This window comes from Hyperolius riggenbachi, chromosome 2 (assembly GCF_040937935.1).
Source record: "Hyperolius riggenbachi isolate aHypRig1 chromosome 2, aHypRig1.pri, whole genome shotgun sequence".
In the NCBI taxonomy this organism is placed as follows: domain Eukaryota; kingdom Metazoa; phylum Chordata; class Amphibia; order Anura; family Hyperoliidae; genus Hyperolius; species Hyperolius riggenbachi.
Window position 1 is genome coordinate 104,267,173 of NC_090647.1, and position 107,893 is coordinate 104,375,065.

At 42.8% G+C, this 107,893-nt stretch overlaps 1 protein-coding gene across 2 annotated transcripts; it reads left to right on the top strand.

The window, feature by feature from the left end:
• Positions 1 to 15,205: 15,205 nt before the first annotated feature.
• Positions 15,206 to 94,991, top strand: KPNA3 (karyopherin subunit alpha 3). Of its 2 annotated transcripts, none has more exons than XM_068267152.1 (17): positions 15,206 to 15,373; positions 55,620 to 55,664; positions 57,338 to 57,427; positions 63,744 to 63,773; positions 65,691 to 65,743; positions 65,883 to 65,978; positions 67,632 to 67,717; positions 68,314 to 68,403; positions 69,664 to 69,833; positions 72,763 to 72,807; positions 73,135 to 73,266; positions 75,250 to 75,378; positions 80,441 to 80,545; positions 80,661 to 80,732; positions 82,537 to 82,699; positions 83,923 to 84,017; positions 86,265 to 94,991. In XM_068267152.1, exons 1-17 carry the CDS (start codon positions 15,305 to 15,307, stop codon positions 86,361 to 86,363), a joined length of 1,569 nt encoding a protein of 522 aa, XP_068123253.1. In that variant the 5' UTR covers positions 15,206 to 15,304; the 3' UTR covers positions 86,364 to 94,991. The 2 variants fall into 2 exon arrangements, with proteins under 2 accessions (XP_068123253.1, XP_068123254.1); XM_068267153.1 differs by having other exon boundaries at positions 68,317 to 68,403.
• Positions 94,992 to 107,893: the final 12,902 nt, after the last annotated feature.

Sequence of the window (107,893 nt, forward strand, 5' to 3'; positions counted from 1 at the left end):
TCTTAAGGGTGTTGGGGGGGATCATGATGACCATACATTATTAGGGATGGTCAACGAAATACAAATGATAATAAAAATGTTACTTTTATTTAAATGTGTGAAGCTTAAAGAAACACTGAAGCAACAATCCCTGGTGCTCTGGAGGAGATTTATAGACGATGCCTTTTTTATATGGCGGGGGAGTAAATCTAGCCTTGACACATTCATAGGGTGGATCAATAACAACGATTATAATTTAAAATTCACAAGTGAGTACAGCCAGCAACAAGTCAATTTTTTGGATTTGACAGTGTATAGAGAAAACGGGCGGTTATTAACAAAAACCTATCTGAAGCCAGTAGACACCAACAGCTATATCAATGTGGATAGCTGTCACCACTTCAGATGGCTTATGAACATTCCGGGGGGCCAATTTTTGAGGCTCAGGAGGAACTGCTCTAAAATGTCAGACTTTGATGCAGAAGCAGAGACCCTGCAAGATAGGTTTGAATGCAAAGGGTATTCTGAGGAACTGATCGTGGAGGCTAGGGAAAAGGCTAAGAACACAGAGAGATGTAGACTACTGAAAGATAAAGATAAACGAACCGATTCAATTGATCAACAACCCAATCTAATAATGCAATATTCCTCACAGGCTCCAAAAGTGAGGACTATAGTTGGCAAATATTGGAACTTGTTACGGGAGGACCCCTTACTCACCTCCATTCTACCAGAGAACCCCAAAATGATTTTTAGGAGAGCAAAAAATCTGGGTAATATACTAGCTCCAACTATAAAACCGACTAGAACGAAGAAGAACAGTGGGTATTTTAGGAAATGTGGATTCTGCAGAGCCTGCCGGGAGTCCAATTTACCTGTGGAAAGGATTTATGAGATTGCATCAACAACAAATAAAGAAACTTTTAAGATCAAGGATGTCACTAATTGTGACACAAAAGGTGTTATTTATTTGCTAATATGTCCCTGCCAAAAATATTATGTGGGAAGAACAAAGCGTGCTTTGAAAGAAAGACTTAGTGAGCACTGTACAAACATTATAAAAGGGAATAAAAAACATCCCCTTTCAGAGCATTATAAGACGGTACTTCAAGGGAACGAAATATTGCGCAATAGAGCAAGTCAGTAGACCCTGGAGAGGGGGGGACTATTTATTAGAAATGTCCCGGAGAGAGACAATGTGGATATTTAATCTCAATTCTTTGACACCACACGGATTAAACAAAGATTTGGACCTATATGCATTTGATTAAGAACACCATACGGGCAACGCTTCAAAAGAAAGCCTCCGATCCCCCTCTGCAGCCCAGCTTTGAGAAAGGGAGGCGTTCCTCCCGAAACGTCAGCAACGGCTGCACTTGTGACGTCACATACTAGAGAGGAGGGAGGCGCGGTGAAGCTACACGGCTGCCAGCACTGAACGTCCATACGGAAGTTCCATCTCCGGATAGGCGCCTCAGCCAACACTGCCTCCGCCAGCCAAGGGAGCCGGGCTAATCCAGCCCGACGCTAAATCCGTCTAGACTCTCTCGCCTAGCTACCGGCCGGGGCAGGTGAGATCGAGCGGCTCCCCGCAACAAGGTCCCACTACCCGGATACGGATCCAGACGGGTGAGACGTATCATTACAATCACTGTATGCTCTCATGCCAGATTATTAATTCAGATGCCATTATGAGGATGTATTAAATTCTGTTTGCAACAGCAAGCCACAACACCTACTGGGACACTAATCCTGGAATTAATTGTCAGTGTAATACGGAGCTTAAACTCTACGCATATGCAATTGGATACTACTCCTGGAATCCACCATAAGTAGTTCACTGTGAATAATCCACTGCATGCCGAAACCCATTGATTCAAGCACTTTAAATTCCCACTGGGATGTTATTTATCAATTTTTTCACTAGATTTGTTTTTATGGACATTTTATGATCTTTTATGTATATATATATATATATATATATATATATATGTATATGTATATATGTATATGTATATATATATATATATATATATATATATATATATATATATATATATATATATATATATATATATATATATATATATATATATATATTATATATATATATATACAACAAATTTGAGGTAATTGCCCTGATCCAATCATTAATTTTTACCATTTACTTACTAAATCCATTAAAGATTTTTTAATGATCAAACCATTAATTTTTATCGTTTACTTAAGTCCATTAAAGATTTTTTTAGCACAGTCTGTTATTTTATTTTATTACCAATTACTAAGGAAGTGGGATCCCTTAAAGAGAATCTGTATTGTTAAAATCGCACAAAAGTAAACATTCCAGTGCGTTAGGGGACATCTCCTATTCCCCTCTGTCACAATTTCGCCGCTCCCCGCCGCATTAAAAGTGGTTAAAAACAGTTTTAAAAAGTTTGTTTATAAACAAACAAAATGGCCACCAAAACAGGAAGTAGGTTGATGTACAGTATGTCCACACATAGAAAATACATTCATACACAAGCAGGCTGTATACACCCTTCCTTTTGAATCTCAAGAGATCATTTGTGTGTTTCTTTCCCCTGCATCTCTCATGCACTGAAGTTTCAGGCTGCTCTTTTCTTCCTGCAAACAGCTTTGCCCTTGTCTGTAACTCCTCAGTATGTGAAAGCCCAGCCAGCTCAGAGGACGATTTATCCAGCTTGTAAAAGATAAGAGAGAAGAGAGAAGCTGCCCTAATCTAAATAATACACAGGCAGTGTGCATAGAGGGGCCTGGAAGGGGGAGTTCATAGCAGAACCACAACACTGAAGAACTTGGCAGCCTTCCAGACACAGGCCGACAAGTCTGACAGGGGAAAGATACATTGATTTATTACAGAGACTGTGATAGCAGAAAGTTCTGCAGTAAGCCAGAACACATTAGAATAGCTTTTGGAACATGTAGGATGATAAAAAACAGGATGCAATTTTTGTTACGGAGTCTCTTTAACAGAACTAGCAGCTTAGTGGTGTAGGCGCAACACTACTTGATTTTTGTGTTATTACTGGAACCCATGGTTTTGCAGGCCATGGCTCCGTCATTGAGCCAATCACTGCACTCACTGAGTAGCAATGAGTGCATTGATTGGCCCAATAACAAAGCCATGGGTGCCGCCTGCGAGACCATCAACTCCAGTAGAAACACAAGTTGCTGTTCTTCCCCACAGGCTGAAGCTCAGGGACACAGCTGCATGGAGTTTAGGGAAAGAAGAGGATGCAGGGGGACAGCATGGCATGTAACTGGGAGTAAGAGGAGGATGCAGGGGGACATCAGAGGACACCAGGAGGATATGGGGACTTGGGACACAGGAGGACAGGGGATAGAGGAGGTCACTATAAGGCTGCTTTCACAGTGGGACGTTAAAGTCCCACGTTACAGCAGCCAGTAACGCAGCCTAACTCACAGCACTGTAAAATCAATGTGCTGTTCACAGTGCACATGTTGCATTAGGGTATAACGCTGCACGTTAAATGAAAGTGCAGCATGCCATACCTTATACCCCTATAGAGCTGCGTTAGACTGCTTGCACATGCTCAGTGACTAGCCACATGGCTAATTAATATTCCCTGCACTGTGGTGACTCGTGGTGGGAGTCCTAGTGTTGTCCGGATCATGACCGAATAGTTCATTTGATCCGGATCTTTTTGTGAGTCGAATCATCCGGATCATCACAATGAAAGATCCGGTTCACAGTGGATGTCTGTCTGGAAGAAACTAGAACATACAGAATGTACAGCGCAAGGAAAGTCCTGTCCTGCTAGTCATTTCACCCCCAGTCTGTTTCCCTAGTAAAATGATTCAAATGATTTGGTTCAAAGATCCAGATCTTTTCAATGATCTGATTCGAATGATCCGAATCCTCAAAAAGATCCGGACTTCCCATCACTATCCTGGAGAGGCTGCTTTGAGAGCCGCATAATGCGGCTCAATCTGACGTCCAATTTCAACACCACCATGCATTGCGTTAGGGGCACGTTATGCAACCTTAAAGTCCCCTAAAACGCAACGTCTTGGTGGGAAAGAAGCCTAAAGGTATAAGGGAGACACGGACATACGAGGTGGATCCAGCAGAGCATGAGGGGCACAGTGGCAAAGGCACAGGAAATTGTATGTGTCATAGAAATGTAAGACATCCCCTAGCCTAGCACATCTCTTGGTGCAAAAATTCATATAAGACGTAGGCCCATATGCAATTCACTTTTTCTCCAGATATTTTCTCCCAGGTGATATTTTCAAATGTGTCAATAAAATGCCTTTTAATCCACCAGCAAGCAAAATTGTCCCTTTTCGCCTACATTTTGGTACTTTTTTGCAAAGTGCTGGTAAGTTAATTTAAATTGAAGATGAAAAATTATCTCCTGTTCAGCTGCTATTTGCTGGGATTAGCTGCAAGCAGCTCAGTCACCTGTTCAGGGTCCTTTTACACTGAATCCTTTACTTCTCTTGCAACAGACAATATCGTCAAATTCCAATGTGATTTACTGATATGTTTATGGTACGTTTACATTGGGTGCTTGTGTACGGGCCTTTAGTCTAACAGGAAATGGGGGACTGCAATACATTTTACTGTCTAGCTTTTATCTGCAGGCCGCAACTCTTTCAGACAGATTCCTCACTTTAGCACCTGGGTTCCCCAGATACCTGAATTTAAAAGCCACTATGCCCCCAGATACAAAAAAAAATGAAATCTATTGTAAGATACAAGTATTAAGTATAAACATACATATATCCAGGCACATCGCCTCTAGTTAGGACATTAAATAAATTATTAGGGAAAGGGAGGTGCTGAAGGGGGTGTGGCTAGAAAACAGCAAAAATCTATTAACCCTTCGCACACTCACATGCAAATGTTCAAACAATTGCATTCACAGATTCACTCATCCAGGCACAACTGTTATCCCTACAGCTAAATTAAAAGCCAGGGTTTTAGTTCACAGAAGAATGCATTCTTATGCTTAATCACCTATACTGCGCAGAAGTACCCAGGTAAACATAGGTGTCCTAACTCTGGCCCTGTAACATGCATAGTGCAAACATGCAAACACATTCATTGCATCAAACCTATCAATGGATTAGGAGCACACATCCTAACTTCCTCTCCTGGGAAAGACAGTGCATCTTACCAATCGCACAAGGGAGCTAATGTTATGTGTCCATGTGCACAATGCGCATACACCAGCATAAGCTGTCTGCATGCTGACAAACATACAGGGGAAGGGGGGAGTGCACCGAATTGGACCCTAGCCACAGGGGTCAATGATAAGAATAAACATACATATATCCAGGCACATCGCCTCTAGTTAGGACATTAAATAAATTATTAGGGAAAGGGAGGTGCTGAAGGGGGTGTGGCTAGAAAACAGCAAAAATCTATTAACCCTTCGCACACTCACATGCAAATGTTCAAACAATTGCATTCACAGATTCACTCATCCAGGCACAACTGTTATCCCTACAGCTAAATTAAAAGCCAGGGTTTTAGTTCACAGAAGAATGCATTCTTATGCTTAATCACCTATACTGCGCAGAAGTACCCAGGTAAACATAGGTGTCCTAACTCTGGCCCTGTAACATGCATAGTGCAAACATGCAAACACATTCATTGCATCAAACCTATCAATGGATTAGGAGCACACATCCTAACTTCCTCTCCTGGGAAAGACAGTGCATCTTACCAATCGCACAAGGGAGCTAATGTTATGTGTCCATGTGCACAATGCGCATACACCAGCATAAGCTGTCTGCATGCTGACAAACATACAGGGGAAGGGGGGAGTGCACCGAATTGGACCCTAGCCACAGGGGTCAATGATAAGAATAAACATACATATATCCAGGCACATCGCCTCTAGTTAGGACATTAAATAAATTATTAGGGAAAGGGAGGTGCTGAAGGGGGTGTGGCTAGAAAACAGCAAAAATCTATTAACCCTTCGCACACTCACATGCAAATGTTCAAACAATTGCATTCACAGATTCACTCATCCAGGCACAACTGTTATCCCTACAGCTAAATTAAAAGCCAGGGTTTTAGTTCACAGAAGAATGCATTCTTATGCTTAATCACCTATACTGCGCAGAAGTACCCAGGTAAACATAGGTGTCCTAACTCTGGCCCTGTAACATGCATAGTGCAAACATGCAAACACATTCATTGCATCAAACCTATCAATGGATTAGGAGCACACATCCTAACTTCCTCTCCTGGGAAAGACAGTGCATCTTACCAATCGCACAAGGGAGCTAATGTTATGTGTCCATGTGCACAATGCGCATACACCAGCATAAGCTGTCTGCATGCTGACAAACATACAGGGGAAGGGGGGAGTGCACCGAATTGGACCCTAGCCACAGGGGTCAATGATAAGAATAAACATACATATATCCAGGCACATCGCCTCTAGTTAGGACATTAAATAAATTATTAGGGAAAGGGAGGTGCTGAAGGGGGTGTGGCTAGAAAACAGCAAAAATCTATTAACCCTTCGCACACTCACATGCAAATGTTCAAACAATTGCATTCACAGATTCACTCATCCAGGCACAACTGTTATCCCTACAGCTAAATTAAAAGCCAGGGTTTTAGTTCACAGAAGAATGCATTCTTATGCTTAATCACCTATACTGCGCAGAAGTACCCAGGTAAACATAGGTGTCCTAACTCTGGCCCTGTAACATGCATAGTGCAAACATGCAAACACATTCATTGCATCAAACCTATCAATGGATTAGGAGCACACATCCTAACTTCCTCTCCTGGGAAAGACAGTGCACACATAACATTAGCTCCCTTGTGCGATTGGTAAGATGCACTGTCTTTCCCAGGAGAGGAAGTTAGGATGTGTGCTCCTAATCCATTGATAGGTTTGATGCAATGAATGTGTTTGCATGTTTGCACTATGCATGTTACAGGGCCAGAGTTAGGACACCTATGTTTACCTGGGTACTTCTGCGCAGTATAGGTGATTAAGCATAAGAATGCATTCTTCTGTGAACTAAAACCCTGGCTTTTAATTTAGCTGTAGGGATAACAGTTGTGCCTGGATGAGTGAATCTGTGAATGCAATTGTTTGAACATTTGCATGTGAGTGTGCGAAGGGTTAATAGATTTTTGCTGTTTTCTAGCCACACCCCCTTCAGCACCTCCCTTTCCCTAATAATTTATTTAATGTCCTAACTAGAGGCGATGTGCCTGGATATATGTATGTTTATTCTTATCATTGACCCCTGTGGCTAGGGTCCAATTCGGTGCACTCCCCCCTTCCCCTGTATGTTTGTCAGCATGCAGACAGCTTATGCTGGTGTATGCGCATTGTGCACATGGACACATAACATTAGCTCCCTTGTGCGATTGGTAAGATGCACTGTCTTTCCCAGGAGAGGAAGTTAGGATGTGTGCTCCTAATCCATTGATAGGTTTGATGCAATGAATGTGTTTGCATGTTTGCACTATGCATGTTACAGGGCCAGAGTTAGGACACCTATGTTTACCTGGGTACTTCTGCGCAGTATAGGTGATTAAGCATAAGAATGCATTCTTCTGTGAACTAAAACCCTGGCTTTTAATTTAGCTGTAGGGATAACAGTTGTGCCTGGATGAGTGAATCTGTGAATGCAATTGTTTGAACATTTGCATGTGAGTGTGCGAAGGGTTAATAGATTTTTGCTGTTTTCTAGCCACACCCCCTTCAGCACCTCCCTTTCCCTAATAATTTATTTAATGTCCTAACTAGAGGCGATGTGCCTGGATATATGTATGTTTATTCTTATCATTGACCCCTGTGGCTAGGGTCCAATTCGGTGCACTCCCCCCTTCCCCTGTATGTTTGTCAGCATGCAGACAGCTTATGCTGGTGTATGCGCATTGTGCACATGGACACATAACATTAGCTCCCTTGTGCGATTGGTAAGATGCACTGTCTTTCCCAGGAGAGGAAGTTAGGATGTGTGCTCCTAATCCATTGATAGGTTTGATGCAATGAATGTGTTTGCATGTTTGCACTATGCATGTTACAGGGCCAGAGTTAGGACACCTATGTTTACCTGGGTACTTCTGCGCAGTATAGGTGATTAAGCATAAGAATGCATTCTTCTGTGAACTAAAACCCTGGCTTTTAATTTAGCTGTAGGGATAACAGTTGTGCCTGGATGAGTGAATCTGTGAATGCAATTGTTTGAACATTTGCATGTGAGTGTGCGAAGGGTTAATAGATTTTTGCTGTTTTCTAGCCACACCCCCTTCAGCACCTCCCTTTCCCTAATAATTTATTTAATGTCCTAACTAGAGGCGATGTGCCTGGATATATGTATGTTTATTCTTATCATTGACCCCTGTGGCTAGGGTCCAATTCGGTGCACTCCCCCCTTCCCCTGTATGTTTGTCAGCATGCAGACAGCTTATGCTGGTGTATGCGCATTGTGCACATGGACACATAACATTAGCTCCCTTGTGCGATTGGTAAGATGCACTGTCTTTCCCAGGAGAGGAAGTTAGGATGTGTGCTCCTAATCCATTGATAGGTTTGATGCAATGAATGTGTTTGCATGTTTGCACTATGCATGTTACAGGGCCAGAGTTAGGACACCTATGTTTACCTGGGTACTTCTGCGCAGTATAGGTGATTAAGCATAAGAATGCATTCTTCTGTGAACTAAAACCCTGGCTTTTAATTTAGCTGTAGGGATAACAGTTGTGCCTGGATGAGTGAATCTGTGAATGCAATTGTTTGAACATTTGCATGTGAGTGTGCGAAGGGTTAATAGATTTTTGCTGTTTTCTAGCCACACCCCCTTCAGCACCTCCCTTTCCCTAATAATTTATTTAATGTCCTAACTAGAGGCGATGTGCCTGGATATATGTATGTTTATTCTTATCATTGACCCCTGTGGCTAGGGTCCAATTCGGTGCACTCCCCCCTTCCCCTGTATGTTTGTCAGCATGCAGACAGCTTATGCTGGTGTATGCGCATTGTGCACATGGACACATAACATTAGCTCCCTTGTGCGATTGGTAAGATGCACTGTCTTTCCCAGGAGAGGAAGTTAGGATGTGTGCTCCTAATCCATTGATAGGTTTGATGCAATGAATGTGTTTGCATGTTTGCACTATGCATGTTACAGGGCCAGAGTTAGGACACCTATGTTTACCTGGGTACTTCTGCGCAGTATAGGTGATTAAGCATAAGAATGCATTCTTCTGTGAACTAAAACCCTGGCTTTTAATTTAGCTGTAGGGATAACAGTTGTGCCTGGATGAGTGAATCTGTGAATGCAATTGTTTGAACATTTGCATGTGAGTGTGCGAAGGGTTAATAGATTTTTGCTGTTTTCTAGCCACACCCCCTTCAGCACCTCCCTTTCCCTAATAATTTATTTAATGTCCTAACTAGAGGCGATGTGCCTGGATATATGTATGTTTATTCTTATCATTGACCCCTGTGGCTAGGGTCCAATTCGGTGCACTCCCCCCTTCCCCTGTATGTTTGTCAGCATGCAGACAGCTTATGCTGGTGTATGCGCATTGTGCACATGGACACATAACATTAGCTCCCTTGTGCGATTGGTAAGATGCACTGTCTTTCCCAGGAGAGGAAGTTAGGATGTGTGCTCCTAATCCATTGATAGGTTTGATGCAATGAATGTGTTTGCATGTTTGCACTATGCATGTTACAGGGCCAGAGTTAGGACACCTATGTTTACCTGGGTACTTCTGCGCAGTATAGGTGATTAAGCATAAGAATGCATTCTTCTGTGAACTAAAACCCTGGCTTTTAATTTAGCTGTAGGGATAACAGTTGTGCCTGGATGAGTGAATCTGTGAATGCAATTGTTTGAACATTTGCATGTGAGTGTGCGAAGGGTTAATAGATTTTTGCTGTTTTCTAGCCACACCCCCTTCAGCACCTCCCTTTCCCTAATAATTTATTTAATGTCCTAACTAGAGGCGATGTGCCTGGATATATGTATGTTTATTCTTATCATTGACCCCTGTGGCTAGGGTCCAATTCGGTGCACTCCCCCCTTCCCCTGTATGTTTGTCAGCATGCAGACAGCTTATGCTGGTGTATGCGCATTGTGCACATGGACACATAACATTAGCTCCCTTGTGCGATTGGTAAGATGCACTGTCTTTCCCAGGAGAGGAAGTTAGGATGTGTGCTCCTAATCCATTGATAGGTTTGATGCAATGAATGTGTTTGCATGTTTGCACTATGCATGTTACAGGGCCAGAGTTAGGACACCTATGTTTACCTGGGTACTTCTGCGCAGTATAGGTGATTAAGCATAAGAATGCATTCTTCTGTGAACTAAAACCCTGGCTTTTAATTTAGCTGTAGGGATAACAGTTGTGCCTGGATGAGTGAATCTGTGAATGCAATTGTTTGAACATTTGCATGTGAGTGTGCGAAGGGTTAATAGATTTTTGCTGTTTTCTAGCCACACCCCCTTCAGCACCTCCCTTTCCCTAATAATTTATTTAATGTCCTAACTAGAGGCGATGTGCCTGGATATATGTATGTTTATTCTTATCATTGACCCCTGTGGCTAGGGTCCAATTCGGTGCACTCCCCCCTTCCCCTGTATGTTTGTCAGCATGCAGACAGCTTATGCTGGTGTATGCGCATTGTGCACATGGACACATAACATTAGCTCCCTTGTGCGATTGGTAAGATGCACTGTCTTTCCCAGGAGAGGAAGTTAGGATGTGTGCTCCTAATCCATTGATAGGTTTGATGCAATGAATGTGTTTGCATGTTTGCACTATGCATGTTACAGGGCCAGAGTTAGGACACCTATGTTTACCTGGGTACTTCTGCGCAGTATAGGTGATTAAGCATAAGAATGCATTCTTCTGTGAACTAAAACCCTGGCTTTTAATTTAGCTGTAGGGATAACAGTTGTGCCTGGATGAGTGAATCTGTGAATGCAATTGTTTGAACATTTGCATGTGAGTGTGCGAAGGGTTAATAGATTTTTACAAGTATTAAGTAAACATGTGCCTCAAGATTAAAGAATTACGCAGTCACGTGCTTCAGGATAAAAGTAGAAGGCAGTCACATGCCTCCAGATAAAGAAATAAGGTAGCCAGATGCCTCAAAAAGACAAGGATTCAATTGTTAGGTGCCTCAAAATAAAATAATTGTGCAGCCAGGTGTCCCTAGATATTAGTATTTGGTAGAACGATGTGTCCCCAGACAGCAGTAGTAGGTTGCACTGTGAGTTTCCCAGATAGCATGATTAGGAAGCCATGTAAGATTGTAGTATTAGGTAGCCAGGTGTGCTCCTAGATATTAGTATTGGGTAACCATATATATCCCCAAATTAGCAGTATTTAGATAGTCTTGTGAGTAAAGTATTAGGTAGACAAATGTGCCCCCCAATTAGGAGTATTAGGTAGTCGTTAAGTCCCCTAATTGGCCGTATTAGGTAGGTACATATGTGCCTCCCAAATAGTATTAGAATCAGATTTGTTTTTATTCAAAAGCATCAGGTAGACAGATGTGCCCCCAATAATCGTAGTTAGCCTGACGTGTCCCCCAGTATGGGTAGACTGAGAAATCCCCTCAGTATAGGTAACCAGAAGCGTCCCACCAGTATAAGTAGTCTAAGGTGCCCCCCCCCTCCCCCAGTAAAGGTAGTTAGAAGTGTCCCCCCAGTATCAGTAGACTGAGCTGTCCCCCCAGTATAGGCAGCGTGAGGTCGATCTGACCGGACACAAGATCTTGATCAAATGTGGGCAGAGGAACAGAAGCGGTGGTAGATTGATCGCCCTTAGCATTGAACAGAAGAGGTGGTAGATTGATCGCCCTTAGCATTGCACTGCTTTAAACATCTATCGATAGATAGTAGATTTCATGCTGGAATTTGGTGACCATGTGCTCAGAGATCTGTCTCAGAACACGTCTGCCCTGTGGAGGCGAAAGGAGAAGTATTACCAGGAGGCCTCCTACTGCTATCAAACATGATGCAATCAACTGTAAACACCCGACCTGGCTGACTGCGTTTCATTCAAGGAATGTGGGCTGCAGAAACCGGTCTGCAAACTTAAATGCTGATACATTAGTATTGCACACATCTTCATCTAAGGACTTTTCATACCTATCCCTGCAAATTCCACCTGAGATTTCCCCCATTTTTATGAGCTTTCGATTCTGTTTTGTGTTTTTTGGTTACGTTTTTTCTTTTTTTTTTAATGCGCATTTTGAACTTGATTTTTTGGGGGATTGCAATTTTTTGTGTGTACCAATGAAGGTAATTTACATGAAACTGTATGTAATTAACTTCACAAGCCATTTGAGATTTTTCTGTATATACATTGATTTGCATTATATGCAAACCGCACATTGCATGCAAAAGAAATGCAGTGCTGCTGCATAATTTAAAATGCAGAAAAATCGCACAACAACGGAGGCCAAATACGATTCCACTGACCTGAATTAGATGTGCAGCAAACGTAATTGTGCAAAAACGCAAATTGCTTGTGAATTCAGTTATGTGTGAATGGAGACATATAGGAAAAGCTGCAAGTCGAGGCTAAATAGCTCTGGAAATTTACCCTGCTTGCCGCTAATTGAGCACTCTCTGGGTGCGCAAATGTAACTTCTTTGCCGCATATCGCGGCTTTGCATTAGATGGGGTTAAGGTTTAGGAGGGGGTAGGGTTAGGCGCCACGGGGATTAGGTTTAGTCCCCACCAGGGGGGAGGGTCTTAAGATTAAGCACCACCAGGGGAGGACTTAGGGTTAGGAATCAGTAGAGGGAAAGTTCTGTGTGAGAGTAGGGTTAGGTTTAGTCATAGTAAAATATAGGTAAAACTTACTGATATTTTACTATAGCAATCCAGCAGTAGAATACTGCTAATTTTTGGAAGATTCTACTAGCGGCAATCCCCTGCACCCTTTTTTCCAGGAGCCTTTTTTCATGCATGCTCATCAATACCCAAACTGCTTCTGCAGTACCTAGCACCACTGCAACTTGCAACAAAGCTTGAAAAAGATCAGTTTGCAACTTGATTGAGTAGAACACTGAACAATTACACATAATTAAGGTGAGAGATTAGTGATTTTTGCAGATTTGGTGAATATGGAGCTAGGAGGGGTGCTTCATCTAGTGCAGGAAGTAGTACAGTCCCATGCACTGCCTGCTGCTATTTTCCTGAATGTTGGCCAAACTGTGAAAATAAAAAGTCCCAGGTGGAAGAACACAGTGAGTGAGCACCACAGCGGCACCCCTAGCCATGGCTACACCCGGTGCTGTGAGCACCTTCAGCCTTGTGGTAGGTACGCCACTGCTGTTGGGAGGAGGAAAAGTTCCAGAATGGATGAAATCTGGAGATGAATAAAGAAATGTATGGAGGGGATAGCCTATATAGAGCTGTGTATGTTAGTGTAATGAGTTTGAACTGGATCCTTTGGGGGATTGGTAGGCAATGGAGGGATTGGCAAAGAGAGGCAGTATCAAAGGAGCTGGAGGAGTGGTGGATGAGATGATCAGTAAAGTTCAGTAGGGACTGGAGAGGTGCCAGTCTGTTTTTTGGTAGGCCATAGAGAAGGATATTCAGTCATCAAGACGAGACATGATTAGAGCATGTACAAGCACTTTAGTAGCCTCTTATAATAATAATAATAGCCTCTTTTTTTTTATAATTCAAACCAAATTGGTCCATTTATCAATTTAAAGTGTACACGAAATGAAAATAAACTGATGAGATAAACAATTGTATTTATCCTCCCACTCCTAAAAATATATTTTCTTAGATATCCCATGGTTTTATTTTATATTTAAACATTAACAACGTAGATTGAATGTTTTTTTGTCTCTACTCAATAGTAGTCTATTAAGTGTCCCAGAGTTAAAATACATGAACTATTGACCCATACCTCCCAACTTTTTGAGATGAGAAAAAGGGACACTTAAGCCACGCCCGTCAGACCCCTGGGCATGCCCCCACCACGACCATAGTCACGTATACCATAAAGATTTCATAAGAAAAATATGTTCATTTATAATTCAAACCACACTCCTTTCTATCTTGGTTAATTTTCCTTCATAATAACATTTTAAAATTAGTATTATATCAATTTAAAGGATGTGAATAAAGTTTAGAGTCAATCAAACACATTTTTACTATACAACTATATATATATATATATATATATATATATATATATATATATATATATATATATATATATATACATAGAAAGAGGGACAAAGTCCCAAAGTCCTGAAAGATGGATAAATGAGGAGGAAAGAGGGACAGAGGAACAGGGCTCCCAAAAAGGGACTGTCCCTCCGTAGGAAGAGGGACAGTTGGGAGCTATGTTGACCTTTTTCTATCTCTGCCCTGCCCTCACAAGTTGTATTCTGCCATGAAAACTTTTATGGCAGTAATTGGCTTATCGGTGAGGTTTACTAAATTCCTAACGAGGTAACAAGACAGAAGCTGTCACTTGCCTGCCTAAAGATCAACTCTTTTAGGCAGCAAAATAAAAAGCCTGGTTATTATATGTTTTGCACTGTACATACACTTATTTCATTATGTCACGTTGTCTCTGGTACACTTTAAGGATCCTGAAAGAGGGACAAATGAAGAAGAGGGACAGTTAGGGGAGATGTTTTTATAATGATGAATTATACTTAAAAATGTAGTTTTTTAATCCACTGGAGAAAAGACATCTTCGACAGATGTTAGGAGGCTTAACTGCTAACCAGCATTACAACGACTAGTAGTCACCAGTCACCGCTGATGTCATAAAGCAGGAGAGGAGAACAACCCTGCCGCCCTCTTATAAGAGAGGGGTTACCCGGATGGGCGGAGCCAGTACGCCCAGCAGAAGGGGCGGGTATGGATCTCGAGCGTTCTCCATAGTCACGTGATGCAAAAACGTCGCCACACTGCCTAGCGGTCATTTTTTTCCCGTCTTTTCCTAAACCTTTATTAAAACGCTACACTAAACATTAGTCAGCAAGTAAAACCTGAACCCACGTCATTAAGAAATGTTGAATGGCGACAGCGCCCTTCGGTCAGTGACTTCTGTGCGTAACAACAAGGGCAAGTGCCGCTTGGGTGACAGGCGATTTCACTGCACGGCAAGCGGCGGCGCGAACCTCAGCGCTGAGCGGCTTCCCTAGCATCCCTCCCCGTGACGTCACAGCTCCTCCCCTCACTCTCCTCCTCCAGGCGAGCGCGCGCAGGGCGGGGGAGTGCGGCTCGCGCGGTCCTTGTGGTGTCGCAGCCGGTAACGGGGAGAGCCAGAGACAGCAGCACACACACAGCCGCCATGGCGGAGAGCGCCGGCCTGGAGAACCACCGAATCAAGAGTTTCAAGAACAAGGGGCGAGATGTAGAGGTGAGCGTGAGGCGGCCGCTGGAGTGTAACGTGCTGCGCTCCTCCCGGCTCTCCACAGCTCATGCCGGTATCCAACATGGCGGCGCCCGGGATGGGGCCGGGAGACAGGAGCTGTGAGGCGGTGCATGTCGTCACAGTGTGAGCCGGTGTGGCGGCCACAATGTCAGCCTTGTGTCCCGAGACAGCGGGCCTCCTCTTACCTTGACATAAGGGCTGCGCTGTTTCCTAGCAGCCGGTCACGGGTACATCCGCATTGGGGAATGACAGCGGGTGGGTGAGAGAGTTCCTCACCCCCTTCATGCGGGTGAGCACTTCCTTCCCAGGCCCGCTGTGCTGTGCAGGCCCGGTTTCCGAGCACATGCCGGGTGTAGGCCGGGATCAGGGGGATGAGGTGTCTGGGCTGTGTTGGGGAAGGAAGATTATTAGGCTGTTGTGTGGCATTGGCCACTGCTTGGACAGTCAGGCCTTTGCCCTAAGCTGGTAGGACAGGCCTCTGTACTGTAATCAGCACAACTGTGCTAGGGTGTTCCGGGCTGTATTGAGGTGGGATCATGGCTCTAAACTAGGCTGGACTCTCAGACTTTATTCTTTTGTATTCTATGTACCTCCTTTTGATGTTGCATGTACAAAGCTGTCTGTACCATCAGCCTGCAAGCCCGACGAAGGCTGCAAAGCCGAAAGCTCGCTTATTCTTATTCTTTTTAGTTCGCCAATAAATTGTATCATCCTGATTTAAAACTTCTTGCTATAGGTTTTCAGTGACCTTTTGGTTTTGAGAGCTTTAATAGGCTGAGTAGATAACCACTGGCTCTGTTGTTAGGTAAGCTTAATTTACAGTACCCATTGGTAACAGAGACTAATTATTTGTGTGTACCCACTTATACATTCTGGTGTCAGTTACATGTATCTCTGTTTTAAGGACCCATAAGCACACATAGATGTTGGAGGTACACACTGAATGTGTGTGTGTGTTTATTTTTATAATTAACTTCCCACTGAGCATGCGGGGAAGGGAGCTTCTGGGCAACAAGATCAAGACATAACACTGGTCCATGGGGAGGGGGGGGGGGGGGGGATTGGGTGGCACATAACTTCTAGCTGGCAATGCACATACATGTAAGTCTGTCTCTGAGACCCTGCATGCCAGACATCAAAGCAACATTGTAGTATACCTGTACATTTGCTACATTCTCTGCTGAAACCCAATGGAACAGCTGCCTTGCCCAAGTTCCTTTGAAAGGCTGTTAAAGAGACTCTAAAGTCTGGAGTCAAAATACAGGTTTTTCTGTTAAAAAACCTCTTTAACATCAATGCCTTAACTAAAATGCCTCAAACCCGCGGCTGAACACTAAATACATCGCCCCAAACTCCCAGGGCAAAAAGCCATGACTTTCCTGGTCGTGGATTTTGCTGCCTGGGGAGGCGGAGCTTTGAGCTGTAGCTCTGCCTCTATGCGTGTCAATCTGCGCTGATCACCGCCTCTCCCCTGCCCCTCTTAGTGAAAGAAAACTGAGGGGCGGGGATAGGCGGTGATCTGCGCAGATGGACGTGAGAAGAGGCAGAGCTACAGCCCAAAGCTCTGCCTCTACACTGAAGCAATCCCTGCAATGTGCCTGGTGAGTTTGGGGTGATTTGAGTGTTCAGCCACAGGGATGCGGTGTTTGTTAGGGCATTGATGTTAGAGTTTTTTGTAAAAGAAAAATATGTATTTTACTACATTTCATTCTCTTTAAAGCAGGGCTGTGGAGTCCAGTCAGGGCAATTTTTGTGCACTCGGAGTCGTTGATGTCATAAACTGAGGAGTCGGATGATTTTTGTACAAAGTCCACATCCCTGTTAAGTATTAGACTAAGGAGTCGGAGCCATTTTGGGTACCCGGAGTCGTGGTTTCATAAACTGAGGAGTTTGTAGCAGCTGTAACTTTTTTTTCTCTTTAAAGGATACCACAACCGATCGGTTGTGGTAAAATTGATTGCAGCACTGTGTAGGGGGGTAATGAGCACATACCTGCTGTTCCTCCAGCCCCGCTCCGTCTGCCGCCGTTCTTAGTTTATCCATGCTTGTGTCCGGCGACATTCCTGAACTTTACCCCGGACATACTGTGCCCTGTGTGCGCAGCATGTCCTTCCCCCTTCGCTTCTGGCCGGCGCATAGTGCGAGGCTCAGAAGCACGTGTCCCCTTTGTGCTGCGTGTGCGCTCCATTACACCGAGCGTCACATGATTAGCATGTGACGCTTAATGTAATGGAGCGCACACGCAGCACCAAGGGGACAGTGTGCTTCTGAGCCTCGCACTATGCGCCGGCCAGAAGCGAAGGGGGAAGGACATGCTGCGCACACAGGGCGCAGTATGTTCGGGGTAAATTCAGGAAAGTCGCCGGACACAAGCATGGATAAACTAAGAACGGCGGCAGACGGAGGGGGCTGGAGGAACGGCAGGTATGTGCTCATTACCCCCTACACAGTGCTGCAATCAATTTTACCACAACCGTTCGGTTGTGGTATCCTTTAAAGAGAAAAAAAAGTTACAGCTGATACAGATCCTGCAATAAATCTACAGTCTGTCTACTTTCACGGAAGCAGACATTAAAGGGCAACTGAAGTGAGAAGACTATGGAGGCTGCCATGTTTTTCCTTTTAAACAATACCAGGTGCCTGGCAGCCTTGCTGGTCTGCTTGGCTGCAGATGTGTCTAAATAACACCAGAGACAAGCATGCAGCTAATCTGTCAGATCTGACAATGTCAAACGCCTGATCTGCTGCATGCTTGTTCAGGGTCTATGGCTGAAAGTATTAGAGGCAGAGGGTCAGCAGGGCTGCCAGGCAACTGGTATTGCTTAAATGGAAATAAATATGGCAGCCTCCATATACCTCTCACTACAGTTCTCATTTAACATCCTGTGTTTATCATTTAGCTCTTTGCTGTTGCAGTCAGCTGACACAGCTAAGGGATCAAATTACAAGTTGTGCTTAGTCACAGAGGAGGGGGAATTGAACAGTCTAAACTCACTAAATACAAACAGGGTGAGTTTTTTCTGTTTTCCTTCTGTCCTGTGCGAGAGTTGAGGTCCACTTTAAAGAACAGTCAGTGTCATAATTAAAGAGAACCCGAGGTGTGTTCAAAGAACGCTAATAGCACACAGAGGCTGGGTCTACCTATACTGCCCGGCCTCTGTTGCTATACCGATCCCCCTACAGGCCCCCCTACGCTCAGCTTGACCCCCATAAATCATCAGCCGAGCTGTGGACACACAGCGTGTCACTCCCGGCGCTCCCCCGTCTCCTCCATAGCGCCGGTCCCCGCCCTCATCCCTTTCCTCCTCCCAGTCTTGGCCATAGTCATCAAGATGAACATTGTCTGCTTTACTAGTCAAAGTACTCAATTTTGTCTCTGCATTCCTGCTGTGTTTGGCAGAGTATCAGCGTACTAATCAGTGATTCATTTTTCTGTGGGGATTTGATTTGTTTTTACTGTATTGTATGGTTCACTATTCATGATACACGAAATATTATTTAAAAAAAAAAAAAAAAAAGTTTGTGCTATGGGAGCTCCATCTTGTAACAGTGATTGTCATCATGCTTAGTTAAAGGAACAAGCGAGGCAAGAGAAATAAAACTATACTTGGTGTTTGCTCCAGCCCCTACAAGTCACATGTGTCCCTTGCTACAGCTCCGGGCTTCTCCCATCTCCCACTGGCAGCCTCTGAACATCAGAGGTTGGTGTCTTCTGCGCCACATGTGCCGCATCAACAGGCGCATACTGCGGGCGCATGCGCAGAAGATGCCAAACTACTCAGTGTGGATGCCCAGAGTGCAATAAAGGATGTTTGCAGCGCTTATGGGTCCTGACTGACCTGACGCGACATACTAGGGCTATAACATATGGTGAATAAGGGGAGCAGTGGGCATGAGAACTCCTGCACATAGATGCTTTCTCCCTCTTTGTACAAAGCAAGTCGCCTCGGGTATCTTTTAACCTCCTTGGCGGTGTGATTCTTTCCAGATGTTACGGTCTAAAAGTGGTACAATTTTTTTCATGTGCTCTTATGCTGGGAATACGCGGGAGGTTTGTACCGTTTGATTGAGCCATTAGATGGCTCGATTTGATAATTTCCAACATGTCCGATCACCCCGCCGGATCGGTTCTGCTCTCGATACCGCTGGCGGGACAATGGAAAAAGATATGGAAAAGGAGCAGAAGATAAGAGAATCGCCCGCGGGGACGAGCGGGAATCGATCTGGTGGCATAATCGAGCGGTACAAACCGTGTATTTCCGGCATTAGACCCTTAAAGGGCAACTGAAGTGAGCGGTATATGGAAGCTGCCATATTTATTTCCTGTTACCAGTTGCCTGGCAGTCCTACTGATCTATTTTGCTGCAGTATTGTCTAAATAACACCAGAAACAAGCATGCAGCTAATCTTGTCAGATTATTATTATTTATTGTATTTATAAAGCGCCAACATATTACGCAGCGCTGGACATTAATTTAGGTTACAGACAATATTTAGGGGTCACATGCAGCAATATGACAATACAGGAATACAAGAAAAACAGATCACACAGCACAGTATGAGTACAAGGTAATGCTTAGTCAGTCTTTGGATGGTAGCATGGAGGTTAGGCAAGTTAGGTTCACTCAAATGCATAGCATGGGTTTACAGTAATGGAGGTGCATGATCAGGTAGGACACAAAAGGAGGACCCTGCCCAAAGGCTTACAATCTAGATCTATTGTCAGATCTGACAATATCAAACACCTGATCTGCTGCATGCTTGTTCAGGGGATATGGCTAAAAGTATTAGAGGCAGATGATCAGGATAGCCAGGCATCCGGCATTGCTTAAAAGGAAATTAAATATGGCAGCCTTCATATCCCTCTCACTTCAGTTGTCCTTTAAAGCAGGAGAAAAAATATACCCTAGAGATATCTGTAGCCGTCTTGCACATTACTCCCCCCCCCCCCCCCCCCCCCCCCCCCAGTATCCAGCGCTGCAATTTTTCCTGTCTTCTGAGTGGCAGTCCATCCCTATGGTGAGATCGCAGTCTATTTACATTTGTTGTCATGTGACAAACCGTGACCTCACCTGAGAGTTTAAGGACCAGAAGAAGAGATGCTCCATGAGATGAGTTATAACCAGGGCTGTGGAGTCAGAGTCGAGGCAGTTTTGGGCACCCGGAGTCGGAGTTGGAGTCGGAGTCGTGGTTTCATAAACTGAGGAGTCGGAAGATTTTTGTACCGACTCCACAGCCCTGGTTATAACCGCCATTGTGTCTCTATATATATATATATATATATAGTTACATAGTTACATAGTTATTTTGGCTGAAAAAAGACATACGTCCATCGAGTTCAACCAGAACAAAGTACAACTCCAGCCCGTCCCCCACATACCCCTGTTGATCCAGAGGAAGGCGAAAAAAAACCCACCAGGCATGGTCCAATTAGCCCCAAATGGGAAAAATTCCTTCCTGACTCCAGATGGCAATCAGATAAAATCCCTGGATCAACATCATTAGGCATAACCTAGTAATTGTAGCCATGGATGTCTTTCAACGCAAGGAAATCATCTAAGCCCCCTTTAAATGCAGGTATAGAGTTTGCCATAACGACTTCCTGTGGCAATGCATTCCACATCTTAATCACTCTTACTGTAAAGAACCCTTTCCTAAATAAATGGCTAAAACGGTTTTCCTCCATGCGCAGCTCATGTCCTCTAGTCCTTTGAGAAGGCCTAGGGACAAAAAGCTCATCCGCCAAGCTATTATACTGCCCTCTAATGTATTTATACATGTTAATTAGATCTCCTCTAAGGCGTCTTTTCTCTAGACTAAATAAACCCAGTTTATCTAACCTTTCTTGGTAAGCGAGACCTTCCATCCCACGTATCAATTTTGTAGCTCGTCTCTGCACCTGCTCTAAAACTGCAATATCTTTTTTGTAATGTGGTGCCCAGAACTGAATTCCATATTCCAGATGTGGCCTTACTAGAGAGTTAAACAGGGGCAATAGTATGCTAGCATCTCGAGTTTTTATTTCCCTTTTAATGCATCACAAAATTTTGTTCGCTTTAGCTGCAGCGGCTTGGCATTGAGTACGATTATTTAACTTGTTGTCGATGAGTACTCCTAAGTCCTTCTCCAAGTTTGATGTTCCCAACTGTATCCCATTTATTTTGTATGGTGCTAGACCATTGGTACGACCAAAATGCATGACTTTACATTTGTCAACATTGAATTTCATCTGCCATGTATGTGCCCATATAGCCATCCTATCCAGATCCTGTTGCAATATGACACTATCTTCCTGAGAGTTGATGATTCTGCACAATTTTGTATCATCTGCAAAAATAGCAACATTGCTCACTACTGCATCTACTAGGTCATTAATAAATAAATTGAAGAGCACTGGACCCAGTACAGACCCCTGTGGGACCCCACTGCTAACAGTCTCCCATTTTGAGTACGATCCAATGACCACAACTCTTTGTTTTCTGTCCATTAGCCAGTTCCCTATCCATGCACACAAACTCTTCCCCAGTCCTTGCATCCTCAACTTTTGCACCAGACTTCTGTGGGGAACAGTGTCGAAGGCCTTTGCAAAGTCCAAGTATATCACATCTACAGCATTCCCAATATCCATATTAGCATTCACTACCTCATAAAAGCTGAGCATGTTAGTCAAACAGGACCTGTCTTTAGTAAACCCATGTTGATGCTGAGAAATAAGATTATTTTCTACTATGAAGTCATGTATAGTATCTCTTAGTAACCCCTCAAATAGTTTGCATACAACTGATGTTAAGCTTACAGGTCTATAATTTCCTGGATCAGATTTTTTGCCCTTCTTAAATAATGGGAAAACGTGGGCTGTACGCCAATCCACTGGGACTCTGCTAGTTGCAAGAGAGTCACAAAAGATAAGATAAAGGGGCTTAGCTATAACTGAACTTAATTCTCTTAGGACCCGAGGATGCATGCCATCCGGGCCAGGTGCCTTGTCTATTTTTAATTTATTTAGTCTTGCCTTCACTTCTTCCTGCGTTAAGTATTTAATATTACAGTTAGAAGATTGAGACTCTTCTGCCTCTGTAATTTGCAACAGTGCTGTTTCCTTTGTGAAGACAGAAGCAAAGAAAGCATTTAATAACTCTGCCTTACCTTGGTCGTCCACCATTGAGTTCCCACCCTCATCCTTTAGGATTCCTATACAGTCAACCTTTCTTTTTTTAGAGTTGATGTACTTGTAAAACTTTTTTGGGTTAGATTTGATATCCCTAGCGATTTGATTTTCAGCTTCGATCTTTGCCAGCCTAATTTCTTTTTTACAATTTTTATTGCACTCCTTATAATTGCTTAGTGCAGCCTCAGTCCCCTCCTGTTTTAGGACCTTATAGGCATTCTTTTTCCTCTTCATTTTATCCCTAACCTTTCTATTCATCCATAGAGGCCTTTTTTTATTCCTAGACATTTTGTTTCCATATGGGATATACATACTACAATATTGATTGAGAATACGTTTAAAAGCTTGCCATTTCCCTTCAGTGTCGTCCCCTTGTAGTACATTATCCCAGTTCACCAAACTTAGTGCCTGCCTAATTTGATTGAACTTTGCTTTTCTAAAATTCATAGTTTTAGTGGTCCCGCTGCCCCGTGGCCTATCAGTCACCAGATCAAACGTTATCATGTTGTGATCACTATTTCCCAAATGTTCTTGAACCTGCACATTTGATACATTATCTGGTCTATTAGAAATGATCAGATCCAGTAACGCATTCCCCCTAGTTGGTTCCGTTACCATTTGAGTCAAGTAATTGTCCTGTAGTGCTGCCAGAAATCTGCTGCTTTTACCAGAATGGGTAGCCTCAATACCCCAGTCAATGTCTGGAAAGTTGAAGTCGCCCATAATTATGACCTCGTTTTTACTTGCAGCTTTTTCAATCTGCTGTAGTAATCGCAGTTCTGCAGCTTCATTAATAAGAGGTGGTCTGTAGCATACCCCAATAAGCAAGTGGCAACTTTTATTTCCACCATGAATATTTACCCAAACGGACTCCACATCTTCGCATAAAGAGGTTAAAGTACACCACCTGGGGAGCAAGAATACTTCTAATACTCTTTATGCTTCTTTTTATGCCCCTCCTCTCATTCTCGGTCCCTCTGAGCTTTCTGTTCAGCGTCTCGGAAGTTCACTGGGATATCAGCAAGAAAATCTGAACTGGGCATTTGCAAGTTCTGAACTGGCCATGCCTGGTTAAAGAAAAGCACGCCTGCGCATTATCTTTATTTTGTGCAATCACTTTCTTTTAGGGGGCAAGTGCAGTTTGGCACTCGCACATGCCCAGTTCAAGTGTGCTTGTGTGCGGGCACTTCCTGCAGAGTATTCAACTGACTGGCTAGTCGATTATTAAAAAGTACTAGAGCGGGGGGACCCGGAAGACAAGCAGCGTGAGGAGTCTGGTGTACTTTAAGGACATCTGAACCAAAAAAAAGCTTGTGTACAAACCTAAGTAGAGGAGTACTGTTCAGGACATCACAGCAGAGCAATGCATTTGATGCCATGGAGAGGGAAGATGACACAGCACCTTCTGGCAGGAGGGGAAAAATAGACTGGCCCACTAATTGTCTCTTATAAAAAACCGGAAGTGAGAATGACCTGGAGGCTGACATTTAAACAATACCAGTAGTCCTGCTGATCCCTCTGCCTCTAATACTTTTATACATAGACCGTGAACAAGCATGCAGATGAGATGTTTCTGACAATATAGCTACATGTGTGATTCAGACACTACTTATGCCAGAATGATCAGCAGGACCACCAGACAACCACTATTGTTTAAAAGGAAATATGGCAATCTCCATATACCTCTCATTTCAGATTTTCCTTTAAAGTGGGATTAAACTCCATATTTACGGAAAAAATTTAAAAAAATGTTTGACCTTCTTTACTAAGTTCATTTTGGCTTCCAATAATACCATTGTCACCCAAGTCTACTTTTTTTGCACCTATTCTCTTGTTTAACAGCTTTTCTTCCTGAGATAATACCAACTCCTCCTTTGTGCCATCCCTCTCCCTAAAACGTAACGTGGACAAAACTGAACTTCCTCCACCTTATCAATGTGTCCACCATCCTGAAAAAGCAGTCAATATGAATGACACACCAATAACCTCATCTCATGTTTACTGCTTATGAGTCACTCTTGATTCTGCTCTCTTTCAAACCTCACATTAATACCTAGTATCATCTCCTACTACTGTATAAAGCATGTCCTGTATCCAGGGCTGTGGAGTCAGTCGGGGCAATTTTGGGTGCCTGGAGTCGGGAAAAAATGCACCGACTCTGACTCCTAATGAATTTAAACTGTAATTAAAATAGAAAATATGATAAAATGTTCTATTTCTCAGATAGTCATCATAAATAATTCATACATACAGTAATAGCAGTGCTTAGTCCACAAAAAATGAAATAAACCAATCAAAATTAGTTACTTGTGCTGCTTCAATGAAGCAGTCTCCGTATTTTTAAAGTCAGATATACATATCTGATTGTGACTGTATATATGATGTGTACACAGGAATCTCTTATATATACTAAATAACATCTATGCTGTAAGAATAAAGCCTGATGTGCAGCCGTATCACTAATAGAAATGATCAATGAGATGAAAATAATTCTGTGTTGATTCTAATTTAGGGCCCGTTTCCACTAGAGCGAATCCGCATGCGTTGTCTGCATGCGGATTCGCATAACCAATACAAGTGGATGAGACTGTTTCCACTTGTCAGTTTTTTGGTGCGTTTTTCTGTGCAGGATTTTTCTGCACGGTAGGGCCTGCAGAATTCGCCTGCGTGAGGAATGCAGGCGATTCGCAGGCTATGTATTTAATAGGGAAAACGCACATGCGTTTTTTGCCGCGATTTCGCGTGCGAATTCGCACGAAAACTAATGCAAATTGAACCAGGCAGTGACATGGTTAAATTCGCATATACCCTGCCTATGCGAAATCGCGGCAAAAAACGCACGCGGAATCGCATCCGCATGCGATTTCGTCAGCGGTGGAATCCCGGTGATTCGCACCGCACTAATGGAAACGGGCCCTTATGCAAATGTAAATGCACACACTCTCTTTGCTCATGAAATCAAATAATTTGGTATGTTGTTAAAATTTGGTTTAGTGACTACAAATTAAATGGTACCTGAGAAGTATGAAAAGAAGTGTTTTTTTTTTGTTTTGTTTTTTTTTTGTTTTTTTTTTTTTTTTCATACCTGGGGCTTCTTCCAGCCCCCTTCAGGCTAATCAGTCCCTCGCTGTCCTCCCCCACCACCTGGATCTTCTGCTATGAGTCCTGGTAAGTCAGCGCAGTCCGGCCGCTGCCACAGCCAGGAGCGTTCTGCACCTGCGCAACAGTGCTGCGCAGGTCTAGTATGCTCCCGGCGCCAGAGTGTGTGCATGCGCACTACGCCAGACTGTCTCAAATACCTGGACTCATAGCAGAAGATCCACGCGGCGGAGGACAGCGAGGGACTGATTAGCCTGAAGGGGGCTGGAGGAAGCCCCAGGTAGGTATAAAACTTTAATTTCATCTGTCTCAGGTTTACTGTTACACAGTAGTACTATACTCTGCATATGCACTCTCCACAGAGCTGCAGGGAATCCACTGAGAATGTTGTGCACATTGAACACAGAGGTGTTTATCACCCATAAACCTGGTTCAGATTGTGCCTGAAGAATGTGTAATAGAGGAAGAAGCTCCTCATTCCCCTGCAGAGTACCTGCACATCACTCTTACATGTACCCACAGTTACATTGCCTAGGGCCTGATAGATGTTCTTTGTTCCGGCCTGTACCTTTTACAAGTACTCTTACCAAGGACTAGTTTTAGTCTGACTAACAGGGAATAAATATGGCAGTCTCCATATCCTTCTCACTTCAGTTGTCTTTTAAAATTCCTAAGCGTTGGCATTTAAGAGACGAATTTCATGTTACATACTTTCATTCAACAAGATTGCAATATGCAAATTCGAGGAGTTGGAGTTGGTGGACGCCTAAACTGTGGAGTCGGAGAATTGTTGTACCGACTCCACAGCCCTGCCTGTATCTGCTCCTTTCTTATACAGAGCACAACAAAATTGCAAGTACATACACTCATATCCTGAATAAATTACTGTTATGCTAGGTACACACTATACAATTTTGTGGTAGATAGATAATTTCCGACATGTCCGATCTTATTATCGATTGTTTTTCTGATTGGTTTCTTATAGAAGTGAATGGAAATAGATTAAAAAAAAAACCTGAATTGAATAGGAAATTGATCGGCAAATCGACCAAAAAACGCATCGTGTGCACCCAGCAGAATACCCTCATGTTCGATTCACCTGGGAATAGATTTGCACCTCTTCAACTCATTCCTTGGAAGTTCTTGCAGGTGTGTGTAGGGGTGATTCTGCCTGATTTCACGCACCTGAATCTGGAATTGCAACCTATTGAAGTCAAAAGGCTTCTTCTGAATTTGCTTGCTTGAAAGCAAACTGAAGAATTGATTCAGAATACGGATGCATAAATGCGCTGCACAAGTGTCTGTGCTCGATGGATGCCTGGCACTAGTGGAAATCTGGTCTATTTACTGTTGAAAATACGCAGATGTGAATACTGTAAGATTTTGAGGTTTCCGTAAATGCCAGTAATTTTTTGTATACTTATAATGAAAGGAAACCTGAGATGGTGAAAAATAAAAATATATTTACCTGAAGCTTCCTCCAGCCCCCTTCAGCTTAATCGGTCTCTTGCCTTACTTCGCCGCCTGGATCTTCCGCTAGATGCCCCATTCATGTCGCTAGTCTGGGCATACTGCGCATGCACAGCCCAGCCGTTCTCCTGTGGCTGAGAGTGCCTGCACACTACTGCCAGCCACGGTAACGGACTGTGCTGAGTGGCGGACTTACTGAGCCCCTAGTGGGAGATCCAGGAGATGGACCAGTTAGCCTGAAGGGCGTTGGAGGAAGCCCCAGGTATGTATACCTGTATTTTCTTTTTGCCATCTCGGGTACACTTTCAAATATTTACAATGTTGACAAGAAAATTACAATATTTTCATACTGCGTATTCATTGGTTTAAAAAAAAAAAAAGGATGTCTTGGAGATCTTGTATAAACATTCTGTGTGTAATGCTGGGAATACACGATACTTCTTCCCGTTCAATTCTCTTATCTTCCGCTCGTTTTTCTTATCTTTTTCCATTCACTTCTATAAGAAATCGAGCGTTAAAAGGATCGAGAGGAGTATCGGACATGACGGAATGTATCAATTGAACGCATCTATTTAAAGGGACACCGAGCAATGCAGAAACTATAGAAAGATGCATATCATTTTAAAGCTCTTTCTCCTCTTTCCAATGATATATAAACCGCCGCCCTACGCCTTTTAGTTTTCGCTATTTTTGCGATTGAAATTGCAGCGGCTGCGATTTCAAACGCGAAAATAAAGAAAACTAAAAGGCGTAGGGCCGCGGTTTAGGTGTCGCCAGAAAGAGAGGTTTAAAATGATATCCAACTTTCCATAGTTACATTGTATTACACAGGGCGACTTTTTCTGCTGAATGGAGCTGCTGACTTTGAGAAAAAGTCGCCCGGCAATTTCAATCGTGAAAATAGCGAAAACTAAAAGGCGTAGGGCGGTTTATATATCATTGGAAAGAGGAGAAAGAGAGCTTTAAAATGATATGCATCTTTCCATAGTTTCTGCACTGCTCGGTGTCCCTTTAACGGTAAAAGTTATTGTGTGTTCCTAGCATAAGGCTGGGAGCCACAATAGTTTGAATTGCATGTGTTTTTCAGTTTGGTGCAAAACGCACACAAAATTGCACTTAATTAAAGTCAATGGGCTGCATTGCAAATGGCATTTCTCTGCGATTTGCAATGCAACATCTTAAAAACGCACAACATGTATTTTGCCACATACTGTATGTGAATTGCTTGCGATTTGCATAAAGTGCTTTCTGTATGCCATCAATACAGTGCCATCAAAAAAGGAAATTAAAAGCAAATTCATACAAAAACGCAGAAATGCACACAACACCTCTTATTTGTGTTTCCTGTTACTGTGCATTTTTTCAAATGAACATCCATCAGTGTTGGTGATGTTTTTCAAACTACACATCATGTATGTATCTAAACTTGTCTTACTGGTTGCTCTGATTGTATATAGTATGTTGAACTGCCCATCTATCTTCCCCATGCATTATACAGCGTAACATAGTGGAAGATATCGGCGGTATACAAATGTCAGAAAACTCATGGTTTTCCACAGATACAAGTGTGCTCTCAGCATTATATGTGTTTTCTTGGTACATATTCTGTCTGTGATGTGTTCTCCTGGTGCATGCGAATAATGCTAACATTATATTGTCTAACAGAGATGCAATTTGGGAGTGAGAGGTTGGTAGCAAAAGTTTGTGCAAATGGTATATACAGTAGCTTCCAGTAAAAATCTGCAGGAATTGTTTGAATGGCCCATTAGCACACTGCTTGCCATGCAATCTGAAAAAATTAGCCTGTTCTCGACCGTCTCTGATAGTGGGAATTGCTTAGGAACTGTGGTAGAGTTGTGTAATGCAGAGAATGGATTCCTCCTTTTTCATATGTTGACAAATGTAATTCAATGTTGACAAATGTAAAGTCATGCATTTTGGTCGTACCAATGGTCTAGCACCATACAAAATAAATGGGATACAGTTGGGGACATCAAACTTGGAGAAGAACTTAGGAGTACTCATCGACAACAAGTTAAAAATTCGTACTCAATGCCAAGCCGCTGCAGCTAAAGCGAGCAAAATTTTGGGATGCATTAAAAAGGAAATAAAAACTCGAGATGCTAGCATAATATTGCCCCTGTTTAACTCTCTAGTAAGGCCACATCTGGAATATGGGATTCAGTTCTGGGCACCACATTACAAAAAAGATATTGCAGTTTTAGAGCAGGTGCAGAGACGAGCTACAAAATTGATACGTGGGATGGAAGGTCTCGCTTACCAAGAAAGGTTAGATAAACTGGGTTTATTTAGTCTAGAGAAAAGACACCTTAGAGGGGATCTAATTAACATGTATAAATACATCAGAGGGCAATATAATAGCTTGGCGGATGAGCTTTTTGTCCCTAGGCCTTCTCAAAGGACTAGAGGACATGATCTGCGCATGGAGGAAAACCGTTTTAGCCATTTATTTAGGAAAGGGTTCTTTACAGTAAGAGTGATTAAGATGTGGAATGCATTGCCACAGGAAGTCGTTATGGCAAACTCTATACCTGCATTTAAAGGGGGCTTAGATGATTTCCTTGCGTTGAAAGACATCCATGGCTACAATTACTAGGTTATGCCTAATGATGTTGATCCAAGGATTTTATCTGATTGCCATCTGGAGTCAGGAAGGAATTTTTCCCTTTTGGGGCTAATTGGACCATGCTTTGTGGGAGTTTTTTTCGCCTTCCTCTGGATCAACAGGGGTATGTGGGGGACAGGCTGGAGTTGTACTTTGTACTGGTTGAACTCGATGGACGTATGTCTTTTTTTTTCAACCAAAATAACTATGTAACTATGATACCAGCGCTCAACCTTTTGCATCACTTCCACCAAGTCCCCCTTATGAAAAGGCACTCAGCAGGTCGGCTACACTACAATGACAGTGTTCAAGCATGGCACTTGGACTATTACATGGGCTCCCTACAACTTTCCAGATTTCAGTATGATCAGTAGAAAGTCTCCACAGTTTGCTTTCAAGGGTCAATATTGCAACAGGATGCATCCAACTAAACCTTCTCTTATCCTCTACTTGTTACCTCAGTAATACGTAAAAAAAAAAATTAAAAAAAAAAAACTCATTGCGCTTCATGTCAGATAAAAAAAAAAAATACACTTTATTCAAAATTGCAGTCAGTTTTTGCTGATATGTGTATATAGAGCTGCTGGAGTATTGACAGCGGGGTCCAGCCTGCACGGTCTCCTGGGCTGACTGTCGCTATCAGGGCGTACCGCACAATCCATGCCACACTCCTGTGCTCCATCCTTCTTCATGTGGTTTCATCACTGTCACATGACTCATTAGGAGAATGGAGCAAATGTGATTATGCTAGATTATATACATATTCCTCTCCCTTAGTCATGTCAAGGACAAACTTTAATTGCAGACGATTAATGCAAATCGCCAAACGCAAACGTGTAGCCTGCACCATTTTCAGGCGATTTCCCGGCAATCGTGTTTCAGTGCTATAGAAGCGCTACAGTGTCCAGTGATTTTTTTTTTTCCACATTAAATCGCGGAAAAATCACTCCCGCAAAACGCCGGTGATAATCGCCTGCGTTTTGCACTTATGTGTGAATGGGGCCTGAGGAAACAAAAAATGCTGCTATCAGATTCCTATGTCTATACTTGTTAGGTTGCTCTGTGTCTCGAACTGTATTCAGTTGCAATCTATTGTGTTACTGTTGCACACAAGCTTATCATTTTCACTTGATGCGTTTTATTGTCTGTTATGGTGCTACCGACTCCTCTGCTCTGCTTGGATGCCTCTTGGAAGTTGTCATATATTTTTATTTTTATTTTTTTAAATTTGGCAAGCTTTAAACTATAAAACTAAGCTAGTTGTAACTTGCAAGGCTGTATGTAATTTGTTGACACCCTAGTATTTAACAGTATAGCCTTGTGGTGGCATTGTTCAACTGCTATTTTGATATTTACTTTCATTTTTTCTTTCGTTGTTCCTCTGTTACAATCTTTAACCACTTCACAACTGAGGGGTTTTACCCCTTCAGCATCTGAGCAATTTTCACTTTTCAGCTCTCCTTCCATTCATTCGCCTATAACTTTATAATTATCACATGAAATGAACTATATCTTGTTTTTTTCACCACCAATTAGGCTTTCTTTAGGTGGACCATTATGCCAAAAATTATTTTATTCTAAATGTGTTTTAATGGGAAATAGGAACAAATTTGGGGGAAAAAATTATTTTTCAGTTTTCGGCCATTACAGTTTTTAAATAATGCATGCTACCATAATTAAAATCCATGTAATTTATTTGTCCTGGTTTTTACACCATTTAAATTATGTCCCGATCACAATGTTTGGCGCCAATATTACAGGTCCATAATTTATAAAGTAACAGTGTTATACCCTTTTGATATAAATATTTAGAGTTCAGTCCCTAAGGTAACGATTTATATTTTTTTTATAATGCAATTTTTTTTTTATTATTTTTTATTTTTTTATTTTTTTTTTTACTACAAAAAAAAAAAAATTGGTAACAATTGGAGTGTGGGAGGTAATGAGTTAATTTAAAATATAAACATATTTTTGTATATAAAAAATGTTTTTGACTGTAGTTTTACTATTTGGCCACAAGATGGCCACAGTAATTTTTTGTGACTGGTCCTGTAAGCGTAGTAAGTACCCTTACAGGAAGTGTAGTGGGGGTGGGAAACTTTTTTTTATTTTTTTTTTATTTATTTTTTTACACACAATTATAGCGCAGCTTCACCTGGAAGCAGCCGATCATTGCTGCGGGGACTTAGATCAAGAATGGGAATTTTTGTTCCCGTTCATTGATCTCTGGGCGAGCAGACATCGGCGTGCACGAGCGCGGATAGCGGCGGGGGTGCGTATATCTACGCCCCGGGCAGGGAAATGACGTTAAAAGGGGCGTAGATATACTATATCTGGACAGCGAAGTGGTTAAAGGGACTCGGAGAAGAAAGATTTTATACATACCTGGGGCTTCCTCCAGCCCCATCTGCCTGGATCGCTCCCACGTCGCCGTCCTCCGCTGCAAGAAGCTACGAGAACCGGGTCCCCGCATTATCATCTGAGCCAGCCTATGCAGGAGAAGTGCGCCCTTTACTTAACTCTCCAGCGGCTGCTGGAGAGATACGCAAACAGCGCACTTCTCTTACGCTAGACGGGCTCCAACTGACGGAAGTGCTGGCACCCGGTTTTCGTAGCTGCAGGCAGCGGAGGACGGCGGTGTGGGAGCGATCCAGGCAGATGGGGCTGGAGGAAGCCCCAGGTATGTATAAAATCCTTTTCATTTTCAGCTCTGGTACACTTTAAGTAGACTAAGCAGCTGTTTAAAAAAATTATGTACTGTATTCTCAAAACTCCTCCTAAGGGAGGTTTGTAAGTGGCATAAGGTGTTGAAGGTGGCAATTACCTTCAGGTGAAGTACCCACGGTAATATTGTGCCACTGCAAATGCCACAATACTTGCCAGGAGATGAAGTCCAAGAGAAGCTGTAGTCAAAATAACCTAATGAATAAAATTGCTTATTTTTTATTTTTTTTACAATATACACTTCTAAATGATTTAGTCAGTGTTTGCCTATTATAAAATCTTTCCTCTCCCTGATTATTTTTTGAAATGTATCGCAGGCAGCAACATTTTTTGTACCAGCAGATCTCTACAGATTGTTTACTGAGAGTTCAAAAACAAGTAAAAGGATCTCCATAATAAACAGTCTAGGCTATATCTACCTCAGTGGAAGTGCAATGCTACACACCAATATTTTACTATAGGACGTGTTTCTGATGCTGAAACCAGGATATTTTACATAAAAGTGGGTATCCTGAATAATCGGCTGCATTCTATGTCATTACAGTTTCACTTTATTGTGACTACAGCTCCTGGCCTGGAGATGTAGCCTTGGCACATCTCCTGCTCCAACTGGATATTTGTATGGTTGGGACATACTTTACTGAACTAAAAATGAATATCCGAGCTGGCTGTACCTGGGGGTTGTTCAGTGCCCCCATAATGTCCAAGTCAGGAGATGTAAACACATTACCTTATTTTTCAGAATATAAGATGCACTTTTTCTTCCCCAAAACTGGGGGGGGGAAAGTGGGTGCGTCTTCTAAAGGTATGGTATTTTGGACCCATAACATACTTACCGGATCCTGCTGCCACAATCGTCTCCTCCAGCCGTCATCCGAGGTTCATCCAAAGCTTCCAGCAGCTGTTCCAGGATCCCTGCTTCCCATTCAGGATCCCCACTTGTGTCTCCCAGCCGCCAGATCATCTTTGCTGCAGTCTCGTATGCAGACTGCAACCTTGCGGTAAATTCGCTTCCCCGCCGATGTCCTCCTTAGTTACAGTGTCCCCTTCTGTGTGACGAGCGTCGCACGTGCGCCTGACATGCGTGACCCCGGCGCAAACGCGCTTCTCGTTTTTGCTTCATTTTTGTCCAAATGTAAGCCTGTCGTCTTCACTGTCACTGAATGGGATTAGCTCTGCATTCATGCCACCTGCATTGCATAGTGTGAGTCCGAAGAGTTGTTTTGTTTTTCTAGGAACCTGCTCTTTATTCAGTAAGTCAGCACCTATTCAGTAAAGAGTCCTTTGGCAAGACTCCCTAACACTGCAGGGTGGCCTACTGACCTTTGCCTGTAGCCCTCTGACAGGAGAAAAGCGCTATACAGGGTATTTGGACAAATCAATGAGCAAAAAAGGTCCCCAACCACAGTCTAGTAGCCAGTAAAGGTGCCCATACATTTAGTGATGTATTGGTAGATTGATTTGAGACAGCTCTCTCTGGTCGGAGATTTATCTGTTAGCTTTTCATACAGCATCCTTATTCCCGATCAATGTTGGCATACAATATCTTGCGAATCTGCCTTGTGACCTTACTGTTTGGCCGCTGTCCCCCCCCCCCCCCCCCCCTGGTGCCAGTGTATTCAAATATCACCTGTCCAGTTGTTCTTGTCCGCTGCTTCCCCATGAGTGCCTCTGACACGCAGCCCGGCTTATAGCACATGATGCGTGTGTGATGTCATAAATGTACCTGGCAGTGCTAGGGAGACGCAGCAGGCGAGACCGGGACTCACTACAGCTGGAACAGGAGACACCGGGGGGAGGGCACACATTTGGGGGAACAGTAGCCGGTGGTCCGTCAGGGAAATCGCACTGTTACTGCCGCACGCCCAGTCGACCTTGTCATGCCAAAATTTTCCAGCATGCTTGATTGATACATTTGAACATAATTGGTCAAATCATCGTTTGGGCATGCTTATTGAGGCACCGATTTATAATTCCCCCCCCCCCCCCATCCTATTTGATAAAATAATTGGATGGTCAATCGGACTACAAAATTGATCTGAGGCCAGCTTAATAATTGGACAAGGGTTTTAATAACTCTGAATTAAAAAAGAGTGGTTGGAGTTTAATTTTCATTGTGCGATTGCAGTTATAAATGTGTTCTCCTGAATGTTTTGAAACTAAGGCCTGATTTGTGATGCAATAAATATTGTTTACATACTTTCAGGAACAAAACCTATGTTTTCTTATTTCTCTCCTAACTCACACTTGCGGTTGCTGCTCACTTAACAGAAATCTGCTACCTCCTATTCCTGTAGTGTCAAGTGTGGTGTTAAAACCATTTTAAAGGCTAGTGAAAAGCAAAAACTTCACTCTGCAAGCAACTTTCACTTAAAGTAGAATGTACATGGGGCTAATCAGATGTAGAAATTGACAAATAGAGATGAACCATGAGATGCAATATTTTTTATATACAGTAAATTATGTACATTTTGTTGCCATTTGCAGGGCTGTGGAGTCGAAGCAGTCTTTGGGTACCCACAGTCAGGAAACATACTCCTTACAAATTTAAACTGTAATTAAGAGAAAATATGAATAATTGTTCTTTTTCAGAGGAGTCATAAATAAATTGTATACAGTAATAGCAGTGCTTAGTCCACACAAATGAAATAAATCTGCTATAAGAATATAGCCTGACGTGTAGTTGTCACTAGTAGGGATAGTCAATGAGATGCCACACGGCTGTCCACAGTACAGCGCTGCTGTAGATCTCGGCGCCGTACTGAGTAAATAGACATCTATCAGTTTCCTAGCGGCAATTACTGCTGGGAGACTGATGACAGTGGAGCTCTGTCATCCAAGCGGAGATGCGCGCGATCTACTGCAAATCCCTGCCCTAGGACTTTACGCGTTAGGTGGTCCTGTGGCTGCCGCCGCGTTCACACCCATCGGCGTGACGCGGTCCTACAGTAGTTAATAAGATTCACTAGAACCCTGTATCAGCTGGGTTCCGACGTATAGCTCCACTCCCTTGCAGTAAATGGCGCTGGCCTTTTCTATATCCGATAAGGCGGCCTGGTGATGCGCTGATCCCACTTTTTCTGCGCAATTCTTAATTTTACTGGTAGCGCGCCCAGGCTATGCATATGCATAGGTAGGATTTAGTTAGTGTTAGGTCCCCTCCCATGGAGGAAAGACTTCTTCGACAGTGGGAGGGACAAGTACCTAACCAATTGCATGCAAGCTGTTAGTGGAAACTAACATCCTCCAAGTGGTAGACAGGTTGTATGTGTGCTCATTGTGTATTTGTATCCCATGAGTGGGGTCTGCACTTTTTTGCAGGTAAGCATTCATCTGTTTTTAAGTAGCGCTGTTCATTTCTTTGCTATGAATCAGAATCAAAATAATTTATTTCGCCAAGTACAGCGGGAGTTGTACCCAGAATTATTTTTGGCACATACAGGGTATGGTACAGTATCAGACATGCAGTAGATATACACTTGAGCGGCATAACACATGCGGCGTAGTATACAAGAGTAGGCATATACATAGCAACAAAAACTAGAGGGGTCCTAATGCTGTGTGAGCGGAGCTGCCACCCTCATTGGCGGCACAGCAACTCTGATGCCCACGTAATGTCCGACAGTACATAGAGATGGAGAGAAAAGAGAGAAGAAAGGGAGAAAGAGAGATAGAATAAGGAGGATATTTAAGCCAGAGAGAGATAGAGTTCAGAGAGTCCTGAGTCCTGTTGTCCAGGTGGTTGGTGGTGTGGCTGGTGGATCACATGGCTGCACTCAGAAATCCAGCCCAAGCTTGCGGCCTAGTAGCACTATGAGCGGGGGGGACCCAGTGGTGGAGGGCGGGAGGTTCCTGGTGGTGTTCACTCGATGGTGACGGAGGCTGTACCTGTCCAGCGATTTGACTCCAAAGTCTCCTGGCCTCCCAAGATGATCCAGTGGGCAGCGGCAGCAGTGGGTCCACGTCTGGATTCCCTTGACTAGGGGAGTGTGTCGATCGGCTGAACCCAGCGTGTTCTGCGAGCGAGGGTGACATGCCGCTCGAACAGCTGATAGAGGCGGCAGTGCGGCTGATGGAGTCTTGCATCTCGTCTTGCCTTTGCTGATCAGCTGATGTAACCGCTCAGCTGATGGAGTCCCGCCAAAACTTGTGTCCAGACCCATGGCGGTGGTTGGCTGCCTACATGGTGTCATCCCTTGTGGTTGAAATGTCTGGAGGACGGGGGTCTGCAGAAAGACGACTAGGATGACGAGCTGCGGGACCATGATGGGATCGATGCGGGTGGCGATGCAGGTGGTCTGGCAGCAGCGGCGGTAGATCAGCAAGTTCTGTCCTGCTCCTTCATGCCTGCTGCGGTGCTTTCTGGATCCTGCACGTGGGCCCCGAACAGCTGATGTTCTTTTCGACCTGCAGACCACGGCCCGATGGCTGGTGCTGAGCGAGACCAGCGTGCCCATGTCCTCCACATCCTACCTCAGTGTGAAGAGGAGCTCAGAGGTGAGTGGAGTGAGAGATTACATTAAAAAAGAAAAAAGTCTGGAGCCCTGTGGCCGCAGCGTCCGAGTCCGACACCATCTGACAGCCGATCACTGTCATTGGCTAACTGGGGGGAGGGCGGGATATTTACAAAATAAAGTAAGAATTTATTATAAAATAACAAATAAATAAAAAAAACAAGCTGGCAGGGATCAGACCCCACCAACAGAAAGCTCTGTTAGTGGGGGAAATAGGGGGGTTACTTGTGTGGCCCTGCAACGAGGCCTTAAAGCTGCAGTGGTCTATTTAGTACAGAACAATGGACTGATCACTAGGGAGTTTAATACCGCGGTCCTTAAGTGGTTAAAGGATACATCCGGAAATATTAAATAAAAAAATTAAAAAAAAGTACTTACCTGGGGCTTCCTCCGGCCCCTGAAAGCCTGTCTCCCTCACCGCTACTTTGCTCCCAGGTGGTGTCCCGGGGTCCCCTCCGTAACAGCCGCTGACCCAGCCAGGCTTGAGGTCGCTCTCCCGCTACTGGAGTGTTCAGCGCAGAAGCTCATGCACAGAGGTCACAGACCTGGCCGGGTTGATGGCTGCTATGATGGAGGGGACCATGGGAGGACCGGCTTGGAGCGGAGCAGCGGTAAGAGAGACATATCTTCCGGGGGCTGGAGGAAGTCCCAGTTAAGTAAATGTTTTTTATTTTTTTTTTATCTCTCCCTCTCTCTCTCTCCTATCTATCTATCTATCCGCAGATTTCCGCAGCGACCCCCCCCCACAAAGATTGCTGGCCATGAGCCTCCTCATCATGTACCTGTGTGCGGCAGAACGTTCCTGGCAACGGGAGTGCGACCGGGGTGCTCGGGGCTGCATATGCGCAGTAGTCTGCAACTTGCCATGACCATCAGTTTTGAGGGGTAGCTGCTGATGGCTGGAGGGTCATCTCTGTCTCTCTCTCGCTCTCCCCCCCCCCCAAAGCTGCAGCAGTGCTAGACATACCTTCAGCACGAGTCCAGCGATGCACATCTATCCACTTCGCCTCCAGCAGGCTCTAATGCACGGCATACTTCCTGTATGTCATATGACATACAGGAACCAAGAAGTTTGAAGCTGCTTCTTCAAACGGAAATGTCATCGCAGAAATCACTGCTTTGACTATTCCGAAATCGTGAACTTGGTGATCGTGATTTCGGTTTTAATTTGATTGTTCAGGCCTAGACCGTAGGTTGTTAGAGAGTTAATGTGTGGGATAAAGAATGTTTGCCAGTTTCCTGGGAGTAGTGTTGATCATTTGACTTCATCATCCTGCATTGCACACCTTAAACAAACATTCAGCCAGTGTGGTGTCAGATCATATACTACATCTAGGTCTGTATTTCGTGAAGTTTTAACCTCCCTGGCGATGCAATAAAATCAGCACTTTTAAAAAAAAAAAAAGTTTTAATTCCTTTAGCTAGCCTAGCGCTAGCTTACATGATAGCCGCTGTGCAGCAGCATCCCCCCACCCCTTCTGATCGCCTCCGGCGATCAGAGCAAACAGGAAATCCCGTTCAGGACGGGATTTCCTGTTTGGCTTCCCCCGTCGCCATGGCGACGATTGGGATGACGTCATCCACGTCATGGCGTCTGGGGGAGTCCCGATCCACCCCTTAGTGCAGCCTGGCGGTGATTGGCCAGGCTGTGCTCGGGGGGACCCTCTAACGCAGCAGGTAGCGGCGAATCGGAGCGGCGGCGATCGGCTTGTACACACAGCTAGCAAAGTGCTAGCTGCATGTAACAAAGCAAAAAGTGTGGTAATCGGCCCACCAGGGGCTGAGAAATCCTCTGCGGTGGCTTACCCTGAGCTCAGCTCGGGATTATCGCCCAGGAGGTTAAAGTAACCCTGTAGTGAGATGGTTATGAAGGATGTCCTAGTTCCTTTTAAGCTATGCCAATTGCTAGTCTGTCCTGATGAGCCTGTGTCTGTAAAGGCCTCTTTCACACAAGAGGCTGAATTGCGCTTGTTGGGCAGTTCAGCCTTTCCTTTGCTGATCACGGAGTGCGTTATCTCAGCATTTTAATGCAGCCAAACAGCATTTGTACTCCACGCGTTTTGGCTGCATTCAAGTTTGGCCATGATGAAATATGACTTGATTCAGTAGTCGCCTTTGCTCTGTAGTATTGAGCACATTTTCATAAGGAAATGAGCAGTAGCTCTTCATTTTAAGTTTTCCTAGGGTTGAATTCAATGAAACTGGAAAATAAAAATGCATTTTGAATATCAGCAATGAATCGGCATTCAACTTTTTTCTAGTTTTTTTTCTATACATTCTGGTGCATTCATGGTGCTGGAGCGCCTTGTGAAGTTTCTCCCTCCAAGCTACTGAGCTCAGTGATGTGAGGCAGAGAGTAGACTGTAAGCTTCTGGGGATAGCCCTTATGCCCCTAGCAATCTTGTGGTCCCCAGGCTCTCCTCCATTGTGTCACTGTGCCCTGCTCCCTCCTTCCGATGTTCCCAGGCTCCACTCCCTCCAATGCACAGTATACAGACAGGCAGCATTAACCTTTCTTTTGTTATAAGTGTGCATGCGCCCATGAGATGTCTTTTACACTATGGACAGAGTAGGTTTGTGACAAGTTTTCACTTTAGCAGTACTTGAGCCACTACTGCCAGGGGAAAAAATGCCTACATAAGCAATATCTGCATACTTTAGTTATTGGGTCAAGCATTTTCATACTAGTATAGCTATATACTTCCCTTTTTTTTTTTTTTTTTTTTTTTTTGTATAGTGGGAAGATCAAATCTCAGCATTAGAATGCTACCAAAACAAAACATTTCAGTGTTTTACATTTTTTTTATAAGCCTATACATATTACTTAAGGGGCCCATACACTCAGACGATTTTCTGGCCGACCGATCGATCCCGATCGATCGATCGCAAATCGGTTGTCCAATCGATCGATCGATTCGATCGATCGATCGATTTCGATGGATTTCCATCGAACTAACAGGGTGGAAAATTTAGGTCGATCTGATGAGATTGCTTATCAGTTTGCATTGGCCTTAATGGAAATCTGATGGCAAAAAAATGCCATCAGATCGAATTTCAATAGATTTCAAACTGAAATCTATTGGAATTCTATCCTGGTAAAAAATGTTCTAAAAACGCATCAGATAGATCATCAGATGCATTTCTTATCTATCTGCTGCCAATCTGACGAGTGTATGGGCACCTTTAGTGATGAAATCTTTCTGAACAAGAGTCTGATGATCGTTTTCTTATCTTGCTGCAGTCCTGCCTTCCAAGTGCGCAGTTTATTCTTCTACTTCCTGCCCTGCGACATTATTTTTCGAATCTGCTGACGCTGTCAAATTTCTCAATACAGATTTAAATAGGCAATTAACTAATGTCCTAGATAACAATACTACTCAGAACAGTAGTCTAATTAGCTCTATGCTATCTAATATTTCTGCTGGTTAATGTTGACGTATTGGTTGACTTCATTATGGCTTGCCAGCTTGTAGAAAAAAAATGCATAGAGGTCACCTCGGTCAACATGAGCATGCTGTGGTTAGGGTGATGGCATCCCAGATGAAGTCAGTTTCTAATTCTGTCAAGCTTATAAAGATACTGCTAGATTTGTACAATTTTGTTAATTTGAAAATATTTTATCTGCAGAGTTCCTGCTAAACCAAATCCTCCTCTCACTTCGCATTAACCTTTTTAGCAGCCAAATAAATTAAAATTTAATTTCAGGGCTGTGGAGTCGGGCAATTTTGGGTGCCTGGAGTCGGAGTCGGGGGGGAAAATGCACCAACTCCGACTCCTAATGAATTTGTAACTGTAATTAAAATTGAAAATATGATAAAATGTTCTATTTCTCAGATAATAGTCATTAAAAATAATGTGTATATATACAGTAATAGCTGTGCTTAGTCCACAAAAATGAAATAAACCAATCAAAATTAGTTACTTGTGCTGCTTCAATAAAGCAGTCCAGTATTTTTAAGTTCAGATATACATATCTGATTGTGACTGTATATATGTGTACACAGGAATCTCTTATATATACTAAATAACATCTATGCTGTAAGAATAAAGCCTGATGTGTAGCTCTGTCACTAGTAGAGATGGTCAATGAGATGGAAATAATTCTGCACTGATACTGATTTATGCAAATGTATGCACTCCCTTTGCTGATGAAATCAAATAATTTGATATGTTAAAATTTGGTTTGGTGACTACAAATTAAAGGGTACCTGAGACGGATGAAAAGTAAAGTGTTTTTTTTTTATACATACCTGGGGCTTCCTCCAGCCCCCTTCAGGCTAATCAGTCCCTCGCTGTCCTCCACCACCCGGATCTTCTGATATGAGTCCTGGTAATTCAGCCAGTCAGCGCTGTCCGGCCGCATGCCGCTCCCACAGCCAGGAACATTCTGCACCTGCGCAATAGTGCTGCACAGGTGTAGTATGCTCCTGGCGGCGGAGTGTGTGCATGCGCACTACGCCCGACTGGCTCAAGTACCTGGACTCATAGCAGAAGATCCAGGTGGTGGAGGAGGACAACGAGGGATCGATTATCCTGAAGGCGGCTGGAGGAAGCCCCAGGTATGTATAAAACTTTAATTTCATCTGTCTCAGGTTTACTTTGTTACACCGTAGTACTATACTCTACATATGCACTCCCCACAGAGCTGCAGGGAATCCACTGAGAATGCTGTGCACATTGAACACAGAGGTGTTGTCTGTCACCCATAAACCTTGTTCAGATTGTGCATGAAGAATGTGTAATAGAGGAAGAATCTCCTCATTTCCCTGCAGAGTACCTGCACATCATTCTTACATGTACCCACACTTACATTGCCTAGGGCCTGATAGATGTTCTTTGTTCCGGTTTGTACCTTTTTACAAGTACTCTTACCAAGGACTAGTTTTAGTCTAAAGGGAATAAATATAGTGTCTACATATCCTTCTCACTTCAGTTGTCTTGTAAAATTCCTAAGCGTTGGCAGTTAAGAGACGAATTTCATGTTACATACTTTTAATCAACAAAATTGTAATATGCAAATTAGAGGAGTCAGAGTCGAGGAGTCTGAGTCGGTGGAATCCTAAACGTCGGAGTCGGTGGATTTTTGGACCGACTCCACAGCCCTGCTTAATTTGACTGCAGCACCAATTTTTGCTGCCGCTAGGGAAATGTGCCTTTCCCAGCCTGGGAGGCTACAGAGGGTATGCTTGCTGGACCGGCTTCTCTTCTTCATCCACCTGCAGCACTGCACTCCCGGCATCCTCTTCTGACTTCAATCACATTATAATGCTGGGTGCAAACGGTGCGATTTTCCATGCGATTCTCCAACCAGATTTTTTTTTTTGCTCGATTCTGTGCTCGATTCTCTTCTTTGCTTGTTTTTCTTATCTTTTTCCATGCACTTCTAAGCGAAATCAAGCGCAGAACCGATCGGGAGTAATATCGGACATGATTGATTTTATCAATCGGATGCATCTATCGCACGGAAAATCGTACTGTGTACTCAGCATCACAATGTTCGGGGCTTTGCAGCGCCACCCGGTGGTGGAAGAATTGTGAGGGAAGAGACTAAAAATGCTCCCTGCGCTGCTCTGCATGACCTCAGTAGGCAGAATAACGAGTTGTCGGCTGAGGTCTAAATGTGTGCAGCATCTTCAAACAAAATATTTCGTTTGAAGATGCTAATGGGTTAAGGTGAAACCATAAATGCTTTGGTCATAAGTCTACCATAATGGGCTCTATTCACAAAGCATTACCATATTCGGCAATGCTAAAAACAGCTGATTTTACCGATCACCTTCACACATTACAATTCACTGAACCTGTTTCTGCACTAAAAATTAGAGTTCCCGACTAGTGAGGTAAATTACCGACTTGTGCGGTAATTGCCTCAAGAAATGTCGAATTGCAATTCACAAAGATTTCCACATTCGGTTTACCTGGCAAAAGTGTTTGGTATTTTTCTTCAGCTCATAGCAGCTGATAACTTGCTCTCTCCATGCCGTCTCTGTGTGGTAACTTGCCAGACAGCCTTTAGGGAGAGCCAGGCAGCCAATAAGGAAAGCCACACAGCCCCTCTTCTCACTCTGATTTGAAGCAAAGGGGTATCGGGCGGGACTTTCACTGTATCAGAGCAGAGGGGGGTGGCTTTTTTGCATCCCTTTAGATGTGAAAATCTTTATAATGGCATACAGAAGAGCTCCCCCTGGTGGCTGCAGCACATCTAAAGAGATGACTGGGATGCACAGGACAGAAAACCTCAGAGTGACACACCCAGCTTCTTGCCTCTCAGCTGACTTACTACACGCTGGTAAGTTACTTATCGAGCAGAGCATAGTGAATTAGGGAAAACTCCATTATTTAAACAACGCCTAAACATTTGTAAAGTGCTTTTCTCCTGTAGAACCTGTGTTCTCCCCAGAATTTTTTTCCAGCTGGGTGACATGAAAAAGTAGCTGGGTGGGGCGAGACGAGGGAATGCAGGGTTGGCGCTTCTCTGCACAACTCTGCCTACAGCACAGGAGGAGTTGAGCCGATGACAGCCGGGTGCTCACAAAAATTAGAGCCTGGACCTGAAGTACATAAGCTTGTCTCCAATCAGTGCATAGTGATGTGTACAGGGGAAAAAATTGTGATCATAAATGCCAGACTAAACAGGTGGCTTTTCAATTTTGATTTAAGTGTCCAGGGTTGGAGCTGTCTTGATGATTTTGGCAAGGCATTCCAAAGGGTAGGAGCAGCATGACAGAAAGCTCTGGCTCCTTTGGCTTTTTAGTTAAACTCTGGGGTTGGGCAAGTTATTGGATCCTTTTGATGAAGTTTTGGAAAGTGTGACGCAGTTGCAACATATCCTTCAGGTATCCAGGGCCTAGGTTATTAAAAACTATGAATTTTGTACTGTATCATAAATGTAATAGTTTGTTTTTGCAGTAATCCATAGTACAAAAGCACGTCCACCTATTAATGCTTGAGATGATTTGGTTCATGGCTGTTTAAGTCATTAAAGTAGCTCCTTAAACTCATGACGCCAGTACATAGAAGTAAACTGATATGAAAATCTATTCATAGTCCAGACACTGATCTGTGCAGTCCTAATTATGGAATGCATACTGTTATTACTAGGTGTGGAAATAACCAAGCACTTCCTTTTGCTTCCTTATGATGCATATTATTTTGATTTACATGTAAGACGCCATGCTCGTGCATTGTGTTAAATATTACCTATATGTTAACATTTTGGGTGAGGTTCTTTGGATGTTTTGCATAGTTTCAAAATTGCACAAAACTTTGTGTCATTGCATTAACATATAATTTGTACCTCCTATAAACCTTTTATTCTCCAGACGTTATGGTTTCCAGAAAAGTTTAAGCTTAGAATAAAGGCGACTGAGAGGGAGACATGATTAACATGTATAAATACATCAGAGGGCAATACAAAAGCTTGGCAGTTGAGTTTGTTGTCCCTATGGTTGTACAACAGACAAGGGGACATGATCTGTGTATGGAGGAAAAAAAGTGTAGGCCATCTATTTCGAAAGGGTTTCTTTACAGTAAGACTGGTTAAAATCTGGAATATCTTACCGTGGGAAGTAGTTATAGCAAACTCAATGGCTGTAGACACACTGAGCGCTTTCCGAGAGCTTTTCTGACCCTCAGCGCTTTCTGAGCATTTAGAATAACAAAAAACCACTCCCAATGACTTCCATTAAAATAGAGGTGAATTCACTGCTATCTTGATTTTTCAGTGCGTCTACAGCCTATAGCTACATTTAAAGATTGCTTAGATACAGTACTTTTCTTGCATTAAAGGGCATCCGCTGCCATAATTACTTGGATAAATCCCGGGAATTATCGACTGCCATCTGGAGTCGGGAAGGAGTTTTCCCCTTTATAAGGCTTATTGGCCCAGGCCTGGTAAGGTTTTTCGCCTTCCTCTGGATCAACTGGGATATGTACAGGTTCAGGATGATTTGTTTGTTTTTCCTTCTGGGTGAACTTGATGGATTTTTTTTTTTCACCCTACCTATGTTACTAACTTGCTATGTGCATTTTTCCTGTGATCTCTCTATGCAGTTGTGTAACTTGTCCTGTGGCAATAAATTGAGGCTGTCAAAAGAAACTGGTTATAGACACATTTACAGAGATGGCAGAATCTGTACCTGAAAAGTTTTGTTACTGTTGGCATAGCTATTGCTTGTTGAAACTTGTTAATATACTCTACTGTTGCAGTGAGGAAAATACTACTGTTGTGATTTTAAAAATTGTATAGTAGGTAACAGAAAATGGGGTATTTAGAAATAAATTATACTGTAAATTTTGAGGCATAAAACTCAATCCTCCTGTGTGCTGCACATGGTGAATATGTTGGGAACAGAGGGGGTGCTGAAAGAGGGACCACAGTGTGTGATGAAGAGTTCAGCCAGTAGGCACAGTATACTACACAACAAATGTAGTCTTAAAGAAAACCTGTACTAAAAAAAAGTTCCCCTGGGGGTTACTCACCTCAGTAGGGGGAAGCCTCTGGGCCCTATTGAGACTTCCCCCGTCCTCCTGTGTCCCACGGCGGTCTCGCTGCAGCCCACGGAACGCACAGGCGACAATTGTCTGGTTGTGCAATATTTACCTTTTCTGGCTCCAGCGGGGGCGCTGTTGGGGCTCTTTCCACAGAGATAGGCGACAATAGCCAATCTCCATCGGGTCCGCTCTACTGCGCATGTGATTTGCTCCTGCGCAGTAGAACGGCCCGGCGGAGATCGGCTATTTTCGCCTATCTCCGAGCAGAGAGTGGATACTGTACCTGCGCTGGAGCCAAGGAGGTAAATATTTACATCACTGCCACTCCGGGAGAATTTTCACTGTGGGACGGGGGAAGCCTTAGTAGGATCCGGAGGCTTCCCCAACCTAAGTTGAGTACCCCACCAGGGAAGGTTTTTTTCATTACAGATTTTCTTTAAGCCTCATACACAGCTATGAGTCATGCCACCCGGGAGGGATACGGACCTGGCTCCTCTAGCCACAGGGCTGGGGCTGTACAGACGATGTTGCTAGCCTGCAGGCTAGCAATTCCATCTCTTACTGTGCAGGGGGAGAAGGGCCAACGGTGTGGTATGGAAGATGCTGCAAGTGGAGTGCACCAGAACAATGCCCTCGGACAGGGCTTAGTCAAATCAAAGCTACCAGGACAATTGTCTTTTGTATCCCACCACAATGCAGTTTTTTTGTACTGCACTTTGTATGCACGTGTATTTTTTATGTATTTAATAAACGTACCAATGGACCCAAAATGCAGCATGTAGTGTATTTTTAAAACTTCAACACTATTGTGACTTAAATACACAGCAGTTTACACTAAAACAATATCCTTGCAATTGGTGAATCTTGTTGCACACCTGTAGTGTGAACAAGGCCTAATATGTTTTTCAGTTTATGGGGGAGTTGTAAGTTTGCGCTGAAATACAGATGGAGACAAGTTTATGACCATCTTTCTACAAAACAATTTGAAATGACAAAAGCTAAATAGAACGTACTGTTCAAAAACGGCATCTGAAGCAGACGGCACTTGAAATTCCTGTAGTGCCAAAGAGATCAGCGTTTTCCTTCCCTCCTGATCCTATTCAGAATAATCCCATGTAGCAGCACACGCTGTCAGGCTGCATGCCACAGAGAGTCTTACAGGCCTGCCATCAGCCCACGTGACAACCCCACTGTGTTTATTAAACACATCTGCTAATAAGGTGTTGATTTCCTATTAATCTCCTCTGTCATGTTGCCACCTTATGTCTGAAGATATTAAATGCTACAAACTTCCTTGAGGAATACATTATGTTCTGGCCTAGTCGGCATAAAGTGCTGCGATCTTTCTGCAAACAAGTTCCCCTAGTTCATTTAAATGTCAGCTGTTCATCTGTGAACATCCAAAACATGCAGAGCACTACCTGGTAATATAAACAGTAAGCCCAGATGCAAAGCCTGATGTCGGGTTTTATTTTTTAGATGAATAAACTGCATTTTGTTTTTTTGTTTTTTTTTAAATTCATTACGGTGTGTTTTTGCATTAAAGTGGATCCGAGATGAAAAACTATAACAAGTAACTTGTCTATAATTATTTATTCCTGTTATACAATGAAGGCAGCCATGTTCTGTTTGCCACAGGCTGAGGGCTGGAGATGCTATCAGCTTGCCTGTGTGTAAATTCAGTCCCCTCCTCCCCTCTGCCTCTGAAATCTCTAGCTAGTAACCTCTTCCTCCTCCTGCCCAGACTGAGCTCCCATAAGCCCTTGCTACAGTGCCAAGGCACTGTGAAAAAGCTGTGGGCGAGGCTTGTTTAGTTTATAGGGAATTAGAGTATTAAAACAAAACAAAAGTATTTGGCTTAAGGAATGCCCTATAAACTATATGAAAGGAACACAATTCTGCAATAAGTAAGTTTATCTCGGATCCACTTTAACTGTCTTGGGAATACTATGAACTCTGAATTCATTCAGACTTCCAACTGCAAGCCACTAATTCTGTATGTCCCAGGGAGATACAATTTGCCAACATGCGATTTTCACTTCAGATCCTACTTGAATGAGAGATCCGATCGATAACCAGATATCAGTTGGGTATGGAGGAAAACTAGTGATAAATGTATGCAATTTTATTTTCTCCAAATTTCATCATGTTTTTAATCAGACATGCACATGAAAGGATGGCCATTTTTTAAATCGAAATTTGCTTTTGACCGAGAGAGACTGAGATGCAATTAGATGAATTAAGCCTAATCTACACACGTAGATGAGGCTGCGATCCGGCGGCTCGATTAGCCGCCGGATCACCTCATTCGATTCCCTGCTCGTCCCCGCTGGCGCCGCTTATCTTCCGCTCGATTCCCTGCCATTGTCCCCTCGCGGGGAGCGAGAAGGGAATCGGCGGAAGCAAGATCCGTCCTGTTGGATCCTATCAATCGAGCCGCATCAGCGGCCGCATCTACGTGTGTAGATGCGGCTTTAGATGCATGATGAATGAGACATCCATGCAATGCAAACAAATTCAGATTACTGTGAGTGCCCCTAAATGTGACTATTGTATTATGGCTACGGTGCCATCACGCCTGGTTTGTAGTTGCCATTTTCTGAATGCCTTGGTTGTCTTGGCTTCATTGCACAGTGAGGCATTGAAAAAGTTGTTTGTTGGCATCTTCCGTATTTCTGCTATAACAGGTTCTTGTTAGCAGGGCTGTGGAGTCGGAGTCGGGGCAGTTTTTAGGTACTCGGAGTAAATGCACCAACGCCTAATGAATTTAAACTGTAATTAAAATAGAAAATATAATATGTTCTATTTCTCAGAAAATTGTCATCATAAATAATTTATATATACAGTAGTACGCTCCCAGTAGCGGATTGTGTGCATGCGCACTACGCCCAACTGGCTCAAGTACCTGGACCCATAGCAGAAGATCCAGGTGGCGGAGGAGGACAGTAAGGGAATGATTAGCCTGAAGGGTGCTGGAGGAAGCCCCATTTATGTATAAAACTCAAATTTCATTGGTCTGTTTTACTTTGTTACACAGTAGTACTATACTCTACATATGCACTCCCCACAAAGCTGCAGGGAATCCACTGAGAATGTTGTGCACATTGAGCACAGAGGTGTTGTCTATCACCCATAAACCTGGTTCAGATTGTACATGAAGAGTGTGTAATAGAGCAAGAATAGCCTCATTCTCATGTAGAGTACCTGCACATAACTCTTACATGTACCCACAGTTATACTGCCTAGGGCCTGATAGATGTTCAGATTGTGCCTGAAGAGTGTGTAATAGAGGAAGAATTCCCTGCAGAGTACCTGCACATCACTCTAAAGGTGCCCATACACTGAGCCGATTAACGATCGATTGAAATTGACCAATCGATTGCTTTGTGGACGATTTCTATTGATTTCGATAGATTTTAATCGATCTGACCTGCTGGAAAATCTAGGTCGCTTATCATTTTGCATTGGCCCTTATGGAAATCTGATGGCAAAAAAATGCCATCAGATCGATTTTCAATAGATTTCTTGCTGAAATCTATTGGAAATCTGTTCCTAGTAAAAAATGTTCCTAAACACATCTGATCAGAAATCTATCTAATGGTCTATCTGCTGCTAATAACAAGTGTATGGCCTGCTTTACATGTACCCACAGTCACATTGCCTAGGGCCTGATAGATGTTCTTTGTTCCTATCTGTACCTTCTACAAGTACTCTTAAGGTGCCCATACACTCATCAGATTAGCAGCAGATAGATCATCAGATGGATTTCTTATCTATCTGATGTGTTTTTAGAACATTTTTACTAGGATTGAGTTCAGGGCTGTGGAGTCGGTCCAAAAATCCACCGACTCAGACTCCTCAGTTTAGGATTCCACCGACTCCTCGACTCCGACTCCTCTAATTTGCTTGGTTTATTTCATTTTTGTGGACTAAGCACAGCTATTACTGTATATATACTGTATATATACATTATTTTTGACTATTATCTGAGAAATAGAACATTTTATCATATTTTCTATTTTAATTAGTTACAAATTCATTAGGATTCGGAGTCTGTGCATTTTTTTTCCGACTCCAGGCATCCAAAATTGCCCGACTCCGACTCCACAACTCCGACTCCACAGCCCTGATAGAATTCCAATAGATTTCAGTTTGAAATCTATTGAAATTCGATCTGATGGCATTTTTTTGTCATCAGATTTCCATTAGGGCCAATGCAAAATAAGCAATCTCATCAGATCGACCTAGATTTTCCTCCCTGCCAGTTCGATGGAAATCCATCGAAATCGGCCGTCGATTGGCCAACCGATTTGCAATCAATCGAGCGATTTTGATCAATCGATCGATTGGCCAGAAAATCGGCTGAGTGTATGGGCCCCTTTACCAAGGGCTAGTTTTAAGGTGGCCGTACACTTATAGATTTGCAGCAGATTCGACCTTCAGATGTCTGTCAAGTAGAGTCTGACAGGAATCGGAGTGCCACACACTAGCAACAGATTTCCTAAATGCATTATTGGAGCATTAGATCCAATGCACCCCTATGGGCCATCGATATGCTTGCCAGCTGCAGATCGTCCTAGATCTTCCATCCTGTCGGATAGATCAAATCCATTGAAATAGATCGTAATCGGCCACAAATCGATCAATAATTTTGAAAGCATTGATTTCTGATCGATTCTATAGAATCTATCGATGCCTGAAATCGACCAGTGTATGGGCACTTTAGTCTGACTAAAAGTATTATGCCTAGTACACACCATACAATTTTCTGTTACATTTTTTGGAATTAGATTATTTTTTATAAAGTACTGGTAGAGACTTGTCATAATCTCTGGTGCATTGTCTTCTGGTTATCTCCTGCTGAGTAGAACAATGCCTAATTGCTAGGCAGATAGATGGTTAAGGTGCCCATACACTGAGTCGATTAGCGGCAGATCGATTGATTTGCGTCTGATTTCAATCGATCTGACATGCTGGAAAATCTAGGTTGATCTGTTGAGATTACTTATCTTTTTGCATTGGACCTAATGGAAATCTGATGACAAAAAAATGCCATTCGATCGATTTTCAATAATTTCATACTGAAATCTATTCCTAGTAAATAATGTCCCTAAACACATCAGATCAGAAATCTAACGAGTGTATGGCCTGCTTTATAATAATCTGAACATTTGTATAGCGCTTTTCTCCTGTTGGACTCAAGCGCTCAAGAGGCCACCCAGCAGTGTTGGGGAGTCTTGCCTTGAACTCCTTACTGAATAGGTACTGACCCTAGCCAGAATTTGAACCCTGGTCTCCCATGTCAAAGGCGGTGCCCTTAACCAGTACACTTTCCAGCCACTGTAGATAGATCATTTCCAACATGTTTCAAATTATCTATCTGGCAGGTAAATCTAACAGAAAATCTTACAGAAAATTGTATAGTGTGAACTAGGCATTAAGCCCAATCTACACGATACGATTCTATGTACGATCTGATTTAAATCAGACATGTCCGATCTGGATTCAATTCGCCATTGCAAAACAATGGCAAATTGAATCGAATCCCGATCTGACATGTCAGATTTCATCGGATTGTAAATAGAATCGTAATCGAATCGCATAAAGAATTGTATCGTGTAGATGGGGCTTTAGAGGCAGAAGATCAGCTGGCTAGCCAGATAACTGGTATTGTTTAAAAGGGAATAAATATGGCAGCCTCCATATCTCTCTCACTTCAGTTGTATTTTAAAATTCCTAAGCCTTGGCAGTAAAGAGATGCATTTTATGTTACATACTTTCAATCAACAAAATTGTAATATGCAAATTAGAGGAGTCTGAGTCGGTGGATTTTTGTACCGACTCCACAGCCCTGCTTGTTAGTCACCTCTAAAGGTGCGTATGCAGTCACCATTTCCTCTCAATTTGTGCTGCCTTTCAATGTCACACGCTATCCTGCAGTTGATACTTTGGAGTCCCAGTCTTGAAGACACATTGCTAGGCAATAGCTGAGACGTATTCGGTATAAAGGGAAAATAACTTCACGTTTTTCCAGGGGTGGGGTAAGCAAGGGAACAGTAAACACAGCTGCCAATTGTTGCTTAAAGTGAACCTAAAGCCGATTAAAAAAAGAGATTAACTCACCTGGGGCCTCCCTCAGCCCCCTGCAGCCGATCGGTGCCCTCGCAGCTCCGCTCCGATGTCCCAGGACCCGCCGGCGAGCACTTCCGGTTTCGCCATCACCGGCCGACAGGCATGGGAACGCGAGTGATTGTTCGCGTTCCCAGCCTGTATATCGCCCCCTATGCTGCTATTGCGGCCTCCGTTCACTTTTATGAGAAAACGATCGAAAATAAAATCGGACATGTTGGAAATTATCTATCGAACGATCTATCTAACACAACATTGTATGGAGTGTACCTAGCATTAAAAAGACCCCAAAATCCGGAAATAATCATACTGCCAGGGGGGTTAATCTTTGAGTATAGATAAAACCAGTGATTGACTTCCTAGGTCTTGAAGGATTGTTTGACTCTCGTGACTCCAAAAGGACTGTAATTTAGTACAGAAACATCCAGTAGCATACATCCCTTTCAGAGAGTAGCTGCATGCTAGCAGTTGCATCATGTTGAAATATGAATCCTAGTAATATTTAGAGATAGTAGTACTGTAGTTGTTTATATCTGGCATCTTTTGCAGCGCTGTACAGAGTATCTTGTCTTTTATCTTAACTTTCCTGAGGGGCTCACAATCTTAAGGTGCATACACACGCACTACGGAAGCAAACGACTGGTCCGTCAGACCCTCCCGCTGGGCGGACTTTCAGCGGATCGTTCAGGAACAGCCTTATCAGTCCGCCGACAGTGCGTACACACGCACTACTGTCGGCTGAAAGTCCGCCCAGCGGGAGGGACTGACGGGCCCGTCGTTGGCTTCCGTAGTGCGTGTGTATGCACCTTAATTCCTACCAGTCATGAGCCATAGGTTGAGATGCTAATTTTGAGTTAATGCAAAGCTTTTATGTATGCAGCTTGAAATTGAACTAATTTATCAGCTGCTGCATTTCATTGGTCCTAATCAAAGCTGCATAGATTTGCATAAAACGAACTCTCTTTACATCAACTTGAAATTAATAGCCTCTCATTGACCATCTCTGGTAATGTTCATACTTATTGAAAATTCTACTTGCTATTACTACTACATATACAGTTCTCAGTTTTTCAGTTCATGTTTGTTTTAAGCTCTTGTTGCCTGTGTTGCACGTAATTTTACGTGATGTTTAAAGTCTTCAGAGCACACTTAGCAAAGTACCTCAGTCTGGGATAATTTAGTGAAGCCTTTAGGTATTTGCAGCTCTTCCCACCTCCTCTCAGGTCTCCCATGATTCATTGCCTGAAGTGAAAGCAAGGTTGCTGCAATCTGCGTAGCAGAGAAGCTCTGGCACAGAGCTGTGTTCATGACAGAAGAAGCCTCTGACAACTTGATCTGTTTGCTCTCTGAATTACGGGAATGCCAGAGGTGGTAGGCATTCCATCTCTGTTTTAAGTTTGAGCTCTGTATACAGGAACCTTGGGTTCGGTATGTGGGTTTGGTATGTGCTCTGTGTAAATTGGTCTCCGGATTTAAAAGCTACTGCTTGACTGATAACAGATCTACATGTATTTTTATAATCATCTGCTCCATTTACATGATTGAAGTCCAGAATTTGGCATGTATAGATAATCAAAACAATTGGCAAAACACAAATGCTGCTGCTAGCAGAGCTGTGATGCAAGTCTGACAAACAGGTCTTGGATTGCAGAGTCTCTCCTCTAATATACAGGGCTGTGGAGTCTGTACAAAAATCATCCAACTCTTACTACTCCGTTTATGAAACCACATACTCCAACTCCAGGTACCCAAAATGGCTCAGACTCCTTAAAGAGGCACTTAAATGAGGAAAAAAAATTGAGTTTTACTCACCTGGGGCTTACCTCAGCCCCCTGCAGCTGATCGGTGCCCACGACGAGTCGCTCTGATGCTCCGGGTCCCGCCGGCGGCCACTTCCGGTTTCGCCGTCAGGACCCGTCAGGCTGGGGAACGTGGCTCATGCTTACAAAATAGCACCCCTATGCGGCCATATGTCCGCATACGGGTGCCTATGCGGACATATGGCCGCATAGGGGGTGCTATTTTGGCTGGGAACGCGTAGCATGAGCCGCGTTCCCCAGCCTGACGGGTCCTGACGGCGAAACCGGAAGTGGCCGCCGGCGGGACCCGGAGCATCAGAGCGACTCGTCGTGGGCACCGATCAGCTGCAGGGGGCTGAGGTAAGCCCCAGGTGAGTAAAACTCAATTTTTTTTCCTCACTTAAGGTTCACTTTAATCTAATACTTACCATGGCTGTGGATTTTGTACAAAAATCATCTTGACTCCTCAGGTTATGAAACCACTGACTCCAACTCCGACTCTAGGTACCCAAAATTGTTCCTACTCCACAGCCCTGCTAATATATTCTGCCCGTAGTCAAAGTTCCATTTCCCATTATAGTGAAGTACACCTCCTAGGTTTACTGTGATCTTTGCCTCACATTTTATACAAAGCCTGCCTACTTCCATCAATAAGGTGACCATACACAACTCTATTACTTTTTTTCCTACAGTGCTTTCACCTAAGCCCCATACACATGCTAGATTACTGTAATCGCCCCATGGGCATCGATCCGCCAGATAAATCAACTCAGCCAAGTGAAGGCCAATAACTTTTACCACTTCACCTGCCCACTGTGTGACATCATATTGGGCAAACTGACGGGTTTTGCACTAATCCATCTCCTCTGGGGTAGATTCAAATGACTTGTACAAATATACTGGCAAGCCTAGTTCCTTGAATGCACACTATTCTGTCGGTTGGATTGTGCCACTGCAGTCCGGGTAGTGCTTTTGAAAAATAAGGAATCCCTGAGAATCCCCCATGAGGCAATGGATAAGTGCCAAACTCATCAGATTTGTCAGATAATGATTTTGCTACCTACTGTAAATGTCAGTGACATGGGGGGAAAAGTTATAGTGCATTAACTCTCAGATAATGTATTTTAAAAAATCTTTACAAATTTTTTTTTAGCCACTTCACACTAAATGGAAGGATGTATTTTTACAGTTTTTTTTTTTTTTTTTTTAATTCCCAAAGCATATACATACACATCTATCTCCAGTCTCCTCAATACACTTCTTTTAAAGGTAGCCATACACTAGTCGATTTGCCATCAGATCAACCAACAGATAGATCCCTCTCTGATCGAATCTGATCAGAGAGGGATCGTATGGCTGCCTTTACTGCAAACAGATTGTGAGTCAATTTCAGCATACATTACCTGATCCGGCCGGTGCGAGTCCCCCAGTCTCCGCTGTCGTCTTCTCCGCGCTCGGGTCCAGGGCTCCAGCTTCACTTCCTGTCCGGGAAAGTTTAAACAGTAGAGGGCGCTCTACTGTTTAAACTTCCTGTCGGGACAGGAAGAAGTAAAGCCTGCCGGAACCTAGCGGAGAAGGAGCAGCGGTGACACGTGCCAACGGAGCAGGTAATGTATTGCCGCTAGCGTCGGACATTCGAACGCCGCTATAGACGCACTCCCCGACCCGCTGGCGATCGAGCGAAAATTTCCGGACGGATCGACAGGAAGGATCGATTTCGGACGGAAATCGATCATTCGGTCAGCGTTTGCGCAACGATTTCACAGCAGATTCGATCACAGTGATCAAATCTGCTGTATGTCGGCGGGAAAATTGTTAAGTGTATGTGCCCCTTAACAATGATCCGTGAGAATCCTTTCCCTTCTGGGTGTAGGCTATGGATTATCAGCCTGCCTTGCTTCTATGGCCAGATACTCTGTATATGGAGGGACCCACATGTGATAAAGCAAAACCATCCACACCATCCATTTTAGTTTGTAGTTTGTGTTTTTCCTTCTCACTTTTTATTAGTTTTGGGAAATTGTAAGTATTTTCTGAATCTGTGAAGTTTATCAGTTCTCACTACTGTTTTGTATAATCCATAATGTAAAACAGATTGCACTGGTGAAAGTGTAATGGTGAGCACAGATTTCTGCACTGGAATTCTATAAGATGATTGTTTTCTGTAATGCCCGAGAAATTCTAAGCGATTTTTATTTTTTCTCTCTAGACTATGCGAAGACACAGAAATGAAGTGACAGTTGAGCTTCGAAAGGTAACTAAAAGAAAAAGGAACATTTGGTCATTGTATGTATTGCTGAAAAAAACTGAAAATAAACTGAGATAAACAATTGTATCTACTACTTCTAAAATGACTTTGTATCCCGCAGTTTTATTGTATGTTTAAAAGCTCAAAAAGTAAATTTAATGTTTTGTCTTAGCTCAGTGACAGTCTTTCCCTGTCCCAGAAATAAAATAGGTAAACTATTTATTTTTAATCTATTCCCTGTACTCAAAAGCGCTGTAATGCCCTATCATTGAGGGTAAAGCAGCCCATACACTCAGCCGATTTTCTGGCCGATCGATCCCGATCGATCGATCAATCGATTGCAAATCGGTTGGCCAATCGACCGATCGACGGCCGATTTCGATGGATTTCCATCGAACTTGCAAGGTGGAAAATTTAGGTCGATCTGATGAGATTGCTTATCAGTTTGCATTGGCCTTAATGGAAATCTGATGGCAAAAAAATGCCATCAGATCGAATTTCAATAGATTTCAAACTGAAATCTATTGGAATTCTATCCTGGTAAAAAATGTTCTAAAAACGCATCAGATAGATCATCAGATGCATTTCTTATCTATCTGCTGCCAATCTGACGAGTGTATGGGCACCTTTATGCTATAGTTCATCTAGGTTCTGACTGGAGAGAAACTGTTAGGCTACGTTCACATCATGAAACGCAGATGGCCGTGCATTTGTAAGCATTGCGACCGCACGGCCATCTGCGTTTGTATGCGTTGCGTGGCTGATCCCATTCACTAAAAGTGAATGGGTCAGCCGCGCGTTTTGGTAAAAAATGCATGCAGCATTCGTTCCTGGACCGCATTGGTACAGAACGCATGCAGTGTGAACATCAGACAGTGCAATCTATGCACTGTCTGATGTCGTGCATGTCTGCCTTCTGCACGCGTTGCCGAAATCCGGACGGCAACACGTGCAGTGTGAACGGCGCCTTACTTGCATACTTAAATATTTGACACTTTCAGGCAGAAAATGAAAATAAGGATCACAGCTTAGTTATCTGTATGCTTGGCACTGTACATACATGTTTATCTCATCATGTTACCTCAGGTACGCCCACAAAACATGTTCATGCAATAATTGTATGGATGTGTACATATGGATTTTAATTTTTTTTTTTTTTTCCATAATTCCTTTCTCATTACATCAGCTTTTTTCACCTAGTTTAAAGCACTGTGTGTACCCATTTTTCACTTTCAGTACTATGGGAAGGATAGCATCACTTTCACACCTGTGAGGTTATACCTTTTAGGGCACTGATGGAAAATATTTCCAGATTAAAACACACTTTCTTGACAAATGAATGTTTGGTGTACGAAGCAATACCTACATGCATAGCTGTAACGTAGATGAGATGTCAGCTTTGCACCACTCAGTAACCACACACAATGGGTAAACAGTGAGTCAGAGGCTTCCCATCTCTGAGCTGACATTTGTAAATGTGAGCTGCTCGGTAAAAAAGAAAAAAACTGTCAAGTTTGTGATGATGATTTTTTTTTTTTTTTAATTGGAAGATATGTGCAAGTGTTGTGCAGAAATTTGAAAATTCATCCTGGCCCTTTGCGTGGCAATGTTACTTGGTTAAACGGGCTGTACTGAAATGGTGGCTTTTTCCAGTAATCATTTCTTGTTTATCTTTGTAGAACAAAAGAGATGAACACCTGCTGAAAAAGAGAAACGTTCCACAAGAAGAAAGCTTAGAGGACTCTGACGTTGATGGAGATTTCAAATCTGTAGGTTTTATTCATTTCTTAGCAGAAATGTGGCTTTTCCAGTTAAATGTTAACTACTTAAAGGACCGTCAGTGTAAAAACACTATGCCAATTAAGACCAGAGATGAAATATAAAACCATGATGTAAACAGTGGCTTTTTACCCCTTTATGAGAATGCAAGACCTAGTATTGGCCCAGTGATGTGGCACGGGGGAGTGGCCATTTTGGGTAAGGCAATGGAAGAGGCGTGTTTAGACCTTAGTAGCAGAGGTGTTGTGTAAATCTCCCACATTTTCACTAGATACAGGAAACTGCATCATCACTGTGTGTTTGTGAAGAACTGCTTTGTGCAGAGAATCAGACTACTAGTCTGGAAGGGGTAATTAGGTTTTCGTTTTAATATTATGTCCTGTGAAGTGTTGTTGGTGATGGTTTAGAAGCTCTACAAATAATAGATAGCAGCGCTATCCTGAGAGTAGTTTGTGACATTCTTTCCTCTCCGTACATCTGCAGTCTGTAATGCAGCATATAGGTTATGGCGGAAGAATTGCACACGCTGATATCTTATGACAGCGCTGCTATTCGAAACTCTGCATTTTTTATTTTTTTTGAAGATGTGGCCGTCTGGTGCAGACTTGGGATGGAGGGGAGACGAGAAAGCAGCTGAAGGCAGAATTGATTGTCTTCTAGAGTTTGCAAACTTGTCAGGAATGATATCCCAGTCTGCGAGAAGCCATACTCCTGCTTTGCATAAGCTCCGCCCCATCTGAGCTAAGCTCCATCTTCGAAAATTCGACTCTGTTATCAAACGGGAGCAGATTGGACATGTCGGAAATAATTGCCCGATTCCTGGCAACAGAATAGGAAATATTGTGTGTACCCAGCATCACTCACTTAGCTGTTTGTTCTGGTGCTCCGTATGTGTTCAATTTCCTAGCTATTTGGCATGGTTTACCCCATTGAGATAAGGGTGATCACTCCATCTGAACTCCGTGAAGCTGGCCCCCCTACAATCAGTACAAATAAAAATCTCATCATGTTTGTTTAGTGATGCATGCTTTTTGTGCCCGTTTGTACTGCCTTCTATTTGAAGATGATGGCATTATTTTTTCCCGGGCAATAGCCCAGCCTCTGTACAACAGCCTACGGACATGAAACTGGTACCGTTTTGTAGTGATGTGTTTGTGCTGCAAAAATCATCTTTCTATCTTATAGAATAGAATAATAGTTTTTGAAATATTGAAGTTCTTACAAATGTGAAAGGTTCACTCAGGCTAGGCTCGCACTGGGAGCTGAGCTATGTTCCCTGTAAGAACAGGAACGCAATGGAATGAAAAAGTTGCACCGCTTGTTATGCGACCTTTGCGTTGAATAGTCAATGTATGTTTCACTGCCACTATGAGGCCTCGTTTCCATCTATGCGCTTCTGTCCGCTTTTCAACAACATGTATCAATCTGTAACATTGATGTGCTGATAAAAAGCGGATAGAAGCGCACTAAGTGGAAACAAGGCCTTAAAGGACAACTGAAACGAGAGGGATATGGAGGCTACCATATTTATTTCCTTTTAAGAAATGCCATTTATCTGGCTTTCCTGTTGATCCCCTGCCTCTAGTACTTTTGGCCCTAGAGCCTGAACAAGCATACAGCAGATCAGGTGTTTCTGACATTATTGTCAAATCTGAGCAGAACAACCAGGCAACTGGTACTGTTTTAAAGTAAATAAATATTGCAGCTTCCATACTCACCCCGCAAGCCAGTCCGCCAAAATTGCCCCCCTCTTGCTGCTAATCAGGCTCCGAAATGGACCTTTTATAGCTGCATATCACAGCTTTACGTAAAGGGGGTGGGGTTAGCTTTAGGAGAGGGGTCTAAAACCCATTTTACACGATTCGATTACGATTCTATTTACGATTCGTTTAAATCCAACATGTCCGATCGGGATGCGATTCGATTCAGTTCGATTTGCAATTGCAAAACAATGGCAAATTGAATTGCATCGAATCCTGATTGGACATGTCTGATTTAATCGAATCGTAAATAGAATCGTACAAAGAATCGTATCGTGTAGATTGGGCTTAAAGGTTAGGCACTGATGGGGGGGGGGGTTAGGGTTAGGCACCACTATTGAAGGGTTCTAGGTTTAGCGATATTTTACTAGCTGCAATCTCTTTGCGCCCTTTTTTTTCCAGGAAAGGTTTTTCATGTATGCCTTTACACTGTTGTAGGGAGGCTGAGTGAACGTTTGACCTTTATAAAAAATTGAATATCTCAATACCTATAAAGGGTAGTAAGGTGACGCTTGCAGCAGAAACACAGCTCTACACAACCATACCATTTTTATTTCCATAGGCTGTTGTACAGGGGCAGGGTGAGATTATTGTCCGGGGCAAAATGAAGTTCTATTATCTTCAAAGTGAAAGCAGCACCAATCTTAAAATTCTTGCAGCGCAAATTGGCACAAACGTAATACTAACCAGACCTGATGTCATTTTTTATTTGTGCTGATTGTAGGGGGGACCAGCTTCACAGATCCCTCCAGCTGATGTGTACTCATCCCTAGTACACCCACTGATGAGCAAAGTAGTTTCAGTAAAACTAGAGAATGTAGCTGTGTGCACTAATGCATGAAGTCTGTTACACCAAGCCATATACTGTACTAATGTCATGATATTCAGGAAGCTAGTTATAGCATCTGAAGATTGAAGTTAGAAAAGGATTTAAAATCCAAGTTCACATTATTTTATGCATTTAATTGTTTTAAAAGTGCGCAAATTATTAAAATTGCATTATTTACAATGCAAATGAAAAATGTTCACTGCGCCAGTTACCAATTCATAAAAAAGTTAAGCTCTAAGCTTACTCAGTCTGAATCCATGTCTTATGATAGATTGTGATTTAGCAGAGGCATGGCTTCAGCTGGAAAAGCAATTGACAGCACTTCTTGCCTACCGTCCTTCTAACTTCCATCTTGCCTGTACGTTTTCAAGCTGATTGAGTGTGGGCTGAGGTTCTATGAATTGGTTCAGATAGTTTCTGTTTGCAAAATGTTTTTTTTTGTTTTTGTTTTTTTGCAACCATTTTTATGCATAATTAAGTGTATTGCTTAAGTCAGGAAAATCTATGAACTAGACTTTGATGACATTCAATGGCAACATTGCATGTTCTGTAACATGACATCTTTCTTAGAGATGTTTGCACTAAAGTGGCATTTCAGTTTTAGTGTTTTTTTTTAAAAAAAAAGTGGAAAGCAATTATATTGGTGTGGCACGCGTCCAATAAATGTGTGTGCGTCAAGATGTACTTGACATAATAATAATAATAATGCTCATAGGAAGACTTACTCAGTGAACGCCAGCTTTCGTAAGGGGTCAGAAATTGAATGGTGATGGCCTTTGCTGGATTTTAGCACGCTTAACACTGCCAGGCCGTCCAGAGACGGCCTGTAATTTTGGAATGACTTTATATTTTTATTTAGGTTTTATACCACAAACCTGTTTTTTTTAATCAGAACATGAAATATTACACTTTTTTAAGAGGGCACTTTATTACTATTTAGTGTTAATCTAGCGACATCTTTCGCAGCACTGTATATGGTCACTTAAAGGGACACTATGGTCGAAAAACTTTAAAATTTAAAATGCGTGCAAACGTAGACAAGTAAGAATTTTCTCCTATGTTGCTGTCACTTACAGTAAGTAGTAGCAATCTGCCATAAGTGACAGGTTTTGGACTAGTCCATCTCTTCATAGGTAATTCTCAGCAAGGCTTTTATTCTTTATAAAAAATATTCTCTAAAAAGAATTTAAACAATTATGCTGGACAGCCTCCCTGCTCGCTACAGTTTTTTTTTTTTTTGGCAGGTGGACAGAGCAAGTGCCATTCACAAAGGCCTGGTGCACACCAAAAACCGCTAGCAGATCCGCAAAATGCTAGCAGATTTTGAAACACTTTTTCTTCTTTTTCTGTAGCGTTTCAGCTAGCATTTTGCGGTTTTGTGAAGCGTTTTTGGTGTAGTAGATTTCATGTATTGATACAGTAAAGCTGTTACTGAAAAGCTACTGTAACAAAAAACGCCTGGCAAACCGCTCTGAAGTGCCGTTTTTCAGAGCGGTTTGCGTTTTTCCTATACTTAACATTGAGGCAGAAACGCCTCCGCAATCCAAAATCTGCAGCAGCCCGGGAGTATTTTCTGCAAAACGCCTCCCGCTCTGGTGTGCACCAGCCCATTGAAATACATTACCCAAGCGTATCCGCAGCCGCAAGCGGATCGCAAAACGCAGCCGAACCGCTCTGGTGTGCACTAGGCCTAAGAGCTTTTGAAAAAAAATAAATCCCTGAGAATCCCCCCATGAAGAGATGGACTAGTCCAAAACCTGCCGCTTCTGTCAGATTCTACTACCTATTGTAAGTGACAGCAACATAAGAGAAAAGTAATTTATGGCTCATCTTACTCTGGAAAAAATGTACTTCTTATTTATCGGTTTGCACAGATTTTACAATTTTTTGCCATAGTGCCTCTAACTGTCCCTCAGAGGGGCTCACAATCTAATCCCTACCATAGTCCTATTTCTATGTATCATGTAGTATGTGTCCTAGTCTAGGGCCAGGTTTTTAGGATGTGGGAGGAAACTCGGGCAGACACGGAGAAGAACATACATACTGTGTGCAAATAGTGCCCAGGCATGGATTCCAACCAGGGAGAGTGCTAACCACTACGCCACCCTACTGCCCATATGTCACTGTAGCAACATATAGTAGAATGCTGTCAATTATTCGGGTTACCCACTTATACAGTTAATTATCATGGTTTCAGCATCAGTAACACGTCTAAATATATTGCTGTATATTGGCATGAAGCACACTCCTCCCATTGATTTTCAGCCTAGGCTTTTTAGCTATTAGGAATTTCTGAGAGACCAGGTATTTTCACTGGCTTTGGGTTTTCAGTAAACAAACATTCCACAGAGATGTACCTGACAGGACCAAAGATATTGCCACCTGTGATAAATTTCAGAATATAATTCGGGGTGGGGAAAAATTTTACAATGGCTATACACTCACTTATTTTATAAGTGAATAAAAAAAAGCAACCTTACTTATTGTTTTTCACTGTAGTTCTTCTTCAGTCGATACGTTTGGAACTATAACATTTACTCATTTCAGAGCTATTTAGTAAATAATTCCAACAAATATATCCTAATTCATCAGGAAATTGTCTTCTATAACATTGTGTGGTTTTTATATAGCGCTGACCTCTTATCTGCTAAGTTTACCACAGCACTAAAGCAAGTGTTCTACTTTATAAAATGTTTGTTTAGGCATTATACTAAGCTTATCACTTTATATGCATGCTATTATCTGATGTTTGTTTGGATCAGGATCTCCTGATGCTGTAGGTTAACCTTTTTCTTTTGTTTCATTAAAAAGAAAAAACGCAAATAAAAATAAGTTTATAAAAAAAGGTTTTAGACAAACAGCAGGTGGAGCTACAGAAAAAAAAATATTAGATTGGGAAATTTTGTGTTCTAAAAAAAACAAAGTTCTTGTTTAAGAACAAAGCATAGTCAATAAAAAAAATCGAAACACTAAAGGTGCGTACACACGTCAGATAAAAGTCTTTGGAAAATGAAAGATCACAGACCAATTTTACCCCCTTCCATGTAGTATGAGAGCCATACCTACACAGTCTATTCTATTGAGCTGAACTTCCCATCAGATAAAAATCTTTGCAAGATGCTGCACACAAAGATGCTGTACACACGCAACAGATCAGTGTCTGCAAAAGATCAATCCCTGCAAAAGATCCATTCCTGCAGAGTGCATTCATAGTCTATGATATCTGCAGATCCTCATACACACCTTGTTTAATGGACATTCATCTGCAGATCAGACAATTATCTGCCGATCTGAAGATCCAACCTGGTGGATCTGGTCTACAGATAATTGTCCGTTAAACAAGGTGTGTATGATGATCTGCAGATATCATAGACTATGAATGCATTTTGCAGGAACAGATCTTTTGCAGATACTGATCTTTTGTGTCTGTACAGCATCTTTGTGTGCAGCATGTTGCAAAGATTTTTATCTGATGGGGAGTTCAGCTCCATAGAATAGACTGTGTAGAGTATGGCTCTCATAATACATGAAAGGGGGTAAAATTGGTCTGTGATCTTTCATTTTCCAAAGACTTTTATCTGACGTGTGTACCCACCTTTAATATCCTATGCATTACCTTTGAGTTTTTTCAGTCTGTGGGAAGAGTGGGTATGTGCAGTTTATTGACATGGATAAAATTATTATTAAAACTAATGTACTTGTATGTATGTTTTGCAGCAAAATATAACACTAGAAGCAATACTACAGGTATGTGCCATTTATTTGTTGTACAGAGTAATATTTGTAAGTTGAGATGCAAACCATGCAAAAAATGATTCTCAGGTTTTACTCCGTCCTGCAGTGAATATCGTATTAAGAAATCAGCATAGTGTTTTAAATCCTACTGCTATAGTATTTTGTACCTTGCTACGGCATCATTAAAGCAATTTTTTTTATGTGCTATTCGAGACAATTGCAATATTTATATGGTTATTAACATTGCTAATTATTTTGCAACTTGGCTCTTGCTGAAAATGCTGTTGTACACTATGGCCTCGATTCATAAAGCATTACCTCATGCGGTAATGCTGAAAACAGCAGACTTTACCGACCACTTAGCAAAATGTCAATTCATAAAGGCTGTTACCGCATGAAAAGCTGACATTACCGACCAGGGAGATAAATTACCGACTTGGCTGCAGTTACCGACAACACATGTCAGTAAATTGTCAGCAAATGTCAATTCATAAAGCCTTCAACAAGCGGTAAGCCTGGCGGTAGTTACCGACACCTCTAGTGAGGCGATAACAAGTTACTGACAGCTCTGATGAATGCAAAAGTGCAGAGAGCCGAAGTCTGTTTGAGTCATCAGTGCAGAGAGCCCTCTGTGTGAATCATTTGAGCAGGCAGGGAAAGACTGTGTGACTCATCTGTCTGAGTCATCAGCGGAGAGAGCCGTCTGTGTGAATCATTTCTGCAGGGCAAAGGGAGAATCGAGGCACTGCTCTACTCTACCGCTCAATAGGCTGCGGTAATTTACCGACCTCCAAGGGCAGCTGGGGAAATCTTTATGAATTAGCACACAGACCGGGAAAATACCGAGTGCGGTATTTTCCCAACAAGATTTTTTTATCACACTGCTGTTTATGAATCGAGGCCAATGTTTCAAGTGATTGCTCTCCTAATTCAGTATAGTTTTCAGCACAAAGCTTTTTTTCAGTAGAGACCTGCATCGAGTCAGGTATCCGTAGATTACCTGAAATGTGGGTCGGGGTTTGGGTACCTGTAATGATTTTAATTGAGTTGTAGGTCACGTAGAGGGGTTTGGTTTAGGTAGTGAAAGCAAGCAAAAGACCATTCTGTGTCTTTTGCTTCACAAAATCCATGATTGCTGCTGGCACCAAATGCTGACTTGTTTTTTTGCTGCTCATCTTTAATGCCAGCAGACTCTCTTAAAGGAAACCTTAGACAATGGGGATAGAAAAATTCATACTTGCTTGGGGCTGCATCCAGCCCCATGAATTCCGTTGCTTCCCTCACTGTCCTTCTGGTTCTGCAATCCTTCCTGTTAGTACGGCTTTAGTCACGCCAATCGGGCTGCACTGTGCATGCGTGATCCCCTCACTGGGAGGGTCCAGCACCTGTGCAGGCGCAGAGCGCTCCCAGCAACAGGAGCCTTATGGGGGAGGGGGGAACGTGCATGTGCAGCCCAACTGTCACGACTAAAGCCTTACTCTAACAGAAAGGGTGGCAAATGAACGGAGCCGCCCAAGAGGATGGCAAGGGAGCCCATGGAGTTCATAAGGCTGGAGGAGGCCCCGGGTAAATAAGAATTCTTTTTGTCTCAGGTACACTTTAAGCCGAGACTTCCCCTCCCTCCACACTAGTACAGATCTGACTGGTTAACACTACAACCACTTTTCTAAGCACCACCAATTTGAGAGCATTAATGTAATGCTAAACAGAAACATGTTTACGCTTGAATCCTTTCGTTTTTAACATTTTAAAGTTGGAATTTTGACACTTTTTTTTAATGAACTTAGAAAATAGCAGAGCCAGTTGTTGGCCAGCAACTAGCTGGACAGAATGTCATGCTTTTCCATCAGTCAGCATTGAGTTCAGCTTTAATTGTAATCCTCAGACTGTTCACAAATCGTTTACAAATGACTTGTATTTTTGTTGCAGAATGCCGTCAGTGATAATCCAGCAACCCAGCTCAGTGCTGTACAGGCAGCTAGGTACTGTGTACTCCTGTTGTCTTTCTGTTCCGTTTGGATGATTAATTTGTGTTTTGTTCTGTTTATATTTCACAGAACTCTCTATAGCAGTAATTATAGTTGTAGAGTGCAAGCTAATTCTGTGCTTTTTCTGTTACAGAAAGCTGTTATCAAGTGACAGAAATCCTCCCATTGACGACCTCATAAAATCTGGAATCCTGCCCATACTGGTGAAATGTTTAGAGGCAGATGATAAGTGAGTTTTAAACAATTTGCTTTTTGTGAATGCATTCCCATTGGTGGAACGGTGTCTAACTTGGACTTTAATTGACACACGAGAGATGTAGTGTGTGAGTTGTAATGTCGGTAGGTTTTGCAGTTTTGAGTCCATATTATTACCTCATTTCCTGGTGTTTCTAATTGATGGTGTGCACAACAGGGAAATAGATCTAAAAAGCAACACGAATGATGGAATGATTTTCCACATCACTAAAGACCTTTTTATTTCTGTCTTTATCCTCTCCCCGGTGACTTAATAAAGGGGTTGCTTTGCATTTGTTAGGAAATTTAAGAGGTACCTCAGGTGAAATTTTTCACATAAAACAGTAGAATCAATTTGCATGTTCTTAAAGGATACCTTAGTCCATTGTAAAATTAAAAAACTGGGTAAGCAGACATGTATAAGCGGCTCAGCTCATGCCTACCGCTCAACCAAACACACACCGCCCCCTCTCCTCTGTTATGGTGTAATGACCCCCCCCCCCCCCCCAACCTACTTCCGGGTTTGGGGAAGACTGCACGGGCGCTGCCCGGTGACACACGTCCTTGATCCCGCGGGCAGGAGCACTCAGCGAATTGGCACTACAAGCAGATGCGATAAACGGGAGGGGAGGGGAGATAAGCTGTATTAAAGGATACCTTAGTCCATTGTAAAATTTAAAAATTGTAGTTGGGACAAATACAATTTTTACATTTTACAATGGACTAAGGTATCCTTTAATACAGCTTAAATTCAATATCTTTGTAAAGCAGAATTGTCTGCAGTGCTTCCCAACATCGCCTTGGTTAGTATCTGTGGCGCTACCATGTTGCAAAAGTCAGGAAGGCATCTCCTTAGACATCATAGTGATGTCACATATCTCCCCTCCGGTTTATCGCATCTGCTTGTTGGGAGGAGAGAATTGCACCCCACAGCATCCCATAATCCTATGCAAGCTCAGTACAGAAAACAGCTGAGACACTTTTTACATGCGTGGGTGTTGCCGAGACAGAGAAATGCCTGCTTTCCTGTAATAAGTACGACCGGCACAGTGCTTATACTGTAGTAATACAAGCACCTTAAGTTGTTAATTGGAAACCGATGAGACATTAAATTGTCCTGGCCAATTGAATAGGGATATTTAAAAACCTCAACATTTTGAGGTAACTGGAGATTTTATAAATACATTCGTTTAGACAGAAACTTGGTGTGCCTGGGATTGATTAAAAAAATAAAATAAATCATGCATACCTGGGGCTTTCTTTTCGCCCTGATTGCTCCCGGCTGCCGTCCTCTTCAGCCTCCTGGATGCTCCATTATAGCACCCGGTAACCTTGGACAGTTGGTAGTACTGCGCAGGTGCAGAACACTCCCGGGGCTGGGGCGTGCAGCCAGGCCGTGCATGCACAGTAACCTCCCAAAGTTACCAGGAGCCATAAGGATGGAAGCGGAGGCGAAAGAGGACAGAGACAAGGAGCAATCAGGCCAAAGGGGGCTGGAGGAAGTTCTAGGTAGGTATGAATTTTTTTATTATTCATCATCTCAGGTTCTCTTTAAACCAGCACTTATAGTAATTGTTTTTGTCTCTCAACTAATTAAGACTTTTTGTTCTTGTAAGTACTTAAATTCTCGTAAATGTTTGTCTTGCAGCCCTTCATTACAGTTTGAAGCTGCCTGGGCACTAACCAATATAGCGTCAGGGACGTCAGCACAAACTCAAGCAGTGGTCCAGTCCAGTAAGTGTTCCCTTATGTTGTAGCATGCTTTTTCTTGTGTACGTAACTTAAAGAGGAACTTCAGCCTAAATTAAATTAACATACTGTCATTGTAATATTAGTTATGTTAATTAAGATAGATAGGTAATGTAATCTCTTACCCACCCGGTTTTAAAAGAACAGGCAAATGTTTGTGATTTCATGATGGCAGCCATCTTTTTGGTTGAAAGGAGGTGACAGGGAGCATGAGACACAGTTCCAACTGTCCTGTGTCCTGATCATCCCTCCCAGTTGCTAGGCAACGAGAACATCAGAAATCCCATCATGCTTTGCACAGTATCAGGGGAAAAATGTCCGGGCAGTTTTCTTTGATGGGGTGGAGCTTAGCTTCTGTGCAGCCAAAAATTAGGTTTGGATAAGAAAAACAAAGTTCTGATGCTGTGAAACTGTTAAAGAAACACCAAGCCTTTTCAGTGCTGCTGAGTAGATTTTTAGTCTGGAGGTTCACTTCAAGAAATGTGATAGTAAAATGTAAAACTATTGTTACTAGTTACAATTTCTAGCTTTGATTTTATTATATTAGTAAGGTGTTGGTTTGTGTGTTTGTATTTGACAAGCAGATGCTGTTCCTCTGTTTCTGCGACTCCTTCATTCCGTGCATCAGAATGTCTGTGAACAAGCAGTGTGGGCACTTGGAAATATTATTGGTAAGAATTACAAAAATAGATTTCAGTAGACATTGGTGGATATTAGAAAAATTAGCTTCTCGCTGATCATCTCTAACCTGCCATGAATTGTGTTGCAATTTGTATGCAAATAGAAACTGCACCAGTAAGTTTGTGCCAGTTTGGATTGGCTCAATTTCAAGCTGTGTACAAATTGCAAGAAAATTTGCAAGCAAGGAATCTTTCTTGCCAGTTCATATAAAACTCTGTATTTATGGGTAGTATGCAAAATAGGAACACAAACAAATTGATGTGACAGTTATGTACAAGTTATCTTATATGCTCATTGATGTACAGTAAAACTTTGAATTGCAGGTGATTTGGTTTAACCTCCTTCGTGGTAACCCTGAATTGGGATTGGGGCGGAAAACCGCAGCTCAGTGGTAACCCCGAGTCTGACTCTTGGTAGCCGCCAGGAGGTTAATGTAAAGCATACCGCGCAGTTGCTTTGTAACTCAGGTGTCTGTAGCCATTCTGCCTGCTTTCCTCGGAGGCTCTGGATTCCTCTGGTGAGATCGCCTGTTGTCATGACAGCTGAGGGGGGGGCAGCTGGGGGGGGGCATGAGCACTTTTGCAAGACAAGCAACATTTTTTTTTTTTTTCTATTAAATTTTGACTTGATAAACAACATCTTGCTATACAAGCAAAGAACGTATGTGCATGTCACATCATCACAACTGAGACGATGGTCCTGCTCCCTTTGACGCTGCAGGATTGTGCTTATTTGTACTTCACCTGAGTGTAGGGATTGGGCAATGTCACATTTCTGGGAAATCCTCAAAAGTAGGCAAAAGAAAGTATAATTAGATAAGTTCCTTGTTAAAGCCACACACAAAAAAGCTGGGGTGAGCCAGTAGATAGCAATGATTTTGTCCTAGTGAGTCTATTTTACATGTGTACTTCACAGTACTATATATATATATTTTTTTTTTATTTATTTATTTTTTTTTTTTAAATGTTTGGATTGTGGAATAAATGATCTGCGTTTCCATTAATCGTTATGGGGAAATTAGCTTTGATATAAGAGTTGTGGATTACAAGCATATTTCCAGAACTAATTATGCTCGGAATCCAAGGTTCCGCTGTATTTTAAATATTTTTTCGACACTATTTTATAGTCTAGATGTTGGAATAGTTAATCTTAAAGGCAAAGTATCTTTACACATGCATACATCTCAATGTCACCCATTTTATTTTTCTCCATTTTAATGCAGTTTGTTTTAACCCTTTGCATTTCTGTAGGTGATGGTCCACAGTGTAGAGATTATGTCATCTCACTTGGAGTAGTCAAACCGCTTTTGTCCTTCATCAACCCTTCCATCCCCATCACCTTCCTCCGGAACGTCACATGGGTCATTGTCAATTTGTGCAGAAATAAGGACCCTCCACCACCTATGGAGACTGTACAGGAGGTAATAAAGAACTATGAGCAGTTGATGACACTTATATTGTGTATTGGGAAAATAATTGGTTTTAAAATAGACTAAAATCTTTACCTCCCAAAAAATAAACATTTCTGTGAGCTTCACTCTACCAGTGAACAATGCCTTTTAATTACTTTAAATACAGAGGTCAGGCAATCTTCATGGTAGGTTGACATTTTCAAATCAAGCAAAGTGAGAGGCCTGTATTTTTCTTTACCGTTTTAGTTAAAGCCACAAACTCCTTTCCTCAATATGAAAAAAGAAGAACCGAGAGCCCAATATGGTGTAGTATGTTCAGGCAAAGGGTAATTAGAACGAGTATAAGTAAAATGCTCACAAACCAGGGTTACCTCCAGGCAACCACTGTATAGGCAGGTGAGGCGATTGTCCTGTCCTCACTCAGGATTAAGAAGTCGCTCTCTGTAGATATGAAAAAAGATGGGGTATCCTCCACCAAGGGTGGATATTAGACGTAATATATTCGAGAACAGAGGCGCCAAAAGGATAAAAACACGGTTTAAAAGTTTTTTAAAATATGCTTAGGAGGCAGTGGTGGACTTACCTCCTGCAAGCAGGCACAACAAGCTGTGTATTCAAAAAAGGGTATATTTATTTGGTACACTCCAAGGGTAGATCGCAACGTGTTTCGCAGGTCAAGCCCGCTTCATCAGGCATATACAGAAAGGAGTACACAACAGCAATATGTCCAAGTAGAACCTGGCGCCAGGTTCTACCCGAACATATTGCTGTTGTGTGCTCCTATATTACTACCTTTCCTCAATATGGTCCTAGTCTATGGCCATTTTCGGGACAGTCAGTTAACTTTACCAGCATATCTTTTGAGTTGTGGGAGGAGCCTGAAGGAAACCCACAAAATAGTATGCTAGGCAGGATTCAAACCTGGAACTGTAAAAGTTACAAGTGCCAACTACTTAGTCATGGTTCTAACTACATCATTAAGTTGTTTTTAACAGTCATCTAAATAACTTTTTGTGGAGGGATAATAAAATTCCCTTCAGAATAAGTATAGTAGTGTCTGTATATAAATTAGGAACCTGTATTACAGACGTTTATCTCTGTTTACTGTTGTTTTGAGACTGGTTAGTAAAGGGTAAGGGGAAAAGAGACTTGGCTGGCACTCATTAAGTGCACTCTCGTTGCCATTATAAATGAAAACTCAATTTGGAAGGCCATAAAATTTAACGAGAGTGCAAAAACTGTATGTATTGCCGTGTGCATCCCTCAGAATTCTTCTTAAAGCTAATGGGAACCACTTAATAAAGAAAGAAACCAGATACTTAGCGAAGGGTAGGGAAGGCTCTGGGTCCTAATGAGCCTTCCCGCTCCTCTGCCCTCGGTGCAGCGCTGGCTCCCCTGTTCAATCCCCCCGTATACTGCGCACGCGCGAGAGAGGGCTCCTGAAGACTTTCCGATGTCACCTTCGCCGGTGGAAGGAGCAATATTTGACCAATTTAGTCCAATACTGCTCACGGGGCCAGCGCAGCACTGAGGGCACTAGGAGAGGAAAGGCTCGTTCGGACCTAGAGCTTTCCCTCTCCTTAGGTAAGTATCTGGTTTCTTTGTTTCATGAAGCGGTTCCCATTGGCTTTAAGTAAAATGGTTATCGAGTTGACCGCTCTAAATGAGGTCTATAACACAAGTGGCTTAAAATGTCCTCTGTACACAGGAAAACTGTAGGCACAGGTGTGAGTGGGCATGAGTGGCAGTGCCAGATATATCTTGCAAACAGATACTTGTGGACCTATTGTTACAAAATTTGCTGTCCTGTTCAGAATTTTTATTGCAGAAGAAAACCCGGTTACACAGTCAATTTTCAGAAATTAAGAACGCCAGAATTATAATCTGAAAGGGGAAGCTTGGCAGATTTCTTGTAAATGTGGCTCTGTCCACATGGCTTAAACCTTTAATTTGATTTACATTAATATCTTATAACTGTAAGACACTGAATCTAGTTATTGCCCTTTTTCTTTTACTGGTACATTCACTTTGGGTCTCTTTGTATTTTCTTATTTAGTAATGGTACCACTTAGGATAGGACAAGGGTGTCCTTAAATGGGTAGCTCTGGTCATGATGGTGCAGGGCCTTTCAATACAAGAAAATATGGCAATCTTTACTGCCACCTTAATGCACTTGGGCATTTTTTTATATTTTTTTTTTGTCCCTGACGTCACGCCTTGTGTGATGTGAATGGAAAGTTCAGTATCATTGGGAAAGACATGGTGCAGAACAGGCCATAATGCTGTCCTTTCCCTAGGTGACAACAAGCTGTAGTCATTTTAGTTTTTTTTTTTTTAATACACTACCTTACCTAATGCTACTGGTCTTCCACACCTAAAATATAAGCTTGTGACTGGTCAGAGCATTCTCTCGGACTGATCCTGGTCAAGCTATTCTACCCTTCATTTGTTTTTTACTGCTCTTTACTTCTGTATATATGAATACTTACCTATGTTTGGAAGTTGTTGTGATGGTTTAATTTCCATACATGTGTACCTTGATGTCAGCAGCGTCCTTTCCAGCAGTTGCCAGGTTGAAAAATAATTGGTCTATTGCTGTGTGTCCTACATGCAGAGAGACACCCACCTTAACCCTCTTACCTTACTTCTCCTCAGGAAAATGTGGTGCTCTGCGGATCTGAGTAACTTGTGTTTGTGGGTAAACTGTTTTGCCTGAAACATCATTATCTACAGCTTGCATGTATATGTAGCTTAAACTTTCCCCACTCTATAAAAATGATTTTGTAGTCCCTTGCTGCAGATTTTCAACTCTCTTCCTGTTTCAGACACCTGGCACAGGAAGTGATGAGAAATATTTTCGGCTAGACACAGAATTTAATTTTTCACGACTCATTATATTGCAAAAAAATCGTAATCCTGTTTTCTTTTTTTCTTCTAGATTTTGCCTGCTTTGTGTGTCCTAATCTACCATACAGATATTAATGTAAGTATATTACTTATTTTGTACATTTAGTGTATGTGGAAAAGGTAGTATAGATGACCCTTGGCTGTTTATTTATTTATTTTGGATTTGCTCTTATCCCCCCACCACCACCACCACCACCACCATTATCCCCTCAGGCATGGCTTAGCTGAGACTTCCGATTGCCTGAGTTCCCATACTGTCACGTGTGGATGACATTGACTAAGGATAGGAGTATGAGAATTGTGCAACCACATAGGGTTTTCAGCCATTCATTATCTTTTGATAATTCCACTTTGCTTTTTGTCTGTGCCACAGTTTGAATATATCCTTGTGTATCTTCCTTAGATTCTAGTGGATACAGTATGGGCATTGTCTTATTTAACTGATGGTGGTAATGAACAAATACAGATGGTGATAGATTCGGGTGTTGTGCCGTTCTTAGTACCACTTCTCAGTCACCAGGAAGTAAAAGTTCAGGTATGTTGTGTTTTCTTTGCATTGGAATGAAAAGATACGGTAACCTGTGAAAGTTTGACATGTTTGTAAACAAATACCCAAGGTGTGGTCCAAGGCTTTTGCAAGCAGTTAGTAGGGACAGTTTCCACTGAGCCGGCATGCATCTTGCAGGACGCACGCCGGCACTTGCAGTGATGCAAGTATCCAAATCACTTAGGCATTTGAGTGCGTGCTGTGGGAAAACTGGGGCGTGCTTTCCAGAATTACACTGCAGTGCTATTTGGACAGCAAGCCATAGGAGGGATAGGCAGCTTTCCACTCCTGCTGAGAAATGCTGCAGATTTGAGAGTCCACCCTAGTGGAAATGGGGCCCTTACTGTCCCCCAGGGAGGTCAAATATAGAAATCTGTCAGAAGTGGGGTTTACACAAGTGAACCAGAATAAAATGAGACCATGTTTGCTAGTTGGTAAACTATGACCGGGGTTCTCAAACATGGGTGTCTCTGTGCCCTGGTGTGCTGCATGCACTTCCCATGGATGCCGACCTTTCCATCCCCTGCATGGACGCAATGTATGCATAGTATTTTTTTGGTCTACCAAACAGCTGGTGGCTGTGTTTGGAGACATGCACTGTAGGGAGATAACACTAGTATTGTCTAGTGCTGCCCCTTGGCTCAGAGTTCCGGGCATGAGCAGTGAGGTAGCAGCACTCTGGTTTAAAATCTCTAGAGATGAATCCTCCCCTGATTATTTTGGAGTCCGAATATTGCCATGACCCTCCCCAATCCCCCTACAGCTACCATGCCAAATGCCTAGGGTTTGTTCAGCATATCTTGGGGGTGCCGTAAAATGGTCATTACAGCATTTCGGTAGTAGGGGTGCCTTGATTAGTGTCAGAGCTACGTGGAATCCACCTAGCTGTCTGCTAACTCCCCCACCCGTGCATAGGTGAGGTTTCCTGTAAAACATGCACCATTGGGGAGTCACTAGGACAGGTTTGAGAAATACTGGCCTAGAGGCTATCAATGTGGCTGTTGGTATAGAGGGGGGAGGAGGTACGACACTGGGCACAGGATGGACTGGCAGGCAAGGTGAGTAGGCGATTAATGTGCTCTGGGGAGAGTTTGGGCATCACTAAAGATGCAGATCTTTAGGCGCCGTTGAGGGTTTCCTGTACATATGCTACACAGGCTTGAGACGGTCCTAACAATAAAAACGGATCATGCTTGCGCAATAATTAACGTAAAATTTGAATATGGAATCCTGAGTGGGCACCTTCTCCCCCCTCCTCCAAGAAGTATAAACACTCATTTAATTGCAGGCATCCTGCTAAAGCAGGATCCTGTTGCATACTGGGAAAACTACTACACAGGCTCCCAGAATCTCAAATGTGCTTTTATGCAAATTGCATTTTTAGTGCAATTTGCATTTTTAGATACAACAACCCACCTATTATAAATAATGCTAGTGGAGTAGCTAGGCAATATTGTATTTTCTACTTATGCTGTGGGTGCAATATGGTCAGCTTTTGGGTCCTCTTAATGACAACCTCTGCCGAGTTAGTGTGTGTGTGTGTGTGTGTGTGTGTGTGTGTGTGTGTGTGTGTGTGTGTGTGTGTGTCTGTGTGTGTGTGTGTGTGTGTGTGTGTGTGTCTGTGTGTGTGTCTGTGTGTGTGTGTGTGTGTGTGTGTGTGTGTGTGTGTGTGTGTGTGTGTGTGTGTGTGTGTGTGTGTGTGTGTGTGTGTGTGTGTGTGTGTGTGTGTGTATGTATGTATGTATGTATGTGTATATATATATATATATATATATATAGCTATTTTTCACTTGCATACATACTTGCAATGAATGGAAGTTTTATTTCAAGTACCTGGTCCTGTGCAGTGAAATTCAAGGAAGAGAGTATGTTTGAGTACACGCTGCTTTTACATTTTGTTTATTAGGTCACTAAAATTCATGCTAACTCACAACTGTAAAAGTTTCTCCTTTGTTTTTTCTAAATCCTCAGACGGCGGCTTTAAGAGCTGTGGGTAACATAGTGACTGGCACTGATGAACAGACACAAGTGGTGTTAAACTGCGATGTTCTTGCACATTTTCAAAATCTACTGACACATCCTAAAGAGAAGATAAACAAGGTATTCTGGTTTCCGCTCTGTCTTTTAAGTTAGTTTGAATAGAAAAAAAAATAGTAAAAGCAGATTGGAATAGTTTCAATGAAAATGAGTGTGAATCATAACATTTAGGCTCCCTGCACACTGCAAATCCGTTTTGCGATTCAGTTTCCGATTTTCAATTCCGATTTTTCCCTGAATGCAATCAACAGAAAAACGGAGTAAAAAACACAGCATGCGGTAACGGTTAAAAATCGGAATCGTGTGCAGGAAGCCTTATACATAATTTGGATAGTAGCCTAACCACTTGTATACCAGCAGTATCTGCCCCTGGACCAGAGACTGCTGATACTAAAAAAAGCGGGCCTACTGACCTATCACTGCACGGACCATCGCTATGCTAGGAGAGCTCTGTGAGGAGCTAATTTCATTGGGATAATGCATGGCCATACAGCAGCACAACAGAGGCAACCAGACGGACTGCCGGGAGCTGGAGGAAGCTCCAGGTACGTAAAAATCCTGAGGTGTTCTTCATCTCAGGTTTCCTTTAACTGAACATGGAGCAAGATGAGGAATTTCTAAAAGGATTTTGGCAACCTTTATTTTAACAAAAGCTTGAAGTCAGTGGAATATGGTGGCTGCCTTTGTTTTTTTTTTTGTTTTTTTTTTTACATTTTTCAAAAAAAGGAAGAAAAAACCCCCCGCTTACCTCTCCATGTTAGTCCCTTTATTTTATTTTTTTTGTGTTGTCTGAGGCACATACCAACCGCATGCATACATCTGATCTGCATACTTGTTTTGGTTCAGTGCTTCAGAGGATATTGGAGTTTTAGAGCATGATCAGAAAACCCAAGTAAGAAGCATTTTAAAAAGGATGTTACAATAGATCATCTTAGCAGAGACAGTTCTGATATTCAGTAGAATCAACGTCTTTAGGCACCTCCAGGGATTGGTATATGCTGGATAAATGTACAGTAGTTTCTGGTTGTCTGAGAGGTACTGTAAAATAGGCCTTACTAATTCTTGTACATACTATACCTTTAAGGCCTATTTCACACTGTCAGACATAGGTGGCTGGGTGAAGGGAACGCAACGTGCGCGATCGCACGCCTTCTGTGCACTGCTGATATCATTCACTGCAGTGAATGGGCCAGTGCTATACTTTGCCCCTCCCCCCCAAAAAAAGTGTGCAGCAGTGCAATTGCACTGCCACGCAGCTCGTGTAGTGTGAACATCAGACAGTGCAGTCTATGCACCCCATAAGCTTTGCAGAAACGCGCATGGCGGTGCTTAGTGTGAACCAGGCCTTACTTTAACCACACCACAAACTCTGTTAGGGCCCTTTTCCACTAGCAGACGGTAGCGTTCACGCTGAACGCTAGCGATTGCTGAATCGCAATTCCGCCGATTTCCCGACGTTTGCGGCCGCGATTTTTCTATGCTATGCACTGCATAGCAAAATCGTGGCAAATATCGCTCCGCTTCGCGTTCCCGTCAAAAACGAATCGCGGTAGTGGAAATGACCTACCGCGATTCCTATGTTAAAAAGCAAACCGTAGCGATTGTAAAATCGCTAGCGGTTTGCGACTTTACGATTCGGCCAGCGTTTGCGCTGGTGGAAAAGGGCCCTTAGGGCTCTTTTTCAGTACACGTGATTCTGATTCGATTTATTGCATGCTGCGTTTTTCCTCCTTGTGTTCCTGGCAGCCAGTGAAAATCAGAATTGCATTGTGATTTGTAGTAAGAAGCCTTAATGTTAAAATACAGTAATATTAAAATAAATAAATAAAAAGTTCACTTAAAGGGATACTGTAGGGGGGTCGGGAGAAAATGAGCTGAACTTAACCGGGGCTTCTAATGGTCCCCCGCAGACATCCTATGTTGGCGCAGCCACTCACCAATGCTCCGGCCCCGCCTCCAGTTCACTTCTGGAATTTCTGACTTTAAAGTCAGAAAACCACTGCGCCTGCGTTGCCGTGTCCTCGCTCCCGCCGATGTCACCAGGAGTGTATAGCAGAAGCCCAGTATGGTCTGTGTCTGCGCAGTATGCTCCTGGTGCCATCAGCGGGATTGAGGACACGGCAACGCAGGCGGAGTGTTTTTCTGACTTTAAAGTCAGAAATTCCAGAAGTGAACCCGGAGGCGGGGCCGAAGCATCGGGGAGTGGCTGCGCCAACACAGGATGTCTGCGGGGGACCATTAGAAGCCCCGGGTAAGTTCAGCTCATTTTCCCCCGACCCCCCTACAGTATCCCTTTAAAGTGAATCTCCGGACTAAAAATCTACTCAGCAGAACTGAAAAGGCTTGGTGTTTAACAGTTTCACAGCATCAGAACTTTGTCTTTCTTACCAAAGCATCATTTTTAGCTAAGCTCCACCCATCAAAGAAAACTGCCGGTCGGTTTTTCCTTGTTACTGTGCAAAGCATGATGGGATTTCCTATGTTTGTATTCACGTTGCCTAGCAACTGGGAGGGGTGATCAGCACACAGGACAGTTGGAGCTGTGTCTCATACTCCCTGTCACCTCCTTTCAGCCAAAAAGATGGTTGCCGTCATGAAATCAAACATTTGCCTGTTCTTTTAACCACTTCACAACTGAGGGGTTTTACCCTTCAGCATCCGAGCAATTTTCTCCTTTCAGCGCTCTTTACATACATTCGCCTTTAACGTTATCATTACTTATCACAATAAAATAAACTATATCTTGTTTTTTTTCACCACCAATTAGGCTTTCTTTAGGTGGGACACTATGCCAAGAATTATTTTATTCTAAGTGTGTTTTAATGGGAAAATGGGAAAACATTTGGAAAAAAAAACCACATTACGGTATTTGTCAGTTTTCCGCCATTATAGTTTTTAAATAATACGTGCTACTATAATTAAAACCCATGTAACTTATATGCCCATTTGTCCCAGTTATTACACCATTTAACTACTTTGGCCTCCTGGACGTAGTAGCTACGCCCAGGAGGCCATGTGCGTGTCCGCGCGCTCCCGCGGCCGTTCGCGCGCACTCCCGGCCGCGGTTCGTTAGCCTGGCAATCAGTGAATCGGGCTATGGTGCCCGATCACTGATTCCTCTCGCCCGCTGAAAAAGCGACAGCTTCTCTCGGAAGCTGCGCTTTTTCTGGCTGTAACGTCCCCCATACGTCGCTCTAAGCGTATGTTACGCTTAGAGTGACATCATGTAAACAAACTCATGGCCACCATCTTGTGGCCAAAAAGTAAAACTACAACTAAAAGTGAAAAAAAAACTCAAGACACATTTACATTATAAAACTATGGCTTACATCCCACCCTCCCAAAAATACCCAAATAAAATGTTTAATACAAAAAAAAAAATTACAATAAAAAAAATGTATATATTTACCTAAGGGTCTAAACTTTTTAAATATCAATGTAAAGATGAAATATTTCTAAAAAAAAAAAATTTATTTTAAACTTGTAAATAGTGATAGATGCAAAACGGAAAAAATGCACCTTTATTTCCAAATAAAATATTGTCGCCATAGATTGTGATAGGGACATAATTTTAACGGTGTAATAGCCGGGACATATGGGCAAATACAATACATGAGTTTTAATTATGGAGGCATGTATTATTTTAAAACTATAATGGCTGAAAACTGAGAAATAATGAATTTTTTCCGTATTTTTTCTTCCTGTTAAAATGCATTTACAGTAAAGTGGCTCTTAGCAAAATGTACCCCCCAAAGAAAGCCTAATTGGTGGCGGAAAAAACAAGATATAGATCAGTTCATTGTGATAAGTAGTGAAAGTTATAGGCTAATGAATGGGAGGTGAAAATTGCTCGGATGCATAAAGTGAAAACGACTGAAGGCTGAAGTGGTTAAATTATGTCCCTACCACAATGTTTGGCGCCAATATTTTATTTGCAAATAAAGGTGCATTTTTTTCAGTTTTGTGTCTATTCCTAATTACAAGCCCATAATTTATAAAGTAACAGTGTTATACCCTCTTGATATAAATATTTAAAGATTTCAGTCCCTAAGGTAACTATATAAGTTTTTTTTTTTTTTTTTATTGTAATTTTTTTTAATTTAATATTACAAAAAAAAATATTGGTAACAATTGGGGAGTGTGGGAGTTAATGTTAAAATGAATAGTGAAAATAATGTATGTGTATGTGAAAAATGTTTTTGGGTGTAGTATTACTTTTTGGCCACAAGATGGACACTTTTTTTGCAGGCGTCCTACTAGCATCGGAAGGACGCTTGCAGGAAGGGAGGCTGGGAAACTGAGTTTTATCACAATGGTCGCGCTGCTTCTCATAGAAGCATGCCGATCATTGCGGGGGCAGAGATCAACGAACGGGAATGGATTTTCCCGTTCATTGATCTCCGGGCGAAGGGGCGGCGGCGTGCACGATCACGGGAGTACGCGCGCGCACATGCGAGCGGGAGCGCGGACAGCAGCGGCGGGGGGTGCGTATATCTACGCTCCAGGCGGGGAACTGAAGTCCAAAGGAGCGTAGATATACTGTACCCGGGCGGCGAAGTGGTTAAAACCGGGTGGTTAAGAGATATTGCCTATCTATTTTAATTAAGATAACTAATGTAACTTAATGACAGTATTTTTGTTTAGGCTGAGGTTCCTCTTTAACCTTCCTGGCACCTCGAGTCAGACTCGGGGTGAAAAAAGCCAGGAGTGGCACTCCTGACTCGGGGTAGCCGTGGGGAGTCTTGTGCAGAGCCTAAAGCACAGAAGGCGTTATAACTTGCCTGTCCTGGGATCCAGATGCCGGCAGCCATTCTACTTCCTGTCCTCAGAGGCTGGGGAGATCGCTGTCTGTCATCATGACTACAGACTGTGATCTCACTACAGAGTTACAGCGCCACCTGGAGGATGGAGGGAGAATTGCTGTGCTGGATCCCAGGAAAGTAAGTGCAGGGCTGCTGCAGATCTCTGTGGTGATTGTGTACTGTAAAAATAGCTATGTGAATCCTGCAAGGCCAGGATTTATTTTTTTTTGTGGTTTAGAGTTCTGGAATACTGAGACTCTACTGTAAGTGTATGCCTTTCATACCTCAGTCATATTTTACTGTTCTTGTGATGTTGTTTTTAGGAAGCAGTTTGGTTCCTGTCTAATATCACTGCGGGCAATCAGCAACAGGTTCAAGCTGTTATTGATGCTGGATTAATCCCTATGATTATTCATCAGCTGGCTAAGGTAATCCTATAGGAGCTCTATTCAACTGTTGTCTTTACTGTTAATTTTCAGCCTTCATGTTGTTTCACAAGGGAGAGAATTCTCTGATCTCCTAAAAAGTTGTCTTTTCTTGCAGGGAGATTTTGGAACCCAAAAAGAAGCTGCTTGGGCAATCAGCAACTTAACAATAAGTGGCCGGAAAGACCAGGTAAGGCTTGGCGTAAATAGGGAATGATTTTCATGTTATGTTTATAGTTAAAGTGGACCTGAACTCTTGCACAGGGTGCAGAGAAAACAGAGAAATGCACCATGTGTGTTTTTAAAGAGAAGAGCCTGTAATTCCCCCTCATCTTCTAGTAAACAAAAGTGTAATTTGATTGCTCAGCCGTGTCGGCACAAAATCCGACAGTCCTCAGCAGACACAGCTAATATGTAAACACTGGGTGTTAACCCTTTGCTTCCATGAAAGCAGGAATTATTGCAGTAGTTCTACAAGGTGTAACAAATGTTTGTTTAACCACCTTACAACTGCCCAATGCCGATTGGCGGCCGCACTGTGCCCCCCCCCCCCATGACCGCCTAACGCCGGTTGGCGTCAAGTCCTGGGGGGGGGGGGGTGTATTGCAGGGGATCGCACGCATCCCCGCTTGAGCACACTCTGCCGGTGGCGACCGTTGCCCGGGAGACTGTTAGATGGTGAAACCCCCATTTATTTCAAATGTACTGTGCTGTGATCTCCTTCAGTGCTGTATCCAGGGCAGCTCTGTCACTGAGCTATATCCCCTTGAGTGGCTCGAAAGATGATTGCCTCTCATAGGCTGATACGAAGGAAGGTTAGAAGAAGAATAAAGACAATTTTTTTTTTTAAAGTTTCAGCAGCAATCAGATGCCACCAACAGAAAGGTTTGTTGGTGGCAAGATAAGGGGGCAACATTCATTTGTGTGCTAAGTTGTACAGCCCTGCAGCGAGCTGTCAAAGCTCCAGTGGCCTGAATTGTAAAAAATAAAAAAAAATAACCTGGTCACTAGGGGATGTAAGCCTGTGCTCCTCAACTGGTTAAAGGCTATTATGCTGTTGCTTATCTTAGAGCATTGAAGTTATTATATTCTTTTATACTGACCACCCATGGAGAATCATATTCTCAGATCAATGGGATTTATCAACAGTGGAGGTGATTACTGATGAAAATGAGCAGTGTAGTTTTTAACCTTGTTTTAATGTGCACGGAACATTTTAATTTTCTCATGATTGGTTATTTGAAATGAAAACCATTCATGTTCGTTGCACATTTGCTTCATTAAGCCACCTTTGCTTTTGATACATTTAGTTTAATCAATATCTTGCAGGTCATTCTGCCAGTGTGGTGTCAGCATAAGAATCCCATAGACCAGCACTGGGCAAACGATAGTCCATGGGCTACATTCGGCCGGCGTGTGCTGTAAATCCGGCACGCCGCTGGGTGGCTGGATTCCCCTACTCCCCCCTCCCCCCGCACCCCTCTGTAAAGTTGCGAGTGAGCCATAAGAAAAGGGTTAACTTTCCTAATAGCCACTTCCAGTGTCTGGTTTTTGTGGCTGCTTCACGTGATACCGTCATTTTCTGACGGTGTCACATGACACCGCTGTGGCCATAGAGACCCGATGCTGGAAGCAACGATTAGGTAAGTTAACCCTCTTGTTATTGCCAGCTCGCATCTCTGCAGGGAGGGAGATTTCAAAATAACGGAATGCGGACAGTGACTCGGCCACTTAAATGTTGCCCAGGCCTGCCATAGACTGTTCTGTACAGTGAAGTATGACTGGTCTAGGTGTGCAATGTAGTGCTAATGTTTCAAAGCCTAGCATGCTCAGGTACGTAATGGCTACCAGCTAACTAATCAGGCTGCAGTCCGTTTACCTCCTTGGTTTTGTTGTAATTGGGTCAGTTCAGTTTTTACCAACAATATAATACAGTATTAACTCTTTGGATATGATTTAAAATGCTGTGAATGTTGCTTATATTTTTCTAACAGGTGGAATACCTCGTACAGCAGAATGTCATCCCACCATTTTGCAATTTATTGGCTGTGAAAGACTCTCAAGTTGTGCAGGTGGTTTTAGATGGCTTGAAAAACATATTGATAATGGCTGGGGAAGAAGCAAGCACAATTGCTGAGATCATAGAGGAATGTGGAGGTGAGTACCTGTCACCACACATTTCATTAGAGGAATTAACAGATTGTGTGTCCATTTTGTGTATAATGCTGGGTTACGTACCCTACGTTTTTACCCCCAATAGATGGGTTCGATAGATAATTTCCGACATGTCCGATATTCCTTACGATCGGTTTTCGGGTCGATTTCTCATAGTAGTGAATGGGAAAACATAAGAAAAAGAAGATTGGATGGAAAATCGAGCTGAAAAACGTACTGTGCGTACCCAGCATTAGTGTCTTTTTTGTGTCTTTGCTCAAAAATAAAGAATTTGACTGAATATGCCAAACTATTAGAGAAGCTTGATGCAGTGTCAAAGGGTAAGGCTTTATTGTATAGAGCCACAACTAACTATTTACTGTCCCCCGTTGTATGGTGGAAGAGTAAGAATGTGATCACTTTTTTTTTTTTTTTTTTTTTCTCCTCCTTTACTGCTCTCCCACTGCTCACCCTGTGACATGGCTCAGTCTCTTGAACTTAGGCAGGTGATAAATGGCCACATCAACTTTCTGACCACATTACAGTAAGCCATAGCCTGCTCAGCTTGTGTTTGGGGGGTTGTTATGGTTACTTTTGTTTCAGGAAGTACAGTACTGAGACCAGAGCCAACTTGACACTGCCTTTACTTTAGTGACCACTGTTTTGAAACTGGGTCATTTTAAAGTTTATGTATCTGTTCCCACAGATTAGAAAAAAAAACTGCTCAAATAGAAGCGCACATTGCTTTCTATATTTCTGTACACAAGTGGATAATGACATCTGTCCACCATTTCCATACTGCCATTTTTTGCTAAACACTTCTGGTCTTGGAGGACTGTCCTTTTCTCTCTTGGTCTCATGCAACTGTTGTAACACCACATACATATTCACACACATGGGGCAGCTTGATATTCTGTGGGATCAAGAGCTTTCTTTAGACTGCCAGTGGGGATGCGCCATTGTCCCATGTTCAGGATCGGACAGTGTTTTAATAATTATGCTGCATTAGGCTTAGGCAACCACAAGTGCAGTGTATTTTAATTGCAGCTGGTCCCGAGCTGGTTAATAACTTTGGGCCTGTGCTATACAAATGTCTTTGTATTCTTTTTTTTATCCAGTTCTAATAAAATAATTTGGGAGTTTGGAAATTGGCAGTACAAGTCCATGAAAATCTTATGCTGCAGTACATCTCTGCTGAAGTGACATTGTTTTCCCTTTTTTTACAGGTCTGGAAAAGATAGAAGCACTTCAGCAACATGAGAATGAAGAGATTTATAAATTAGCATTTGAAATCATAGATCAGTATTTCTCTGGTGATGACGTAAGTAAAACATTGTTTTTAAGATTGAAAATCCAAAATGAATAGATTTTATTTCTAGTTGATAGGAAGGGTAGCCATCTCTCAACTTTTTCTTCATTACTTTAACCCTTTCCCACCCATTCCAGTTTAAATGTGTAAAAAACAAAATTTACATGAAAATTGGCTTACTAGTAAACACAACCTAAATCGACGGCAAGGGACCTTACCAGATGCTGTTTTTCATTGTTGCTGGAATCTGAATCATTTCAGACTTCAACTACTGTGTCACCTGCTGACATTCTTTCATGATGTAAGAAAAATGCCTTATTTATAAGAACATCTTAGCCTTCCCAGGCTAATCCTCCACTGCAGGATCAGCTTAATAACAGCTGGCAGCAAATACCTTTCTACTTTTTATGTTCGTACAATAAGATGTTGCTTACCAGTAAACAGCATTTTGTAACGTTAATTGGTATCTTCTATTCTACCTGTAACTGACATGCAGTCATTTGGCTCTCAAATGATAAATAGATTGATTTTCAGATCACTACTGCACAAAATGTATCCAGTTATCGATTGAAAGCTTTTTGGAAATGTCGAAAATCATTTTGACCCAGCAATCTGCCAGGAAATTGAATGGTGTGTACCTAATGTGTGTACACGCGATGCAATTTTCTGGCCGATTGACAGTCTAATCGATTTATTTCCGGAAGGTCCAATCTGATTTCCGATCGTTGTTCTGATCGATTTTGTATACGATTTATCAGAAAAACTATTGGAAATCAGATCTGACCTGTCGGAAATAATCAATTTGACCATCAATCTGATAGAAAATTGCATTGGGTGTACCAGGCATAGCATTGTCACTTATGAGGCAGATTAACAACCAGTACGATCTGTTACATAGGGGCTATGTCGGAGTTTTAAAAAAAAAGTAGGTAAATTTACCGAAAGACCTGTAACAGAAACTGTCCCCCTCATACTCCTTACGTTCCAGTACATACAGGATTAAAGAACATCCGTACTACACAACATGCACTATGTTGTCAGAAAATTCTCTTTTGTTTAGTTTCGGTTTTAGATCTGATTTTTTTTCCTGCCCTGATTTCTTTTTTTTATCGATAACAGAACTAGTTTTTTTTAACACTTGTGCAGGAAAACTGTGACCCCCAGACAATTTATAAGTAGGACTAGTATGATACATATGTTTCTCATGTCACCTCAGGTATCCTTTACATAGTAGGCTTTATGACTGTTTTTAATATAAATTGCGCATCTACGGTTTTTAATCTCATAAGAACACACAATTTTACATAACTGTATTGTTCTCTTTAATAAATATACACAGCCCTTTATCTTATATCTAGTGGGAAGAGTGAGGAATTTGTTCTTGTAAGTACAAAAAAAGTTTAGGCTGACAGTGGATTGTTCGTTCTCCCCAGCTCCCAAAGTTGGGCTTTGTCCAATAAGAAAACTACTTTAGTGCTTTTATGTAGTCTGTGTGGACAGTTGCACACCAGATAATACAAATATTATGAGAGCTTAGGTTGTTCACTTTTGGGATTAGTTGTGCTTTAGAGGGGAACTTTTTTTTTTCTCTTTCACTTACCTGGGGCTTCTGCTGGCTCCCTGCAGATGTCCTGTCCCACGCCAGTCCTCAAGGATCCTCCGGTCCTCTGCCACGGCTCACTTTCCGTTTCTTCGTCTTACGAGTCAAACGCACAATGTGGCTGCACACGTCCTCGTCGCCTGTCGCCGGGAGCATCCTGCACAGGCAGAGTACGATAAAACTTCATACTGCCCTTGTGTAGCGAGGACGTACATGGTCACTCAAGCGCAGTGGCATTCAACTTGTAAGACGAAGACATGGAAAGTGAGCCGCGGCGCTGGACTGGATGATCCTTGAGGACTGGTGTGGAGTGCATATTGTTCTGGCGCCGTTTAGTTCGGCGACAGAGAGCCGAATTACGCTTCTCCCTGCTTCTGTTAAACTCCGAGGCGGTGTTAGATACTATTTCCCCTCCGAGTTGTCACAGAGGGTGATGTAATTCGGGGTCTGGCAGCCGCCAGAGCCCCAAATTTACAGCTATGTGGGGTGCACATCATAGCATTGCTGCTATGATGGTGCCCGGCTTCGGTGCGGATTACCTGCTTCGCTGGCATAGGACAGTTGAGTCCTACGGGAGAAAAGAACTTTATTTGTTGTTGTAATTGGGCATTAATTATGTTGATTTCACTGAAGGCTATTTTATCATTTCACCTCTGCAGATTGATGAAGATCAAAGCCTCATTCCTGAACCCACCCAGGGAGGTACCTACAACTTTGAGCCATCAGCCAACCTTCAAACAAAAGAATTTAACTTCTAAGTGTGTTGCAGTGCAGCTTTTCTCTGTCCCTCGACGAATCTTACCACCAGACGTCCACCAATTGAAGAAACCCTAAAAGCTTCATGATACACACGCCTCTTCATTTTGATGCTTCTAAAGCAAAACCATGTATCTGTCACTTGCAGTTGCCAAACGTCACACTCACACGGACTGTAATTGCATATGCATGAGCTTGGTTTTCTTTTGAAATCCTAACAGTCCCAGCTGTATTTTTTTACCGTTTCCATTTGGCACTGTGTGCTGACTGCCACAACATCCAACCTTTCTTTTTCTGTTGTTAAGATGATTTCATAGTGATGGCATATCCGCTTCCTGTGGAAAAGTAGCTTCTCTTGAACCTGGTGCACTGTATATCAAGACTTTGCTATAATGCATACATTGTGGAAGACTCTGCAAAGGGTACAGTCTCCTCTGAGCCTCCATCTTCTCCATAGACATTTTCATATTTTAAGGAACTATAAAATTATTGGGAAAAAATAATTGTGCAAGCCAAAAGATTTCATTTGGTGAAACTGAATAAAAAAATAACCTTTGGTGAATTATTGAAAACAAGTTTAAGAGAAAACTGTTTGTCTCTAGTATTTCCCAAACTTCCTTCCACATCGGGATTGGAAAATGGAATGGATTTAAAAGCAAAGCTTTGTATTATTTTTTTTAACATGACGCCCTCTGACAACTTTGACCTGTTTTTTTTGTTTTGTTTTGTTTTTCCTGCTTTTTTGACATAACCAAATAATGTGCATGGAGTTCTCTTCCCCCTAGGAGCTTTCTTTATAAACCAGATCTCAAGCTGAAAGCAAGCGTACCAAAATATTTAGGAACTTTTAAAGGCAGATCTAAAATTATATTGGCTTGACCTTGCTTTCAGCTTACGATAGATGTGGTGTGTTCATTTACGCTAAGGTGGAAGAAGGCAATTTTTATTGGGGTTAAGCTGTGGAGTTTTTCATGTTTACGGCAAGTAGTCTTAAATGATTTTTTTATGTAGCCAGTGCTTTTTAAGAAACCTAACAGGGGAGTATGCAGAGGGGGTTGTGGCTTGCTGTAAATCGGGCCAAGGTTTGAATAATAAACTGGCAAAGCATGCTGGGAGTTAAAAGCTAAAGTTACAGCTACCTGAAGGCTACTGATCTTTCCATTAGGAGGAACGGTCAATCCTTTAATTTGTAAATTATTTTCACCTGGTATGCACAGCTACTGGATTTGTAGGCTTTGTTTAGGGCATTTGTTGCAGTGTCAGCAGTTGTATGAAGAATTTCCACCCTGTGTGATCAATGTAGTGACAGTTGGCACCCACCTCTTAGTATTTTTCCTCTCCACTTGTGGTCATATTGGTAAACCATTACAATGGAGTCATTCTGTATAAGCAGTATTTTGACTCTTTGTTGGGGGAGTACACCTAAAGGAGCACTGTTGGGGAAAAATCATTTACATTATCAGTCTGTGTCTATTTGTGCACCTTCAGTGCAAATAGATTGTTTATATAAACGTCTGTTCTGCAGAAGTGCACTCATTCATACCCTTCAGCCCATGGCATGAAGTGGTTAAAATCCTCTTGGCAAGTTATGATGTAATACACTGGTCAAAACAAACTGCTGGTCCTGGACTACTTTATTTTTGATCATGGGAAAGTCCTGCAGGCGATATTTGCTGCTTTGAATATTTTGTTTTCTTTAACTTATGACTTGAGTGTGTAACTGGAGGAGCTGTGCGCTTGTCTAGGAGTCTGTACATGTCCAGACTCTAGATAGGACATTACACCTTTATAGAGTTGTGATGGAGATGGAGTAGTTGTTGGATCTCTCCTTCTCTGATAAAGATGGGAGAATTAGTTACCCAGGATAGGACTGACTTCTAAGACTATATTTACAGCGACTGTAGTAACCAGGAAGTAGCGTTGTTGTCAGAAATTGAGGCCATGGCCATTATCGCCCACTACGGATTGAAGTCTACTTATGTACACTAGTACTTGCTGCAACAATATTTGACGAGTATAAATGTAAGTAAAGCCTCATGCTTACAAACCAGGACTGTTGCCTGCAAGGATTGGGGCTTAATCCCTCGGCCGACCATTCCTGACAAGTTCTGTACAGACAAGTTGCTTGTTATAGAGTAAAAGGGCCAATAGTAAAGCACACTATGGAGCAGAACTGAGCGGACGAGGGTGAGTAAGAGAACAATGCCCTTAATATGCGCTCGGCTAAGTCAGTGCGCCAGTCTTTCGCTGACGAGGATTGGGGGTTGCTGTACACCCGCTAGATTCTCAGCAGCCCTCACCAGCTGCCTCAGCTGATAACTATGTAGGGTGTGTACCGGCTTTAAGTGTACCAGAGCTGGAATAATTGGGAGTATATATACTTACCTGGGGCTTCCTACAGCCCCATGTCCTGTCCGGCTGCTCTGTTCAGTGAATATCCCCCCTGCTCATCTGGCCAGTCATGCACTTGTGCGCATGCCTGGCCACGTACCCGCACGCCTGTGACTAGGAGTGTGCAGGCACAGAACACACCCCAGGTGCGGGAGAGCGGCGGGGGCATGCGCATAAGCACATGACTGGCTATAGTACCGGGAGGGAATGGAGAGGATGACGAGGGAGCCCACTCACCTCATGGGACTGGAGGAAGCTCCAGGTAAGTATAGATGCACCAAATTATCCCGTCTCTGGTTCCTTTTAAAACGACTTCAGCCTGCATTGATTACATAGTGATAAAGATTTCCTGTCTTGATCATTGACAAATCTGGCTACTGATCCAGAATCATGGAACTTGTAAATAGACTGCCGGCTGCATTCAGGACAAGTAACTAAACCCTCACCTAAGTACACACCAAGTCTAAGTGGGGAAAGTCAGCTGTGGGACTCCCCCATGGCATAAGTGAAGTAGTCCAAGATCATTCCACTGCTAGCTTGCCAGGAAGATAATAAAAGAAAAATAAAATGTTGTATAACATAATGTGGAAATACAGAATGAAAATGTATCCAAGTTTTTTCTTTTGCAAAGGTGATGACATCTGCTGTAATTTGCTGTCATACCACAGTAATGCTATGCCATTCATCTGAATAGTTTTTAAGCTGAATGGAGTTGCCACTGCCATACACAGCCACTGGCCAACACTTCCTGCTCACAGAATCCACCACTGTCAGACACTTACATCTGCATAGTAGAATAGAAGCAAGCAAATCATCACTGACGCCAGAAAAATAGCATTGTAGGAGGTCTGCAGTGGCAGATGTATGGCAGATGTATTTATCATAAAACAGATCTGTTGGAAGAAGTGGAACAGTAGATCTCTAGATTGGGGGACATTAAAGGATAATACAAGGTTACAGCTTAAAAAAAGTAAATACTGATTATGGTGCATAATCCTTCTGGGGCGCAGTCTGCATCCATGTTTTGCCACAGATTGCCTCCTATCTCTGTGCAAACAGTCTAGACCGGACCCCGACCTTGTCTGTGTTGACCTGGTAACGGAATTCCTCCATAGCCCCTGTGCAGTTTGCCTGGCTGCTCACGTGTCTACGCAGGTAGAGAGCTCTCAGCTGCCGGGTCCTTGCTCCTGACAGCCTCCAGGACGTCCAGCGCACACACTCACATCACTGGCAAGCAGTGTCCTGTCTGTGCTAAGTAGGTGCGACCTCATATGCACTGCTACAAGTGATGTGAGCGTATGTGGTGGAGCAGCTGGAGGCTGCCAGGAGCAAGGACCCGGCGGCAAAGAGCTCCTGACCTGCATAGGAGATTGGGGCTATGGGGGAATTCTGTATCTAGGTCAAGGATGTCGACCCAGGGGTTGGGACCCGGTCCAGACTGTTTACACAGCGATTGGAGGTAATTGGGGCAAGACAAGGATGCAGACTGCATCCCAGAAGAACTATTCACCATAACAAGTATTTACTTATAAGTTCGGTCATATCCTTTAAATGCAAAGATCCTATTATTAGCCCTCGTCCATAGATCATCAGCTGTAAGGTTTGGGTGGCTTAGGACAACTTGCATGGTGCTTGGGAAGCACTCAACTTGTCGTGGAAAGCAATTCTGACTGTGTATGTTCAACAACTTATGCTGTCTGGCATGCAAAGTGGTGCTGTTTGGCAGCTCCTGAACCTTAAAGCTGGAGGTCGCTGCAGCAAGGGTTAGCTGGCAAATGTGTAATGTACTTTGCTATACATCTGTCACTCTGCTCAAGATATCTGCCATTACTGCATTAATTTTAACTGGTGAGCCACATCGCAGACTAGCTCGAGATCACAGTAAACTTTATTCTTTGAAAAGCACACGTGCTACAAATCATGAAACAGGGCTCATTTATGCATTTACCTGTACACAAGGGGGCTGCACTGCATCTGTTCGTGAGGCAGTCCTGCTCTAAGTTTCTGTGCTGTGCTAGCATCCTTCTTTTGGCTGTACAGAGCTCTTTTCAGTAACCCTTGCATTAACAACCTTAGGAAGCTAGGTTTGTTTAATTTGTTTTGCACCAATGGTTGTAATAAGGTGAGAAATTGTTTGAGTGGCTTTGTTGCTTTTCAGAAATTCCTATTTCCAATATGCATATTTTTGTTTCTCTTTTCTTTTGGGGTGCGAGCTTATTTACCTGTGAGACTAGGAACATTTTACAGCAGGGATTCCAGTGCACAGTTTATTGTGGCTTGCTGGTTCCTGATGAATTGATGTGAAAGGATAGTGAAATTAAAACTACTTTTTGGTTAGCAAACTTGGGTCATGTTTACTGTACCGTGAAAAGAAATGCCATTTGAAAATTGGATCCAATTTCTTTTCTTATAGGCTTAGTCCACCTCAAATGGAAATTTCAGTATTAGTGGATACTAGTGTGTTACGTACAGTGTGACTGCTTATGTCAGAATCCAGATACAAAATGTCCCCACTGGTGGTTCCGATATAGACCCGCTTGTCGGATCTGTTAGAATCCTCTACAGCTTTAGCTCGCTGAGATGGTCCTCAGCACCAATGAAATTTTTCTATGAAACATAAGCTGTCAGGATAAAATACGGGATCTGTCATTGCTGACTTATTTTTGAAGGGGAAAGTTACAGTTCCATCTCCATCCTCAGTACCCAGTAGAGGCTGGTATTTCCAGCTTCAATGTACATTTAATGACCTTGTATGGGGCTTGAAAATTGGCCAATCAAAATCAATAGCGATTATAATTGGCTGATTTCTAAGGTCATTTGCATTAAATTTGCATGTGAACTGGAATTCTTAGCATCTCATTGACGCTGGATAATTTGCGCACTAAATTGTGTAGGGTAAGATTGAAGGATCACACTGTAAAATATTGTATTAGGCACTCAAATTAAATGTTTGTAATTTACACATAAAATATTCAGAACTTAACACTATGGTCTTGACTTCGAGAGCTCATGGAGAAGCATGTGATTTGTTTGAGCACTGATAGATTTGCAAAGCTCAGATTTGCTGTGATAACATACTGCTTTAGCACATGATGGTGACTATCAAATCAGAGCCTTGCATATCTATCACCTTATCAAACTGATCACATGCTTCACCATGAGTTTTCCTAGACCTACTTCTCACTTGCATGTTTTCATATGCTTTAGGAGTTACCCAGGACACTTTAATTGGCTTGAATGACCACTTATCCAACAATAAGATCTTGACCAAAAGTCTGATTCTCCGGGAGGTAATCTTTTCGGTCAGGCATCCCATGACCATGGCACCTGTCTCAAGAAACTCCATTCACTGCTTTTATTGGCACACAGCTGAAGGTTATCCACTTACTGGGTCAGTAGACCCTTTTTAGCAGAAGTTAATCTAGTGTCTATGGGCTAGTCAGCAGATGATTTACAAGACTGTCCTCCGCAGAGCAAAGCTTTAAGTGAAGTAGTGTTGCCATCAGTCTCCCTCTATGGCCTGCTGTTTCGTGCATGCTATTGGAGTCTGAATCCATTTTCCCACTTCAGCCAGACCACGAACGACTATCCGGAGCGAACCGGCTGGAGCCCGGGGTGGATGTGTTTCAACCACAGGTTGTATGGGAAATGCATCCACTTGTCTGGAACAATCACGGACTGTGCGGAATCCGTTGCAGACTGACAATAAATGCAATTCACTGTCATTCATTGTTTTTTAGATGCTGTAAAACTGACAAACATGGCAGTTTTCTGCTGTAGTGGGAACACGGAAAGAATTAGGCAAGGGTTGTGCCTGGAGGAAACCTGCTTATAATGGATGGTCAATGAGAGGCAAATCCGAGTAGATGCTGAATTTTGTTTATTTTTTTTTAATGCAAATGTATGCAGCTTGAACAGCTGTTAAGAATCCCACCAATTGGTTCTTTTTTCAAGCTGCAGGATTCTGCAGCAACTCTGAACTATTTGCATCTCCATGACAATCCCCACTGCTTATTGTGACCACATAAGTGTAAAACACCACCTGAAAGTTAATTAAAGTCTTGTAAAGCTTGGTTATAACCAAGGGAATCTAATTTTCAGCATATATTTAGGGGAGATGCTCTTACTTAACAGGATGAAAAGTTCTTTAAAAACAAGCCAGCAAATGCCAGCGCCTATATATCAATCAAGGCGGCTTCTGTTTAAAAGCGTAGCTTAACTCCTTCACATGAATATGGCTGTAATAGCCACAGAATGGGGATATGTAGCTGGTGAGAGGTGCAGGCAGCTAACATGTACTTGTACCATACTGGAATGTACGCAGTACTGAACTGAGACTTGGCCTTTCAATGCTTTCACCTAAGGAGGTCACAGCAGGTGTGCATTCATAACAATATATATCTCTGCCAAGGTGGAGCCACTTTAAAGAGGGGGGTGGGGTTTGTCTTGTATCCCCAGGAGGATACAAGCGTATGTTTAAACTGCAAGATTTTTACTTGCTAGAGAATCTGTTTTAATATAGCGGTCTGGCCTCTGATTATTTATAGGTTTTATAAATTTTAGATTCAATTTCTCTTTAAGGTGGCTCAAAACTTTTTTTCAACTCTTGTGCACATAAGAAAAGAAAAAACGAGTTGAAATTCATTGTGCCTTTTTTTCTTTCCCCATCCTGAGAGTTTTCGAGCTGGCTTCATATCATAACTGCATCCCATTCACAAAGTAATAGGCTAAAATAATGTGGTGTTTTACGTAACGTAGACAGTTTATAGCAGAACTTGATATGGTCACTTTATTGTATGATGAATTTTTTTTTTTTCCAATATTTTTGTGGATTTTTTTTTCTTCTAAATTGGTGATATGTATTTTTCCCCCTTTAATTTCCTCACATTTGTTTCATATAAGCTATAGTAGGTCCACTGTTTTTTCTTGGGAATTTTTAAGATTAAATTATTGGCAAGGAAGGTTTTTCCCCCACAAGTCAGACAATTATTGTTGTTTTTTTCCCTTTATTAAGGCTTTAAAGTGTACATGACTACTTTAAAGGGAGCTAGTCACCTACTCCAGCTGGAGGCAGACATTTGTCATCTGAAGTAAAATGGAGATCCAAAAAAGGCTAAATATGTGGTCTAAATACATGTTTGAACTATTTACCTACCAAATGATTTGTATTTTTGTTAAGCACACACCTATGCTGTACTGCACAATCTTGTTAGGACACATTTTTCCTTTTTTTTGCTCTTACCTGTGCCACGTTTTAAAGGGAACCTGAAGCGAGAAGTATAGGGAGGGTGCCATATTTATTTCCTTTTAAACAATACCAGTTGCCTGACAGCCCTCCTGATCTATTTGGTTGCAGTCGTGTCTGAATAACACCAGAAGCAAGCATGCAGCTAATCTTTTCAGATCTGACCACGTCAGAAACACATGCTTGTTCAGAGTCTGTGGCTAAAAGTATTAGAGGCAGAGATGATGATCAGGACTGCCAGGCAACCGGTATTGCTTAAAAGGAAATAAATATGGCAGCCTCCATATACCTCTCACTTCAGGTTCCCTTTAGTTTGTTGATTAGTAAATTGGGATCAAATTATGGATGACTTGACCGGTGAGCAGGGACAGGAAGCTGCACATCGGGTATAGGAAATAGTGGAATCCCCTTTATAGACGTGCAATGTGGTAGGTCTGGGTGAGTCACAAATATATTTATATACACTATCCCACGAACCTATGACTCCTGGTCGACTCCCAGTTTCACAATTATCTGATCAGTTCCTGATCTTTTGGCAGGTCACATATTTCCCATGTATTTCAACGGTGTATATATTTGTGTGCTTGGCTTTCCTGTAAAACTGCTGAAATGACTTCTGATGAACTGCTGGGTTGTCAGCCTGTTGCAGTTGTCTCACTTGCCAACGTGGTTGCTTCCAGTGTGGGCAGGTGACTGTGACTCTTTAAAGCCCTGACCAAGTGTTTGGGGTTTACTTTCCTCATCTGTGACCTTATTAAGTTTTGGTAGGGATTGCATCATCTGATAGTTACAAAACAAAGAATATTGCTGCACTTTTCGTTTTCAGAACAGTGTTTGAAAATGCATTTTTTTTTCCTTTCCTTTTTTTTTTTATTAACTGTTTAAATAGACTAAAATGTTCTTTCAAAAGAGGCATCAAAATGTGTTCCTAATTTTGTATATGGGCTTAGGTTTTGTAACCAATAAAAAAGCTGCTATCAAATACTATATACTATTTACTTTGTGTGAAGTGTTTTAATTTGTCTTTTAGAGAAGCAGTGACAAATAAGTGTGGTGTAAAGTAACTGCAGTCGCAGAAATGGGGCAGTAAATCATACTTGGAGGAACTGTTGCAAAAATCTTAAAATTTAAAACACATACACAAATAAGTACATCTCTTCCAGAGTAAAATGAGCCATAAATTACTTTTCTTCTATGTTGCTGTCACTTACAGTAGGTAGTAGAAATCTGACATTACCGTCAGGTTTTGGGCTAGTCCATCTCTTCATAGGGATTCTCAGCTTGGCCTTACAAAGACATTCCCTGAAAATGATTAACACAAAGATGCTGGCCAGCCTCCCTGCTCGTTGCATGCTATTTTGGCAGTTGGACAGAGCAACTGCGCCCCCCCCCCATGAGAGGATGGGCTTTCGGTAATGTCAGATTTCTACTACTTACTGTAAGTGACAGCAACATAGGAGAATGTAATGTATGGCTTATTTTACTCTAGAATAAATGTACTTCTTATTTGTATGCGTTTTAAATTTTGAGATTTTCGCAACAGTTCATCTTTAAACACGAATGCCTTGTGCTGTATTGGACACTGTTTTGCACACTGTAACGTGGTGTGATTCAAAGTCTGAACAGTTCACACCATCAGTTGTGGTGCAATTGATTCCAAACTCAATTCACCTGGGGGCCGCAGGAGGCAAAGTCAGGATGAGGCTGGGCCGCATAAGGGATTTCACAAAAAAAGTAAATCCGCAGCAGCCTCCCAAATCCCCCCCACCCCCCCCCTCCTCGTTCATTCACACTGAAGCGAACTATTTTACCTATTTTACCTTACAGTTCGCTTCAGTGCTCCCATTACAAGTAATCCGCCGTGTCCCCGCCGCAAAACGGGGGCTGCAGAGCCCCCAAATCGCCCGGGGGCAATCCGCCGGCATTTCCTGGAAGGGGCAGAGCTGAAGCTGAAAGCTCTGCCCTTCCTGACATCAATTGCGGCGCATCGCCGCCTCTCCCTGCCCCTCTCTGTGAAGGAAGAGTGAAAGGGGCGGGCAGAGGCGTCGATGCGCCCCAACTGACGTCAGGAGGGGCAGAACTGAAGCTGAAAGCTCTGCCCCTTCCAGGAAATGCCGGCGGATTGCCCCCCGGGCGATTTGGGGGCTCTGCAGCCCTAGTTTAGCGGCGGGGATGCAGCTGATTACTTGGGAGCACTGAAGTGAACTATAAGGAAGCTTTTGCCGGCGCGGGCCACAAAATATTGTATCGAGGGCCGCAAATGGCCTGCGGGCCGCGAGTTTGAGGCCCCTGCCTTAAAGAGAACCCGATGTGGGATTTAATTATGCTAGTGGGGCACAGAGGCTGGTTGTGCACACTAACACCAGCCTCTGATGCCCCATGGTGTGCCTCCAAGACCCCCCTGCGCGTCGCTATACCCCCTGCAGTGCTAGCGACACTGTGTGTCACCAGCACAATGTTTACCTATGTGCTGTCTGTTACCGCCGCTCCCCCGCCTCCTCCGTAACGGCGCTACCCGCCCGCGTCCCTTCCCTCCCGCTGATTGGAGGGAAGTGACGCGGGCGGGTAGTGCCGATGCGGGGGAGCGGCGCTAACAGGCAGAGGTAAACATTGTGCTGGTGACACGCTGCTTGTCGCCAGCACTGCGGGGGGTATAGCGGTGCGCAAGGGGGGTCTTAGAGGGACACCATAGGGCAACAGAGGCTGGTGTTAGTGTGGCCAACCAGCCTCTGTGCCCCACTAGTATAATTAATTCCCACCTCGGGTTCTCTTTAAAGGGAACCTAAACTGAGAAAAATATGGATTTTTCCTTATTAAAATAATACCAGTTGCCTGACTCTCCTGTTGATTCTGTGTCTCTAATACATTTAGCTACAGCCCCTCAACAAGCATGCAGATCAGGTGCTCTGACTGAAGTCAGACTGGATTAGCTGCATGCTTGTTTCAGGTGTGTGATTCAGCCACTACTGCATCCAAACAGATCAGCAGGATTGCCAAGCAACTGGAATTTAAAAGGAAGCATCCATATCTCTCTGTTAAGGTCCCCCTGTAAGGTGGTCACACACCATACAATTAAATGATCCAGTTTTACACCACTTTGATAAATACTATCGTACTGAATACTATCGTATTGTACTGAAATATCAAAAGCTTTTTTTTTTTTTATTTTTTTTCATTTGTTCGACAAATATGATCGAATTTCCTGTTCTCCGATAGAAGATCGGGAGTGTTGGATTTTTGATCCATCTGTATGAAAATTGAATGGTGTTGGTGTAGATTGTTATTTACTTAATGTACAGACCCAATCCATTTTGTTCCTGCTAGACTGTTCTCAGCATAGGCATTTGGTTCTAAAATGTAAATGGGCTGATCGAATCTTGCAGTGAAAGCTAACTGGTCCATTTCTAGCTGAATAGATTTCCAGTGGCATTTGCATAATTCTGCATCAACTTAGAACTATTTGCATATTTCAAGTCATGTTGAAAGTTGTCATTGAGCCAAAACTTTGTACTAAATGCCGTAAGCCTCCTGTGGCACAGGACTATGGGAGACACAGACCCCTATAGATGTCTGCAGAAAATGTAAGTACTTTTGTACTAATTTTGGCTTTCAATGTAAAGCACTGTCAGAGCTGCAAGGGTCAATAGCTCACCCGCTAGCCTGTAAATCATTAGATATGAAACACCACCTCCCTCCATCAGCAACAGTCATGGCCATTTTTATCCGAAGTGTTCTGAAGCTCTGTGGCCACCCTGATTTGCACTGCTGTGGTCTGCCCCCAGCTAGGCAGCAGCCTATTAGGCTGTGGCTGCTGAGCTGGGGGTGTGTTGAGGTCTCGTGGTGGTTGCCAGAGTTCACAATACTTTAGAAAAAAAAAATGCCATGGTGGTTTTGCTGAGGGGGCTGGAGTTTCAGACCTCAAATGGTTTACAGGCGAGCTGGGTAACTTATTGCTGCCCACACCCAGAAGTTCTTGGTAGAAATATACATATACAGGTCTTCTCAAAAAATTTAGCATATTGTGATAAAGTTCATTATTTTCTGTAATGTACTGATAAACATTAGACTTTCATATGGTTTAGATTCATTACCCACAACTGAAGTAGTTCAAGCCTTTTATTGTTTTAATATTGATGATTTTGTCATACATCTCATGAAAACCCCAAATTCCTATCTCAAAAAATTAGCATATCATGAAAAGGTTCTCTAAACGAACTATTAACCTAATCGTCTGAATCAACTAATTAACTGTAAACACCTGCAAAAGATTCCTGAGGCTTTTAAAACTCCCAGCCTGGTTCATTACTCAAAACCGCAATCATGGGTAAGACTGCTGACCTGACTGCTGTCCAGAAGGCCATCATTGACACCCTCAAGCAAGAGGGTAAGACACAGAAATTTCTGAACGAATAGACTGTTCCCAGAGTGCTGTATCAAGGCACCTCAGTCGGTGGGAAGGAAAAAGTGTGGCAGAAAATGCACAACGAGAAGAGGTGACCCTGAGGAAGATTGTGGAGAAGGACCGATTCCAGACCTTGGGGGACCTGCGGAAGCAGTGGACTGAGTCTGGAGTAGAAACATCCAGAGCCATGTACAGGCGTGTGCAGGAAATGGGCTACAGGTGCCGATTTCCCCAGGTCAAGCCACTTTTGAACCAGAAACTGCGGCAGAAGCGCCTGACCTGGGCTACAGAGATGCAGCACTGGACTGTTGCTCAGTGGTCCAAAGTACTTTTTTCGGATGAAAGCAACTTTTGCACATCATTCGGAAAGCAAGGTGCCAGAGTCTGGAGGAAGACTGGGGAGAGGGGAATGCCAAAATGCCTGAAGTCCAGTGTCAAGTACCCACAGTCAGTGATGGTCTGGGGTGCCATGGCAGCTGCTGGTGTTGGTCCACTGTGTTTTATCAAGGGCAGGGTCAATGCAGCTAGCTATCAGGAGATTTTGGAGCACTTCATGCTTCCATCTGCTGAAAAGCTTTATGGAGATGTAAATTTAATTTTTCAGCACGACCTGGCACCTGCTCACAGTGCCAAAACCACTGGTAAATGGTTTACTGACCATGGTATTACTGTGCTCAATTGGCCTGCCAACTCTCCTGACCTGAACCCCATAGAGAATCTGTGGGAAATTGTGAAGAGAAAGTTGAGACGCAAGACCCAACACTCTGGATGAGCTTAAGGCCGCTATCGAAGCATCCTGGGCCTCCATAACACCTGAGCAGTGCCACAGGCTGATTGCCTCCATGCCACGCCGCATTGAAGCAGTCATTTCTGCAAAAGGATTCCCGACCAAGTATTAAGTGCAGAAACTGAACATAATTATTTGAAGGTTGACTTTTTTTGTTTTAAAAACGCTTTTCTTTTATTGTTCGGATGAAATATGCTAATTTTTTTTAGATAGGAATTTTGGGTTTTCATGAGCTGTATGCCAAAATCATCAATATTAAAGCAATAAAAGGCTTGAACTACTTCAGTTGTGTGTAATGAATCTAAAATATATGAAAGTCTAATGTTTATCAGTACATTACAGAAAATAATGAACTTTATCACAATATGCTAATTTTTTTAGAAGGACCTGTATAATGTTTACCATCGTAGCATTTTTAAGCCAAGTGTAAGTGTTACGCTTGTCAGCTTGTATTATTTTACCTAGATTTTTCTCATTCTTTGTATCTTGGTTTTGAAAATGACACTAATCAGCTATATACAAATTCAGATATAGTTTGTTCTAAGGTTCCCCCAGTATCAGTTAAAGCCTTTAACCTACAGGGCAAAAGTCTATCTATATGAGTTGTTTGCTCTTTGACAACTTGTCACCATTGTGTGTCTGTGAAGATCTCACTATGACTTAGGGGAGGGATCATTTATACATTTTTACATGCTAAACACACTAAGTTGTGCATTGATGTCAGCTCTGAGGCTACATTCACAGTGGGACGTTGCGGAGCTGCGTTATAAAGTCTTATAACTCGGCTTACCGCACTGCAATGATAAGCCTATGGGACTTTCACAGTGTAACGTTAGCGTTGCATTGTAACGTGTAAAGTTATTGCCAGATGAATGGATGCAGCGCTGAAATGTGAAAAATGCTCTGGTTTTTAGTAAAAAAAAAAAAAAAACATTGGAGGTGAAGTGGTTAACCAGGGATTGAACGTAATACCAATGAATGACAGTAACTATTTTTAAAGGGCATCCGAAGTGAAAATAAACATGAGATAAACAATTGTATCTATCCTCCTAAAAATGACTTCTTTTTTTTTTATATCCCAGTTTTTTGGGTGGCTGGATAATGTAATGGTTAAGGGCTCTGCCTCTGACATGGGAGACCAGGGTTCGAATCTCGGCTCTACCTGTTCAGTAAGCCAGCACCTATTCAGCAGGACACCTTAGGCAAGTCTCCCTAACACTGCTACTGCCTACAGAGCGCGTCCTAGTGGCTGCAGCTCTGGCGCTTTGAGTCCGCCAGGAGAAAAGCGCAATATAAGTGTTTGTCTTTATATTTAAATCTAATTTTTACGTTTTTACTGTTTCATTGTCTCTGCTCAGTGACACATGTATTAAAGTCATGCATTCTTCAAAAAGGGGTCAGCAACTCCAAATATTATAGCTCTTAAAACAGCTCTTTTATTAAAAAAAGCATTAAAAAGGTAAAAAGTGCAGGGATGATATCCAACGACAGTCCACTGTTTCAGGCTAAGCAGCCTTTCCTCAGGCTGGTCAGACCCACGCTCAATAAAAGAGCTATGTTTTAAGAGCTATATTACTTGGAGGTGTTGACCCTTTTTTTGAAGACTGCACGATACCGTCTGAAGGGTACTGAAGGACAGCCAGGTCGTAGCACTCCATTACTTTTTGAACTACATGGGTGCTGATCACACCAGGAAGATTTAAGTTGTGCATTGCCAGAGCTCAAAACTTTGAAATATTGACTCTTTAGCTCTTTCCTGCTCTCAGAAGCCTTTTACTGACAGGGAAGTGTTTCATGGCTGTAATTCTTTATCAGTGAGGGTTATGCCATAGTCTGACCCAGACAGAAACTGTCACTTGCATTGCTGATAAACTCTTTTGGGTAGAGAGAGTAAAAAGGAACACAGCATTAACATGTTTATGTACAGTGCAAATAACACAAATGACTATCTCATCATGTCACGTCACCTCGGTTGTCCTTTAACTAGTTGCCGACTGCGTCACGCCGATTTGCATGAACGAGGCGGAAGCCCCAGGACCGCCCCACGCCGATTGGCGTGAATGGCTTCCGATCAGGCTAGCAGGAGATCATGCGCTTGCATCTCCGCTTGGAGGGTGGAGCTCCGGCTTCAGTCTCCCAGCGACGATCGCCGCTCGGAGACTGTTAGGCGGGGAATAATTAGGCTGTACAGTGCTACAATCTAAGGCAGCGCTGTCCCCCTGGGACACAGGAGAGCGATCGGCTCTCATAGGCTAAAGCCTATGACAGCGGATCGCCATCATTGGCTGGCTGGGGAGGGAGTTAGGGAAAAAAAATAAGTAAATGGGTAAATTTATTTAAAAAAATATATATATATTTATAAAGAAAAAAAATAACATTGGGGGAGCGATTAGACCCTACCAACAGAAAGCTCTGTTGGTGTGGAGAAAAGGGGGGGGGGGGAAATCACTCGTGTGCTGAGTTGTACGGCCCTGCAGGCGAGTCCTTAAAGAGGGGTTGCCAGCCAATACTATCTCAGGGAAAAAGAAACAAACAAATATGTAAGTAGATAAATACTTGCTCTACTTACATAACATGTATTGCACTGTCCACGTTATGATTCCTGTGAATTTTATAAAGGAAAAGTAGAGAATCCTATTCTAGACAGTTTCCACATTTACTGTGGCTATTTTGAAGGCAGTTGTGATGTAATATCTGCCCTTAGGGCTCATTTCTACTATTGCGAATTCGCATGCAAATTCGCATAGCAATACAAGTGAATGGGACTGTTTCCACTTGTCAGGATTCCTTTGCGGTTTTCTGTGCAGAAAAAAATTCGCATGGCGGAGCCATCAGAATTCGCATACCGCTATGCGAATCGCATACAATGTATTTAATAGGAAATTCGCATGAGGTTTGGGTATGCGAATTTTCATGCGAATTCACATAGAAACAATGGAAAAGCACACCAGCACTGCCATGGTTAAATTCACATACATCGTCATCCATGCGAATTCGCATGAAAATTCGCATAGACCCGCATGCGAAATTCGCATCTGCATGCAAATTTTTACCGCGGTGATTCACACCGCACAAGTGGAAATGCAGCCTAAAGGCTTATACACACATCAGACTATAGTCTTTGGAAAATGAAAGATCACAGACCAATCTTACCACCCTTCATGTAGTATAAGAGCCATACTCTACACAGTCTTTTCTATGGAGCTGCACTCCACATCAGAAAAAAATCTTTACAAGATTCTGCACACACAGATGCTGTACAGGCACAAAAGATCAGAATCTGCAAAAGATCTGTTCCTGCCAAAGATCCGTTCCTGCTAATTGCAATGATAATCTATGAGATCTGCAGATCATCATACACACATGATTTAAAGAGAGTCTGAAGCGAGAATAGATCTCGCTTCAGACCTCATATATAGCAGGGGCACGTGTCCCCCTGCTAAAACGCCGCTATCCCGCGGCTTAACGGGGGTCCCTGTCCCCCCAAACCCCCTCCGTAATGCGGGAGAGCGCTTCCTGGTTGGGGAAGGGCTAACCGCCGCAGCCCTGCCCCACGCGCGTCTGTCAGTGCGTATCTCCGCCTCTCCCCCACCCCTCTCAGTCTTCCTTCACTGAGGGGCGGGGGAGAGGCGGCGATGCGCGTCTGATAGACGCGACTGGAGGCAGGGCTGCATCCGTTAGCCCTGCCTCCAGGAAGAATATTTCTACGACCAACTTGCCGACCATCTTTTGCGGGGGGTGGGTTGGGGGTGAAGGGACCCCCGTTTAGCCGCGGGATAGCGGCGTTTTAGCAGGGGCACACGTGCCCCTACTATATATGAGAGCTGAAGCGAGATTTAGTCTCGCTTCAGTGTCTCTTTAACTGACATTCATCTGCAGATCAGACAATCATCTGCAGATCTGAAAATCCATCCTGGTGGATCTGATCTGCAGATGAATGTCAGTTAAATCGTGTGTATGATGATCTGCAGATCTCATAGACTATCATTGCAATTTGCAGGAATGGATATTTGGCAGGAACAGATCTTTTGTGTCTGTACAGCATCTTTGTGTGCAGCATCTTGTAAAGATTTTTTTCTGATGTGGAGTTCAACTCCATAGAAAAGACTGTGTAGAGTATGGCTCTCATACTACATGGAGGGTGGTAAGATTGGTCTGTGATCTTTCATTTTCCAAAGACTATAGTCTGATGTGTGTATGCACCTTTAGTCTTCTCTGCCTGATTTGCCTGCCCTTCACTATAGAAAGTGAATTTCAACCTGAGAAAATTTGGCCAGAGAGGAACAGAGGGGTGGGAGGGGAAAACAGGGGGGAAAGAGGCTTCAGCCAATCAGGCTGTATTAGTTAAGTCTGAGGGGAAGTAGAGAAGCAAAAAAAACACAACCTAGCATGCTCTGCAACTTCTCTTTTGTGTACCAAATAAGAGTCATGTAAACTGGGGAATGATAATTTATCAACAAGAAAAGTAATAGTGATTTTTAACTTTTGGATTGCCTGTTTAACATCCTTATTACTTGTTTACCAGATAAAAATAAAGAATTGTTTTTTGTTTTTATGCCTGACAGTTACTCTTTAAAGCTACAGTGGCCTATTTGCAGAAAAATGGCCTGGTCTTTAGGGAGGTTTAACACTATGGTCCTCAAGTGGTTAAGGTGTATTCTTGCATTTGGGTAGTTTGCACATGAGGGTAATAGAAATGGTCAATAAGATGCAAATAGTATACAGCTTGGAACCAACTCCAAGCTGCGTATACATGCATGCAGACAACAATTATTTTCAACTAGTTTACCTTTTCAAGTGGTAAGGCTCCATTATTGCAGAATTTGCTGGTTTTAGAGGAACAAATGCCAACATCCAGACTTTGTCATGGAAGGCCTTGCTTACTTCAGCAAGCCAATGGTAAACTGCATAGCGCACACCGGTTTCCTCCCACATTCCAAAAACATACAGATCAGTTAGGTCTGTTTTCCTCGGACTGTTGATAGGCAGTGAAATGCCTCTCAAACTCTCACAACTGCTCACTGCTGCCTGGTAACTGCTTGTTTCTGCCTGACAAATGCTCACTGCTGTCTGGTAACTGTTTGCTGAGCACAACTGCCCGTGGAAAAGAGGCCTTAACCCTCCTGGTGGTTTGTCAAAATCCGCCAGGGGGCAGCAAATACGTTTTGGTTTTTTTAATTTTTTTTTCTTCATGTAGCGAGACGAGGTCTCGCTACATGATAGCCGCTGCTCAGCGGCATCCCCCTAGCCCCTCCGATCGCCGCCGTCGATCGGAGATCAAGAGATCCCGTTCAAAGAACGGGATCTCTTGGAGGGCTTCCCCCGTCACCATGGCGACAGGGCGGGATGACGTCATCGACGTCGTGACGTCAAAGGGGACTCCGATCCACCCCACAGCGCTGCCTGGCACTGATTGGCCAGGCAGCGCACGGGGTCTGGGGGGGGGGGGGGGGCGGCTGCGGCGACGTGTGTAGCGGCGGCGATCGGGCACTGCACGCAGCTAGCAAAGTGCTAGCTGCGTGCAGCAAAAAAAAAAATTATGCAAATCGGCCCAGCGGGGCCTGAGCGGTGCCTCCTGGCGGCATAGCCGCCAGGGAGGTTAATTGGCTTTTCCTAAATTGGTTCTAGACTATGATGGACATATGACTATGGTAGGGATTAAGCTCCTCCGAGGACAGTTAGTGACATGACTATGTACTCTTTAAAAAGTGCTGCAGATGTCTGTGCTATATACAGTAAATGTACAGTTTAGTTTGCAATTGAAAACATTTGATGTGGTATAATATTAAATATACAATAAACGAGACCTAACACGAGCAGGTGAAATCTTACATCAGGCAAAAATGGGACGTCTCACTTTGAAAACTACAATAATTGGTCTCAGGTAACAAACATACTAAGGCAGCCATGCAATCATGTTTTTGAAACTGGTATCAAATTCCATGACTTACTACTGCGCTTCCTCCTTCCGTCTTGAAAGAGGAAGTCTGATAGTGAATCAGGCAACGCGGCATACTGTTTTCTTATGATGTGTAATGGAGCGCAAACTTCCGGGAAAGTTAATCCCCTGTCACCCATGGTCACAGCTGATTAATCAGCGCTTTATTAGCACTAAAATTCCGAGTAGCTTGCTACTCGAAATTAGTCGGAAGCCCATCTCTGGTCGCGGACTATTGTGCATGTGCGTCCACGCACCTCTCTCGATCGTGCTTTCGTAGCCAGAAGTGTTCTCCATTTGTGCAGTTTGTCGTAATGAAGTGGGCAAGCGCTGAATGCCACTGGCCACAGGTGCATGATCAAGAGGCACGTGGATGTACCCCATGCAATAGCCCGTAACCACAGCATTCAGAGGGGCAGTGTAACTACACCACAGGGACCAAATAGACCAGGCTTTCTCAACCAGGGTTCCTTAAGTACTCTGCAAGGGTTCCTTGGCATTTTCCCCCAAGTATAAAAGAGAACATTTTAATAGGGTGTACTGTATAAAGAAGCACTAAATTGGGGGTCAGAATAATAATAAGCACAGTATAATGAGTGGCCGTGTGATAGGAGGTAGTGAAATTAACAGCCTAACCTACTTTTAAAGACCAGGCCTCCTGCAAAATAAATGCAGGGGTTCCTCGAGAACAAAACATTGTTTGCAGATGTTCCTTGAGATCCAAAAGTTATTTGCAGGGTTCCTCCAGGGTAAAGGGTGAGAAATACTGAAATAGACTGCAGCAGGCTGGAAGACGCTCCAGGTAAGTAGCTCTAATCTTTAACATTTCAGCTCAGATGGTGCTTCATGCTGTGTACACACGTTGCGATTTCCCGCTCGATTTGCGGGATCGATTCGACTATTTCCAACATGTTTGATCGCGTTTCGATGGATACAGCCGTCGATTTTGCATACTTAATATGCAAAATCGATGGCTGTATCCATCGAAACACGATCGAACATGTTGGAAATAATCGAATCGATCCCGCAAATCGAGCGGGAAATCGCAACGTGTGTACCCAGCATTACACAACTATGCAAAAGTCAGATCACGGCAATCTCACAGTGGCCTTCTAATCACAAAGTGTCCAATACCAAGATCCTAACTAATCATGAACTCTCACTATCTAAATATGGTTCAGGCATGCACAATATACAGTAGAATCCCTTTATAGTAAATTCCAAGGGACCAGCAAAAGTTGTTTACTATATCCGAATTGGTCATACATTGTATATGTATACAAAAGCATTTGCTGGGACCTGAGGTCAAGTTTACTATATCAGAGTTTACTATAACGAGATTCTACTGTATTCAGAGATATGCAGTATATTAATCGGAAAGCAAAGTCTGGACAATAGCAGAGGTCAAGATCAGTAGGGCAGAGAATCGGGTTCAGGACAGAAACTGGTGTCCAGGTATGAGCAACACAAGTTCTTAGTAATCTGGCACTAGTCTGAAGCACAAACCAGCTTTAAGGGCTGGTGCACACCGAGCGGCTTTTTCAGCGTTTCTACAGCCGCTTGCGGCTGCAGATACGCTTGGTCAATGTATCTCAATGGGGTGGTTCACACCAGAGCGGGAGGTGTTTTGCAGAAACGAATGCTCCCGGGGTGAGGCATTTTTTGGATTGCGGATGCGTTTCTGCCTCAATGTTAAGTATAGGAAAACCGCAAACCGCTCTGAAAAACGCCTGTTCAGAGCGGTTTTGCAGGCGTTTTTGTTACAGAAGCTGTTCAGTAACAGCTTTACTGTAACAATATATGAAATCTACTACACCAAAACCGCTTCACAAAACCGCAAAACGCTAGCTGAAACGCTACAGAAAAATAAGAAAAAGCGTTTCAAAATCTGCTAGCATTTTGCGGATCTGCTAGCAGGTTTTGGTGTGCACCAGGCCTCAATGGGCAGTCTAATCTGTCAGATGAGTAGATCTGCATATCTATCTAGCGTTTTTCAGAGCAGTTTTCCACTTTCCTATACTTTAACATTGAGGCAGAAACGCCTCAGAAATCTAAAAAATGCTGCAGCCCCCGAGTTTGCGTTTGTGGAAAAAACAAACCGCTCTGGTGTGCACCAGCCCATTGAAATACATTACCTAAGCAGTTTTCAAACCTCTAGCGTTTTTAAAAACGCTCCAGAACGGCTCTGGTTCACCAGCCCTTAGGGCCCTTTTCCACCTGCAATCGCTAGCGTTCACGCTGAACGCTAGCGATTGCTGAATCGCAAAACCGGCGATTCCCCCGACGTTTGCGGCCGCGATTTTGCTATGCTATGCACTGCATAGCAAAATCGCGGCAATTATCGCTCCGCCGCGCGTTCGCGTTCCCCGCAAAAACGAATCGCGGTAGTGGAAATGACCTACCGCGATTCCCATGTTAAAAAGCAAACCGTAGCGATTGTAAAATCGCTAGCGGTTTGCGTTTTTGCGATTCAGCATCGCAAACGCCGCTAGTGGAAAAGGGCCCTAACTCTGACTGAGGCCCAGTGCACACCAAAAACCTCTAGCAGATCTGAAAAATGCTAGAGGTTTTTGAAGCAGATTTCAGAGCGATTATACTGTAGATATGTTTAGAGACGTTTTCTAAACATGCCTAGCGTGTTTTGTATAGCAGATTACAAATATTGTTACAGTAAAAGCTGTTACAGAACAGCTTCTCTAAGAAAAATGCCTGGAAAACCGCTCTGATCTAGCGTTTTTCAGAGCCGTTTGAGCTTTTCCTATACTTTAA

Excerpts from the sequence above, each read along its gene's own strand:
- KPNA3 (XM_068267152.1), top strand. The coding sequence starts at position 15,305 with ATGGCGGAGAGCGCCGGCCTGGAGAACCACCGAATCAAGAGTTTCAAG. Across the intron at positions 65,744-65,882 it reads AGTGCTGTACAGGCAGCTAG|AAAGCTGTTATCAAGTGACA; the intron begins GTACTGTGTACT and ends TTTCTGTTACAG. Across the intron at positions 80,546-80,660 it reads TTATTCATCAGCTGGCTAAG|GGAGATTTTGGAACCCAAAA; the intron begins GTAATCCTATAG and ends CTTTTCTTGCAG.